Below are 121,896 nucleotides of genomic sequence, written 5' to 3' on the forward strand. Positions count from 1 at the left end.
TCAAGATGGCGATAGAAAAGGTAGCCTCATATTGGCGACTGAGCCAAGCAAGATAAGTTTGCTCGTTGATTATTTGTGCCATGGGACCTTACCTACAAATCATAATGCAACACAGAGGGTAGAGAAGCAATCCGTTCGCTATGTCATCTTTGGCAAGCTACTGTATTGCAGGTCATTCACGCTTCCCTACCTGTGTTTCTTGTGTCCGACCAAAGCAAACCAAGTGCTACAAGAGATCCATGAAGGTATCTACGGTGGACACTTGGGTTGTAGGGCGCTAGCCCAAAAAGCATTGTGACAAGGATATGACTGGCTAACGATGAAGGTGGACACCATCCAGTTCATACAGATGGTGTCGATTGATGGTGGGGGATCAACATACTCGGCCCCCAGCAACCCGCCGCCAACCTGAGATACCTAACTAGCCTGTGGCCATTTGCGTAGTGGGGGATCAACATACTCAGTCCCTTTTCACCATTAACTAAGCAGAGAAGGTTCTTGGTCATTATGGTGGATTATTTCACTAAGTGGACAGAGGTCGAGCCTTTGGTCTCTATTATAGCTCAGAATGTGCAAAATTTCTTTTGGATGATCATCTACCACTTTGGACTACCACACGTGTTGATCTCAGATAATTGAAAGTAGTTTGAAGACATTAAATTCCATATTGGTGCATCAGGATGGGGATCTAGCAAAATTTCACCTCAGTAGCTCATCCTCAAAAAAACGGGTAGGTCGAATTGACCAATAGAACCATCTTATGAGGCCTTAAAGCTTTACTCTCTCAAGCTAAGGGTCTATAGGTGACCCAGTGTCTTGTGGGCATATCGCATGACTATGAAGATGGCGACTGTGAAACACCATTCATCCTAACATACGATATAGACATCGTCATCTCGACTGAGATCAAAGTTTTGACCTTACGGTCTGAGGCATAGGACAAAGAGGCTAATGATGATGGGTCGTGGACTAACCTTGACCTAGTGGAGGAAGTTTGTGACTTGGCTTACATCTAGACCATGGTGTAATAGCAGTGAGTAACTCGATACTATAACGCTCGAGTTAGGAGATGCCAATTTTGACTTGGTGATGTAGTACTCAAGAAAGTTATGGTGCCTAAGCTCAGCTCGGGAAGTTGAATCTAAACTAGGAAGACCCCTACCGAGTCTTAAGGCTGATTGATGAAGGCACGTACGAGCTCAAAACCTTGGAGAGTAGGTAGGTACCCTGTGTGTGGAATGTCGATAACCTAAGGAGATATATTATCTATGAAGACTTCGGAATTCCAAGCTCTATCCGCAAAAGCTTTAAGTTACACTCAGTATTAAAAAATAGAATGCCTGCTAGGACGACCTGGTCAAGCCAGCCTATGTAGTAAGCACTTCAGCAAAATGAATAAGGGAAGCTGAATTGCTTTTAGCTATAAGGGCCCCTAGGCCGACCTCGGAAGACGTTGGTAGCTAGACAACATTTCGACTTAGCCAAGGAGATATACAGCTCGACAATGTTTTGACTTAGTTGAAATCACAAGTCTAGTTGCTTTAGCACGTAAGTAGTGGTGCACTTCATCACCTTGGCTAAAGAATAAAGGAAAAGCCAAACCACTTTTAGCTCTAAGGCACCCCTAAGCCAGCCTCGAAACATGTTTACAATAGGTGGCCAATCTAGGCAGGTTAGTCCCCACCTAAGCAACTCGACAACGTTACACTTCACCATTGTCCTCGTTAGCACCCATGTCAACATCATTCTTGTTGCCCTCTCCACTATCCTCCACCTCATTTTTAGGCTTTGCATCAACCTCGTTGGCTACCCTTTCGAGGACCGGCTTAAGGGATGATCGCGTTTAAATTTGTGTAAGCGAAGCAACTTGAGGAAGCGGTGACACATTTTGAAGCATTTCCTGAGAGTGAGCACAACGAACTCTATTCTTGAGGTGTTTGGGCAAGTGAAGGAACTCCTTGATGGCTACATCCCTGGTACGGTGGATGTCCTTGAAGTGTTTGCTCCACCTCTCCTCGAGCTGACAAGTTCACTCTTGCGCCCCTATTGTCAAGACGACGAAGTCTTGCATAGTGTTGTACTTAGCCCATAGACTCTTCCAACTTAGGGGACTAGACCGGGCTGATGCCTACAAACTAATTGAAAATCATTTCTAAGCCAAGGAACCACAACGAGATACTCCATTCGCCAAGCAAATCTCGAGTCTTAACTCAGGAGTGGGGGAAATTGATGAGTGGTGATTTGGCCCTCTAGTGACCCGGAAACATGTGGCATTTGTCCTCAACCGCATGACACCTCAGTGCCACGCGGACAGTCATGAATCCTGCTAAGTCAAGGAGGCACACCTTAGAACCAGTCTGAGCACCTCGCATACAACTCATCCACCTTGGAAGAGCGACTAGCAGCACCTCGTCCAGGGCCGACTTGTTGTACCTCGTCAGTACCAGTCCAAAGGACCTTGACATGAGAAACGACCTCCCTCGAGGACTTGCCGACCTAATTGAAGTCTAGGTGGCAACATGGGTGACATGTTCGCTGACCTCCTTTGCTTGCACCTGAGTCCTTCGGAAGTCAGCTCCCTCACTGTCCACTCCAGAGGCGACCGGTTAAGGCCTTATCACTTCACATGGAAGCCTAGTCCATGTATGAAACTACCTCTAAGGACATCGAACCGGTGAGCCATGTTCTCCTGGAGATCTCAAACGTGATGTGTGAAACCCATGGCAACCTACGCCTATACTAGTTCGCTAACTTAAGCATCAAAGTATCCACCCCAAGTAAAGCAATCCGAACACATCTGACCAGGTGACCTACTCAGTTTGACGTTCAAACTATCCACTAGCAAAAATCACCAAATCGCACACCATCAACTACCAAATGCATAAACAATTATAATGCAGTATTTGAATATCCATGAACCAATGTTGACAAGAAAAGGGCCCCAACATCACTAAAGTCTAAAGAAAAGGTCAAGTGGAACTTTTATATTGAGTATTGCTAGAAAAAAAAGGTTACTTATGAGATATCCAAGTCGGAATGAATGACAAAACATCATTTTTTGGATAAAAAAAGGAGGATTGTTGGAATTGATAACATATCGAACAAATTGAGGAGATAGATGACCTAGCCTTTTGTGTCACTTGTGAGTAGATGTATAGATTCCATGTAATGCTACAAAGAGATTTTTTCATAACTCCACTCGTAAACTCATAGACCATTCTTATTACAATGACCTTGAAATAGTACTTTGCATGTCAGTTGTGCCTTTGCAAAGAATTCATCAAATAAAACTTGGGTTGTGTTTGGTTGCAGTAAAATTTTATTTGCACTGGTACTAATGTATGGGAGTGTAAATGAAAAAAAAAATCTCTTTTAGTTTTGTTTTGGGTTTTATTTTATTATATGTCTTAATTTACTTCATTTGTATTGTAATCAAACAAAATACACTAAAATTTAAAATCAAAATAGGTCAGAATTTACACTGCCATAGTTTTGCATCAGTGCATATTTATTTGCATTGCAACCAAACGCAGCCTTAGATTGAGGAGGAGCAATTTAGAAGTATCAATGCGTTATATAAACTACAAACAAAACTTCTCCATTCCCAATAAATATTTTCTATGGCTCAGAATATTCTGAATGTAAATGTAGATTGGCAAGGTTCAGTATCCTATGATGACTAGTGTCCAAGTCAGAGTACCAACTGTCGTCAATAGTTGGATTAGTGCTTGTAGTGTAAGTTGTAACCTTGTAATTTATATATTATTTTGTATATATTTGTACTTAGATATATTTATATTTGTATTCTTTTCAAATCGAGCTTCGAGAAGAAAATTCTTGTGAAAGCATGTTTGACATTTATAAGCAGCATGATTCATCTTCTAATAGATCTATCATAGAACCCTCTTGATAGGGATTTGATTTCTTTCCCTTTTGAGTTATTGGGCTTAGGTTTGAGTTTATAATTGTCGTTCTTGGGGCCCACCCTAAGACTATTTTGGATTAGCAAGATTGGCTTGGGGATGGAATGACTCAAAAGAATGAATGTTCTTTCTTCTCTTAAGGCCCACTTTGAAAGGAATAGAATGTAAAACCTTATATTTTGTATGTACTTATACTGTACATATTTGTATTTGTTCAAATCGGAGCTACACGCCTACACAACAGGTGCTCTCAGTTTGAAAGCAAAAATTTTGGATAAAGCATTTCATACTCCCTTCGGTGTGGTATACCCATTAACCTGGGCTGACACTTCCTCAGTGAGCTAGGGATGACGGAATCCAAGTGAGAAGCAATTGATCCTGTTGCTTTTAGGGGTGTCATTGGATCGGTTTTGGGTTGGATCCGTCCAAATCAAAATCAATTTGAATGGATTAATTGAGCAGACCAATGAGACTTACTGAATTGGACCAATCTAGACTTAATGGTCCAAAGTATTTGATGGATTGGATTGGATTTGCTCCATTGGTAATGTATTTATATAGGATTTGGTCAGATTGAACAAATATCCGGTCCACTGATACAAGATATAAATACAGGTGTCAAGAACCATGTTTGGGTTGAAACCAATCTAAATTAAAACTTAGTTGAACAGATTGAACGATCCAAACATTGATTAGACTGGTAAAAAATGGTTCAAAGTATTCATCGGATTGGATTGGACCTGATCCATTTGTAATGGACTCATATTGGAGTGGATCGGATTGGACCAAGTTGGTCCAATTGACACCCCTAGTTGCTTCCAAAGAACAAAGTTAGGATTCAAAACAGCAATTCCATCTCTACGTTCATGTTATTATCCACATATCCCTAGAATAAACTTGGATCATTGTCAGCACCCGATTTTCGCTTGGTCCGCTGCCTGAACCTCCAATTCACCTCAAACACTTTTGATCTCACCGAAACACCAAAAAATCCCGAATTTCACCCAAGAGTCCTCAGATCCACCGTTAAACATGCTTGATACCTATCTGATGGCCCCGATCAACCTCCACTTACAGTTCAACCATTAGATCAGACACAACCACTAGAACATAGAAACTCCAAAATACCTACCCATTAAGTTTTAGCTTAAAATTCCTTCATTCACCCTTTCATCAAATAAAGATTTCATTTCAACATCTCTTGTTAGCCTAAACACTCAAACCCAGATTCCCTTGATCTTGACACATCAGAACTGTTCAAACCACACCATTAAACCCCATACACATGGAAGCACCTGCCCATAAAGTTCCAGCCCTAGATTCCCCCATTTTCTGGTCCATCAAACAAAGTTTCTATTCCAGGATATCGTTGACCCAAATTCCTATGACCTTGACCCTCCGAAGATAGATCAAACCATGTCATCAAATCCTAGACACTCCCAAATACCTACCTGTGAAATTTCAGCCCAAAATACCTTAGTTTATTCTTCAATCACACCAAGATTCCATTTCAATGTCCCACATTGACTAGATTCCAAGTCCTTTCGATCCAGGCCCATTTGACTCAATTTAACCCTACCAATCACCTCATAATGTCCAAAAATCTTGCCCTATGAAATTTGACCCAAAACTTCCTTTATTTGGCCCTTTATCACATTAAGATTATGTTTTGAGACTCTAATTCACTGAATTGAATCCTTTCCAAATCTGCCCAAGGCCCAATTGGGCCAAGATGACCCCACCGTTCACCTCATATTACCAAAAAACCTATCCTATGAAATTTTAGCCAAAATTACCATCATTTACCCTTCCATCTAAAAATATCCATTTTGGCTCATCTCCTAGCCACTCACACAAAACCCTTCTCGGCGGTTAGATCCATCTCAACCTTCTTTTTTTTGATCCAAAACCACCAACCATCGGACCAGAACCCCGATTTAACCCATTGGACCCGGTTTGACCCAGTTTGTCAAAAGTACCAAAATGCCTCCATCCCCGAATTACCCAAAATTGCGAAAATGCCCCTGGTGCTTATTATAAATTCAACCTAAACTCTTATTCACCCGAATCTGAGAATTTCGAAAGACTCACTGTTCATCGTCGATCCCCTTCGAACGACAGCCAGCGGCGGCACCCCCTCTCAGTTACTCTCTCTCTCTCTCTCTTCTCTTCTTCCTCTCCTTATTTCTTTCTTTCTTCTTCTTCTTCTTCTCTGTTTCATCAGTCACCGTCGCTGCAACTTCAGGCAGCGGCGGTTTCTTCTCCCGCCTGCTTCCCCTCTCTCTCCGGCCTCCCTCTCCATCTCATTCTTCTTCTTCCTCTTCTTCTTCAGAACCCCTGAAATCGTTTGTTCCCCTTCTTCCCCGTTCGAAAAGAACAGAAGCGGCGGCAATTCTCAGCTCGCTGCGGCATCTCTTCTCCTTTGCAGCCACAACTGAGAAAATCTCCTCTTCCTAGTTCTCTCATCTCTCTCTTTGTTTTTTCTCCCACACTTTCTATCATTCTTCTTCTTCTTTCCCTTCCAACTCTGCCACTGTTCATCATCTTCTCACGAGAACAGAGAATTAGTATCGGCAGTCCTCCCGTTTTCCGTTTACCGTCGCCGGAACTATTACATTATCCTTAGTTTCTCATCACCATTCTCCTATCCATTATCATCTTCAAACTCGCCAATCATTCGACGCACCCCTGCCCTCATTTTCCTTTCGATCGGATCGGATCAACAATAGCCTCATCGGATTCCTCTCCTCATCTCAGGCGAAACATCATTAACGGTTATCATACGGAAATCGTCCTCTTCTATTTTTTTTCAGCGAAATCAGCAACCTAGACGCACACTCCTAGTTGTGGCGTTAGATTTCAGACCGGAATCCCAATCAAAGTCCTTCTGTTTTGCCGACTGTGTCCAGGCCGAAATCCCAAATCCCAGTCAGGTACTCTGTTATCGTTTCTCCTCTTTTTTATCTTTCTTTTTCTTTTTCTTTCTATTATTTTTCCGTTTTGCCTCTCCTGTGTTTTGTCGCGGAATAGCGGGATGAACCAGTTCTGGCTAAACCATTGTCGCCAATCCAATGCAATAATATTATTATTCCCTAAAGTTTTAATTAATATGTGAATCTAGATGGCAAACATCATTTTGTCATTTTGTCTGCTTTGTTAACTGTTGTTTAGCCTATATTACACTGTCGTCGTTTTTTAAGTTATTGAGAACAAATTAGGTAATTGCCTTTCGTTTCTTTCTTTTACTTTTTCATTTTACTTGGATTTTAGTAAGGGAGTCATGGCTGAATCGGCTTTCGTGAGATCCAACAGTTTGAGGGATTTGAACTTCCTCTCCCATCAAATCATTTCACCGACTCAGAAGGTTAGACTGAAATCTTTCACCCATTTGCTCGGGCCCCTGCATAAAAAAAGGGGTGAGGGTTGTTCAGGCCTCAGGCCGAGATTGATCTGTGAGCATGGAAGGGAATATCCTTACGGGTTGATGGGAGTTTGTTATTTTTTTTATTAATCATGTATATGTGTTTATACTCTCTTAAGTCATCATATAGGCCTCACCTATTAGACTGAGGAGAGGGTTCCCTCTTCTCTCTCATTTTAGTCTTACCTAGACTGATTAGTCGGTGCCTTAGGTTTTAGAGTTATTAATAAATTACAAATGTTTTTCCATGCAAATCCTGGAGGTCCTATCACTTTATTTTCATTTACTCGATGAGTAGCAACTCTATTTTCAGACCAAGTGGCAAAATGAACTGATTTTTCTCATGCTCACAATCATCAAGAAGAAGAAGTTCATATGATTCAGTTTAATTAAAATGAGATGGATCACCAGAAGAGGATGGTTTAGATTCACCCTCATGGTCATGGTTGTTGCAATAGGGTGTGGAGTCACAGATTGGGTTGACATTGTGGAGGCCTATTCAAAACAACCTTAGTTCCTATAACAATGGACAATGGAATAACATGAGTTATGGAAAAATAAAGACAACCATCAACATGGCGTAGCTAGGAAACTTTTTAGTGGGGTCATTCAAAAAATTAAAAAAGTGCAAGAGCTGAAAGTACAGCGTAAAATCATCAACCATTGAAGAAATATAATGTAGAATAAAACCCTATGACCCCCAAAGTTTTGGGGATCTCAGTTGGGGAAATAGTTCAAACCAATATTATAAGGGTTTAGTTTTTGGATCGAATGGTCTGATTTTAAAACCGAATAAATAGCTCATTCTGACAAAAAAATAAATAAATAATGACTAAAACCGTTGGATGATTTGACCATCTAGCTCAATGATTTGTTGACCAAAAAACAGTTTTTGGCAAAATAATGATTCTGGGGTAAAATAGATCTGGTCACCTATTTGGTTCTCTAGTTTTTCAGTCCGACTGTCTGGTCCGGTCTGATTTTGAAAATCATGCTCTAAACTACAATCTTGCTGAGAATGGTTGGTGGGTGCAGTGAACAAAGAGAATGGCGAATTCAAGAGGTTTTTTTGGGGGTTATTCTAATTTCAGGAGGAAAAGACTGTTCTACTCTACCCTCTTTATATTTTCATTAGTGCTGAACATAGTTCGGTTGAGACCAAATAACAAAACCAAAATTTTGGTTTCATTGTTTTCGGTTCGGTTATTTTGAGAAATCGGTTCGGTTTCAGTTTTAAAAATCGGTTAGTTAAACTTCGGCTTTTGGTTCCGGTTGTGACATCTACGGTTCAGTTAACTGAAAAAAATCCAACTTTCAGGGGCAAATTGATAAATATGTGGATATATAATGAAAAGCCCAAACCCAAAGGCTATTAGCCTTGGGCAAAAACCCAAAACGGCCAAACCCCATTAGGCATATAAGTCTTCGACCATCTACATTCTTCCTCTAAACTCTATAAAACTCCAAATCCCTAACTATCCAGAGATTCCATTGCACTCAGACCTCCAGTCTAGTATATATCGTGCCGTCGGCCACCTCAAATCTCAGTTGCATGCTTGCAGCAGTGAGCGAGCAACGTAGCAGGGAATTGGGAGTTCCACTTTCACTGCTCCAGCCTCCAGTAAATTAACTTCTCCGACACCGCCAAGTGATAAAGTCCGGCCACTCTTCTTCGACCTTCAGTTCTTTGGTCCTTCTCAGTTCCCTCCCTTTCCCTGTGTTTTCTTCTTAGCCACCGGAATCTTTGAATACAACTATACAAGTATTTTTTTTTTCTTTTTCTCCCCTTTAATTCTTCTTTTCTTCGTTGTATTTTTGTTGGCCATCGAAAGATTTGGACTGTAGAAATTTTCAGCCACCAGATTCTTCAGATTTTTAGTGCATTTTTGTTAGTCACTGAATTTGGAGCTTGCCAGTTGCCACATCATCTTGTATAAACTCTCTGTAGCAAGTAAATTCGGTTTTAACCGAATCAACCAAAATAACCGAAAAAAATTTCGCTTCGGTTTGTTTGGTTTTGGCAAAATTCGGTTTAACCGAACAAACCGGATGATAATCTGTAATTGACCTAAAATATTCCAGTGGAGAGATTCTCTCAACATTGGCCGTGGTTGGTGCCTGGCGGCTGTACACCCCTGTCAGTACGCTGTGGAAAAGTAACAAAATGAGATCGACTTGGGAGGTTATTCTCCTTGCCTCAAACCCCTTCGATTGGAATCTTTTATTGGAAGGCTGGAAGACTGATACCATACATAGACATTTTCGTTGGGGGCTACATCTTGTCCATAGAACATTCGACCTTCAAGGGTTCTGATTTGTGGAGGACAGCAAAGTTGTCCATCTCAGGCTGACTCGTTCACGAACCTAAAGCCTACTATTGAAGTACAACGGGAATCTGAATCTAATTTAAACCAGGAATATAAAAACAGAAATAGAAAAGGAAAGGCTATAAATTCGAGGACGTATAAATCCAAACCCTCTTCGGCTCTTCCATTGCTCTCAAAACCAAGCAAGCTCGGGAAAACCAGGCCCAGCACCCCTTCCTAGATCTAACTGTTTAAATACAAAGGTGGGGTTTTGCGTTTTATTGCTTCTTCCAGGCATGAATTAATCTGAACTGTTAGTTTTCTCATCTGGGTATCTTTTAAGATTACTATTTTTTTTTTTCAGAAAATCATAATCTGTTCTCGATTTTAAGTACCCAATGAAGAAAATGGAATGGTTCGCTAGAAAATATTTCATCTTGTTTGTTAATGTAGTCTTTTGCAATCATGGTCGTTTAGTTAGAGGTTTAAGGTTGTGCTTCCCTTTGTGGAAGGAAGGTAGTTGTAGTGGTAATTGGGACTCTTTTTGTTCTCCATTTTTGCCTGTTGATTAGTAAAAATTATGTCTTTCTGATTTTTTACTGTCTATTTGATAGAATGCTTATGAGAAAATTCACCACCAGATATGAAAAACCAATTGTTCTGTGTACCAAGTTGGAGATTTGGTTACACTGGATTCATCCATGTTGAGTTACATATATAGTTTTGATTGCTTGAAAATTGTTTGGTTGCTTTATAAGTTTGTTTGTCTTTTCTTTTGTCTTACGTTAATAGATAACCATGCTTAATATTAATTAGTCAAGTGTATCTGAAGATATTTATCGTCATTTGATAAGTTCATCGGGAAAAGATTTCATACCCACAAAACAGTAACTGTAATTCATTCATGAAGTCCATGCAACTGTCCCGGTTCAAGTTCTTTGTCATGTCTCACTGGTTTATGGTGTTGTTTGCAGAAAACAGAGAGGCAGTTCAGCAAGAGGGACTGATCATTGATTTTCTTGTCTAGAAAAAATGAATTTCAGCCTGGGATCATCATCATCTGAGATCTTTTGTTTCAAAGGTTTACATAATATGAATGAGAAATTTTCAGTATCCAGGTCATCCTTTCGGCTTGGATTTGTGAATAGGAAAGACTCTCTTCAAGAATTCAATTGTGATACTGTGAAGGTGGGGATTTCTCGGGCTTTAGTGCCAGGACACTTACAAGAATCGTACGCGAAGGAGAAGCATCTTGACAAAGAAAATCTGAAATTTAAATATGTGAGGACATTGCTAATTGACAACTACGATAGTTACACATATAATATTTACCAGGAGCTGTCTGTCATAAATGGGGGTAATCTCTCTCTCTCTCTCTCTTTCTCTCTCTCCCCTCCCTCTCTCACTCACACACACACATTCAGAAACAAATATGCATACATGGACACAAAAACATCTTTATATAGTTTTAGTGCCTTTATTATTTTAAATTTTGTTTACTTTCTTCATAAATGCGGAAATATATTTCTGTTGCATGAACTAGGTCGGAGTCTTGTAACATAGATCATAAATCCCACAAGGTTGAAATCCTGCTTTGTTATGTTGCAAATATTTCACTTCTCTAAAAAAGAACTAGAACTTATTCTATTGTTGTGATTGGCAAACTTGTCCTGCAGCCATGAACCATTTTTGGAAAGGAATGAAACTGTTATCATCTGTTAAAGTGTCTTCTTTTTTTTTTTTTGTCTAACTTTGAATTTTCATTTATTTGACAATGCTTTGCATTGATTCCTGTGTTTTTGTGGCTTCATGCATGCATCTATGGGAAAATCACTATATTCAAAAGTTCCTTTTTGTGGGTTAAAGCCAGAGGCACATTAGTTCAGTCATGTGGTTCTATGTTGAGCTCTAACAATCATGATGTCCCATGGTGAATTTGCCTATTGGTCTATGAGGTTGCCAACTATACTGAAATTGCTACTCTTTTTGTTTTATTATTGTTTCAGTGCCTCCAGTTGTGGTGCATAATGATGAGTGGACATGGGAGTATATTTTCCAAAAGCTATATGAAGAAAGGGCTTTCGATAATATTGTCATATCTCCAGGGCCTGGATCTCCAACATGTCCAGCAGATATAGGTTACTTAAATAAGCTTTACTATGCATTTTTAGTTATATTTCCATGGTGATCTATGGTTTGGTAGCCATTTGTTGTAAGCATGATTTATGTTTAATCCAAAATTTGAGTTGCACATAAAGGGGTATGGGCCACAACCCAATGGATGGTGGAGGTTTTATAATTGATGTGTATTAGCAATTACAAATAGCAAAATAAGTAAAAAAATAACCTACAAGATATAAGCAAATAATGTTCCAACTGACGGTTTTGTGTTTCATTATACTTGAGGTCTACAATATTTAACTTATTACATGGCTGTGCAATAGAAAGTACAGGGCTTTGTGACATAAAAGGCAAAGTGCTGACTCCATCCTATGGTTTAAGCAAAATAAGTCAGGGTAGGGGTATGAAAGTGGAAGGGATTAGGCACCCACCTTTGCTTGGGGAAACTCCCAATCATGGGTTATGCTTGATTAAATGGGAAAAGCCATTATCTAAGAGGGGAGTGGGTGTCATCTTGGAGATTCCCAAAACAATTTACCTATGCTAGCCTAGATCTACATGGCTACATGCATCCTACATGAAAAACACGATTTTCAAAATTATGCAATTTTTGAGAAAATAAAAAATTGTAGGATCTAAGCCATGAAATCATCGATGAAAGGAGCACAAGAATATTCATATAAAGCCAATCAACCACAAATAAAGCAATAGGCATGCATACTAAGACTTAACAAAAGCATCCCGCCATAGCTTTCATGGTGCGTAGGCGAGGCTAGGTGACAGGGGGGAACCTTGTCGCCTAGCCGCCTAAGTGATGGATTTTTTTATGTATAAAACATAGATCCTAGGGTAATTCCCTAGGTACCATAACCATATTTGCTTAATAATTATTCATAAGTTTCATCAGAAAAGTATAGAGTTCATTTGAAGTATAGAAAAGCAACATATTTATGAGAAGAAAAAGAAGGAAAAGAAAACTAAAAAAATATAGGGGCTGAACCCTTATTTTTTGTATAGGAAAAGAAGAAATGAAAAAAAGTATTAGTAGTAGTAGTAGTAATGGTAGAAGAAGTCTTTAAGGGTTCAATACAGCATTTAGCAATGTTTGTGTTGATTAAACCCTAGCAAATAAGAAAATAATAAAAAGAAATTAGTATCTAAACACACAAAAACGAGTATTTTAGTTTAATAATGTCTATTTTACAATTATAATGTCAAAAAATAAAGAAAGAAAAAGTATTTTATAATAGAAAGTACAAAACTGCTTGGCAATTAGGCAAGGCGAGCCTCGAAGGGCGCCTTGTCGCCTAGGCGTCGCCTTGACAACTATGCATCCCGCTCACCATTGAACTTCATCTTTAATCCAATCAAATATTCAACATAATTCACCATGCATAGAATCTAAGCCTATCGATTTAATCAAAAAACACCCTAAAAATAACCAGCATTACCTTTAAACCATCATAATGTGTATGCTATTAATCATAAAAAGATTCTAGCATGATCGGGCATTGATTCAGCTACTGAATTCCAGTATGCAAATATGTAATGCATCACCCTATTCTGTTCTTGTGATATATATCAAATCACTTAGATGTCTAGAATGTTTTCCTCAATGTGGATTTGCAGGAAGAAGTGTACATGTTGCCACCTCTGTTTTATTGCATAGGGAAAGCTGAAAAAGTGTGTTTTCTCAAGAAGGTAATATGTGGGTTGAAACAATCTCCAAGGACAGGATTTGCTAGATTTAGTAAGGTTGTAAAGAAGTTTGGCTATAAGTAGTTCAGTAGGCAGGTCACACCTCATTTGTAAAGTACGAAGGTGATTTGATTACTGCATACATTATGTTGATGATATTTTGGTAACTGGCAATAGTCCCTTTGATATTAAGAGTTGGGGGGATATTCTAGTACGTTTACCAGAGCAAGTATTTCCCATGTAAAACTTACCCAGGTAAGCAAAGTTTTTAATGTTCTTGTACGGTATCAGTTGCTCGGGTAAAGATATCGGTGAGAGGGAGAAAGCGTTTATTGGCTTCAACAAGCGGGTTGGTAAGTTGTTACACACCTCGCAAGAGAGTATCAATTACTTTGGTAACTGATACTATTAGGTATCTTGAATTACCATGGGGCCTAATATAGCGGAAAATGAATGCGGGTATTGTGGTCAACTTACTAGTTGACCAACTTACCCCCCACTAAATACAGGCAAATGAATGGGGCCTAAATACTTTCCTAGTATAGAAGGCAAGATTTGAGAGGTATCTTTGTAACTCAACATAAGTCTACATTAGATGTGTTGAAGGAAATTGGTAAGCTTGGGGTATAAGTCTACTGATGGAGAAGTTTAGAAGAAAAGGGGAAGCTCCAAAAACTAGTAAGGTACTCTTGTATCTATCATCAACTACACCCAACATTGCTTATGCTACTAGAGGTATTAATTGATACATGCATGCTCTAAGAATAAAATTAGGAAAGTCATATCCTAGGATTAAGGGAAAGATTTAATCAATCCCTAATTGAGAGAGATTCTAGGAGTAATTGAAAGAGATCTTAGGAGTTTGTCTCTCCTATCTTTTCTTATTTAAGTTGTATTCTCAACATGTTTTATCAACACATTATCAATACAGAAGTATTTCTTCTTCTCTCCCTCTTCATTTCTTCTTCTCTTCCTCTTTATTTTTCCGCAATTGGTTAGTGGGAATCTAGTGACTTGGAGGAGTAAGAAATAAAATGTTGTAGCTTGGTTGAGTGTTGAAGCTGAATTTAGAGTTATGACCCATGGTACTACAGAATTATCATGTTTGAAACTGTTGTTAGAGCTTGGAATGACAAGCAATGGTCCTATGAGGGTCTCTTGTGGCAACAAAGCAGTTATTAACATTGTTTATAACCTTGTTCAAGATGAATGAACCAAACATATTGAGGTTGATATAAACTTCCTTATACTAAATGTAACCTTAAACTTTAGTCCTCTTTCTTCTAGACAACATTTTTTGAGAAAAGTTAATCGGGATTCACTGATAAAAAACGAGATACATGAGGAGGTGTACGAAGCAAGGGGGAGAACCCCTACAAACTACAATTTACAAAGGGGGAAGTTTGTCACTATATAGATGCTCTAAGAACACACCACATTTAGATAAGCCATCTGTTGTATGATTGTATTCCCTAGGAATCCAAACAAACTTTACATTTAGGCATTCCAAAGAGTCCCTGGTCTCTTCTAAATAGTGACTTAATCTCCATGGTCCCCCCTCTTTGTCTCTTAACCATTTTATGGTATTTGCTGAATCACCTGCAATGATTATATTTTGAATTCCCAAACTTTTAATTATTCTGATTCCTGTGAGGGCAGCCCTTACTTCAGCCTTTGTGGAATCTGCCACGCCAATAGGACCACTGAAGGTCCAAACGATGTTGCCCCTTTCATCCCTTAATGTTTCTCCAATACCAGCTAATCCAGGATTACCTAAGGCACTTCCATCAAAGTTTAAGATCATCACACCTTCACTGGTGGGTTCAGGAATTCTCAAGGGTGGTTGATGGAGTTGAGGGAGAAATAAGAAAAGGTGAGCATCTCTATTTAGGTCATTGACTGAGACTCCTCTGAAGAGATCAGAATTCACTGTCTAGAGGTTGCACAGATAAGAGATGTCTGAAATTAACTCCTCCAGGGGCCTTGATTTGCTCCCCACAGCACCGTGTGTAACACTGATTGCCAGTAATATTTAGCCCTCTTACTTAAACCTGTTTCTTGCCACTGATGTAGAAAGTCTTTGACATGCTTTGGTATAACCCAACTGTAACCAGCCATTTTCAAAAAATGGAACCAAATCTTTTGGGTGTATTTGTAGTGAAGGAAAATGTAATCTGCTGATTCTCCTACACTGAGGCATAAAGAACAAACATGAGGGGAGATAGGCCAAATATAACATAGAGGAGTAGGGGTGGAACCCACACTATAGGTAGGAAAAGAAGAAAGAGAGGAGGAAGTGGGGAATAGCCCCTGTTTCAGTGGACCCCTGTTTCAGTGGACCCCTCTTTTAGTTGTTAGAATGCTCGAGTCAGGGGTATTTTGGTTATTCTGGTGTATCTTATTGAAAGTGAAATGTCTATTGTATCTGAGTTTAAGTTATGTGTCCCATCTTCTATGAGGGACAAAATTGTCTTTCTTGTAACTCAAGTTTTTCATGAATCAAAGTTAAGTGGGTCGGCTAGGAGATGTACTTCAGTACATCCTCTCTTCTAGTTTGGCCGAAGACTCTTCTCCTCTCCTTCTTCTTCTTTTTTTCTCTTTTCTTTCTTCTTTCTTCTTCTCTACTTTGACTTAGAAACAACTAGGGTTTATTCACATGGTATCAGTGCCAGGTTTGGTGTTCGTTTTCTTGCTGCTATCTTCTTTCTGGGTTTGCCGCCAGCTTCACAGTAGGTTTCATCATCCTACAACTGATCTGATTGAAGACTCGATAAAGGGCTGAAAAGGAGTTGTCGTTTTGAGGGCCTGGAGGTGAGAATGCCTCTGGTCGGTGCTGTGGTGGTTGTTGAAGTGGTATACTAGACCCTCTATTCAGTGTACGAAGAAGGCTGGTCGTATACAGGTATGAACACTGCTGTCGTGTGTTCAGAAATGGACTATGAATGCTGATTTTTTTTTGTGCTTCGAAAGTTAGTTGTTGTGGTGCTGGGTGAAACTGATACACATATCAGCCATGTTTTTTTGTGTGTTTTCTTGCTCACATGTGTGCTGAAAGAAGAGTGGTAGATTGCTGATGCTCACGACAGCAGTGGTGTGGTGTTGATTGTGTTGTGGTGGCTGACATATCTATGTTTTTAAATGCTTAAAAGTGAACTCCTAGACCTTGTGTGTAATCAGTTCTGCAGTTTGCAGAACAAGTGTTCGATGAAATGACTGAGTAATTTCAGTAGTGGTGTGTTGGTGGTAAATGGTCCTGTAGTGTGCAGTCCAAGTTTTTGATGTGTTGATTGAATGATTTCAGCTTCAGAGTGTAGTGTGTAATGTGCAGTTGAAGAAAGTGGGTTGGTGGTATTGTAAGTGAGATAAGTCTTGTGACAAGTGTGAGATTGTGGTGTATATTCAGAGGAGACATAATTGAGATGGCTTCAACTGTAGTTGGGAATGACAACAAAACAGGCATCATGCTCTCCTCAGATTATCTAAGTGTTCAAATGACATCCATCAAGTTGAATGGTGAAAACTATGTACCATGGGCAAAATTTGTGGAGGTGTTCTTGAAGGCCAAGAGGAAAGTAAAACATGTGAGGGAGGAGAAACCTTCCTCTGATTCTCCTGAGTTCAGTGATTGGGAACAAGATGATGCACAGATAATGACATGGCTTTGGAACAACATGGAACCAAAGATTAGTGTGAACTTCATGTTCCTAGATACAACCAAAGAGATCTGGGATCATGCTAAAAAGTTGTACTCTGGACAAGACAATACAACTAGGGTATATCAGTTATACCAAGAGTACTTCAATTTGAAGCAAGGAAGTCAAAGCTTAGAAGAGTACAATGCAAGTTTGAGAAACATCCGCAACGAGCTAAATGTATATCACCCTCTCACATCAGATGTCCAGATCCAACAACAACAACGTGAACAACTTGATGCGACTAGGTTTCTTGTGGGCTTGAAGGTTGAGTATGAGCCTGTCAGAGCACAGATATTGGGGGGATTAGCTCTCCCCTCACTTGAAGAAGTTTTGCCCATCTTAAGAGGACATCCATTGAGCCAGTGGAACATTCTTCCTTCTCTGATAGATGTAGTGACTAAAGGGAGTAGTTGTGGAAGTAGAAGTGGTGGTGGCAGAAGTGGCCCTCCAAGAAACTGTGGTGGGCACATGTTTAATCGGGCCAGTGGCTGGACTGGAGGCCGTGGAAAAGGAAGGGGTAATGCTCAGAGAAAATGTACACATTGTGGCTTAGAGGGGCACACAGTTAATTTATGCTATGATTTGCGTGGTCCACCCAACACTTGGGCTAACCATGTTACGTCTAAGAGTAGTAACACAATTACTGAAAGCCAGCAACCCCCTCAACACCCACTTGTGCTTTCGGGCAAGAAATGGTGAGTGTACCATAAGCAGTATATGAGCAGTTCCTTCAAACAACTCAGCAGAACACAATTACACTTACCCATTCAGGTATGACTTGTTTATCTTCCAAAACTTCACCCTGGATCATTGATTCTGGCGCCTCGGACCATATGTCTTGGACTCCTGATGTATTTTCTTCCCTTTCTCGCACCTCCACATCTCAGACAGTTACACTTGCTAATGGTTCTACATCTCCTATTTGTGGTGTTGGTGATGTTGATCTCTCCTCATTGTCTTTAGCATCTGTTTTATATGTTCCTAAGTTCCTTTTTAACCTTATGTCTGTTAGTAGATTAACCAAGTCCCTTAATTGTTCTGTAACCTTCTATCCTTCTTCTTGTTTGTTTCAGGATCTCAAGACGGGGACGAAGATTGGTGGAGGGCATGAAGCAGGTGGTTTGTATTACCTTGATGGTGGTGGCCCCCCCAGTGGCTTTTTAGTCGTCTCTTACTCCTCTCTAATGGCACTGCAAACTTTGTCATCCCTCTCTCAAGGCTTTGAGGCTACTAGTTCCTTCATTGAGTCATCTTTCATTATTAGATTGTGAGTCATGTCAGTTGGGAAAACATCATCGAGTCTCATTTAGTCCAAGAACTGATAGTCGTGTCTCAAGTCCTTTTGTTTTAGTTCATTTTGATGTATGGGGTCCAGTTAAAGTGGTGTCATACAATGGATTTAAGTATTTTGTAATCTTTGTTGATGACTTTTCAAGGATGACATGGATCTATCTTATGAAAGATCGTAGTGAATTGTTCTTTAATTTTCAGAAATTTCATGCTGAAATACACACTCAGTTTGGTGTTATATGAAAATACTTCGCTCTGATAATGCCAAAGAGTACATCTCCTCATCATTTCAGCAATACCTAAAACATCATGGAATAATTCATCAAACTTCTTGTGCCTACATCCCACAACAAAACGGTGTAGTTGAACGGAAAAATAGACATCTTGAAGCTGCTCGGTTCTTGATGATCAATATGCATGTCCCAAAGCATTTTTGGAGTGATGTTCTTACATCCTGTTTTTTGATAAATCGGATGCCCATGTCAATCCTTGGAAGTCAATCCCCTTTCTCTGTGTTGTTCCCCACTTTGTCTCCCTTTCCTCTCACCCCAAGAGTCTTTGGCTGTGTTTGTTTTGTTCAGCACTTGGGGCCTGGAGTAGACAAGCTAGATGCTCGGGCTACAAAGTGTATTTTTCTTGGCTACTCAAGGACTCAGAAAGGGTACAAGTGTTATAACCCTAAGTTTCATAAATCGTTTGTGTGCCCTGATGTCACCTTCTTTGAATCAGTTCCCTTTTTCTCCAATGCCGGGGTCTCTTCTTCTCCCTTTGTGGTTCCTCTTCCTGTTCCAGTTGTGGAACCCCTTCCCATAGTTCCCACTCCTACTACAGATGCACATCATATGCCGGTTACTATAGAGAGGCCGCCAATTACTCAAGTGTATACTCGCAGAAGCGCTTCGGCTCCTCCTCCACTTCAGCGTCCTTCAACAGATCTTGCTACTGCCCCTTCTCCCTCAGATCTTCATCTCCCTATTGCTTTGCGGAAAGGTAAACGTACTTGTACTTCTCATCCCATTTCAGACTATGTTTCCACTGCTCACTTTTCTGCTTCCCATTGCAAGTTTTTATCATTACTCTCATCGGTTCCCATTCCCAAGACTGTACAGAAGCCCTTGTCTCTCCAGGGTGGCGACAAGCCATGGAAGAAGAACTCTTTGCTCTACAACATAATCATACGTGGGAACTCACCACCCTTCCTCCTGGTAAGCACACTGTTGGGTGTAAATGGGTCTATACAGTGAAGCATCTTCCTGATGGCAGTGTGGAACGATTGAAGGCACGATTAGTGGCCAAGGGCTATTCTCAGTTATATGGTGTGGACTATATGGAGACATTCTCTCGTGTGGCTAAAATTGGTTCAGTTCGGGTGTTGATCTCATTGGCTACTATGTATGATTGGCCTCTCCTACAACTTGACATCAAAAATGCCTTCCTACATGGTGATCTTGTTGAGGAGGTGTATATGGAGCAACCACCAGGGTTTGTTGCTCAGGGGGAGACTGGTAAGGTGTGCAGGCTCAAAAAGGCAGTCTATGGACTGAAACAATCTTCTCATGCATGGTTCGGCAGGTTCAGTGAAGTGGTGAAGGCCTTTGGGATGAAACAGTGTCAGGTTGATCATTCCGTGTTTAGCTATAACTCGAAAGATGGAAACATCTTGCTAGTCGTGTATGTGGATGATATTGTCATAATTGGAAGTGACAACAATGGAATTGACAGGCTGAAAAAAATTCTTACAAGACCACTTCAATACGAAAGATCTGGGGAAGCTAAAGTATTTCTTAGGAATAGAAGTTGCGAGGTCAAAACAGGGGATCAACCAATGTCAAAGGAAATATGTTCTTGATCTACTTGAAGAAACAGGGTTGTTAGGTGCTAAACCAACAGAGACTCCTATGGAACTCAATGCCAAGTTAAGTGTGGATGCAGGTGAAGAGTTTGATGATCCTGGAAGATACAAAAGGTTGGTGGGAATGTTGAACTACCTGACCATTACCCGACCAGATATATCATTTGTTGTGAGTGTGGCGAGTCAGTTTATGCAACATTCCCGGGTTTCTCACTGGGAAGCTGTTCTGAGAATTGTTAGGTACCTAAAGGGTGCTCTAGGTCGTGGTTTGTTATACCAAAAAGGAGGACCTCTTGAGATAGTAGGGTACACAGATACTGATTGGGCTGGCTCTATATCAGACAGGAGGTCAACCACAGGGTATTGTACCTTCTTGGGTGGCAATCTTGCAACTTGGAAGAGCAAGAAGCAAACGGTGGTGGCAAGAAGTAGTGCGGAATCAGAGTACAGGGCTATGGCCCATACCACATGTGAACTAGTATGGCTGAAGAACCTATTACAGGAGATGGGTTTCTCAATTGACAAACCCATGAAACTATACTGTGATAATCAAGCTGCTGTTCACATCTCATCCAATCCTGTCTTCCATCAAAGAACTAAACATATTGAGGTGGATTGTCACTTTTTGAGAGAGAAAGTGATAAGTGGGGTAATAACTACATCTCATGTGAGCTCAGGAAATCCGTGGGCAGATATCTTCACCAAAGGATTGCCTCGGGGAAGAATAGATTACATTTGTAACAAGCTGGGACTATATGATATATACTCTCCAGCTTGAGGGGGAGTGTTAGAATGCTTGGTTCAGGGGTATTTTGGTCATTCTGGTGTATCTTATTGAAAGTGAAATGTCTATTGTATCTGAGTTTAAATTATGTGTCCCATCTTCTATGAGGGACAAAATTGTCTTTCTTGTAACTCAAGTTTTTCATGAATAAAAGTTAAGTGGGTCGGCTAGGAGATGTACTTCAGTACATCCTCTCTTCTAGTCTGGCTGGAGACTCTTCTCCTCTCCTTCTTCTTCTTTCTCTTTTCTTTCTTCTTTCTTCTTCTCTACTTTGACCTAGAAACAACTAGGGTTTATTCACATTAGTGAAAAGAGAAAGACTGAAAAAATTATATATACCTATTACAGATGCAGATCATACAAAAGTGCTTGAAGATTAATCACTTCAAGCCTATGAAACTTTCCATGTATTTTCTCCTAGTTGCATCACTTTAGGTAACTAGTATGATATTGGACATTTTGCAGTCCTAATTCTGTTAGGTTGGGGACTTTATAGAGGTAGAAGGCCAATAGTGGGTCAGTATGTGTTTTTAATAATAGTGTGTTACATTTTACAGTTAGGGATCAAATATTGTTTTTTCTTTAGAGGAACTTTTGTTATTTGGGATTCTATCCTCAGTAGCATGGACTTGAAAGAATGCAAAATGTCTTTGCTTTTGTTTCTTTTAAAAGTAGACCATTATTAGGGCACAAAGAACAATAAAAGGTTTTTTAGAATGTAATAATAGACCATTGCAAAAGTGTAAAACATATAAGAAAATATATAAAAAGTAACTAAGAAAAGCAAACTTATAAAAGATGCTCACAGTTGCATTGTGCCACAGCATAGGTGCATGCCTTTTGAAAGTGGTTTCACCTAGGCTCAAGTTTGGTAAATGCATTAAAATATGCCTCACCAGAACCTAGGCATTCCTTTTGAAACACTATACCAAACAATATTGTTAACCCTTGATATGATAAATACACACATTAGTAAAAAATGCAGTATGTTACAGTTTATGTTGATATTGTTCACAAAATATGTTTATACACCTGAAGTTGAAAAATTATTCTTCAATTGTCAACTGAAAGGAATTATTTGGACCTCTCTACTCAAATTGTTCAAATTCCAATCATTTTCAATCTTTTGATTTGATTTGTTAAAGTTTGCCATGATAACTTGGCATGTCCATTTGATTTTATAGGAATTTGTTTAAAGCTACTGCTTGAATGCAAGGATATTCCGATTTTGGGTGTCTGCCTCGGCCACCAGGTATTCTTGTTTCATGCTTTTCAATGTGCTTTTTCTTTCTCTAGTTTGGTTAATCAGTCTTACGGCTATTGAATAACTAATTCTTTTCTTTTTCAATGGTCAAATGTGGTAGATTAGTTATCTGCCTTTGTCACAAAAATTCTTGTCTTTGTTGGAGATTATTACTACAAAAATTATGAAATGAAAAATTCTGGTCTGTACTATGACAAAAAATTCATCAAACGTTTTACTGTATGTGTAAATTGTAGGGAATAGTAGGGCTAACTTTATATTTTTAATGTTTACATAATGGGGGTATTCTGGTCTTTTTATTTATTTGTAACTTATATAAGCTAATAGAAGTGGGTACATGTTCAACAATTCTTTTCTCCCCAATCTTGTCCCCATGATCTCTCTCTCTCTCCATCTTCTCTTCTCATGGTTGCTATTTTCTGATTTCTTTTGATTAGAAGAGCAACTTGAATACTCTGATTACTCAACTTGGTAACAAAGCGGGGATGTAAAAAATTGAAATAGATGATGCTTGGTGTATTTCTGGAATGATCAAAAGTGGTTTGATATTTTTCTCAGTTATAGTGAATTTTTCAGTATAATTTTTATACCTGATATTTAGCACCATGGTTGATCAGTGGCCTACACCTTGGCTGCTTTGTTAGCTTTTGTATGCATATCACACGCATACAGACACACACACACTCACTTCTTTATTGATTATTAGTAAAATTTAATTTTATGTGTCAAAAATTGGTGAACCTGAATAGAACATGGGCTATTGCTGCTAAAAAGTGTGGGAGAGAGAAGGTTAATTGCATTCAAAAAGGGATCAATTGTCTAAAGAAAAGCCCCAAAGGAGGGAGCCATACAAAATATACTTTTGCTCTTTGCACAGAAGAAGTCTCCTACAGAAGCTAGGTGTGCTTTAAATTTGACAAATGACTCAAGCAGGTTAATTGCAGCTTTAGGAGTCGTTATTGGGGAATGGAGATATCTAAGCTGTACAATTTGACCTATAAGAAAGACCAGTAATGGTTCTTTGGCCAGATTTAATAATTCATCCTTGTCTCCTTGGATTGGTGGCATTTGTAAGAAGTAAGAAGTAAGAAAGTAGGTGTTGGAATGGACTTTTTTTGGTGTGCAAACTTAGAATATTGAGATGTATAGGGCAATTTGATTTGAAGAGGTTTATATTAGCATTATTCTCTGGACCTAATGACCTATTGGCATGGGCAACTCTCTAAAAGCTGAGTTAATGGCAATGCTACAAGGATTGAAGATAGCTAAGCAATTGGGAATGAGGCATATTGAGGTTGAAGGGGACTCCAAGGTGATCATCTCTTGGGATAAAAACAATAGAACAACTCCGTGGACTTTCAAACAAGTGATAAGGGAAGTGGAAAAGGTCGCAAGGGAGGTAGAGGCTGAATTTAAATGGGTTAGAAGGAGTGCAAATGGGCTAGCTGATTATCTTGCTAAACAAGGGGCTTTGAGGCAACACTTGTTTTGGGCTGCAATGTAAAGAGGGATAGAAATATGTACTAGTGTGGGAGTTCGAATCCCATACACAAAGTTGTAAAATTTTAAATCTAATATCAAATAAAATTCTTCTTTGCTGATAAAAAATGTATTGATTTGAATAGATTCTAGGGAAATGAGGAATAAAAGGAAAGAAATCCTCCTTCATGAGATTAGAGAAAACCTAAAGATTGTGAAAATTAAGGTTTTAGTTGAAATTTTGGATTGAAACTTGGTATGGTGAATAATAATGAAGAATGATGAGAGGATTAAATTTAACAGTTCTGAAAGTTATTTTTCCCAAAGCACTATGACAGGAATTGGTGAAGATAGAAATGAGCTGCTATTGGAGTGTGTGGCAGCTTTTGATTGTAGAGTTGGGGAGCTTTCATTTACTCATTTGTATTTCCCCATTGGTTCCAAGTCAAATCCAGCATCCATATGGTGCCCTGTTATTGATATGGTGGAGCAGGGCAGAGATTAGATGAGTGGAAAGCTAAATATTTATCACTGGGGGGTGGGGGGTGGGCAGGATTACACTTATAAAAAGTGCACTGTCAAGCCTTCCTACTTATTACCTATTATCACTCATAAGAGTTCCAGCAGAAGTGGCAAGAAGAATGGAGAAGATTCAAAGATGTTTCAGTTGAAAACAGCCCTCTTGAAGTATAGAACTGCTTGAGATTAGATGCAAAACCAGAAAACAAACAAGAGAAGATTAAGAAGATGAGAGAGAGAGAGAGAGCTGGCGGCAATGAGAGTTAGAGAGTGAGAGGTTCGAACTAAACCTCCCTCTAACAGTCTAAAACATTTTATTAAGTTAATCTTTGAATTATTACAGAGAGGCCCTTGGGTGGGCAAGAAATTACAAAAAAACAGAGTACATAAGAGTATGGGCCCAGAATAAGGCCCATTACAGAGGAAAACATAAACATAACATAGAATGACAGCCTATGGGCCATTCGGCCCATCTCCTCTACAGTTTCCTACGGGAAGGTTTGGGTGGTTCCAAGAAATTCCACCTTGTCAAAGGAAAAAATGTTCGTAGGCTGAAGTGTGGAGGTGGGCTGGGAATGAGAAGGGTATGAATTTTCAAGAAGGCATTGTTAGGAAAATTGATGTGGAGGTTTGGTCTAGAGAGGGAGAGGGAATCACTTTGGAGAAGGGTTATTGTGGCCTTGTGGGGAAATATGGAGTAGTGAGGTTTGGGTGGGAGTCGAAGGAGGTTTCTGCTTCATGCGGGGTGAGTATTTGGAAGGAATAATGTCTTTTTGACCAAGAGTTGATAAATTTGATAATATTTGTAGTGGGGGATGGAGCTAAGGTTAGATTTTGGGAGGATGAATGGTGGGAAGTGGGAAAGCTTTATGATCTGTGTCTGCAGTTGTACAGGATCACTGATCATGATGTTAGTTAGTATTAATCAATGTTATGAAATGAGGGGTGATCAACTCGTATGTATATTGCATTGCTGGACAGAGTAGAAAAAAACAAAAGTTTTGAGCTCTTCAAGGGATGAGTTGTGGTGGAAGGAGTGCAGGAATGGAATATTCTCTGTGAATCCCTACTATGCAGATTTAATTTGAAATCAACAAGAATCCACACAAAATGTAGGCATATGGGGCAATCCCATTTCACTAAGGGTAGGGGCTTTTGCATGGCTGGTTGCTATAGACAGCATTTTAATGGTAGAGCACCTGAAGAGCAGAGGGTTCAGCATGTTTTGTGTGTGATATATGTGTCTTGAGCAAGAGGAGACTGAGGCCATTTATTTGTATGCTGCAAAGCTGCTGATTTTATTTGACGGTTCTTCTCTTCCCTTTTTGGTGTGAGAGGCTTTAAGCCAAGGTATCCTGCTGAAATATTTTCTTCTTGACCGAAGATTAGAGGGAGCAAAAGGGGCAGACTGGTTTAGTGCTGCATTCTGTTTGCAGTCTTCTGGGGCATTTGGAAGGAGAGGGACAAAAGACTGCTTGAGGATAAGGTTCAGAGCTTGGGGAAAGTGGTGGTGGATTTTGGAAAGCTAATAGTTGACTGTTTGTTGGTCTTACCAGATTTCACTCAAGTAGACAGATCAGAATTTGGGGAGAAATTTTGGGAAAACCTTGAGTTGCAAATTAGCAATTCTGGTTGTACTTATGAGTAATTCTGGTTTTGTTTGAAGGTGTTTCCTTAACACCTTGTTTTTTGGATGCAGTCAGACTTCTTTGTTAACTTTAATGAAATTTATTTTCCTTTACTATCAAAAAAAGAGTGAAAATACAATGTTGCACCACTTTAAAATACTCTTTCAATTCATTCTCTTCCAAAACATGACTTGTAAAGATATATTTGTAAAGAGGTAATAGGGCTCGGGTTACTGTTCACCAGAATTACAAAATCGCCACTGAAAAGCTTCATCTCAATGAACACATCATAATTCCTATTCTATTTATAATATGATTGCGAACCTTTAACCGTATATAGGGTTCAATAACATAGCATAACTATCTGATCAACAAAAAAAAAATCAGATAGACCTAATTGAAATGAAGTAAGTTTACCAAAAATGCTCATAGAACAGAAGATTACTAAAAAATTTCAGAATACTTCTTGGTTCACTCTAGGACCACCTTGATGCTCACGTTGGGGCCTTTCCTTTCTTAATTTTGTACTAGAACAACCTTATATTTAGTTATTTATGAATATGCCCTTAACACAAAATCTCTAGTTTTTAAATCACACACATTCATGTATGCATTCATGCATACATACATATATACATACATGTATGCATGCATGCATATGCATGTGATGCCTTCTTATGTTTGGGTCCCTGTTTTGAATTAGTGTTTACATTTTACACACCCTCTATCACAACTATCGCAACTTATTTACATCGATGCCGTTCATATCAAAGTCCTGTTTGTTGTTTTCCGATGTGAGTTGAGAATTGAGCAAACAGATGCTGAAATATGGTCATATTTGGGTGTCAAAACAAAACACAAATTTCCATGTATACAAATCATAGATCTTAAATAACTCAAGTGAAATTTGAATGGTCTGTAAAATACCCATATGACAGATAATCATGTCACAGGCCTCTACCCTGTCTGTAAATTGGTCATAGCTTGCTTAAATCATGTTTAAATTGAATGATACTGGTATTTGTTATTAATTGATTGATTCTATATTGTTGGATAGAAAACTTGGTAAGCTTTCTAGTGATACCAAAATTAAGAAATTAGGCATGCTTTTACATAGAAAATGAACAGTGTATGGCAATGGGGTTGTGGGTCTTAGAATATGGGTCTTGATTTCCCACTCTGCAGCCCATCATACAACATTTGTTCACTTCTTAATTTATTCTGCATGTTGATGCTTCTCATTTCCATCTGCTGCTTGTCAAATGAAAGTATCTAGAGGAAAGGAAACATCTAGAATATTGATTGATGATGGAAAAGGGTTTAATTATTGTATTATCACTGTTTTCTGTTTTTATTTCTTTATGATTGATTGTTACAACTAACATATTTTTTATAGGCGTTGGGATATGTACATGGTGCTAGAGTTATCCACGCACCCGAACCAGTCCATGGACGTTTGAGGTATCTTAAACTCTCACCCTAAGATTTATCAAATCTTAGTCTTTCATATGCTTAAATAGTCTATTCTCATAAGAATTTGTCTTTTATTACATGAAAACAAATAATTAGCATGTTGATGCTTTGGTGAAGGTTATTCTTCTTTTTGATGCTATCTTGTTTTACTTCCATCTTTTTACATGTTAGCCTTAGAGCTTATCTATTAATGAGGTTTATCTTCCCTAAAAAAGTTTAAATAAATACTTTGTCGACATTAGGTGATATTAACCTATTTCTTATCCTTTCAGTGAAATTGAACACACTGGATGCAATCTATTCCATGGGATCCCTTCTGGAAGAAATTCAGGGTTCAAGGTAGTCAATCTTCTTATGTGAAACATTTTGAATTTATTGTTAGCTTTTAATGTGACAAATTTTTAGTTTATGCCATGCTCTACATGTGGTAGAAATTATTTTAAGTTCTTTTGTGTGCTTGTATTTAGTTATCTGCATTCATTACCTTTTATGGATTTGCTTCCATACTTTTCATACTCTTCTAAGAATTGCATTTACTATATTTTGGTCAACAATGTTGATTTCAGGAACTTTACACTTTATGAAGAAGGAACTTTTGTAGGTTTTATGGGAATACATTCTAGGATTTTTAAAAGACCAGCTTAGCAAAATTGTGTACTTTTTAGAATTGGAGTATAAGTGATCTTATTAATACCTTTTTTGGTAATATTAATAAACGGGATTTAGATTGCTAAACATCAAATTTCATGATATTAGAGAAAAGGGATTTAGATTGCTTTTCTGGAGGTCAAATAGGACTTGCCCAAATTTTGAAAATAAAAAATAAAACTGAGGATATGCTGCCTTTTTTTTTTTATCAGCAAGATATTTCAGCCTGTTAAGAAGTGTGTTGACAGGGGTGCAACTTGGGCAGGATCAAGTTGGTCTTTTGTCAAAATTTGAATGGGTGTAAAATTCTAAGGCCAACCCAAGTTGCACCTACTCTTAATCTATAAATAAATCTGGCACCAGAGGGCGAGATAGATTTCTTTCCTCTCATCCTCTCTATCTTTGTCTTTCTTTCTTCCTTACATATTGGATACCATTTACATGTAGCAAAACAGGTTACAGACTGAATACCATTTACATGTTAGAAGGGTTTCTCATCTCTCTTGAAGCTTTCCAATCTGTTTTATATGTTTGCTGTGGCCTGCAATCACACATATATGAGGATACAAAGCTGTGATATCTTCTAGGAGCATCCCCAAAAGTCAAGAATTCTTTTTTTTTCTTGAAGTATCTCTCTTAAATGCTTATTCTTCTGCATCTACAGGTTAGGAAGAAGCTTTTCGATTCTTTCTTCTTCAGTTACAGTCACCATGTGTGACTGTAGAATGATGTATGTGGTGGTTTAATCTCTCTGTTTAATGTTACGAAGGAGGGAAGTGGTTCTGCGCTGGTGGATGTAGTGATCATGTTTTGTGGTGTGTTAGTAGTGACCAGCGTGAGATATTGAGCAGTAGTTTCTTGAAATAGGTTTGTTAGTGGTGTGGAGTCAGTATTGTTTTCACTCTTGTTTCTGGAATTGTGTGTAGCAGTTTGGAGACATCATGACAGCATTTGGAAGTGGTAAAAAGATTACACTAAGTGGTTTGGTTCCATCTGAATTCTTTAGAGTGCAGATGGCTTCTATTAAACTAAATGAGGAGAATTATATACCTTGGTCCAAACCAGTAGAAGTCTTTCTTATAGATAAAGGGAAAGTAAAGTACTTGAAAGATGGGAAACCAGTAGCTATATGACGAGTGGGTGCAAGAAAATGCTCTATTTATGACTTGGATATGGAATATAGCATGGAGCCTGAAGAAAACTGAAGAGAGGAGAGCTTGAGAGTTTGGCAATGAGGGTCTGAGAATGAGAGTTTTGAACCTTCTCTCTCTCAGCACCCTAACACTATTTTATTAAGATATGTTTGAATAATTACAAGGAGGCCCTTAGTTGGGCAAGAATTTACAAAGAACTTAATATAGACAGGATGGGCCCAGAATAAGGCCCATTACAAAAAAACATAAATAACAAGAAAGAATACACAACCTATGGGCCATTCGGCCCATCTTCTCTACATTCCCTCTCAAGTTGAGCATAGATGTCAATTATGCCAAGCTTGCTGGTATCATGCTGAAGTTTTGCCTTGGGAATGCCTTTAGTGAGAAAATCTGCCAACTGTCCTTCAGATGTGATGAAAGGAAGACACACTTCACCCGAAGAGACCCATTCCCTAATGAAGTATCGATCAACTTCAATATGCTTGGTTTTATCATGTTGCACCAGGTTGTGAGCAATGTTGATGGCAGCCTGATTATCACAGTACAACATCATTGGCTTGTCATATTCAACTCCAAGTTCTTCCATCAATGATTTTAGCCATAATAATTTAGAAACTTCATGTGCCATGGCCTGTATTCTGCTTCAGCAAAAGACCGAGCAACAACCGATTGTTTCTTGCTTCTCCAAGAAACAACAATACCAGCCACCAAGCTGCAATATCCAGAAGTAGATCGTCTGTCATCAATGTTTCTGGCCCAGTCAGCATCGGTGTAGGCTTCAAGTTTCATATGACCATGCTTAGCAAACAGAATACCCTTTCCTGGGGAGCCCTTCAAATAACATAGGATTCTCCCTGTTGCTGCCATATGAGTGTCTCGGGGAGCATGCATGAATTGGCTGATGCAACTGACTGCATATGCAACATTTGGCCGAGTTATGCATAGGTACAAAAGTTTCCCAAGAAGTCTCTGAAAAATTCCTTTGTCTTCTAACAATGTCCCTTCTGAGGCTGAGAGTTTATGACTCATATCAATAGGAGTAGCAACTGGTCTAGCACCCGTCTTTCCAGTTTCAGAGAGCAAGTCAAGAACATACTTCCTTTGGGAGATAAAAATCCCATCCTTGGATCAAACCACTTCTATGCCAAGAAAGTATCTCAATTCCCCCAAATCTTTAATCTCAAACTCTATATGGAGAAAAGATTTTAGATCATGAATTCCTTAAACATCATTACCATTCACTACAATATCATCTACATACACAATGAGGTATACCGCCAGAGGTCCACTCCTCTTCACAAAAAGAGTATGATCGGACTGTGTCTGCACATAACCAAAGTTAACAAGTGCTGTTCTAAATCTCTCAAACCATGCTCTAGGGGACTGTTTTAGTCCATAAAGAGATTTCTTCAGCCTGCATACCTTCCCTTTCATATCAGTTCCATACATTCCTGGAGGAAGAGACATATAAACCTCCTCATGTAAATCATCATTGAGAAATGCATTCTTCACATCCAATTGATAAAGGGGCCAGTCAAAGTGAGCAACTAAAGATAGAAGAACCCTCACAGATGTCATCTTGGCAACAGGTACAAAGGTCTCTAAATAATCAATCCCATATGTCTATGTATAGCCTTTTGCAACCAGCCTGGCCTTGTACCTTTCAATAGTGCCATTAGCTTGGTATTTGATAGTAAAGACCCACTTGCAACCGACTGGATCCTTCCCTTAAGGCAAATCCACCACTTCCCATGTGTCATTCTTGTATAGGGCATCGATTTCAGATCTCATAGCATCCCTCCACTCTGGAATCTTAAAAGCTTCTGACACAGACCTGGGAATAGGATGAGAAGCAACAGAAGAGAGATAGGCAAAGTATGAAGGTGCAAGCAAACTGTAAGAAAGGTGCTTGGAAATGCAGTGTGCAGTGCACTTTTGTTTTCCTTTCCTAGCAGCAATGGGAATATCAAGGTCAGGGAAGGATGACTCCAAAGGTGCTGAAACGATACCTGTTGTCTCTTCTGTGACTGAAAGTGTATGAGGCTCATGTGTTGTAGGAGAAGCAACCTGCACATTTCTGGATCTTTTCCTTTGATACACCTTGGGGTTGAGGATAGGACGAGGAGGTAGAGTACTGGGACAAGGAGAATGGAACGACTGATCACCCTTGATACATTTGAAGGATAAGCAGACACTTCAAGAGACTCAACAGGGACAAGAAGAGGAAGAGCAAACACCTGTGACAAATCCTCCCCCTGTGGACAATGTCCTTCTGGAGAGGAACCATAAAAGGGGGAAAGCTCATCAAAGGTGACATCCATTGAGACATACCGATTTTCAGACTTTGGATCAAAACAACAATAACCCTTCTGTGTGGGGGAATAACCAAAGAAGATACACTTTTGAGCTTTGGGTTCAAATTTATGCCTTTGGACACTTGGAACATGTACATAACAGGTGCAACCAAAGACACGAATAGGAACAGGAAAAGGTCATTGTCCGGATGAAGAAGATTGAAGGGAGACTTAAACCCCAAAACCCTAGATGGCATACGATTTATAAGGTAGGTAGTAGTAAGAACAACATCACCTCAAAAATTGGTAGGAACATGTGAAGCAAATAAGATACTTCTTGCAACTTCAACAATATGCCTATTTTTCCTCTCAGCAACTCCATTATGTTCTGGGGTCGTATCACATGAGCTTTGATGAATAACCCCCATGTTAGAGAGATAGCAGGATAGGTTTTTCTCAAAGTATTCTTTTGCATTGTCAGATCTGAAGATTTTAATCTTGGTATCAAACTGGGTTAGAACAAATTCATGGAATTGCCTTACAAGTCTTGGAACTTCATCACGGGATTTCATCAGGAATATCCAAGTGTACCGAGAAAAGTCATTAATAAATAGGATAAAATATTTGTAGCCACCCATGGAGGGTAAGCGGTAAGGCCCCCACACATCAGAATGCACAATATTAAAAAGAAAAGAAGATCTTTTATTGCTCAAAGGATAATTGTTTCTACAATGCTTTGACAATTCACGAGACTCACAATGAAGATTGGACAAATTAATTCCCTTAAACAGTTCAGGGAATAGATGACTCAAGGTAGAAAAAGACAGATGACCAAAACGATGATGACACAACATAATCCGACTAACAGACTCTGAAGAGACAGATCCGAGAGCAACATTCCCAAGATGATCAGTGCATTGTCCCAGAGTATCAAGCAGGTATATTCCATTTGCCTCATGGCCACTCCCAATCACCTTCTGAGACTCCAGATTCTGAAAAACATAGTAGGAAGGAAAAAATGTTACACAACAGTTTAGTGACTTAGTTAAAGTACTCACAGACAATAGATTTGTATTTAGTTTAGGTACATTGAGGGTAGAAGGTAGGAACAAGGAATCCGTAGCCTTGATGGTTCCCTTACCAGAGATGGGGGAAAGTGAACCATCAGCTAAAGTGATTTTATCACGTTCAGGATGCAAGTCATATGAAACAAACACGGTAGACATATTGGTCATATGGTCAGAAGCTCCTGAGTCAATAATCCAAGGGATCTTGAGATTACCTGAAGTGGTAGCATGATTGGCAGAAGCCCTTATACCTGAATGAGCTAAAGTGATTTTATCACGTCCAGGAAGCAAGTCATATGAAACAAACAAGGTAGACAAATTGGTCATATGGTCAGGAGTCAATAATCCAAGGGATCTTGAGATTACCTGAAGTGGTAGCCTGATTGGCAGAAGCCCTTATACCTGAATGAGCAAATGCTGAAGCAGCAGAATTTCCTGAAGGGTTGGAAGGAGAGGTCACATCACTCAGCTGACTGATCATCTTCCCAAACTTTTCATATTCTGCTCTCATGGCTGCCAACTGTGCAGAAGCAGACATCTCTTCACTATCTAGCCCGGCAGCTACATTTGCACTTTTTGATCTTTTACTATCATGTTTTTTCTGAAACCGAATGGGAACAAGATTAGGATGTAATTTCCAGTATTTGTCTTTGGTGTGCTACGGCTTCTTGCAGTACTCTCATATAACTTCTTTCATTCCTGTGCCACTAGAAGTTCCAGCATTCCCTTTAGGTTTAATCCCCATATTGGCAAAGTGATCATTAATATCAGCCCCTTGAACCTGGACAACCCTTCTGCTCTCTTCACTACTCACCAATGCATAAGCTTGTGACAAAGAGACACACTCCTTGGAAAGAATATTTTGTTTTGTGATATCATATTCTGGGTTTAGTCTAGTTAAGAACTCAAATACCCTGTTCCTTTCAACCAATTTTCTATATGTCTCTACATCATTGGTGGTGTCCCAAGTTACTGCTTCTATTAGGTCAATCTCTTGCCATAGGGACTTCAGGGTTGAGAAATATACAGCAAGAGGTTTCTCCCCTTGCCTTAAATTCTTTACATCACTTCTCAATTTATATGCCCGGGCCACATTGAGTTTTTGGGAATAGGTTTCTACAACATTGTCCCAAATTTCTTTTGCCGAATTCATCCATAGGTAGTGTTGGCTGATTTGTGGCTGCATTGAGTTCACAAGCCACCCAATGACAGTGTAATTTTCTTGCATCCACTTCTCGTAGGATGGATCATCTTCTGGGGGAGCCTTCTTACTCCCGGAAATGAACCCCCACTTTCCTCTACTACATACATGAATTTTTACTAATTGTGACCATGCCAGATAATTAGTTCCATCTTGTTTAACTGTGGTCACAGTCAATAAGGAATCACTTGGAGTCCCCTGAACCAGTCCATATTCAGCACCACTTTTGTTTTCAAACTCTGAGGAATGCATCATGTAAACACTCCAAATATGATTTCAGATGACTTCCACAAGTATACTGAATGAGGACAAGCAAGAACAGAGTTCAGCCGACCACAAGAAGGCAATACACTGAATTCAGCCTTCAAGAAGTAAACAGAAACTTCTAGGCACTCAGCCGAAGTACCTTTTCAAATCAGGACTTCAAGGTAAATACCACTTGTTATTGCTGAAATAGCCCTTTTTACAAACGCAGTGTGGGCAATAGAGACAACCCCACTGTCAAAAAGAAAAAAAAAACGCCTCAATAACAGTTCGTACAACCCCCAAAAAGCAGCCAAATATAAGTAACAATCCACAACCTTGTTACAAGGATGTTTCGGCAGTTTTGACAGTCCAAGAAGGAGTGAAAAACAACCTAGAAATTTCTGGGTTAAACCAGATTCAATGGCAGCCGAAGGTAATACAGAACGACCAGAGTTTTCGGACACTTCAACAGTCCAAACACAGTCGAGGGTAATACAGAACAACCAGAGATTTTCGGACACTTAAACAGTCCAAACACAGTCGAAAGTAATACAGAACAACCAGAAAACTGAGCACAACTTATAGTTCGAGCTTCAAAACAGAACCGAGCTGTTCCCCTTCCCTTTCTTTTTCTCTGATTCTTCCTGGCCACCGAACTACTTCTCCAAGAGATTCTAGTCTTGGGCACTTCCAATGACCTCCAAGAATCAGGCAATACGAGCCTAAGCTTCCAGCCCTAGAATATTGAAGTTCGGGTATGCTCTGATACCATGAAGAAAACTGAAGAGAAGAGAGCTTGAGAGTTCAGCAATGAGGGTCTGAGAATGAGAGTTTCGAACCTTCTCTCTCTCAGCACCCTAACACTTTTTTATTAAGATATATTTGAATAATTACAAGGAGGCCCTTAGTTGGGCAAGAATTTACAAAGAACTTAATATAGATAGGATGGGCCCAGAATAAGGCCCATTACAGAAAAACATAAATAACAAGAAAGAATAAACAACCTATGGGCCATTCGGCCCATCTTCTCTACAGAGCCTAAGGCGAGTGTTAAGTTTGTGTCCTAGAAGAAATTTGGGAATATTCACAAATACTTTACTTGGGTAAAGATAACATCACTAGTATGTGTCAGTTGTTTCAGGAGTACTTTCAGCTACAGTTGTTTGTATTTAGTGATTCAGTCATGAAGAAAGAAGAGAAGCAGAAGAGAATAAGAGTTTGAAAGAAATGGGTGTCAGCCTCTACAAAATCCCCCAACAATCTTTTTTATTAGGGCAATAAGAAAGAGATACAATGACCAATATGTCCCCGATTAGTTGGATGGAAGAAACATAAGAAAAACAGAATAAACCCAGGCCCATTAAATCCAGTAAGGGACCACAAATGGGGCCAAGTTCACAATGCTAGGCTACACAACAATAGAAAGGTGATAAAGGCATCATAGTTGTCAAGGCGACGCCTAGGTGATGCCTAGGCGACAAGGTGCCCTTGGGGGCCTGCCTCGCCTAATTGCCATGCAGTTTTGTACAGTGTGTTATAAAAAACTTTTATATTCTTAATTTTTTGAGGTTATAATTATTAAATAGACATTATTAAACTAGAATATTCATTTTGTGTGTTTATATACTAATTTCTTTTTATTATTTTCTTACTTTTTAGGGTTTAATCAACACAAGCATTGCTATGCTGTATTGAACCATCAAAGACTCCAAAACCTTAACCTTCATTCTCCTCATCAACTACTCTTCCCTGATGAACCTCCTTTTAATCTACCCCTTAAGTTCTTTGATTGTGTTTGTTTTGTTCATGATATGAGTCATTCCCAACGCAAGTTTGATCTTAAATCCGTTAAGTGTGTATTCCTTGGTTACTCTCCAATCCAAAAAGGCTATAGATGCTTTGATGCTCTTTTTGGAAAGAGATATATCTCTAAGGATGTTACCTTTTTGGAATCCTTTTCCTTTTTCTAGTCATCCTGTCCTTCTCTTCAGGGGGAGAATTCAAGTGATGATCAGACTCCGTTCTGCCTTCCTGTTCCTACCTTTATTCCTCCCTCTCTTCCTACCTCTATTCCTTCTCCTCCTCTTCCTCTTGTGTATCGACCTCGGTCCTAGCAGCAGTTTTTATCAGGCGAAGTAAGAGGGTGGCTCCTGAAGCAGAATGCCCATCACAATTTGATTCCCCAGACTCAGTTTATCTTGGACCTCCTTATTATTGATTTTGACCTTGATCTTCCTATTGCCATTCGAAAAGGGAAGAGGACATGTAGCAAGTATCCTATCACTAACTATGTGTCTTATGATGCTCTCTCCTCTTCCTATTGTGCCTATATTTCTACTATCTCTTTTGTTTCCATCCCTTGTAGTGTTATACAGGCAACATATTGCCCTAATTGTAAGGAAGCTATGAACCAAGAAATGGAGGCTCTAAGAAAGAACCAGACTTGGGAGGTTGTTCCTTTCCCTAAAGATCAGATTTCTGTTGGGTGTAATTGGGTTTATACTGTTAAGCACAAGGCAGATGGCTCAGTTAAAAGATACAAAGCTTGGCTTGTAGCCAAAGGATACACTCAGACTTATGGCATTGGTTATCTGGAAACCTTTGCTCCAGTTGCTAAAATGAACTCTATTCGTGTGATCATGTCTCTTGCTACCCATTACTCGTGGCTTTTATATCAAATGGATGTAAAGAACGCCTTCCTTAATGGGGACATACAAGAGGAAGTGTATATGGGCTTACCACCTGGGGTAGGTTTCCCTAATAGTGATAGAAAAGTGCGCCGCTTGAAGAAGTCTTTGTATGGTCTAAAACAGTCTCCAAGAGCATGTTTTGATAGGTTTAGGAATGCCAACTTAAAGATTGGTTTTTCTCAATCTCAAGCTGACCACACCTCATTTATTAGAAGAGTTGATGGTAGAATAACAATGTTGATAGTATATGTTGATGACATTGTTGTGACAGGTGATGATATCATAGGTATCTCTCAATTAAAATCATTCCTTGCTTCTGAATTTTAGATTAAGGACCTCGCAAGATCCAAGAAGGGGATTGTTCTATCACAAAGGAAATATGTACTTATTTGCTTCATGAGGTTGGGAAATTATGGTGTAAGCCCGTAGAAACTCCAATTGATCCCAACCACAAGTTGAACTTTACTGAAGGAGAAGTTCTTCCAGATAGGGGGGGGTATATTAGAGATTGGTGGGACGCCTTCCGTATCTTTGTTTGACTAGACCTGACATTTCCCATACTGTTGGAGTGGTTAGCCAATATATGCATGAACCCAGGACATCTCATATGCAGGTAGTTAACAGAATTTTAGCCTACCTATAAGGATGTCCTAGCAAAGGGATGTTGTATTCCAATCATGGCTATCTAAAGATTGAGACTTACATAGATGCTGATTGGGCAGGGTCCATCGATGGTAGGAGATCTACATCTGGTTATTGTCCCTTTGTTGGAGGCAATGTGGTTTGCTAGAGAAGTAAGAAACAATATGTGGTTGCTCGTTCTAGTGCTGAGGCAGAGTACAGGGCAATGGCTCATAGAGTGTCTGAACTACTCTGGTTGAAGACCTTATTGACTGAGATGGGCATCCAAGCAGATGTTCCAATGAGACTATATTGTGACAACCAAGCAGCCATAAATATTGCTCACAATCCTATCCAAGATGATTGTACAAAGCATATTGAGGTGGATAGACACTTTATTAGAGAAAGACTTGCTAGCAGAGAGATTTTCTTCCTTTTGTAAAGTCAAAAGACCAACTAGTTGATTGCCTCACTAAAGGTGTTCACCATCCAAAGTTTGCTAAGAACCTTACCAAGTTGGGCGTGATTGACATATATGCTCAGCTTGAGGGGGAGTGTTGAGAATAGTTAGACAGGGGTGTTTTTGGTCATTTTCTTCTTTTTTATGCTCTGTATTTGATCACCCAGATAGGGGCCTTCTTATAATTATCAATTTTCAATTATAAAGTGAACTTTTGAGGGTGTGTATAGTGAACTTCACACACCTCTCGACACTTCCCTTTCTTCTTCCTCTTCTTCTTTGCTTCTCTTCATTCTTTCACTCTCTTGAAACCCTAATTTCTGCAACTGGTACTTAAAACGATACTCCCCCTATTTTTTTCATTTCTTTGGTTTTCAATTTCATTTTTAAATATATATTATTTAAAAAAGTGGGTCTCCGCAAACACCTGTAAATAGGTGCCTCAGGATCCCAAAGATACACTGCAATACACCCGATATGGGGCGTATCGTATCAAAATTTTGATCCTTGATTGGACCCTCAAAATTTTCAAAACCTAAACCATTAACAAGGGAAGAACCTAAAATTAAGGTTTAAAATTTCAATACGATACGCCCAATACGGGGCGTATCATATCGTATCTTTTAAAAACTGATACAAGATACACATGGAAATCGGACATTTTGTCTTTTTTCATGCGTATCGGACCCGTATCGAGGGTGTATTGGGGGTGTATCGGGGCATATCGGGGGTGTATCGGTAGCGTATAGATGAAAAAGATACAGCCAAAAACCAAAAAAAATTAAAGGGGGAAACCAAGCTTCTTTTCCCCGAAATAAGCCTTTCACCCCCAAATGACTCTAAAACTCCAAACTTCATTCCTAGAGTGCTAGATTTGCAAAATTTTGCAAGAAACAAGTGTGAATCGTTAATTTTTTTTTAAAGATTTTGCAGATTTTGAAAATATATGGCAAAAATAGGTAAACTATTTCAATCTTTTATGATATCTTGTGATTTCTTTTTTTTTTCTTGAATGTTTAAATTTATGTTGATCTACATTTCTTACATTCAAAATCACAATTTTTTTTTACTATCAATAGATTTATGGAAATTTCATGAAAATATTTGGGGAAAATATAAATTAACAAAAAATTTGAAAACATAAGCTTTTTTTCTGCCTATAAAGACCATGGTTTTTAAAACCGGACTGGACTGGATGATCGGACTAGGAAGTGTTTTTTGGGAAAATCTATACTTTAGACTGCTTACAGAAGAAGAAGCCTTTTATGTGCTTGTCCCCTAACTGGTGTATTCTTTGCAAAGTTAATGGTGAGGACTGCTTCCACTTACTAATCTCCTGCTCTTTTGTTGTTGCTAATTGTGCTTGGATTTTTTCCTTATTTGGTTGCAGGTGGTATCTACCCACTAATGTAAGTTTGCTTTTTGACCCGTTGGTCTTTGTATGGCCCACAAAAAGAGGGAGGATCATGTGGCAATGTATCAGAGCAACTACACTTTGGACAATTTAGGAGGAAAGAAATGCAAGAATATTCCAAGAAAAGGAACAAAGTCTCCCTGATATTGAAGAGTGCATCTTAACAAGGGCAATTCATTGGTTGAGAACTTTAAACTCTTTCCATTTGTTCTCCTTTAATGACTTTAGAAGGAATTGGCTAGAGGTGGCAAATAGCTCCTTCAAGAAGGAAAGGACTTCTATAATTTGGACTCTATTGCCAGAAGGTTGTGTAAAGCTGAATTTTGATTGAAGTAGTCAAGGCAATCCTTGCCCCTTAGGCATAGGAGGGGTTTTGAGAGATAAGGATTGTAATATCTTAGCCTTGTACTCAGGCCCAGTGGGAATAGGAGGCTCAAATAAGGCTGAGTTGTTGGCAGCTTTACAAGGTATTCAGATTGCTAATCAACTTGGCGTTGAGAATCTACAAATGGAAGGAGACTCTAAGATTGTTGTGGGTTGGTTAACAGATCCAAACTCAATCATTTGGTGCTACAAGAACCTTTCAAAGAAGGCTAGCTAGTTATTAAGAAATATGAATGTTAGCATACTTTGGGTTGGCAGGTCTGCAAATGCTATGGCATATTATCTTGCTAAACAAGGGGTTTTGAGGGAACATTTGTACTAGGCTACCTTGTAATCTTTATCTATAGTGCTATGTGGTTTTCACACTTTTATGGGAGGTTGCACCTTGCACGTTGCTCCTCTCAGTGGGATGCCTGTAACAGTTATCATATTTTCTTAATATAACTTTTGGTCTTTTCTATAGCTTTTTTTTTCTTCACTTGAAATTAGTAGTGAAAAAATGTGTTATTTCCTCTTTTCTCTTTTTTATTTTCTAGTAATTCTCTTATTCTAGAAGAAAACCAATAGCCATTCTTTGGGTTTTCCCCTAGATTCAGAGCATATTTTGCCTGATTTTAAAGAAAGGTTGGCCATCAACCTTGTCTTCTATCAATCTACATTCTACGACATATAATGTTCTGATACCATTGTTCTATCATAGATTGGAAGAAGAAAGGATGAGAGAAAACGTGATTGAGAGAGAATTTTGTTTCTGGTGATGCACCTCAAAATGACTTTTACAGTGTTTTAAAAGGCAATTACAATGACCAGATTGCTTCTGCATCCTAGCACCTAAAATTTACAATACTACATATGCAGAAAACATTTTGAGATTTCAGAAGGGCCATAATTTTCAAGACTGGATTTTTTTTTTTTTTTGTCTTGTTCCATAACTACTAAAATATGCAGTCACTATGGAAGCATACATTGAATATGAACATCTCTTCTAAGCTCCAGTTGATCATTCTTTATTGCAGGTTGTGCGGTATCATTCCCTTGTGTTAGATGCAGATTCACTTCCAGAAGAACTAATTCCAATAGCTTGGACTTCTTCTGGGGAGACACTTCCTTTTATTGAGACCAAGAGGCCTGATGTTATACCTGATGCTTGTAAAAGTCAGGATGGTTGGCATATTTCTGTTGATTATTGTAACAAAAGTAAGAATAAAAGTTTTTGGTCTTCCAACAACTCTGGAAGAAATCAAGGTATGGAAAGAGAAAAAATTATTATGGGCATTATGCATTCTACACTGCCTCATTATGGTGTGCAGGTATGTGGCAGTCATTGTATTAATACTCCTTTTGATCAGTAATTTATAGAGTTTTATTATAACTGTATTTGTTAATTATATGAGGGTGTAAACCTTGAAAAACCAAAAGATAAAATGGGTTTAAATTGTAAATTTCTATTTTCACCAGCTCTATTTTTTTTGGTGACATTACACTCTTTGCTTTTGTCTTGATCTTCAGTTTCATCCAGAGAGTGTTGCTACATGTCAAGGAAGGCAAATATTTGAGAACTTCAGAAAGATAACAGAGGATTATTGGTTGAGATCATCCCAAGTCCATGAAAGAAAGGTTTATAGTAGTGGTAAACTAGAGCGTGCCTAGAGAACATTTCTAGTTGGATAATACATCTTGATTTTGACCTTGTTCGTTTATACTTATTCTTTTCCTTTTAATTTTTCCTTAGCTAGTTTGTCTTTTCTAACTGAGAATCAACCCATACAAGTTGCGATTAATGCCAACAAGGAAATATCCACATTTTCATTTGTTTAATTATTTCAGGATGCTTATGGCATGCCCAAGGTAGACCGTTATAAATATTTACCACTGTCTATGTGAAACATTGTACATGCTGTGATATTCTCCCTCCAATCTCCCTTTTGATGGATTGAGCCAAACGGTTGCACAGTATAGATTGTACTGAATGTCTTTCAAGTGGTTTATTGAAGCAAAGTCAAATAGGGTCTCCTGAATGTATCTACCTTGTGTCTAGGACATGCTGAAATTTTATGGGGAGTTGTGTCACCACATAAAATCTAGGACTATGTTAGACACAGTTGTCAGTTACCATGAAGGGGTCTTATTTTGTCTTGATAACTGTGCTATAACCTCAAAGCGTCAAGTCCAGTTTCTTATCTAAATGAGCATGAGCCAGGGTAGGATGGGCTAAACTTGGATATTATACTATGTTCTGTTCTATTACACATTTGTTGGGTATAGATCAATATCTTTGTTTTACAGTATTTGCCACTTTACTTTTGTTTCAATGATTTTGGCTTGTTACCTTGGCTCCTGGTTTTTGTGGGCTTTCTAACTTGACTCTGAATAAGGTCTGATGCCGCAACTATTCTATGTAAGCTGAGACTGTAGTGGAAAACGTTGACTAGCACAACGTTACAGGTTTTCCAGAAGTTGAACCAAGACTTGTGTCATGGAATGACATTACCTTAGGCATGTGACATGGACCCTGACAGAAGAGAGCAGATGGAAGAGGTTTAATGGAAGATTCTAAAAGTTTTCCAGAAGACCCAAGAGATTAAAGAGATTCCTAGAGTGTTCCAGAAGATTCATGAGCCTCGAAGATACTTGTACACTATTCTAGAGTTGTTCTAGAGCATTCATGTAGAGTATTCTACAAAAGAGCGGGGGGGGGTTGAAAATGAAGATGAGGAAGAAATGGACAGGCGACAAAATTATGATGGATGATCATTCATCAAAAAAAATTATGATGGATGAAACTCATGAAGTTGGAAGGGTAATCGACTTGGAAACAGTGGCTAACACAAAGGGAAATGAGTAAAACTCTTGGTTTGTTATTCATTGGGGGAAAGGAATTTGCAAGGGAAGCTTATAAGAAGTTGAAAGAAAAGCCTGGTGGTCCTTCTAAGGGTAGAGGGGACACATTGACTTTTGTTTAAGATTCTAAAATTGTAAATGCAATTGAGGAAGAAGGGTGATGGAGTGGTAGCAGAGCAAGTGTTTGAGAAGAATCATGTGATTCTTCCTAATGCAGTAAGAAGATTCAAACACCAAAAAATAATTGGACTGTCCTGGCATCAAAAGTATTTGCTAGAATGAAAGGTATGGGGTTTGACTCAATATGAGGGCAAAGAAAACAAAAACTTTTTGAAGAAAAATAAAGAGTTTCCTGATTCAACCGTCAGCAATATGGAGTGATTGGGCAAAGCTTTCTTGCAACTGTTAAGTGGGATTTGGTTCTTTGGGTGGAATTGGGTAAAGCTCTCTTGCAACTATGCAGTGTGGTGTTTAGTTCATTGGGTGAATTTATAGGCTTGGTTTTTGGGATGGAGAGTTGGTTGTTTAATTAGCAGCAGTGTAGGATTAGCAAGTTAGGGGGTTAAGTACAAACTCTGGGTTGTGACCTTATGGGCTTTGTTGTGGGCAGTTTCAAGGTTTTTCCGGACAGGATTTGGAAATGTAATCTATGGGAATTGGTGGGAGAAAATTTGTGTTTGTTTTTGTTTTTGTTTTTCTTGGCAGGTATTACCTAATTGTAATCTTCTCTCGTCTTCTTTCTTAATAAACTTTCTTTTTTATCTCATTTCAAGAAGAATTCTTGTATAGTATTCTAGAAGATGTCTAGAAGGATCCTAGCTGTTAGATGTATGACACTTGTAATGATCTTAGCCATTCATTCTAAGGGGAGGCCTCTCATTTGGAGAAATGACCAAGGGTCATATCCCTTACTTTCTTTTAGATCATCTAAAAGAATTTAAGGAAATTTTGAAGTTACACCAAGGTGATAATTTTCTTCACCCCAAGACATCCCCAATAGAGCTTTGAAATAGAACAACCAAAGTGTAGATGAAGCACAATCTCCTGCACAGTTACACACCAGAAATGCCTTACTGACAGATGGCTATCACTTGAGAACGTCAAAAAAACTCCTGATTGACATACTCTTCCTTTTATCTATACATTTTCTTTTTTATTTATAACCAAAAGGATATATAAATAATATTCTCCACCCTAAACAAACAAAAGATCACAATTTTTCCCAAAACATTTGATGCCTCAAAGCCCCTTGTTTAGCTAGAACATCCGATATCCCATCAGCAATTCTCCTCACCCATTTAAAAGTTACAGTTAGCTCCCTTGTTATACTTTCAATCTCCCAAAAGGTGTGTCTATAGATCCAAGGGATTTGGGTATTACATCTTGTCCAGGAAATGACCACCTGAGAGTTCCCTTCTACTTCCAATTGATGGAACCCAAATTTCTTTGCGAACTTTACACCATGAAGTAAGGCCATTGATTCTTCTTTCAATGAATCACCACACTCAAGAGGTCCTGAAGCTAGTACCTTGCCCTCTGAGTCACAAAAGATCCCTCTTAACGTAGACCACCTGAGAGTCCCCTTTCCATCAAAGTTAAGTTTTATCAAGTTGGATTCTGGAGGTCTCCATTCCATGATTATTCTTTCCTTTTCTTGAGCCGGAAGTGCCACTTCCTTCCATGTTCTCAAAATGTCATTCAGTGGGAATACTTGAAAGGCTTCCAAGTCTTTACCCAATACATAACTTTTATTTTTATTGTGTCCAAGACTTCCAATTGAGATCTGCTCTTCTCATTGAATATCCTTCCATTCCTTCTTTCCCAGATGGTCCTGAAGGCCACTTCTGAACCCAAAATCCCAATTTAACCCCAAGGAGGAGAAAACCACAAACTTAGCAATTGGTTCAGCCTTGTAGTTGGAGAGTGCGTAGAGCACAGGAAAATAGACCTTAAGTGGGCTTTTACCTACCGAAAGGTCCTCCCAGAATAATACTCATAGCCCCTTCCCAACACCAAACCAAATATGGTTAAGAAAGAAAGGATATGCCTCATGTATTACCTTCCAAGAAGAGGTTGAATTTGCATTAGAGACTACCTTTGCATCCCATTTGTTCTCCGGTCGCCCATGATTACTTGTAACTACCTTGTGCTAAAGTCTTTCTCTTTCTAAAGGATATCTCTATAGCCTTTTTTTTTATCAATAACAGATTTTCATTAAAAAGAGGAAAAATATACAACAAAGGAGAGGTAAACTTTCTTATCTCTCCTCACCAGAATTATAAGCATAGTACATATTACAATTGTGCCCAAAACATTTGATTTTTTCCCAACCCTTATTTTGCTAGTGCATCAGCAAAAGCATTAGCAGTCCTTTTAACTCAACTTAATTCCACTTCCATGTTTTGTGTCAGCCACTTGAATTTCTTCCTCTCACTATTGAACATCTAAAAGCCATTTCCACCCTTTTTCAACCAATCCATCAGACCATGCTACATCAGCGATATGTAAATTCATACATATAGATGTATATATATGCATGCATATACATACATACACACACATGTGTGTGTATAGTTATGTATAAACCATAGTTTTCAAGGCGCCAAGGTGAGGCTAGGCGATAGGGGGGCGCCTAGTCACCTAGGCAATGGATTTTTTGAAGTAAAACCATATATCTTAGGGTAGTTCCCTAGGTTCCATAACCATCTTTCCTTTATAATTATTCATAATTTTCATAAGAGAAGTATAAATTTCATGTTTATGTCTAGAAAATCAACATTTTATGAGAAGAAAAAGAACAAAGGAAAGAAAATTCAAAAAATATAGGGGTTGAACCCCTACTTTTGTTATAGGAGAGAAGAAAAAGAAAAGGTGGAAGAAGAAAATGTGTTGATTAGACAAAATTTTAAGTTCTTCCCTTGCTTTTTGGTTCAGGTTTTGAAAATTTTGAGGCTTCGATCAAGGATGATACAATATGCCCTGTATCAGGTGTATTGTATTGTATCTTTGGGGTCCCGATACTTTTTTACAAGTGTTCCCATATTAACTCTTAATTTTGAAATGTTCTAAAAAGAGCTGGTAAATTCCTTTAGGTTTCTGAGGGAAAAAAACATTGTCATCATCACAGAAAAAGTTATCTGCAAACGACAAGTGGGTTACCCACAACCTCAGCCCTCCCTATCCTCCAACCTTTGATTAAATTGTCCAAATTAGCCTTGATAATCAATCTGCATGGGAGTTCAACGATCATGGTGAAAAGGAATGGGATAAAGGGTCCCATAGTCTCAAACCTCTCTTAGCTAGGAAATAGTCTCTAACAGTCTCATTAATCAGAGTTGAGTATTGCGTCGAACTCTGGCATCCCTTAATCCACATTTTCCACCTTTCCCCCAACCTAAACCTTTCCATGACCTCAAGAAGGAAATCCCAATCCACAAAATCGTAAGCCTTCTCTAGGCCCAATTTGCAAATGAAACCCTTCCCTCCACTTTTCCTCTTCTCAACTACACACTCATTTGACACTAAAATCTGATAAAATCTTTGTCTACCCTCAGCAAAGGCACCTTGAAATTGTGAGGCCACTGTGTGTAAAATATTTTTAGTCTTCCGAATAGGATCTTTGCTATTATTTTGTGGAGGCTTCCCACCAAACTTATAGGCCTAATAGGGTTTTAACTTCCTTCTTTTTGGGCATTAAAACAATAAATGTGGCATTTGTTCCTGGAGAACCCCCACCCCTTCTGATGAAAGGGTAGAGGGGACATTTATACTTTAACTTCTCTAAAAAAATCAATTATCAAAGTCTCCAAACAATCTTGAAAAAATGCTATAGTAAATCCATCCGGTCTAGGGGCTTTTGATCTCTCCATGGAAAAGGCAACCTCTCTAATCTCTTCAATGCTAAAATTATTCTCCAAGGCTCTAGATTGGATGTTCGTCGCCCTTTCCCAATCAAAATCAGGGAGAAGATACCCTTTAAGTGATCCACAAAGACCTTAACAATCTCCTCTTCCCTTCTAAATTCATGTCCATCCAACTCTACACTCATTATGAGTTTTTCCTCCATCTATTTGCTAGAAAGTGGAAGAATCTTGTGTTTCTATTGGGGGGGAACAAGAGGAGATATACAAAACAGGGGGGGAACCCCTTCAAGTTACAAAGGAGGAAGCTTGTCACTATACAGATGTTTCTATCCCCTTCTTGAAGTGATCTACATCTAGATTTTTGCCTCAAAAAAATTTCTTTCCTTCTTAGGATCTCCTCCAATTCTTTCATCAATCTGCACCACTCTTCTCTTTCCTCCTCACTAACCCCTCTTAGAGTTTGTTTTTATCCAATTTCTCAATCTTAGAAGAAATTCTTTATAGGGATTATTCTAGTCTTCCAAAGTGGTCCTTATTCTACTACTTGATCTTCCTTTGCCCCACAAGGAATTTATTCTTTCTTCAAAGGAAGGATCCTCAAGCTACATATTCTCAAAATGGAAGGGTAAGGGACTGTGGCGAAATATAGAGGGAGAAAAGAGGAAAAATTTCTTTATTGATAATTAAAACATATTGAGCATACAACTTAAATAAGAAAAGATGGGAAAGGCAAACCCCTAGAATCTCTCACAATCAGGGATAGACTAAATCTTTCCCTTAATCCTAGGATATGACTTTCCTAAATTTATTCAAATCTAATCCTTCCTAAATTTATTCAAATCTCTTAATCAATCAAATCATATCTTTTTTAATTTGCCGCAAATCCTATCTTTCTTAATTTGCCGACACTCCCCCTCAAGTTGGTGCAAAGATATCTATCATGCCCAACTTGCTAACTTGAAGCTCAAATGGCTGTCTCAACAAGCCCTTAGTCAGAACATCTGCAACTTGTTGCGTGGTTGGTACAAACGGAGTGCAAATTATTCCTTCTTCAAGCTTCTCCTTTATAAAGTGTTTGTCAATCTCAACATGTATTGCCCTATCTTGTAGAGTTGGATTATGAGCAATGATGATAGCTGCCTTGTTATCACAGTACAGTTTCATAGGGAAACTCAGTGGTCTCTTAAGATCTGCTAGCACCCTCTTTAGCCAAAGAACCTCACACACTCCTTGAGCCATTGATCTGAGTTCAGCCTCAACACTACTTCTAGTCTAGCAACTACACTTTGCTTCTTGCTTCTCCACGTAACTAAATTGCCCCAAAGAAATGTGCAGTACCCCGAAGTTGGCCTTTTATCAGTGATCGAGCCTGCCCAATACGCATCTGTATACACCTCAACCCCTCTCTTCTCATTTTTCTTGAAGAAGAGTCCTCTTCCTGGTCTGCCTTTTAGATACTTAAGAATTCGATACACAGCTTCAAGATGTTCTTCGTACGGGGAGTGCATAAATTGACTCACCATGCAATATCAGGACGTGTATGTGACAAGTAAATCAATCTTCCTACCAGCCTTTGGTATCTACCCATATCTACTGGAACCCCATCTTTAGCTTCTCCAAGCTTAGCATTAACTTCTATCGGAGTGTCTGAAGGTTTGCATCCACTCATTTCAGTTTCTTTCAAGAGATCTAGAATATATTTTCGTTGCGAAACCACAATGCCCTTCTTTGATCTTGCCACTTCCGTTCCAAGAAAGTACCTTAGCTGGCCTAAGTCTTTAATATCGAATTCCTTGGCTAAGCTCTGCTTTAGTCTGCTCATCTCTTCAATATCATCTCCAGTCAAGATTATGTCATCAACATAGACAATCAGAACCGAAACCTTGTCATTGGTGGATCTCTTTGTGAAAAGAGTATGATCAGATTGTCCTTGACTATATCCTTGACTTTTAACGAACCTTGTGAATCTTTCAAACCGGGCTCTAGGGGACCGTTTAAGTCCATATAGAGACTTTTTTAGCTTGCATACCTTAGTTTCAAACTTCTCAGTAAAACCAGGTGGAGGCTCCATATATACTTCTTCTTCCAAGTCTCCATTCAAAAAGGCATTCTTCACATCCAGTTGATTCAGTGGTCAGTCAAGATTAGCTGCAACAGATAAGAGTATTTGAACTGTATTTATCTTCGCCACTGGAGAAAAAGTCTCAAAGTAGTCCACTCCATATGTCTGAGTAAAGCCTTTAGCTACTAGGCGAGCCTTGTATCTCTCAAAGGATCCATCTGAGTTGTACTTTAGAGTAAACACCCATTTACAACCAACAACTGTCTTTCCATCCGGCAGATCCACTTTCTCCCAAGTAGCATTCTTTTCCAAAGCTCTCATCTCCTCAAAAACAACTTCTTTCCACTCAGGAACATTTAAAGCCTCGTGGATACTGTTTGGAATGGATACACTAGACACTTGTGAAATAAAGGCAGAATATGAAGGTGAAATATTTTTGTAAGATATAAAATTTGACAGAGGATGTTTTGTACAAGACCTAACACCTTTCCTAGGAGCAATGGGTAGATCAAGTTGACTAGAAGAATCATAATTACTTGGAGGAATGTTTTCAGGAATTTTTGGAGAATTATCATGAATTTCATGATCCAACCTCAAATCAGATTCCTATTGATGCTACGGAGTAGTGCCTCTCCTTTTCTGTGCTAGATATTCCCTTGAATATACAAGGCCTTTATACTGTTTCGCACGTATCTCTGTTGTTTTAGCTTTTTCATTTTGAGATGGCATCACCAAAGGTTGTTCATTGGTAGACTCAACATTTTCAATATTTAATTCATTTGTTTCCACTAATTTTGTATTTTATGCCTCACTTTCTTTCGGTGTCCAGTTGTGAGGAACATCATTATGGACAAATTCAAACATTAAATCAGAACCATCTAAAAAACCATCTTTACTAGTGTTGCTCTCCCCCTGAAGATGGGAGTTGCTGTAGTACGAGGTTCCTTCAAAGAATGTGACATCCATAGACACAAACATCATTTTCAAAACTGGATCAAAGCATTTGTAACCTCTCTGATTAGTGGGATAGCCTACAAAAATACATTTATGTGCTTTTGGATCAAGTTTTGAACGTTTAGGATCATGGTTATGAACGAAGGCCACATTTCCAAAAATTTTTAAGGGAATGTTTGTCACTAGCTGAGAGTTTAGAAAACAGTTAGTGAAAACCTGTATGGGTGTTTTAAAATCCAAAGTTCGTGTAGGCAGTCTGTTAATCAAATAAGTGGCTATTAAAATGGCTTCTCCCCCAAGATACTTAGGAACCTTAGTTTTAAAACTTAGAGCTCTAACAACTTCAAGGAGATGTTTGTTTTTCCTTTCAGCCACCCCATTTTGTTGAGGTGTATTATTACACGAACTTTGGTGTACAATTCCTTTCTCGGCAAAAAAATTCCCTAACACATTGTTAAAAAATTCCTTTCCATTATCACTTCGAAAAATTTTAATCTGAGTCTGAAATTGTGTTTGAACCATGTTGTGGAAATTTTTGAACATAGTTTCAACATCAGATTTCTCTTTTAAAAGGAAAACCCAAGTGACCCTAGTATGATCATCAATAAAAGTAATGAACCAACGTTTTCCAGAAAGATTTGTTACTCTAGAAGGACGCCAAACATCACTGTGAATCATGGTAAATGGTTTTGATTTTTTATATGGTTGAGATTGAAAAACAACATGATGATGTTTTGCTAATTCACAAGATTCACACTGGAAAACTGAATGATTTTTATTCATGAATAACTTGGGAAATAGATGCTTTAAATATTGAAAGCTAGGATGTCCTGATCGATAATGCCATAAAAAAACTTCACTGTCACTAGAAACAGAGATAGAACTGAAACAAGTCTGTCGATCTTGCCTTCCAAAGGTTGATCCTTTATTAAAGAGGTAGAGGCCACCATCTTGTTTAGCACCCCCAATCATCTTCCCCGAGTTTAAATCTTGAAATTCACAACGAGAAGACCAAAAATTAACTCGACAATTATGATCAAGGATTAGTTTACTGACAGACAAGAGATTGTATGATAGGTTAGGAACATGTTGAACATCTTTAAGGTTTAGAGAAGGAGAAATAGACACAGTTCCTTTCCCAACAACAGTAGCAAAGGAACCATCTGCAATTTTAACCTTTTGATTCCTTGCACAGGGTGTATATGAAGAAAAGAAATGCGAAGTTCCAGTCATATGATCAGTGGCACCTGAATCTAATATCTAGGAGCCATTAGATTTGGTACAAGCAATGGCTGCAGTGAAAAAATTACCTGACTGGGCTAGAGAACAAGATGGGTTAGAGTTTCCTAACGGTTGAGATTGAAACATTTTATATAAGTGCTCTATTTGTTCCTTTGTGAAAGGAAGAGACTCTGAGGATGATTGCTTCCCTGGATCCAAATTGCTTACTTGAAGCGTGCGGACATCTCCCCCTAACTCGTTATCACTGCCTGATTTTTTCTTCCAACCCGCCGGTTTCCCGTGCAGCTTCCAACAAGTTTCCCGAGTATGCCATGGCTTTCTACAATGATCACACCAAGGCCTCTGCTTTCCTCCTCGTCTATCTCCGTCTAAGTCTGCACCTCAGGCCACAAGAGTGGATTTTTCATTCTCTGTTTTTGTTTCACTAACATTCTTCAACATCACTTGCCACCATGCTTCTTCTCTATGCACTTCTGAAAAAACTTCTCTTATAGTAGGCAAGGGCTTTCGCCCTAAGATACGTCCCCGAACCTCATCTAGTTCTTTATTCAAACCAGCCAAGAAGACAAAAACTCGACCTCTCTCTATCTTCTTTTTGTACTGAGCACTGTCATTCGGACTTTCCCATTCTTCTTCTTCAAATAAATCCAACTCCTGCCAAGCAGCCATCATCTCATTATAGTAATCTGCTACTTCACGTTCACCTTGCTGCATCTTCCACATTCGGGTATTCAGTTCGAACAATTGTGAATGATTGTCCAAATCTGAATAGGTTTCCCTAACAGCTTCCCACACATCACGAGCCGTCGGCAGGAACATGAATGGTTTTCCAACCACTGGATCCATAGAGTTGATCAACCAGGCGATAACCATCGAATTTTCAAAACGCCACTGCCTGTACTTTGGATCATCAGTGGCTGGTGGTTTCACTTTGCCGTTCAATTAGCCGAGTTTCCCTTTGCCGTCGATCACCAACCGCACGGACTGAGACCATTCAAGATAATTTTTTTCCATTCAATTTGTGAATGGTAATTTGAAGAGAATTCTCAGAAAGAGAAATGGCCGCTGACTGAATACCTCCCTCCGAAGACGTCACACCGCTGGTAGCATCCGAAGAGGCTGAAGCAGAGCCAACCATGGCGGACTTAAAATTCATGATCTAATCCTAAAGCTTTGATACCATGTGGCGAAATATAGAGGGAGAAAAGAAGAAAATTTTCTTTATTGATAATTAAAACATATTGAGCATACAACTTAAATAAGAAAAGATGGGAAAGGCAAACCCCTAGAATCTCTCACAATCAGGGATAGACTAAATCTTTTTCCTTAATCCTAGGATATGACTTTCCTAAATTTATTCAAATCTAATCCTTCCTAAATTTATTCAAATCTCTTAATCAATCAAATCGGATCTTTCTAAATTTGCCGCAAATCCTATCTTTCTTAATTTTCCGATAGGGACCACCAAAAAAAAAGCTCCTATTCCTAAACAAATAGGGCAATGGTATGAAGTTATCCTAGGTAGGACCTTTGCTTTTTAGTTTGCCCATAAGTCTTCCTAGTCTACCAAAAAGAAAAACCTATCAAGTTTTGAGCAAAATCGGTTGGCTTGGAAGTTTGACCAAGTAAATTCATCTTGAAGCAAGGGTGGTTCCTTCAGATCAAAGGACTCAATCAGGTTGTTAAATTTTTTCTCATGCTTAAGGTGTAGCCTTACTTGGATTATTAGTTTCTCATCCTTCAGACATTCCATTTCTTCCTCTTTCCATATAGTGAGTAAATTCCTTGCTCTCTAATGCCCCCCAAGATGGTATAAATGCTGAACTTAGACCTCTAGCTCCCTAAATACTTCTAATTCACCTTCTATTTATTTTTGATAATTTGATCTCTTGAATCAACAATACATCTGGCTTATCATTCCACAGTAATAGAAGAGTATCTCTTTTTTGAGTAATACAAGAGTTCTTTCCTAATTTCCTTTTGTGTGTTATTGTCTCTAACTTGACTAAGGACTAAGAAGTTCCTAAGTGTGTGGGTTGAGTAAGGTGCATACTTGTTCCTAGAGCTGGAGGGTGCTAGTGGGAAGGCTGACTTGTGCGCAAAGAAGTGCTACTTCATGTGCTGCATGACACTAGTGAAAGTCTAGGTCTGTAACACTTAGCTCCATGTGTGCAAACTGAACCGGTACCACCGGTCTGCCGGTTTCGGTTTTTGATCGGTTTGGTTCTTCGGTTTTTCGGTTATTTATATTTATAATATATATTTATATAAATATGTGTATAATATTATATTATAAATAATAAATGATATATAATATATTATAAATATTATGCATTATATACATATATTTATAAATAGATTATTATAAATATTATATATGTATATAATGAATAATATTTATATATAATATAGAAAATAGGTGACATATATTAAACATATATATAAAATATACATACAAATATATAAACTGGTTGGTTCGGATAACCGCCGATTGTTTCATAGGGTTTTGTAGGTTAACCAAAAACCAAACCACTCCTTCGGTTTTTCAAAAATACCAAACCCATCGGTTCGGTTAACCAGATTTTGCGGCTTGGTTTTCTCAGTTCGGTTCGGTTTTTCATGGACACCCCTACTAGCGTCACAATCCTGAGCTGATCTGGCAAAGTTCCGCACATTTGCAGTTAATTGAAGAGTTGAATAATAAAATAAGAAAAAATGATGCTGCATTCAATCAGGAAAGTAAACTAGAAGGAATAGAAAAGAGAAGAAAAGAGAAGAATGAGAAGAATAGGAGAAGCAAAAAAATTATCTGCCACCCATCCCTTATTTAATTATAATAAAAGAGAAACATGTACAATGCCAAAAATACCCATGGCCGCCCACAGCAATATAAAAGAAATAAAAGAACAGCACTAAAAGAAAATAAAAAACAGCAACTATAAATAAACTACAAAAAACAAAAAAAAAAGTCTGCTGCAAACATCTCAACATAGTTCTAACTAGGAGATCAATTGGTGAATAACTTCTGTATCCTTATTTTGTGCCATATATATATATATATATGTATATATATATATTATTTCTTCAGTTTTCTTGTGAAGTAAAGTCTGTTTATCATGGATGCAGGTACCTTTCACAAATCGTGTATTCAATGAACAGTATAAAAGCAACCTTTTTGTAAATAATGCAGATTATAGTTGCCATTTTAGTATGTGCAATTCGAGAACGTTTGGGATTGAAAGCTCCAGAACTAGATTTCTGAAGTTGAAGTGGAAAAAATTTGACCACTTGGCTAGTCAAATTGGAGGGGCAAAAAATATTTTCTGTAAATTGTTTGGGGATCAGAAAGCAAGTGATACATTTTGGCTGGACAGTTCCTCAATAGAACAGGTTTGTATTAGCTCTCATTACTTATTGTTTTTTCTTTTAAATACTCTTTACATTTTTATTTTTGTGCCAAATTTCATTTTTCATTTATTTATTCCACTTGATAACAAATGGAAATTTTATGAGAGAGAGAAAGTGACAGAGTACTCTACATATAGAAAGGGGAACCCAATGGCATTCAAATAAAAAGATAACCAACTATGAGGAATCAAAGAACAACCCTTTCTAAACCTGCCATTCACCCCTAAAAAAAAGAAATAAATAAAACGAGCACGAAAATAGAAAAGGTGAAACCTCTATATAGCCCACCTAATGAAAAAAGGTTTCACTGGGGAACAAGATAACACCAGAAGTGCATAAAACATTGATAAAAGGAGAAAGCATTTGACAGGAGAAATAACCAACCCACACACCTTTGCATCTAGAAGCACCTCAATCTATGACTACACATTCCTCCAGTCACTGTGGACTCAACCTTAACAAAATAGGCGGATGCTTCCTCAGGCATCCACACTCCCCTTTGACCTTTTGGATCCAATCGACAACAGAATCCACCATCCAAGTTCACCTTTTGGTCCAAAGCATTCACAACACTATGATAGCTAATACTTGACCTCTTGTCCCTCTCTCCACCCCAAACTTTTCAGGTTTACTGATTTGACAAGCCTTCCAACATCCAAGTTCACCTTCCTTACCTTGTCAATGATTGGATGATCAACTGATTCTGAAACATGGGTTTAGATTGCAGAATGCATCTGTCAAAGTTTATGCAGGGAAGGACAAATATGGTAGTATTAGGAGTTTGATGTGTCAGAAGGACCCAAGTCTGGTTCATATCACAAAGGTATTCTCGAGTTTAAAAGAAGGCCTTTACGCAACTGGACATTCCAAGAATTTTAACAGGGTCTACAGAGGAGGACCTTAATGGATAAAAGGAAATCAGTTATTGAAGCATAAGTAAATTGAACAATGGAGAAAGAGACATAACGAATGAGGTTATCTGTAGTCTCATACAAGACATGGTTGTCTGGTAAGTCTATCATAGGAGGTGTATGTTGATGAAGTGAGGAAAGTAAGCAAAAATGAACTTGAGTGAAGTTATTGACAGAGAAATCAAGATTGGAAAAGTAATGGACATCATTTATATAGGGTGAAAATAGGTGGCAAGAAGATTTGTTTATAGTTGGGAGAAAAGAAAAACCAAGTTAATAGAAGTGGAAGATCAGAAAGTAAGTGTAGGCTATTGAGTGCAGAATGGGAGGCTTAAATCAGAGGGTAAGGGTTGGTGTTGGAAGAGAAAGGAGTATATTGTATGTAGGGGGATGAGATTAGGAGTCCACGGTATGGGGCAGGGGGTGTTTGTTGTGAAGTAGAAAGTGGAAGGGGAGAATGGAAAATGTGGATGAAAATTTGTTCAGGTGTAGAAGCATTGTTTTAGCTGTAGTAGCCTTACGGGCTGAGTTGATATGTTTTTGGCTCTGCATAACAGGAAATAGTTGGCATGATGCTAGGAGGTTGGTTGATTATTCTGAGTTGGCAGAGCTTGTTAGTTTTTTCTTTCCTTCTTTTGGTGATATAATGATATATTATCACCAATTCTTATACTCCCTATTGTCTTTTATTGAAATTTTCTTCTTTTCTATCAAAGAAAATGTCCTACAGTATCTAAGAACTTGGATGTTCAGGTGGTGGTGAAGGAAATTCAAAGTTAAAAAAAGGTTCTGTTTTTTTCCTTAGGCAGCAAAGAATTTGCTAGAGAAGTCTTTATGGAGCTGGTAAGGTGTTATTACAATTTGGCTGTATGAAAGTGTTATTACACTTTTGTATGAAAGTGTGATTTTTGTTTTACTTAGATGGGGAGATGTTTGGAGTTTGAGCTGCTGCATCAATCTTTCTCAAAGTCCTATATGAGTTTTGGGTCGAAGAGTAGGAGTTTGGTTTTGTTGGTTTGTTGTAAGATGAGTGATTTTGTTGGGGTGGTCTATGTATGTTTTCTAGGGTGGTTGTGGAGTGACTTGTCCTTGTGTGGGAGGATTTTTATTATGGTCCGATTTCTGTTTCTTTGGTGACAGCTTATCACCTGACCTTGTACTTTCGCTCTTCATTTTTTAATGATTTTCTTCTTTACTATAAAGAAAATGAATTTGAAGCATTATTGATTGTCATCATCCTCCACCCTGTTGGGTGAATTTGACTGATTGGCCTTTGGAAAGGGATAAATTGTGGCACGATGTGATAGCTAGCATTCATGGCAGGGCGAACTGTGGATGGGATGCAGGAGTGTCTCAACGGGCTACCCTTTCCTCACCGTGGAAAGCTATCCATGGTGTTCTTCACCAATTTCTCAGCTTCATTAGGTATTGTTACGAAATTATAGGCTGTAAATATGTAGTATTAGTCCAATTAGGAATAGCTTGATTATAGGAATTATTCTTTCTTTGATTTTCTTCCTTTTTTGTATCTGCAATGCTGTATGATTTTCTTCCTTCTTTGTATCTACAAGGCTATATGATTTTCTTCCTTTTTAGTATCTAGAAGGCTGTATATATATGTACTATTTTCTCAATTGAAAGATATCAATTTCTTTCAATTCTTGTTCTATCACATGGTATCAGAGCTGGAGACACCAATTCCAGTCTGAAACTAATTTCTGGTTTTCTTCCCTTTGCTGCCCAAGTGAGCAGCTTTGAATTCTTTACGTTGCCCAAGTGAGCAGCAACTGCAATCTCTAGGTCACCCATTCCGAGTGACATCTGCATCTCACCGCCCTACCAGTGGAAGTGGAATCCCATATCGGCCTACCCACCTTCACCAGTCTCTTTTCCGACGATCGCCTCAGCCTCGGTGTTACTCCTGTGGTGTTTGTTTGCCCATCAGGAAAATCTTTCCTCTCTGTTCTTTTTTTTATATAGTTGATATTTCGGTGCTGCCAGTTGTGGTTTCTTGCTGTTTGGGTGTTGCATCAGTTGCCGATTCTGTTTAAGTGTGTTTTATTGGCTTTGCTGGTTGTTAAAAGTTTATTTTCCTGTGTTTATAATGGTGGTTGAACAAATGAACTTGGCTATGCCTAGTTTTATCCCCATTTTGTCTAAAATCACTGAACAAAAACTAAATGGAACTAATAATTTAGACTGGAGTAAGATTGTTCGTTTGTATTTACGGAGTATCTCTAAGGACAACTATCTGACTAAGGACCCTCCTACTGATGAGACCCGCACTGAATGGCTAAGGATTGACATTGTTTTTGCAAATCCGCAATACTATTGAGAATGAGTACGTCGGTCATGTCTCTCACTGTGAGTTGGTAAAAGAACTAATGGAATATTTGGCTTTTCTGTTCTCTGGTAAAGAAAATATTTCCCGCATTTTTTATGTTTGCAAGACATTTTATCGGGCTAAACAACAGGATCAGTCTCTTCAGACCTATTCCATGAATTTCAAACGCACTTATGAGGAATAGAACGCCTTGTTACCTTTTAGTACTGATATCAGAGTTCAACAGACTCAACGTGAACAATATTATGAGTTTTCTGGCTGGCCTTAATCCTCAATTTGATGGTGCTATGTCACAGATTCTGTCTAATCCTGAGATTACCTCTTTAAAAGAGGTCTTTACTAGGGTCCTTCGTACAGATACTAGTTCCCATACTGTTGAGTGGGCCGACTTGTGTTTAGTTTATTTTCTTTTAAATTAAGATGTTGTTGGGCCTTGGGCCCATTAGTTTTTATTTTTTAAAGAGTTGTAATTACTTAGTTTGAGTTGCCGCCCTACTAAGGGCATCCTTGTAATATCTCATACTTAAGTTAATTATAAATAGAATGAGGGGTTGGCGGCTAGGGTTATGTTAATCTATCATAGTCGACCTTCTTCTCTTTTCTCCCCTTTCCTCTCTTGCTGAAATCCCCAACTTTCTACTCTTCCTTTCACAAGAAGCTTGGCTGAAATAAGCACATAAGGTTTTCTACTTGGTATCAGAACAGGTTGAAGGTTCTTGAAGAGATTCATTTTTGCAGCCCTAGATCGGCCGACTGCATGGAGTTTTAAGAGGCTGATCGAAGCTTTCAGGTAAGCTTAGTTTTTGGATTTTCTTGATGGATCTGTATGCCATGTAGCTGGTCTAGGGTTTCTCATCAGAATCAGGAAAAACTGGAGAAAGGGAAAGAGTCCTGATTTTGTTGGACTCTTCAATTTTGACCTAGGTAGTGGCGCCCTATTTTTTTTTAGGGTTCCTCTGGGTTTTTTGTAAGGGCGATTCAAGTTCCATGTGGTTTGGAGGCCTCTAGAGAGGGCGGTTGTTTCTTCTTTCTTCTCCCCATCCCACTGAAAAGGAATCTTTCGTGGGAAGAAAGTCCAGGACACCAAAGGAGTGTTGTTGGTTCCAGAAGGTATTATGTTTATTCTTGTTGCATTTTTTAGTTGTTTTCTGTACCTCTTTGAGACACATGGAGGGACACAGAGTTGAATATAAGCCCGAGAGGAGGTGCTGGAGACCCCTTCGGAGCCGGAACCATTACTACAGTTAGGTTGGATGGTACAAATTACTTAGAATGGTCCCAATCTGCAAAGATGGCCATTGGGGCTCGTGGAAAATTGGGGTATATTACTGGTGAAGAGGTAAAACCCGAAACTGGCAACTCTCGGTGGGTGCAAGAAAATTATATGGTAATGACATGGTTGTGTAATTCTTTGTTGCCACATATAAGTAAAAACTTTTTATGGGCAAACATTGCTAAGGAGATATGAGATGGGGTTGCAGAGACCTATTCACAGAAGGAGAACGTTGCTAGGGCTTATCAACTGAGAAATCAGATTATTGCTACTAGGCAGGGAGATAGATCTGTTGCAGCTTATTTTTCAGTCCTTAAGACCCTGTGGCAGGAGATTGACCATCTAGAGACCTTTGCTTGGGAAACCACCAAGGATGCAACTACCTATCAAAAACACTTAGAGAAGTATAGGGTGTTCGAATTCCTTGCTGGCCATAACCCTGAGTATGACATTGCACGACAACATCTTCTTTCCAGGGACAGTGTCACTGTCTCCCAAGCATATGCATTTGTGTCAGGAGAGGAGTGTAGGAGGAATGTAATGATGAAGAATCTCATGTCTGATCAGTCTGCTATGGTAAGTGTTGTGAAACCTAAACAGAATGGCAATGAGAATAAGAAGGAAGACAAAAGGGACTTAGTCTGTGACTACTGTAAGAAACCAAAGCATACAAGAGATACTTGCTGGAAGCTTCACCCACATCTTGTGCCGACCAGATTGAAGAATAAGAAAGGAAATGCACATATGGCAGTTACTGGTGACACTCAACACATACCTCACCTATACAACAACCTAATGCACTTGTCAGTCAGAATAGTGGATCAACTGGTCGGTCTCGTTCTCAGAATAGTAGTAGGGGTGGCAGTACTAGTGGTCGGAATGTTGGAACTCAGGCCATAGGGGGAGTAATTTGCTACTATTGTCATGAACCGGGACACACTAAAAGGACTTGCCAGAAATTGCTAAAGAAAAACCAGAAGTCTTTTGGGTCTCAGTCAGCTCATGTTGTAACTACGAGTGATGCTCCTCATCCATCGTCAGATTAGACCACTACAATTTCTGCAGATGAGTTTGCGAAATTTACCAGTATCAAGAGGCATTAAAGAACTCCTCTCAGTCCATCACTGCCCTTGTTGAGTCAGGTAAAACCAATACATGTCTTCTTTCTTCTTCCTCTCAGTGGGTCATTGATTCTGGTGCAACAGATCATATGACAGGTAATCATAGTCTCTTTTCCACTTTCCAATCACACACTTTTCCTTCTTCAGTCACCTTAGCAGATGGTTCTATTTCTTTTGTCCTTGGTTCTGGCACTATCAATCCCACACCAACACTTTCTTTGTCATCCGTATTGAGTTTACCAAAATTTTCTTTTAATTTGGTATCTGTTAGCAAACTCACTCGTACTCTTAACTGTTGTATCTCATTCTTTCCTGATCATTGTCTGTTTCAGGATCTTATGACGAAGAGGATTATTGGTAAAGGATGAGAATCTGGAGGTCTGTACATTTTGGATACCCAGGAACCTCAGACCATTACTTGCTTCAGTACTTTATCTCCTTTTGAAGCTCATTGTCGGTTGGGGCATCCATCTTTACCTTTGTTAAGGAAGTTATCTCCTCAGTTTCATGATGTATCTTCTTTAGATTGTGAGTCTTGTCAGTTTGCAAAACATCATCATCTATCGTCTGTTTCTCGAGTTAATAAAAGAGCTAGTCATGCTTTTGAGTAAGTACATTCAGATGTTTGGGGACCTTGTCCTATTATGTCTAAAACTGGATTTCGATATTTTGTTACCTTTGTGGATGATTTTTCTCGTATAACTTGGCTTTATTTAATGAAATCTCGTTCTGAGTTGCTTTCACATTTTAAAACCTTTTGTGCTGAAATAAAAACCCAGTTTGATGTGTCTATACAAACATTGCGAAGTGATAATGCCAAAGAATATTTTTCTTATTCCTTCCAGACTTACATGGCTCAGAATGGAATTCTCCATCAATCATCTTGTGGTTATACTCCATCTCAAAATGGAGTGGTTAAGAGAAAAAATAGACATCTTCTTGAAACTGCCAGGGCTCTTTTATTTCAAACACATGTTCCTAAACAGTTTTGGGCTGATGCTGTTTCTACAGCGTGCTTTTTGATTAATCGCATGTCTTCCACTGTTCTAAATGATCAGATCCCTTATAAGATTCTGTTTCCTAATAAATTTGTGTTTCCTATTGAACCTCGTATCTTTGGATGTTCTTGTTTTGTTCGTGATGTTCGTCCGCAGGTTTCCAAATTGGACCCCAAGTCATTAAAATGTGTCTTCTTGGGATACTCTCGTCTCCAAAAATGGTACAAGTGTTTTTCTCCTCTCTTGAACAGGTATCTTGTGTCAGCTGATGTTACATTCCATGAACATCTTCCTTTCTTTACTGCTCCATCTACACCTATGTGTCCACAAGAGGATGATGATCTACTAGTGTATCGTATCACCGGTCCAGACACTAGTGTTGTTCCAATACCCCCACCACCACCTTCTCAACCAAAACTACCTATTACTCAAGTTTATTCTCGACGACCTAATCCTCTTGTGACAAGTCCGGCACCGGTCTCTTCTTCGTCATCGGATCCAATGCCTAGTGATATTGATTTACCTATTGCTCTTCGGAAAGGTAAACGTCAGTGTACTTATCCAATTTCCTCTTATGTTACCTATGATCGTTTGTCCTCTACTTCTTGTTCGTTTGTTGCTTCTCTTGATTCTGTAGAGATTCCCAAAACTGTTCACCAGGCTTTATCCCATCCTGAGTGGCATGATGCCATGCTTGAGGAAATGAATGCCTTGACTGAGAATGGTACTTGGGATTTGGTCGATTTACCTGCTGATAAGAAAGCGGTTGGATGCAAGTGGGTATTTGCAGTCAAATTTAATTATGATGGATCAGTGGCTCGCCTAAAGGCTCGCCTGGTGGCCAAAGGCTATGCACAGACATATGAAGTGGACTATTCTGCTACTTTCTCCCTTGTGGCAAAATTGACTTCAGTTCGATTATTTATTTCTCTGGCAGCTGCATATGATTGGCCACTTTACTAGCTTGATATTAAAAATGCTTTCCTGTATAGAGTTCTTCAAGAGGAGGTTTTTATGGAGCAACCACCTGGGTTTGTTGCTCAGGGGGAGTCTAGGAAAGTTTGTCGTCTTCGAAAATCGCTGTATGGACTAAAACAAAGTCCTCGAGATTGGTTTGGAAAATTCAATCAGGTAGTAGAGAGGTTTGGGATGAGGAAGTGCAAATCTGACCATACTGCTTTCTATAAGCAGTCCACATTTGGCATCATTCTACTTGTTGTATATGTAGACGATATTGTTATCACTGGGAATGACATGAAGGGAATCTCATCCTTGAAATCCTTCTTGCAGAGCCAGTTCAATACTAAAGATTTGGGGCACCTAAAATACTTCTTGGGGATTGAGGTGGCAAGGAGTAAAAGAGGCATTTTCCTGTCTCAGAGGAAGTATGTTTTGGACCTGTTAACAGAAACTGGGAAACAGGGAGTCAAACCATGCAGTACTCCAATGCTTCCTAACCAGCAATTCACAAAGGATGGAGATGCTTTTGATGATCCTGAACGATATAGAAGATTAGTTGGAAAGTTGAACTATCTAACAGTGACTCGTCCTGACATTGCTTACTCAGTTAGTTTTGTAAGTCAATTTATGTCCTCTCCTACAGTGCATCATTGGGCAGCCTTAGAACAAATCTTGTGTTACTTGAAAGGAGCTCTTGGACGGGGGGATTCTGTATCGGAATCATGGTCACAATAATGTTGTGTTTTTCTGATGCAGACTGGGCAAGTTCCAAGATTGATCGAAGGTCCACTACTGGCTATTGTGTTTTTGCTGGTGGTAATCTGGTTTCGTGGAAGAGTAAGAAGCAAAATGTGGTGTCGCGATCTAGTGCAGAATTTGAGTATAGAGTAATGGCACAAGCTTCGTGTGAGGCTATGTGGATTTCTCAACTCTTAACTGAGGTCGGTCTTAAAGTCTCAGTTCCAGTGAAGCTATGGTGCGATAATCAAGCTGCGATTCATATTGCTTTGAATCCAGTTTTTCATGAACGAACTAAACATATTGAGATAGACTGTCATTTTGTTCGTGAGAAAATTCAACAAAACTTTATCTCTACAACATATGTGAAGACTGGAGAGCAGTTAGGAGATATCTTTACAAAAGCTCTTAATGGAGCTCAGATTTCTTATATTTGTAACAAGCTAGGCATGATTGACATCTATGCTCCATCTTGAGGGGGAGTGTTTCGAAATTATAGGCTGTAAATATGTAGTATTAGCCCAATTAGGATAGCTTGATTATAGGAATTATTCTTTCTTTGATTTTCTTCCTATTTTAGTATCTACAAGGCTGTATGATTTTCTTCCTTTTTTGTATCTGCAAGGCTGTATGATTTTCTTCCTTTTTAGTATCTACAAGGCTGTATATATATGTACTATTTTCTCAATTGAAAGATATCAATTTCTTCAAATTCTTGTTCTATCACAGGTATGATGTATGTTCTGGGGAGGGTGTAAAATTTTGGGAAGATGTTTGGATTGGATGTTCAGCTCTCAAGAATTTGTTTCCTTCTCTTTATTTTGTCTCTTAGTATAGAAATAAGGGTGTGTTGGACTTTCTTACTCCTATTCTTCCTTTGAGTCACAATTGGAATTTTGGGTTCCGAAGAGGGTTGAGAGATGCTGAAATTGCAGAGCTGAATGGGTTGTTGCTACTTCTTGAATCCATTTGTTTAGCTCCTACTAAACCGGACAAGCGTATCAGGGTTCCTCATCCTAAAGGAAGTGTCGTGTCAGCCTTTAGAATCCACAATTGGAATTTGAAATCTCTTTGCTTGTCCTCTCCTTCTTAGCCTTTCCCTTGTGAATCTAGTGTGGTGTCAGCCTATTCCTCTTAAAGTTGGAGCTTTTTGTTGGGAAGTGTATCATGGGAAGATTAACACTCTGGATATGCTACAAAAAAAAAAAAAAAGACCTTTAATGTGCTTATTCCCAAACTGGTGCACTATGTAAATCAAATGAAGAGAATTGTTTCCACATGCTAATTTCTTGTCCTTTTGCTGCAGATATTTAGTGTCAAGTACCATAAAATAGAATAGAAAATCAAGGAGAAAATAAGAAAAAATATAGAGAACACCAAGATTTAACGTGGTTCAACTTGGTAGCCTACATCCACGGGAGGATAGGAAAAATATCCACTATGAGAACAAGAGATACAACTCTCTCTCTCTCTCTCTCTCTCTCTCTCTCTCACACACACACACACACACTCACTCAACCCTAATCCCACACAACCATTAGCTTAAATAAGCAAAAGACTGAATTATATCAGAATTACACAAGCTCCTTTTTCTCCCATAAATACATACAAGTCCCATAATTTATCAATATTACAGATATACCCTATAACCTCCAATAACCCAAATACAATATCTCTCTCAACACGCCCTCTCAAACTCAAGGTGGGAAAACCAGCTTGAGTTTGCAAGGAAGGATGTTGAAGCAACCTCCATGGAAATAAGTTTACTATTGAAGCAGCAGCCATGAACCTTGAGATGCTGAAGGGATCTCTGAAGCAACAATTCACCAATACACCACAAATTATCACATCACTATACTTTTCTCAAACACTAAGGGAGCTTCACATGTTAACCAACAATCCACTATTACACCATAAACTACCACATCACTACATTGTTTTCGAATACCACGGGAGCTTCACACACTCACCAACAAAGTTATCACCACACCACAAACCATCACCAACTCACAAACATCCACAGCTTGAGGTATCAAAGCCTGTTTTCCAACTCACAGACAGCCACAAATTGACGCATCAAAAGCCTGTTTTCCAACTCACAAATTACTGCAACCTAAGGCTAGTAGTCGACTACTACACAAAGAGATTTCATTGTAGTCGACTACTATCAGTATCCTATTCCTAGAAGTCGACTACTACACGAAGAAATTTCCTAGTAGTTGATTAATACCTCAACTGAACACGAAATAGCAGCAACCAGAACACCTTCACAGCTCAAAAATCACTTATCATACCTAGGGATGCAAACGGATCGGATCAGATTTGAATCAGGGTATATTCGAATCCGGTCCGACACTGTTCATGTTGGATCTGATCAGAACTAATAGGACTCAATTTGAATTCAAATCCTATCGGTACGTCAGATTTTTGGATCTGATCTGATCCAACTTGTTTTCTTTAAAAATCAATAAATTATTAAAAGAAAAATAAATATAGTAATTTAGATAAAGTAAATACAAAAAATGTAAGTATTTTTTAATTATTTTCATCATATATATACATGTTTTATTAAAAAACGATAGATAATATAACAAATTTATACAAATATGATATAAAAAATATATTTATAAATAAATAAATATCATAGGCATGCATTATATATATATTTATTTATTTATAAATATAAAATATATATTGGATCGGATAAGGGTGTGATCCGAATCTGATCCAAACAAGGGTTATCCGAATTTGACCAAATAGGATTGGACCGGATCACAATCCGATCCATTTGCACCCCTAATCATACAACTATTAAACCCTTCACAACATCGATCACTAACCTAGAAATATTTCTGTCACAACATTCCCTCATGGATTTGATTCACCTAACATAGCAGTTGTGATGGTCAAAAACCATCACTAATCACCAAGAAAGTGGACTAAAACTGGTCTGATCCCCTGTAGCAGTGAGTATCAACCTTCCAAAAAGAAACCCTAGATAGATTGTTTGTGAAAGGAAACCCTACTAGACCTTCACATCTCCTGCTTTATCTTCAGTCAATGCACCAAAAACTCAAAAGCCCTTCAGAGGTTCATGAGTGAGCATGGAGTAAACACAAATTATAGAGCAGCCTTCTCTGATACCATGTAAAGTAACTCTTGGCAATAAAACCGATTGAAATATGAGGAAGTAGAGAAGAGAAGGGAAGAAGAGGGAAAGAAGAAGAAAGAAAGGAAGAAACAAAGGTTTGGAGCAATGGAACAATACTTGCAGCACCAGCTTCTATTATATTATATAGGGCGACAGAAATAAGAAGGAAAAAGACTCTTGTGCCCCTGCTGTAAGTGAGTACAATAACAGAAATAACAGAAAATAAAAAACGCTTTAACTAGCCAAACAGACCCTAACACAAATAACTAAATTATTTCAACACTCCCCCTCAAGTTGGAGCATAGATGTCAATCATGCCCAACTTGTCACACAAATCGTTGTGTCACACATGATGAAGACCTTTGGTGAAGATATCTGCAAGTTGTTCTTCTGAGTTGACATATGGAGTACACACTTCTCCATTTACAAGTTTCTCTCTAATAAAATGCTTGTCCACTTCAATGTGTTTCGTCCTATCATGCAGGACTGGATTAGCAGCAATATTGATGGCAACTTGATTGTCACAGTAGAGTGACATACGATTGCTCACTACAAAACCCAGTTCACCTAACAAATTTCTTATCCACATGATTTCAACAACCCCATGAGTCATCGCTTCGCTCTATATTCTACTTCAGCACTAGATCTAGCCAGCACACTTTGTTTTTTACTTCTCCTTGTGACCAGGTTTCCTCCTACAAAGGCACATTGCCCACTGGTAGACTTTCGGTCATCAACTGCTCCTGCCCAATCAGCATCAGTATATACTTCCACCTTTAAGTGTCCATGTTTCTGGAACAACAAAACAGCTCCGGTAAACATCTTGAGGTATCTAAGGATCCTCTTTGTAGCTTCAAAGTGAGTTGTCCTAGGATTGTGCATGAATTGACTATGGGCACCCACTGCATAAGCAATATCAGGCCTGGTCATAGATAAATACAAGAGTCTCCTTACGGGTCTCTAGAACTTCTTCACATCTTTCAAAAACTCTCCCTGATCGTCTCCCAGCTGATGATTAGATTCAATTGGTCAGTCAATTGGTTCTACACCCAACTTGCATGTATCTTCTAGTAGATGTAGTACATATTTCCGTTGGGAAATAAAGATGCCCTTGTGAGAGAGGGCAACTTCAATTCCAAGGAAATAACGCAAGGAGCCTAGATCTTTCACCTGAAATTGAGTGGCTAAGAATTTTTTTACCTCCGTATTTCAGCCTCCCAATCTCCTGTGATCACTATGTCATCCACATACACAATTAGAGCTGCAATTTTCCCTTCACCTTTTTTCACAAATAGAGTGTGATCTGACTGGCATTGTTTGAACCCCATCTGTTGAACTGCTAAGTGGAACTTACTAAACCAAGCCCGAGGTGATTGTTTCAACCCATATAAAGATTATTTTTACTTGCACACCTTTTGTTCACTGCCTTTGGCACAAAAACCTGGAGGTTGGGTCATGTACACTTCCTCTTCCAAGTCACCATTCAAGAAAGCATTTTTAATGTCTAATTGGTGAAGTTCCCAGTGAAGATTTGCTGCCAATGAAAGAAGAATCTTGATAGAGTTCATCTTGGCTACTGGAGCAAAAGTCTCTGCATAGTCCACTCTATATACCTGTGTAAAACCTCTTGCTACCAGTCTAGCCTTGTACCTTTCAACAGTTCCATCAGCCTTGTGTTTCACTGTGAACACCCACTTGCAACCCATTGGTTCTTTCCCTTCAGGAAGATCCACCAACTTCCAAATGCCATTTTTGTGTAATGCATCAATTTCTTCCTACATTGCATCTGTCCATTCAGGTTTAGATAAAGCTTCTGCCACATTCTTAGGAACGGGGACACTGTCCACAGAAGAGAGGAATGCACAGAATGAAGGCGAAATGTGATCATAGGACACAAAATTAGAGATAGGATGATTAGTGGTACAAGATCTAACACCCTTTCTCTTAGCAATAGGAACATCAAGATCATTGATGACAAGGGAATCAACATTGAGAGGAACAAGCAAATCAATAGGAGCAAATGTACCTGGCTGATGAGACGGAATGGAGGAGGATTGGGTAAAGGAGGTAGTTGGGTTTGAGCCACCTGTTTCTCCTCAGCCCTACTCTCCTCCTGAGGAGAAACCGAGAAGAAGGGTTGATTCTCAAAGAAGGATACACCAATGGAGACATAGTACTTGCGAGAGGTAGGATCATAGCAACGATACCCCTTTTGAGATAAAGGGTAACCAAGGAAAACACAAGAAATAGCCCGAGGATCAAGCTTACCTCGAGTAGGGAACAAGTTATGGACAAAGCAACGACACCCAAAAACACGCATGGGAATGGTGGACAACGGAGCTGTAGGAAACAGAAGTTGATATGGGGCCTTATACTCTAGTAACCAAGATGGCATACAGTTGATGATGTATGTAGCACACAAAATTGCATCCATCCAAAAACGTTTTGGCACATTCATATGAATTAATAAGCCACAAGCTACTTCGAGAAGGTGGCGGTTCTTTCGTTCAACAACACCGTTTTGTTGGGGTGTCCTGGCACACGAGCTTCGTTGAAGTGACCCACTCGAAGCAAAAAACTCTGTGAGATCACTATGGAAGTATTCCTTCGTATTGTCCGACTAGAAGATATGGATTTCAGTTTGGAACTGAGTGAACACCATGCGTTGAAAGTCTTTCACAATTTTTGGCACTTCATCTCTAGATCGCATAGGGTAAACCCAAGTGTATCTAGAGTAATCATCAATCAGCGTAATGAAGTACTTATATCCAGCCTCAGTGGGTAGAGTAATAGGGCCCCAAACATCAGAATAAACAATATGAAATAGAAATTTAGATCTTTTATTTCTCAAAGGTAAAGAACTTCTACAATGTTTACTCAATTGACACGTCTGACAGTGTAACTGACTCACTGACAAGGACTCAAACAACTTTGGGACAATGGGCTTTGTAGCTACAAAACCAGGTTTATTCTCCAACACGTAGAGACCATCCACCATGCATCCTCTACCAATCGTCTTCCCCGAGGCCAAATCCTGAAACACACATGAAGACGGACAAAAAAAGTGACTGAACCGTTCAAGGAGTGAGTTATACTACTAATGGACAACAAATTTATAGGTAAGGAACATGCAATACATTAGAAAGGGTAAGGCCGAGTGGGAGAGGTATGGTACCTTGGCCAGTTATGGTAGAGAAAGAACCATTAGCTAGTCTCACCTTATCTCTCCCAGAGAGAAGGTTATATGTCTGAAATAAATTTGACTTACCGGTCATGTGGTTTGAAGCTTTGGAGTCAATAACCCAAGGAGAATCAGTGGTATGAGATGACACATGGAAGGCAGTGGTAGCGTTACCTGATGTAGACGCGAAAGAGGTAAAGGGAGTAGGACCAAAATCCATCTAGCGGAGAGTCCTACCATACAATTTCAAATGGTCACGAAAGGAGTTGATAATTTCTTCCTTAGGGTCAGAACTGGGATGCCTCTCTTAAGTTACCAATGGACTAGTCTCTGGAGACGCCATATTAGCAGAGTTATACTTTTTCTGATTCTGTTGACTTGGTTTGTTGCCTTGATCAGGTGTTGACTTCTTACCCAAATCCTGTGCCCATTTAGGTTTTCCATGGAGATCCCAACATCTATCTCTAGTGTGTCTTGTTTTTTGGAAGTGAGTGCACCAAAGTTTACTCTTATCATTTGTTCCCTTCTGAGAGTCACCTTTCTTAAAAGCACCTCCGACATTTGTATCTGAATTTCCCCGGACAGCTAGGGCAACTGGCTCCCCCTCTACACAATTCATCACACTTCTTCTAATCTCTTCTAACTGCACTAAGGCATACACATCTTGTACTGATGGTAAGTCTTTACTACCCAAGATCTACACCCTAATGGACTCATATGAAGGATTCATCCCTAAGAGGAAGGCAAAGACCCGTTGCTGAGATACAAGTGACTTATACGCCTTTGCATCTTCATCACACTTTCAATTCACATTCTGGTAGTGATCAAGTTTTTTCCATATCGATGTCAAATCAGAATAGTACATCAAGAGACTCCTCTCCCCCTGCTTGCAAGTAGAGGATTCAGCTTGCAGTTGGTATATCTTGGCATAGTGTCTCTGCTTTAAATAGGTGGACTTTGCTTGTTCCCATATCTCACAAGCAATCTCCATCCACATAAAAGTCTTCCTTACCTACGGCATGATGGAAACCAAGAGCCATGGCATCACCATACTATTCTCTTGGTTCCACCTATCATATTCAGCACTTCCGTTCTTCGGTTCCTTCACTCTCCCATTGATGTATCCTATTTTCCCCCTAGCAGTGATGTAGAGTTTTATTCCCCTAGACCACTCAAGGTAGTTCAGACCATCAAAGGGAATAACAGTTATGGGGAAATTCATATCCATTCCCCCACTCACTCCATTGTGGCTCCCTGAAATCTCTGAAGTAGCAGAATTCTCAGGCGACATGTCAAAAACAAAGTTTTTTTATCTAAACTCTCAACTTAGAATCCCTCCTTATATCGACAAAAGCTTCACACGCAACAGTTCAGTTCTGGACTTAATCTGAGCACAAAAAACCGCACCAATTTCCAAAGAAGAACTATGACGAGACTGATTTCAGATCTGCATGAAGAATAGTCCCAGCCTACTAGTTTTCCAGTAAGTTCCATCACAGCATTAATCAATAAGAGAGATCCTAACACACATGAAATCAGACTAACGAACAGAGAAAACAGGTCATCTATGACCTATAGTCACCTTTTCACAGGTACAGGGCCACACTATCCAACAAATAAAAAAAGGTATAACCCTCACAAAAGTTTGTCGACATTCAGTGGTTTGGATTCATTCGCTCTCCACTTGGTACACGACCAAGGAAATAAATAAAGGAAGAAATAAAACTTTAGGGTTGTACCAGTTGCAGATCTGATTTGATCAGCCCAGATTCAGTCCTCTGTTCCGCCCAGATTCTGCAACTTGAAGAGAGAAAGGAAGAAGAAAAGGTTTGGAGCAATAGAACAGTATTAGTGGCACCAGCTTCTATTATATTATATAGGGCAGCAGAAATAAGAAGGAAAAAAACTCTTGTGCCCCTTTTTTAAGTGAGTACAATAACAGAAATAACAGAAAATAAAAAACGCTTTAACTAGCCAAACAAACCCTAACATAAATAACTAAATTATTTCAAAAGTGACATAAAGTAGAATAGCAATTAGCAAATCAAGGAGAAAATAGGAAGAAATAGAGAAAACACCAAGATTTAATGTGGTTCGACTTGGTAGCCTACATCCACGGGAGAAGAGGAAAAATATCCACTATGAGAACAAGAGATACAACTCTTCTCTCTCTCTCTCTCCTCCACACACACACACACACATACACACTCACTCAACCCTAATCCCACACAACCACTAGCTTAAATAAGAAAAAGACCAAATTATATCAGAATGGCACATAAGCCCCCTTTTCTCCCATAAATACATACAGGTCCCCAGAATTTATCAATATTACAAATATGTTCTGTAACCTCCAACAACCCAAATACAACTAAATACAATATATCTCTCAATATTTGGGGATGGCTTTTCTCTTTGTATGATTGCAGGTGGTCCTTGCCAACGGAGGAAGATAAACTTTTTGACCCTTCTACCTTCATTTGGCCTAAAAAGAGGGGAAGGGTCATGTGGAGAAGTGCTAGAGCAGCAATAATTTGGACTTTGTTGGAAGAAAGAAACAATAGAATCTTCTCAGGAAGGGAGAGAAGTAAAGAAGAGGTAAGAGATTGTATATTGGTGAGGGTGATACATTGACTTAGGACCCTGAATTCTTCCTCTTATTGGTCCTTGATGTTTTATGGAGAAATTGGAAGGCAGTGGCAAAAAGCTCCTTTTCAATAGTAAAAGAGTAGGTTCTGTGGGACACCTCCAGCCAAAGACTTCGTGAAATTAAACTTTGATGGGAGTAGCCAAGGTAATCCAAAGCAAAAAGCTCCCTTCACCATTGAAGAAGGCATCATCCCTAGACCCTTCTACGTTAGCCACAACAGTTTTTTTTTTTTTTTTGAGTAATCTCCCCTAATGATTTCCTGAAAACTCCTCGACAGCTTTTTTTTATAAGTGATATCTTTTCGTCCATGGATATTCATATATAAAAGATAATGGAAGCTACCTAGTAAGATATAGAAAACCTGGAAAGGGGTAGTTCCTATAACCTGAAATTGTACATCTTTTTAAAGAAATGCAGCATACAGACTTTATTTCATTTTCAAGCCAGCCATCTATAACCTGTGTTACAACCTGAGAATAAAGGGGAAAAGGGGAGAAATGAAGGGAAAATGGTAGGGGAATCTGTTTTACACAGTAGGGAACAAGAAGAAAGTGAAAAGAGAGATAAATGGTCTAAAGGAAGTGGATATGAATGGGTTTCTTCTCCTTGTCAACCTGCACTGTTATTCACTTCTTTAGAATATGTGAAAGTGCAAAAATCCCCCGGTTAAGTGATTCTTAACAGGGGAAATACAATGATATAACAAGTGACTAAAATGCCCCGTATACATTTCAACAACCTGGACTCATTCAATAATTAGTAATTTGATGAAACTTGTTATTTTGTTTTCTCACCTCGTAATGTTGAAAACCTCTGTTTTCTTACATCATTTGTGTTTGTTTCTAGAGTAGGGCACGTTTTTCATTTATGGGTGGCAAAGGTGGACCTCTGTGGAAGCAAGTCACTTTTAAGCTGTCAAATCAAAGGTTGGTATGAATGTTGATCTTTTAATATTATAATAATTTCAATTTTGTTATATGGATAAATAACTTCATTTTATTTTATCATGTTCAATTTTGAGGGTAGGATTACTGTCTTTGTGATAAAAACACTTGTTCCTTTTGTGAGCCAATCTTATTCTAAGGGAAATACTGCTGCCTCCTTAGTATTAAACTATGTTATTTAAAGTTGGCCACACAGGCAAAAAGTTTGCCTATTTGACAAGGGTTTTAAAAGAATTAACACCAATGGATCACAAAAGGTGGAACAAATATGAATCATTGGATAATAGAAATTTAAGAATCTAAAACATAGCCAAAGAAACTTAAATTGGTGGAGGGAGACTTTAAACATTTCTTCTAGGCAATGCTTGTAAGGATAATAACCAAGTGGAGATATGGGAATGAAAGCTCTGGTTGGAGTTGTATTATGTGGGATCTAAGTCCCATGGGAGAGATACAAGAATTTGTATTGGCTGGAGAGTCCACCATTTTGAATTCAATACCTATCTTATAAATAAAATGGTGCTTTTTATGCGTGGTTGGGGGGATTTGTAAATAATGAAGATAGGGAGAGGCAATGGTCAAGTGGTGATGAAGGTTTCTTTTATAGTAAAAAGAAAATTTTCATTAAAATAAAAAAAGGATGATTACAGGCACTCGGTGTTGAGGAGACACCAAAGCGGAAAGTCAAAGAAAGCTTTCAGAATTACAATTTTGCGATTCATGTACATCCCAAAAACGGGTGATGAAGGTTTCTTACAACTTCATGTTTGACAAGGAGCAATAGGTTTAGGAGCTGATTTGTTTTTCACCCTTGTTTGGCTTTCCTAGAATGCTAGGATGTTGTTTAGGTCTTGGGTTCATTTGATTTCTTTATTTGATTTGGCTTGTGATGTTTCTCTTTGTCAATGCAGTTCGAACAAGAGGAAGGTGAACAAATTTGTGGTGTGTCCAGTAGTTCGACCACACAAACAAAGAGTATTTATATTAATAAAATAGAGGACACTTCTACCCTTAAGATACAAAGAGTGAAATACCAAAGAATGAAGAATAAAAGGAATAAAGAATATGTACAAGATACAAATAAAATACAACTTTAACCTTCACTCTTTAGCATTGATTTGTCCATAAGAAAGGTTTGTCTGGCTCGTCATAGCCTTTGTAAAATTATCTGCCAGTTGAAGATTAGAAGAAACATGAGGAAGTGAGATGAAGGAGATCCCTATTAAAGTGACAATCCAGTTCAATATGCTTAGTCTGCTCATGGAAAATTGGATTAGAAAGATATTGATAGCACTGAGATTGTCAGCTAATAAAGGAACAAGAGATGTTTGATCAAGGCAAAAGCCATGCATAGGAGACTTGAGCAAAATGATTTCACTACAAGTTGATGGCATGGCTTGGTATTCCACTTCAATGGAAGACTAGAGACTGTCTGTTATTTTTTACACTTTCATGAAATAAGTCACCTAGAAAAATACACCATCCGGTAGTAGACTTGTGAGTATCTAGACAACCAGCTCAGTCAGCATCATCATATGCTGACAACTGAAGCGATGATGTAGAGGCAAAAGAGCGGCTGTACAAATTGGCTGACAGTCTGAACTGTAAAAGATATATTTGTACGCATCATAGTGAGGTAAATAATACTCTTCACAACATGACAATAAAGGGTGGCATCTTTATGGAGTGGACCATCATCTTTACTAAGCTTAAAATTTATCTCTAGAGTAGTATCAACCAGTCTGGAGTCTGTGAGGTGAGCAAGCTTCACCAAATCAATAGCATACCTTTACTGGTTGACAAAGTCACCACAAGAGTTATGATGAACTTCTATGCTGAAAAAGAGAGAAATCCCTTGAGGAGTTGTTGCAGATGATGAAATCATCTCCAATTATAAGAAAATCATCAACATATAGGAGAAGAGAGTAATCCCCAAGGGACAATGAGAAGTGAAAAGAGAGTAGTTTGAGGAACTTTAGGTGAAAATAGTATCAGTAGTGGTGGATCAAAATCTCTCAAACCAAGCTCAAGGTTCTTGTTTTAAACCATAGAGGTACTTCTTAAGGAAGCATACAAGATGAGGGTCATCAAAATAACCGGGAGGCTTCATATACACCGCTTTTTTAGATCTCCATGTAAGAAGACATTTTTTACATCCATCTGATGAATCACCCAATTTTTATCCGTCAAGGTGGCAATGAGAAGACAGACTGTGGTCATCTTAGCTACAAGAGAAAATGTCTCCTCATAGTCAATCCCATACTCTTGCTTGTAACCTTGAGCAACCAATCTAGCCTTATATTTCTCAAGGCACCCATCAAACTTCTATTAATGTACCCTATTATAATAGTTCCTATTTGTGTTGTATCCTCCTATTATAATAATCAGGTCTAATATCTTGAGCAGAGGGACCCATCCATACTTGGACTCAATGATGGGAGAACTCCTTAGGGAGGACACTAGACTTTTGACTGTTGTGGGAGTTGATGGAAAGCTAGTTGATGCTGGGGATAACACTGCTTTCATTGCACATGGAAGTAAGAAACCAGCCACTAAGGATGTTTCAATGGTTCAATGCTATGAGTGTAAAGGGTTCAATCGTATTGTTTCTCATTGTTAGAAGAAAAATGTGTGTACTTACTGTAAGAAACATGTTTACATTATTCCAAATTGCCCTACTCAACCAGATAAGAGTGTTCAAAAGAAGAATCATATCATGCATATTAGGTGACTAAGGGCGATAGTTTTGACATCACTTCTACCAAGTCTGATTCTTCTATTAAAAGTGAATCATCTAAACCTTTGGGTGAAGAGAAAATTCTGCAACTGATATCCTCTGCTAGGGGTGAGCATTCGGTTATTCAGTTAAAAGCCAAACCGAATAAACCAAAATTTTAAACACTAAATTAGAAAAATGAAAACTGAACCAAAACCAAATTAGAGGAAAACCAAAATAACTGAAACCAAAATTTTCGGTTAGGTCTTCGGTTAAAACCGAATTTCAAAAATATATACTATATTATATTATATTATATATATATATATCATAACATTTATATATATAAATATATTATAATATATATTATGAAATCTAATTTTATTATATTATATATTATATATTACATGTTTTATTGAAAAGTTTGGTTAATTCGGTTAACTGAATTTCTAATTCCAAAAACCGAAACCGAAACTGAAATTTTCGGTTTTAACCAAATAATGCTCATCCCTATCCTCTGCTATCTCTTTTGCTTTCTTTGCTATTGGCTTATCCAGTGAGCTTTCTGGTTGTTCCTCTTTTGCTATTTGAATTATTGATTATGGAGTTACTAATCATATGATCGGAGCCTACCCTGAACCCTCAAGTAATTATACTAAAACCCATCATTAAAATTGTTACTGCCAATGGTGAAAAAACTTAGCATCATTGGTAGTAATGATTTGTCCCTTAAGATTTCACTCTCCACTTGCTTTTCCCTTACCAAGACTTTTTTGTTCCCAATCTCACTACAAACCTTATTTCAGTAGGTCATCTTGTTGATGAAGGTCATTTCCTTACTTTTTCTTTTGATGGTTTCTTGATTCAGGACCAATGCACTGGGAAGGTGAAAGGGAAGGGGCGTAGGCTGGGTCACTTGCTTATATTGGAGTTTAAGATATCTCTCATAGTCAAGTCATCATCTTCAGTTCTTCCTCATCTAGTTCTTTTTGGGTCAAAGAAACAATGTTTGGGACTTGTAGCATAAACTTTTGGGTCACCCTCATTCTGAAAAATTAGAGCTTTTGTTTGACTTTGGTTTTATAAGAAAAAAAATTCGTCTTTGCAAACTTTTCATACTTCATGTATTTCTTGTTGTTTGAGTTAGAGCCGTACTTTGTCATTTTATCACAAGTTTGAGCATGCTACTTCTTCATTAGGAATTATACATACCGATGTTTGGATACGTATCTATTATTTCTTATTTAGGATAAGTATTTTGAATTATTCATTGATGAGTGCACTATTTCATACATGGATTCCCAACATTTCAGCTATTTCATGCCATGGTGCAAGTCTGGTTTTAGTCTTGTATACGTATCCTTCGCTTAGATTCAGGGAGAGAAAACATCAATGGAGACTTTCTTACTTGAAGACTAATGGGATACAAGTTCAGTGAAGCTATCTAGATGCTCCTTAGCAGAATAGTGTGGTCAAGCACAAGAATGGACATGTTCTTGGTGTTGTAAGGACCTTGTTTTAGGAGTCAATTGCACCTTCTTCCTTTTGGGTTGAGGTAGCTAGTAGCCTAGTATGACTATGTTCTTGATCAACTACATTCCTTCTCTCGCAAGTGGTTGTGTGCTCCCGTCCCTACACCTGCGACCCCCCTTCCTACTAATTCAAGATCATTCCACAACTGTGCCTGTAAGTGATACCCCTCTTGGTTTTGTTCATCTCCGTTGTTCACTCACATTTCTAGAATCCCTGACCACTATGGTTTCCCTTTAAACTATAACTCCTTGTTTGTTGCCTTATCCTCTATAGATATTTATTGTACCTACTAGCAAGCCAATAGTAGCTCTCATTGGAAAGAAGCTACGGGTGCAGAGATTCATGCTTTACATGAGGATGACACTTGTGCCTGCACCCTCATATGCCTCTATCATTGGGAGTAGATAGGTCTACACCATAAAATTGAAATTTGATGGCTCCCTATGCTGATATAAATCTTGTCTTGTTAGCCAGGGGTATAATCAAGAATATGGTATTGATTATGAAAAGATGTTTGCCCCAGCTGCCAAGATTACTACAGTGTGTTCTTTTGGCTCTATCAGTTGTACAATCTTGTTCCATTTATCAACTGGATGTGAAGAATGCTTTCCTTCATGGCCAACTATAGAAGTCAGTGTATATGAAAACTCCTCTTGGGTATTGTAGTGATCCCTCTCTTGTCTACAAACTAATGAAGTTTCTATATTGGTCTGGAACAAGACCCTTGAGCCTGGTTTTAGAATTTCATGATGTTGTTGTTGTTGTTGTTGTTGGTTATGGCTCGAATTCTTCTAATCTTATCATCAACCTACAGTTGTTGATTGGGGATGAGGAAGAGGGAATTAAAGAACTTGAATCCCTTCTTCATAGTTCATTTTATATGTCTGGTGCTGCTTCTAATCTTATTTAGTTGGTCTTATTGATGACAAACAGGTTGATACTCCTTTAGAGTTGAATGTCAAGTTATCAAAGACAGAAGATTCACTACTTCCTGGTGCACACTCTATTGACAACTTTTGGTCTCCCTCATTTATCTTTCTATGACTCATCTTAACATCTCCCATGCATTTCAAGTTCTTAGTCAGTTTGTTTCTATCCCACGTCAACCTCATTTGATTGTTGTTCATTAGATTATTTTGCATGTTCGTGGAACATTATCCTAGGGACTGTTGTATTCCTCCCCTCCTATTCTTTTGAGGGCATATGTTGATGCTAATTATGCAGGTTGCTTAGACACCAGACGTTCTACTACTAGGTGGTGTGTCTTCATAAGTGATTCTCTCATTTCCTAGAAATGCAAGAAACAACAGTCTCCAAGTCATCTCTCTTTGATGGTCTTGGTGTTCACCTTCCTATCCTTTTCCTTTTCTTGTTGACAATACCAGTGCTATCAATATTGCCTCGAATTTGGTCTTTCACGAGAGGACTAAACATATTGAAGCGGATTGTCACTTTATTATAGACCTTTTTTTGTTTGTTCTATTTCACTTGCTTTTGTGACCTTAGATATGTTGATTGTTGCACTTTTACAAATGCTATGGCAAGAGCAAAACATCTCTTTCTTCCTAGCAAACTATGATGTCGCACCAGTTTGAAGGAGAGTGTGGAGCGTATTGATGTATCCTATTATAATAGCTCCCATTGTATTTTATCTTATTCTGTTTTTTCTCTCTTTCAGCCCTATACGGGCTTTCTTGTAATCTTTCAACCCTATAAGGACCTTCTTGTAATTGTACATATTATAATATATAAAGGCTGGTGGGGGTGGGGGTTGATTCATTCTTCGACATCCCTGAAACATGGTGATGGACTCTCTTCGGTTCAGCTTGTTGTCAACTTCAACTTTACTGAATAAACCCACCAACTTCCAATGACAGAAGCATCATGAGGAGGATCTGGCTTCCATTTGTCAAGGAGAGTAGAGATCTCAGTGTCCAGGACCCCTTGCCAATGAGGATGAGAAAAAACCTACTGATATGACAGTTTATTTATAGACGATAGCATAGCAAAAAAGGAGCTACAGTTGGAAGGAAAAGCATAGCAGTCAAGTGGTCTAGAAATTCTAGAAGTGTGCAAGGGAGGAATATCTGTAGAGGGGGATTCAGATTTCTAGAAATGTTGTCTTTCTTGAGAATATTTTCTTCTTTGCTCAAATTGTTAAACTCCCTAATCCTGTGTTTGTTTTGCATTCTTTTGATTCTACAGGTACTATGAAGGCCACCTCTACCTTCTTGGAGTCTCTTCCCCAGTATGTAAGGAAGCGATTGGCCGCCCACACCTCTACTCTCTTCTCAACTGGTTTATATAGTTCCACTCCTCTTGACACTATAAGTACTAATCCAAAGCCTTCTTCCTCAACTCCTGTTTCATCCTCTCCTTCTCTTCTATTCTGTTCCTTTTATATCTCTAGATCCCCCGCTATGGTTCTCCCACCAACCATAGCTCCTTCTCTGCTATCCTGTCATCTATAGATATTCCAAAGATTCATTAGTAGGCTATGGCAGTTTTGTACTAGCAAGAAGCTATGGATGTATAAATTTAGGCCCTTATAAAGAATGATACTTGGGACCTCATCCCTATGCCCCCAGATGTCTCAATCATTTATAGTAGATGGGTTCACTCTATCAAGTTGAAGTTTATGGTAACCTTGACAGATACATGATTCATCTGGTTGCACAAGGATACAAGCAAGATTATGGGATTGACTATGAGTGGACCTTTGCACCAGTTGCAAGGATGACTACAGTACACTTGGTATTAGCTATCTGAGCAGTAAAGCAGTGCAATATTCATCAAATGGATGTCAAGAATGCCTTCCTTCATGGTCATTGAAGGAAAACAATGTTATGAAGCCTCTTCCTAGATACTGTGAGGATCCGACTATGGTTTGTCGCCTCAAGAGATCTCTTTATAATCTCAAATAGGCACCTTGAGCTTTTTTTTTTTATTAGCAAAGAAAAATTAATTTTAATAATGAGTGAGAAACAGGTCTGGAATTACAATACAACTAATATGTCAACAAAGCCATAAAAATTACAATTGTGCCCAAAACAATTGTTGCCTATGGACCCCCTTCTTGGCTAATGAGTTGGCCATTCCATTTGCAGTCCTTCTGATCCAAATGAAAGAATCATTGAGTTCCCTTGCCAGGCTTTCTATCTCTCTCAGGGTGTGTCTATAAATCTAGGGAACATTACACGTTATATGGTAGTCCAAGAGATAACCAGTTTTGAATCCCCTTCAACCTTCAAATTTGGAAGGTTTTCTTGTTTGGTGAGTTTTAGACCTTGTAACAGTGCTAGCAGCTCAGCCTTTATTGAGTTCCTTTGCCAGGCTTTCTATCTATCTCAGGGTGTGTCTATAAATCTAGGGGACATTACACCTTGTGGTAGTCCAAGAGATAACCAGTTTTGAATCCCCTTCAACCTTCAAATTTTGAAGGTTTTCTTGTTTGGCAAGTTTTAGACCTTGTAACAGAGCTAGCAGCTCAGCCTTTCTTGAGTCTCCTACCCCTAAAGGACCTGAGTACATTACCAATACTTCCCCTGAAGAATCTCTAAATACACTACCATTTCCTGCTAGTCCCAGGTTCACTAAAGAGCTCCCACTGAAGTTCATCTTGACTTTGTTGCTAGCTGTGGGCTTCCAATCCATCACATTTTTTATCTTTCTCTTTAGAAGAGTGTACCACTTCATTCCATGCTATTATTATGTCAACCACTGAAAAACTTTGGAAGAGCTCTAGTGTTTTTAGCCAGTGTGCAACTTTTATCTTTATAGAATCCACAATTTCTTCTTTTGACTTGTGCTTTTCATTAAAGATCCTTGCATTTCTTTGCTCCCAAAAAGTCCACACCACTGTTGCCCTAACTGTTTTCCATGTAACTCTTCCTCTTTTCATCTGCTGCCTTAGGAAGTCCACACCACTGCTACCCTAATTGTTTTCCACATAACTCTTTCTTCTTTTCACCGTCTGCCTTATGAAATTTGGGTTGAAGAGACTCACTACATCCTGAGGAGTAATCCACTTGCAACCAAAGAAAGGAAAAAAAAAAGAATCCCAGACAAAACCTTGAGCTTGGTTTGAGAGGTTTCATTCTATCATGCAAAGCCCTTTTGATTATTCTCTCTGTCTTAAGGCAGGCACTATGAAGGTATTTCCCAACTCAAGAATCTCTTGAGCCAAGCATTGAAGATGAAGGATCTTGGCTCCCTGACTTGTATCCTAGGAATGGAAGTAAGTCATTCCCCTTAACGATACTTTGTAAATCAGCAAAAGTATGTTATGGATTTGTTTCGAATAGCTTGCCTCATTGATGAGAAATAGGTGGATACTCCTCTTGAGGTGAACCTCAAATCATCCAAGGATTGTGGTGAACTCCTTCCTGATGCTACATTGTATAGGAAACTTGTTGGGAGCCTCTTTTATCTCACCATGACAAGACCTGATATCTCCTATTCAGTTCAAGTTGTCAGCCACTTTGTTACTTCTCCTAGACAGCCCCATAAGACAGCAATTCTTAGGATCATAAGGTACATCAGGGGTACTGTCTCGTATGGACTATTTTTTCTCTTCATCATCATCATCTCTAAATCTGCTAGACTATGCATATGCTTATTAGGTTGGCTGCCCTTACACTAGAAGATCTACCATAGGCCAGTGTGTTTTCGTTGGTGATTCCCTTATGTCCTAAAAGTGTAAGAAACAACAAACTATCTCCAAGTCCTCCATTAAGGCAAGATATTGAGCTGTCCTCTGTCTGTAATGAAATTCTGTGGCTTCGAGTTCTTCTCAATGATCTTCACCTCCAGATTCCTACTCCTATTCCCATCCATGCAGATAATATCAGTGTTATCAAGATTGCCTTTAATCCTACTTTTCACGAGCGTACCAAACATATAGAGGATGATTTCCATTTCATCAAAGATCAGTTCTTTACCAGTCTCATTACTCTTCCCCATGTTTCGTCTAGCCTTCAACTAGCTGAAGTCTTCACTAAGGCTATGATGCATCCTCACCACGAGTTCTTGGCTGACAAATTGATGCTTCTACCTCAATATCAGTTTGAAGGGGGTGTAGAGATACTATGGGCTGATCAATTGGGAGTACCACTTTATCTTGTACCTTATTGTATAGTATCTTTTATTATTTTTTGTAAACTTATCTTATTTCTTATTTGTTTAAGTGAAGGGCACAATGTTTCTTTCACTTTTATGTAAACTTGTGATATATAATTCAAATCCTTTGGGTGTGTAGACAAATTGACACAGCCATTCAACTTTTACTATCTCTTTTGAACTATCTCTGTCATGATATGGCAACCAAAAAAAACGAAGTGCTTTAGAAGGACCTGTAGGTTCAAAGTGTTGCAAGATTGATACTAAAGGAGTAGGAATTTTGGTAACATGTTCAAAGAAAAAAAAAAGATTTTCAAGAAAAATCACATTTCGATAAATTCAAGACTACAAGATTTTTTATCATAATAAACAAATCCTTTATGGTTAGGATTGTAGCCCAGGAAAGCACACAAAGAAAATTGAGCCGTCAACTTAGTATGCTCATGAGGAAGATGCCCAAAACAGATGCACCCAATGACATGAAGTATTGAGAAGTTAGGAGGGGAGTTGGAGAAAGACTTTCAAGAACAAACGATGAAAGAATATTAATGAGATGCACAACAATGTAGACAGCTTCCAACTAGAAGGTTGTTGGAAGATGAGAATCTAGTAGCAGGGTTATTACAACACTCAAGATGTGGCCATTCTTGCATTCAACCACTTCATTTTGTTGAGGAGTGTCTGGACAAGATCTTTGGGATTGTATACCATGTTGCTGCAAAGAAAATATATCCATGTGTAATGGGTATGATCATCAATAAAGGCAGTAAAATATTTAAGTCTCATTCTAGAAATCATAGGAGACAACCAAACATTACTATGCAATAACTGAAAAGCAGCAATAGCATGTGTAGTTGAAACTGGAAATCACAAAAGTGATAGATGAAGGTAAACATCCAAAAGTAAAAAAGTGGCTCAAGTTTCTTTGCAAAAGGATTGTCCAAACGACGATGCCAAAGGTTCCAATCATTATTACAAGACATCATAAAAGACAAGAACTAGTAGTAGTAGAAGTTGGCTTCCTCTCAAATTCCAGTGCGAAGAGTTGCCCCACTCTACAACAACTCTCTAGTGTGTTGCTCCTGTATCAAACAACCATCATGTAAGAACATGACAGTATTACCATGTTCAACAAGTTGACTAACAGATATTAGATAAGTGGTAAGTTTAGGAGCAAACAGGGTTTAAGGCAATAAGAAAGGAAAGGAGTGAGGTAGCCAAGGCTAAGTCCTTACAACCAACAATGTTAAACTTCTCACCATTGGCTGCAACAATATGTTTTAGAGGGGATAGGATAGGAAGATTGACCACAAGTTGCCCCCATCATATAATTAGAGATGCCAAAACCAATGATCTAGAGATGATTAGGTGAAGAACAGTAATAGGTAAACTCACCAGACAAGCCAGAAGCAAAAAAGGCAGACGTAATTACCGAGGACATGAGCTTCTTAATCTTCTCTTCTGTCATAACATTAGGAGCATCTCCCTTTGTCGATGCAATAGAGAATGGTATGTCATTTTATCCTTCAACCGAGGTCTGATGTGCCATGTGTTGACTTTTCATGGTTCCCATTCGGTGGTCGAGTGGGACATTCAGGTATAATATGTCCATGCTTCTTACAGTAGGTACACATGTTCTTAGTTCTTCCTACAATGAGACACCACACTCCAAATTCCTTACATTCATAACATTGTACTTCAGATAAATCTTTCTTTGATTTGGACTTATCTGCAGCTAGAAACATAGTCTCCACCCCTTCATTCTTTGCATTGACAGAAGACTGAGTAACCATTCTAGTTTCTTCACGTTGAAGCTCACCAAGAATAGTGTCTAGGGATGGCACAATATCTTTATGCAGAATATTCGACCTTGTTACTTTATATTCAGCCCAAAGATGCATTAGGAAATGCATCACTTTTCTCCTATCAAAATGTTCCTTCAGGGCCTTAATGCAACAGGTTGATGATACCTCCCCAGTGTGAACCAGTTCATATTCCGCCCAAAGGTTAATGAAACCAGCATAAAACCCTCGAATTTTTCTCACCCTGGAAATATGAAAAAAAAATATATATCTCAATCTGATACCATCAAGAATAGCCACATCAGTATCCACTGAACCAAGAATCCTGGAAGCAATCTGAGCATTATTATTCTTCCAAGTTTGCAGTCCCTTTGCATCGGTTTCATCAAGCTTGACAGTGGTCCCATCAATATGCCCCCACAGACCCTTTCCTTCAACATAAAACTGAAAATGGAATTGCCATAGGGCATAGTTGGGCCCATCGAACTTAATGGAAGCACATCAGTTCTTTCGGAAGCTATCAGAAACAACAAAGTAAAGAAATCAACCAATGGAAGTGCAAGATAATGCTGAAAATTTCTCAACACTCAAGAGAAGGAAGGAACACAGGTTGGCCGAATAGGTTGGATCAAAACCCTAGTAAATCCAATCCAAAATTCATCAAAAAATATAGGCTGAAGGAACAGCCTAGGGAGACACTAGAACTAGATTTCAACCCAAATGGAGCAATCACTTGAGAGAAACAGGATAAATAGCAAGATGAATGGTATATTTTCCCAGAAAATATGATCTTCTTGTCCTGATTGAAAAGGCCCCCAAGTAGATAACAGATACCAGTGCAAAAAGGTGATATGAATCCTTATTTGATTATCTATTAGTGAGGAATGATAGCAGAAAGGCCCCAAGTAGATAACAGATACCAGTGCAAAAAGGTGATATGAATCCTTATTTGATTATCTATTAGTGAGGAATGATAGCAGAAATCAATGAATGATTGAAGCTGCTCCATACCATGTTAGTGTAGTTCAAACAAGAGGAAGGTAAACAGATTTGTGGTGTGTCCAGTAGTTTGACCAACCAAAAAAAGAATACTTATATTAATAAAACAAAAGGACACTTCTGTCCTGAAGATACAAAAGAACAAAGGGAATAAAGAATATGTACAAGATACGAATAAAATTACAACTTTAATCTTCACTATCTCTACACTATTCTATAGGATTTAGGGTTAAGTTTGTTCAGTCTCTGGAGTGTAGAGATTCATTGTATAAGCTGCTGATTGTTGTATACCTTGTTTTTATATTAATACATTTTTCGTTATCAATAAGAAAATATGAGTAGAAATAGAAAGCAATTACTCCCAATATAATTTAAGCCATTACAACTCTAGTAAAGATCTGAAACTTTGATGCCTGAGTGCATGCAACATTATATAAGATTGAGTGAGCATGTTTTAAGCTCATGGCTAGTGGCCCATTTAAGAGGTGGATCAAATGGAAATGAAGGCATACATACAATAAAGAATATGGAGCTATATATTCACATTTTGTATATTTGGTGTTTTGACTTTGTATTTTCATTTACATGGGTCTTTGAATTGTATATGTATTCAAGAAAATGATTTCTGACATCATTTCTCAGTGATACTACTTCTAGTCGTGGAGGTTATTTATCAATTGAAGATGCCCAGGGTTTTGTGAGAAGTACATATACAGAGGATGGTTTCCTTAGTTTTCTAAATAAGGTATATAATTATTCAAAAGTTCTTAATAATTGTTTAATTGTTCCACCCTTGAATTAGTGTATTTCTTGTTGCCACATTGCTTCTAATCAGAAATTTATGTTGATGTCTTCAGTTGAAAAAAAAAAAAAGGTCACGACACATCCAAGTAGCAATTACCAGTTTAATGCATCTCATTATAGCAATTTACATTTATGAATATTTTAACACTAATTAGTTGTTGCATACCCTTAAGAAAAACATCCTATAATTCACATGTATGTGATATTTCTATGCAAACACATGCATGTACGAATCCTCATGTATTGATATAGGCAGTGAGAAAATTTCTTCTGTGAATAGTTTAATGTCACACAATTCAGATATGATTAAGTTCCTTGACAACACCAAGACAGCATTGGGAGATCTTATTATGGATCCCCCTCAAAATCTAAAAGAATCTCTAAAAAGGCCCTCTTCCTTCTTAAATTAGGGAAACCTACAAAGTTTAAGCATCTTATTGTGCTCCCATGATAGTTGTTCACTTTGATCCTTATTCTCTATACAACTATAATTACTAAAAAGTTACCATTGTCTATTGCAGAGCATATCTCAAACTGCTTTATATTAGTACCCAATAGTAAAATAACTCTAATATATAGTTTCAGCATTAACAAAGAAGAGAAATCAAAGATGCAAATCCTATCTTTTGTATTACCAAAATCAGTAGACAAGTTGCTATTTATAAATAGCAGTGTAGTGAAAAGAACTTAGCATTTATAAATACCTATTCTTTTCTTTCTAAATATGTCCTTGGCTATATTTTTTAGAGGTAAAAAACTCATTAAAATATCTTGTTCCTGTCTCTCTATCTCTGAGAAGAAACAAGAAATTGAGGTGATGAGAGTCAATGGTTTCAAGTCATCTCTCTTTCTATCTTTGCCAAAGTGCAATGCTTGGAACTATCTCAAAGTCTGCCCGTAGAGGGTGGGCCTTGGCACAATGGTTGGGTTGCTCCATTGCAACCTAGGTGACCAGGGTTCAAATCTTGGTAACAGCCTCTTTGTATGTCCCTCCCAAGACCCCACATTGGCAGGAGCCTTGTGCAACCTAGGCTGCCTTTTTACAGAATATTGCCTAACATTATTTATGAGGTGGCTTTGTTTAACTGGTATGTTTCTTTTAATAAAAAGGGCAGCCCAGTTCACGAGGCTTCCGCCAATGCAGGGTCTGGGGAGGGACAGATGTCCACAACCTTACCCCTGCACATATAGTGAGTTTGTTTCCAACTGGTATATTTCGTTTAATACAAAGGGAAGCACAACTGGTATATTTGTTTTAATATGTTTATTTATATCAGGTTTTATTCCATATGGATAATCTATACTTATAAATTTATTTGTTGTTATATTGATAACAATATTGTCTAATTATTTTGTTTTGCAAATTCTTTGTTGTGTGCTATGATTTTTCATTTTTGTTCACTTTTTCATTTACAATAATTTCTAGTAGAATTTTTTACAATTTTAAATGGTTGGCAGAGCAATTCTTAAACTAATAAACATCTAGTTTATGCAACTCTTTCACAAGTTAAATTCTGATCCACTTGAATGTGTTTGCCCCAATCGTATTCTGGATCTCTGGTAACAATATGTGCCATGAATATGGTCAGGACTTCTTTATTCACAATATCTGGACTTTGCATGGTATTGTAAGTTTTTTTCAGTAATAAAGTCTTCAACCACAAGATCTCTGCTACTTCAGAACTGTTAGAATGTTGAATGATGTCTCTTTGTATGAGTGTTCGGCTGATAAGAGTTCTTATTAGCCCATACTTAGGTTGTAACTGGGCCTGTGTTAATGGGCCTAAGCCTGTGTAATGTTTTAAGTTACTGGGTGTCCCATCACTAATCAGGGGCATTCCAGTAATTTCTTGTATCTTGTACTACATTCAAATATAAATAATAACATGGTCAACTGGCTAGTACAGTTCGACATTCCTGCATCTCTTCTTCTTCTTCTTCTCCTTTCTGTTACTTCGGCTACAGTAGTTTAGCTTTCATGGTATCAGAGCATTAGCTTCTTCCTGGTTTCAGCCGGCACACACTCTCTTCTCTTGCTGTCTTTTCATCTTCTCTCTTCCTTTTCTGGGTTGCTGCAGTGAAGACCTAGGGGTGTAAGAGAGTAAAGCAAGTTCGAACCTAGGGTTTCTCTTGGTTATAGGACTCAAGGAAAGTAAGACCCAGAAGTAGATGTCCTACTAGGTTATTTCCAGCAAATAGTAGCTATTTGGCTACTAAGAGAGGTCTGTATAGGAAAGACCTAGTTGAGGACTGATTTCAGCAGTCCTAGCACTAGCAAAAAGGGGCTTATCTTCTTCTACAGTTGCAGCTTCGTACTCCAGCAAGACTCGCACAGACTTAGCTTCTTCTACAGAACACTGTTCACTTGCTACAGTTGCAGCCTCGAACTGCTCACTTGCTACTGTACCCGAACTGTTGCAGTTTTGGTTCAGCCCAAGTGAAGTCTATCTAGTGTTCTACCAGCACTTTGAACACTTCTACCAGCATAGCAAAGTGGTAAACAGCTCCAAGTTCAGGTTGGTTATCAGTCCGAAACCCCTCACCACTGCTGTGAGATTACCTAGGGAGCTGCCAGCTCCAGATTGTTCAGCACTGTGAACCCTAGTTGAGGACTGATGTCAGCAATCCTAGTATTGGCTGCAAGGAGGGGCACTCTCTTTACAGTTGCAGTACTCGAAGTTCAAGTGGAGATGCATAGCACAATAGTTGAGAATCCTTAGCTTCAGGTCGGTTACCAGCCCAGAACTCCTTGCTTGCTGTTGTAACTAAACTGTTTCAGAACTGTGACAGTCTCGGCAAGTCTGAAACTGTATCGAGTGCTGTCAGAACCTGCTGTGATCATTTCGGCTAATTAGAATCTGCTCCAGAACTGGTTCAGAACCTTCAGAACTGCTTCGGCTAGTCTTAATCGGTGTCACCTGCATAGTGGCTGCAGTCAAGATATCTTCAACACACAGAGATGTATCTTCTAGAGATAATAGGCCTGCGGCAAGTGGGAATTTTGTCACCAGCAACAATGATGACAACTCACAAAATACACCAACAATGTCTTCTTCTCCTATGGGACAGGTTTGTTGATTCCTCTGGAACTAGTACTTTGGGCTTCACTGCTAGTGAGGTAGAGGTCCTTAGCAGGGCATTAGCCCGTCTAAGAAATATTTCTTTTGCTTCTACATCTCTTGCCAGATCAGGTACAGCCTCTGCCTTCAGTGCCACTGGCTCTATTGACTCTACTTCTTGGGTTATTGATTCCGGTGCTACTAACCACATGATACATATGTCTTCCCTATTCTCTTCATATCATTTGTTGTTTGGTCAGGATAAGATGAGAGTGCTGACGGGTCTTTCTCCACTATCTCTGGAAAGGGAATGGTTGACCTAAGCAATGACCTCTCTCTTAAATCAGTTTTACATGTTCCCAGTCTTACCTCAAATCTTTTGTCTGTTTCAAAACTTACCAAAAATTTGAATTGTAGTATAACCTTTTTTCCTACTCATTGTGTCTTCCAGGACAGATTGACAAGGAGAACGATTGGGTGCAGTCTTGAGTATGGAGGCCTCTACTACCTTGATGTAGACATCGGTTCAGCCTTACAAGCATCTACTGCTAGTAGTCCGGAGAGTGTGGAGTCAATAGCTAAGCTGTATCTTTGACATGCTAGGCTAGGTCATGTGTCTTTCTCTTCATTAGAAATATTGTTTCCGATTGTTTAAGGGCATTCCAAGTCAGAGTCTAACCTGTGAAGTATGTCAAATGTCAAAACAATGTAAAACTGTGTATCCAATTTCCAGTAATGAAATTTGTGCTCCTTTTGATTTGGTTCATTCTGATGTCTGGGGCCCTTCACCCATTGTTACCTTTGATGGCTTCCGGTACTTTATCAGTTTTATTGACCACTACTCTCGTTGCACATGGATCTACCTGTTAAAAGGACCGGATGAAGTACCACGGATAACCATGGCATTTTGCAAGATGATTGAAGCACAATTTAATAAGAAGATTAAGCAACTCAGGTCAGACAATGCTGCCGAATACTTTGAAAAATCCTTGAACTTATTCATGGAAATGCTGGCATACTACATCAGTCATCCTGTGCTTATACTCCTCAGCAGAATGGGGTTGCTGAGCACAAGAATAGACATCTATTGGAGACAGCTCGAGCCTTACTATTCCAGCACAAAGTCCCCAAGCAATACTGGTCTCAAGCTGTACTTTCTTCATCATATCTGATAAACCGGATGCCATCTAAGGTGTTGGTATGAAAACCCCTTTCTCTGTTTTGTGCCCCACTCTTCCAGACTATCCCCTTCCTCCTCGGGTCTTTGGCTGTATATGTTTCATACATGTGAAGGATCCAAAGAAGACCGAGCTGGATCTTAAGGCTACAAAGGGAATATTCTTGGGGTACTCTCCTACACAAAAGGGTTACAAGTGTTATGACCCTGTCTCCAAGAGAAAGTATGTCACCAGAGATGTGGTCTTCTTTGAGTCTCAACCCTATTTTCAGTCTTCTCAGAATCCTCTTCAGGGGTAGACTAGTGGGATGGAAGAGGATTCTCATTCTCCCTTCTTTTTTGTTCCCCTATCTACCTCGGGTCTTCCATCCTCTCCTCCTACTCCTTGTTGTGACATTCCGGGTCAACCCAGTGAGGCTCCCACTGTGCCGGTTACCTCTCCTGATGTTGCAGATGTTTCTGAAGACTCCAGTAGGCAACAAAAAGAGATACTTACATGCAACAGAAGAAAAAGGGGCCTTCAACCTCATGACAGCAACCAGTTGGACTCGGATCAATCTGTCTCTACAATCCAAGGTAATTCCAACTCTCATACTTCTGATTTGGATCTTCCTATTGCTCTTCGTAAGCCTATCCGCTCTTGCACCACCTGACACCCCATTGCTGATTTTGTTTCTTACTCACATTTATCTCCTGCCTATCACTCCTTTGTGTCTGCTCTTTCCTCTGTGCGTGTTCCTTCTAGGTACTCAGAGGCTGTGTCTGATTCAAAGTGGAAAGAAGCTATGAATGAAGAGATGAAAGCCCTAATGAAAGCAAGAACTTGGGAATTAGTGGATCTGCTAGAGGGGAAGACCACTATTGGGTGCAAGTGGGTGTTTACTGTAAAGCACAGGGAGGACGGGTCCATTGAAAGGTACAAGGCCAGACTTGTGGCAAAGGGGTTTACTCAGAAAGAAGGGATTGACTACAAAGAAACCTTTGCCCCAGTAGCAAAGCTCAACATAATTCGGGTTCTATTGTCACTAGCATCAAATTTTTCATGGGAACTTCATCAGCTGGATGTGAAGAATGCCTTATTAAATGGTGACCTTCATGAAGATGTATTTATGGAACCTCCACCAGGCTATGACTTTGGTAAAAATGTGTGCAAACTGAGGAAAGCATTATATGGGTTGAAGCAATCTCCTCGTGCATGGTTTGAGAGGCTCTGTGGGGCCATGAAGAAAGTGGGGTACACTCAGAGTGGTGCAGACCATACCTTGTTCATAAGGAGATAGGATAGCAAACTTACTGCACTCATTGTTTATGTGGATGATATGGCAATTATCGGGAATGACTTGGAAGAGATAAAAAGACTGAAGGAGTTTCTAGCTTCTGAATTTGAGATCAAAGACTTGGGTCATTTGAGATATTTTCTTGGGATTGAAGTGTCAAGAGAGGGAATCTACATATGTCAGCGAAAGTATGTTCTTAACCTCTTAGAGGAAATAGGCATGATGGGGTGCAGGCCAGCAAATACTCCAATAGAACAGAATCATGGCCTGCAGGAATCAGTAGGGGAGGACTAATGTGATAGAGAGAGATACCAAAAATTGGTAGGGAAGCTGATATACTTATCCCTCACTCGGCCAGATATTGCTTATGTTGTGCATGTTGTCAGTCAATTTATGCACTCTCCAAAGATCCCTCGTATGAAAGCAGTTGAAAAGATTCTCAGGTACTTGAAGACTTGCCCAGGAAAGGGAGTACTCTTCAGGAAAAACAATAGAATTGAAATTGAAGCTTATACTGATGCAAATTGGGTTGGTTCTGTGGGAGACAGAAAATCAACTTCAGGATATTGTACATTTGTGGGAGGGAACCTGGTTACATGGCGCAATAAGAAGCAGAATGTTGTGGCTAGATCAAGTGCAGAAGCAGAATACCGAGCTATGGCACACGGGGTAGCTGAACTCTTATGGCTCAGAACTCTTCTTAATGAGCTTGGTATTAAGGCTGAGGGTCCTCTCAGGTTGTATTGTGATAATAAAGCTGCTATCAACATTGCCAACAATCCCGTGCAGCATGACAGGACAAAACATATTGAAATTGATCGACACTTTGTCAGAGAAAGAATTGTTTCAAGAGAACTCTGTGTGCCTTATACTCCATCAGAGATGCAAATTGCAGATGTATTGACTAAAGGGCTGGTAACAACAAAGTTCAGGGATATACTTGGCAAGCTAAACATGATTGATATCCATGCTTAGCTTGAGGGGGAGTGTTAGAATGTTGAACGATGTCTCTTTGTATGAGTGTTCGGCTGATAAGAGTTCTTATTAGCCCATACTTAAGTTCAAGTTATCCTGTAACTGAGCTTGTGTTAATGGGCCTAAGCTTGTTTAATGTGTTAAGTTACTAGGTGTCCCATCACTAATCAGGGGCATTCCAGTAATTTCTTGTATCTTGTACTACATTCAAATATAAATAATAACATGGTCGACTGGCTAGTACAGTTCGACATTCCTGCATCTCTTCTTCTTCTTCTCCTTTCTACTACTTCAGCTATAGTAGTTTAGCTTTCAAGAACTATACACTTGAACAAAACAGATAGAATACTGCTGATGTAATTTAAGAAAAGAAACACAGGTTCGAAGAGAAGAAGAGAGAGAGAGAGAGAGGATAAGAGAGAAAGAAAGAAGGGGTTTGGTTGTATATTACTGACGCCCCATTAGTTGTTATTTATAAATGTTAATCTCGTTACAGGAGTTACTCTAATACCCCTACTTAAACTCCAACACAAATTAAAAAAAGATAAACAAGGAAATAAAAGCAAATAAAAACATAATAAATAAGTGTGGGGTTGGGACCACACACACTATTAACTATCTCTACACTCCCCCTCAAGTTGGGAGTAGATGTTTGTCATTCCCAACTTGCGTAAATTTGTCTCCAGCTTGCTCTTTGTGATTGCTTTAGTAAGGAGATCAGCTAACTGCATGTCTGAGGCAATGTAAGGAAGACATACTTCTTGAGATGCAACTCACTCTCAGATAAAATGTCTATCCACTTCGATATGCTTTGTCCTGTCATGCTGTATTGGGTTGTGGGCAATATTAATTGCTGCTTGATTATCGCAATACAACATCAGTAGCTTCTCATAATCAATTTCCAGCTCATTAAGCAAGGATTCCAACCATAACACTTCTGCAACACCATTGGCCATGGATCTGTATTAGCTTCTACACTAGAGTGAGCAACAACATTTTGTTTCTTGCTTCTCCAGGAAACAAGATTTCCCCTCACAAATGCACAATACGTAGAGGTAGACCTCCCGTCATCAACACGTCCAGCTCAATCCGCATTTGTGTACACTACTATTTCCATGTGACCACTATTCTTGAAGAGTATACCTCTCCCTGGGCATCTCTTCAAGTAGGCAAGAATCCTTTCCACTGCAAGGAGGTGAGTGGTCCTAGGAGAATGCATGTATTGGCTAACAACACTAACAGCATATGAAATATCTGGCCGAGTTAGGCAGAGATAAAGAAGTTTCCCAACCAGCCTTTGGTACATAGCCCTGTCCTCAAGAAGTTCTCCACTTTCTGCACTTATTTTATGGTTAAGCTCAATAGATGTGTCAGTTTGTTTCACTCCTAACTTTCCAATTTCCTCCAATAAGTCGAGAACATATTTCCTCTGAGAGATAAAAATGCCATGCTTAGGTCGAGCTACCTCAATTCCCATGAAATAGTGCAATTCCCTTAAGTCCTTCACTTCAAATTCCTTGTGAAGATGTTGTTTAAGAGATTCAATCTCACTAATATCACTCCCTATTATCACAATTCATCTACATAGACTGCAAGTAGGGTCAGGGAAAGACCTATCTTCTTAAAGAATAGAGTGTGATCTGACTGAGCCTGTATGTAGCTGAATTTGTCTAAAGCCAGTTTAACACATCAAACCAAGTTCTCGGAGATTGTTTCAGCCCATATAAAGCCTTCTTCAGTAGGCAAACTTTCTTTCCTGCTTCTGTACTATAAAAATCAGGGGGTAACTCCATGTATGCCTCTTCTTGCAAGTCTCCGTTGAGGAAAGCATTCTTAACATCCAGTTGAAATAGTGGCCATGAGAAGTTCGCAGCAATGGATAGTAGGACTTTGATAGTGTTCATCTTTGCAACAGGTGCAAAGGTTTCCATATAGTCTATTCCATAAGTTTGTGTGAATCCCTTTGCAACTAATCTGGCCTTATACCTCTCTATAGTACCATCAGCATTATATTTTACAGTAAACGCTCATCTGTATCCAACAGGTTTCTTCCCTTCAGGATGGTTAACTAGTTACCATGTGTTGTTCTTAACAAGAGCATCCATCTCTGCTTTCATTGCCTCCTTCTACCCAGATATCAAAAGGGCTTTTTGCACTATTCTAGGTATAGGAATAGTAGCAATAGATGCCAAGTAAGATCTATAGGATTTTGAGAGGCAATCATAGAAAAGGAACTTGGAGATACAATGAGCAGTGGGTAAGGTGCAACGGTGCTTCCCTTTACGAATTGCAATTGGAAGATCAAGGTCATTTGACGGTGGAGGCTAAGCATATTAATAGCGGGCTCAAGTGTGGGAGCAATGGTAGTGTCTGGATCTGGGGCTGTAGAAGATGTTAGGATTGACTCGAATTGCTATTGTGAATAGGAATCAACCTACCTCCACCACTTTCTGTGGTACACTGTCAACTCCCTACACTTTTGACAACCCTCTTCACAACACTCCCCCTCAATAACTTGGACAAGTAAAGGAACTTTTGGGGATGAAATTGAAACCCCTTCCTCACTATTCTCCCCCTGAGGAGAAGCCTTGTAATAGTAGGGCATATCCTCAAAAAAAAGTGACATACATGGACACAAAATGTTTCCCTAAAACAGGCTCATAACAACAATATCCTTTTTGATTTTGTGCATACCCAAGGAAAATACATTTAGTAGCTTTGGGATCAAACTTGGAGCGATGAGGTCCAAGGATTTGAAGTATTCCCAAAAGTTTTGAGGGGAACAGTGAATAGGTTCTTATCTAGATACAAAAGGTTGAATGTTGTTTGCATGTTTAGAGCACGTGAAGGAACCCTGTTAATAAGGTAAATGGCTATACGGATTGCATCCCCCCATAAGCGTATGGGAACATTAGAGTTGAGCATGATGCTTCTAGCTACCTCTAAGATATGTCTATTCTTTCTCTCAGCAACCCCATTTTGTTGAGGTATACGAGGACAGGTGCTCTGATGAATGACCCCATGATCAAGGAGATAGGATGCCAAGGGTTTTGCAAAGTATTCCTTGGCATTATCAGATCTAAGAATTTTGATCTTGATCTCAAACTAGGTTAGAACCATCTGATGGAAAGCCTGGGTCAGAGAAGCCTCATCTCGAGAGTGCATAAGGTTTCCCCATGAGAAGTGGGTATAATCATCAACAAATAACAAGAAATATCTGAACCCCGCCCCCCACCCCCACCATGGTGGGAGTATGATATGGCCCCCAAACATCGGTATGCACAATTTCAAAAGGAAGGTTGCTTCTTTTATTACTCAAAGGATAAGATGATCTACTGTGCTTTCCAATTTCACAACTTTCACATTTAAAACTAGACACTTTGACTAACTCAAATAAATTTTGAAAAAGACTCTTCAAAGACCCAGAAGACAAATGACCTAACCGGTTATGCCAAAGCATAATCTTACTCCAAGACTGAGAGAAACAATTTCCCCACTTCACTTCGCTTCCCCTGTGGATGTGCAAACAGGTAAACTCCATTCATCTCACGAACAATCCCAATCACCTTCTTCGTTTCCAGATCCTGAAAAACACACTGATCAGGAAAAAATGTTACTAAACAGTTTTGATTTTTAGTAATACTACTAACTAAAAGCAAGTTAGCACTAAGCTTTGGAACATGCAAAAGTGAGGATAGGGAGATGGCATCAGAAAATCTGATGTCTCCCTTGCCAGAAATTGGCACAAGGGAGCCATCATCAATAGAAACTTTGTCTCTCCCAGAGGATAAACAATAGGTGGTAAACAAAGTAGATAAGCTGGTCATATGGTCTGAAGCACCTGAATCTATTACCCAGAAAGGCCTAGTGTTACCTGGGACAGAAGCATGACATGCGGTAGCTCTTGTACCTATATGAGCAAGGGCTGAAATAGGATGAGCAGGTGTGGTAACTGAAGACTGAGATGTAGATCCAGAAATACCAGCTTCATTCTCTAGCTGTGTCAGTGCAGCCCGGACAGCTGCTAAAGCACCCAAGGATGTGGTCCTTGTGCTCGAAGAAGATGCACTATCAGTAGTAGTTGCTATATTAGCACTCCCCTTCTTGTTTCTAAGTCTAGCTGGCATTAGGTGAGGATGAAACTTCCAACAGGTATCCCTAGTGTGTTTGGGCTTCTTGCAATGATCACAAAAAATATCTCTTTTGCCTTCCTTCTTAATTTCCCCCCTCCAACCTTAGATTTTATTGCTGCCAAGGCTACTTCTGTGAGCTGAAAAGATAGCATAACCTTCCTCCTACTCTCTTCACTGTGGACTAATGAGTAGGCCTGAGATAAGGTCACACTCTCCCTAGTGAGAAGTTGTTGTCTTATAATGTCAAACTCTGAGTTTAGACCGGCTAAGAACTCAAAAACTCTATTTGTTTCAATCAGTTTTCTATATGTTGCTGCATCCCTTTGGCTTTCCCATTCAATAGTTTCCAAGTGATCAATTTCATGTCAAAGAGATTTCAGAGTAGCAAAATACACTGAGACTGGCTTCTCCCCTTGCTTGAGGTTATTCACTTCACACTAAAGCTCATAAGCCCTGGCAACATTGAGTGGTTGGAAATAAGTCTCCTTCATGATGTCCCAAATCTCCTTGGTTGATTTTTCCCAAAGATAGTTTTGGCTGATATGGGGCTGCATGGAATTACATAGCCAAGTCATTACTAAGTAATTCTCTTGAACCCATTTCGGATATAATGTATCTTCCTCTGCTGGCTTCTTTGTATCCCCAGTCACATAGCCTAATTTACCTCTACCTCCAATAGCCAGCATTGCTGATTGGGCACACTCCAAGTAATTGGTTCCATCAAATCTAACAGTGGTAATTTGAAAGAGTTTTCAGTCATGTTACCAGTCCCAAAAAATCCTTCCCCTTGTGTTTTTAACTCACTTCCAAACTTCTCCATTCTAAGAGAGCACTAATAAGCTAAAAAATTCCAAGAAGAAGACCTAAAAGGATATAGTTTTTTCTGCAACACTAAAAAATAGAGAAGACAACCCAGAATTTTAATCTCAGCAAGAAAAAACTCGAACTTAAACTCAGCCAATAGATCCTTTCCAAGAGTGCAAACACAATCAAAATGGTCAACTCCCTGGTAGACAAACCAGGACTATAATCAGCCGATAGATCCTTTCCAAGAGTGCAAACACAGTCAAAAGGCCAACTCCTTGGTAGACAAGCCTGGACTGTAATCAGTTCACTAGAAGTTCAGGACTGTTATCAGTCTTGAACCCTAATGAATCTCAGGATCAAAGATAAGCAGAAAGAAAGAGGAGAGAAGAGAAAGAGGGAGGAGAAGCAGTAGAACACAAGGGTTGAAAGGAGGAGCAGATGCTTAATGTTCTGCCGCCGCCACTTTAATTAATATTTATAGGTTATGCTCATTACATGGAAAGGATAGATCTGCCCTTAGCCTTTACATAACAAATAGAGTAAAACAAAGACTGAAATAAATAACAACTGAAACAACTAAATGACCAATAGCTAACCCTAGGCAGACTAGAACATCTTCTACCCTACGAACACAGTGGAACCGTAGCTGTGGGGCCCACATCAGTGTTCTCTACACTCCCCCTCAAGTTGGGAATAAATCTTTATCATTCCCAACTTGGATAGATCTGCCTCTAGCTTCTTCCGTGATACAGCTTTAGTGAGGATATCTGCCAGTTGCATATTGGAGGTGATGTATGGGAGACATACTTCTTGTGATGAGACCCTCTCTCATACAAAGTGTCGATCAACTTCAATATGTTTAGTCCTGTCATGCTGCACTGGGTTGTGTGCTATATTAATAGCCGTTTGATTATCACAATACAGCATCAGGGGCTTCTCATACTCAACACCCAACTCCTCAAGTAGTGATCTCAGCCAAAGAATTTCAGCCACTCCATTAGCCATTGACCTATACTCAGCTTCAGCACTGGATCGAGAGACAACACCTTGTTTCTTACTCCGCCAAGAAACCAGGTTACCTCCCACAAGAGCACAATATCCAGAGGTAGACCTTCTGTCATCAACACTCCCAGCCCAATCGGCATCCGTATAGACTTCCACCTTCATGTGGTCATTGTTCATGAACAGTATACCTCTACCCGGGCATCTCTTCAAGTATGCTAGTATTCTTTCTGATGCTAGAAGGTGCATGGTTCTAGGAGAATGCATGTACTGACTGATAACACTAACGGCATAACTGATGTCTGGTTGGGAAAGGCATAGATATAGGAGCTTTCCCACTAACCGCTGGAGCATAACTTTGTCTTCAAGCAGCTCCCCACTCTCTGCATTAATCCTGTGGTTCTGTTCAATGGGTGTATCTGCAGGTTTGACACCTAGCTTTCCAGTTTCAGCCAAGAGATCTAACACATATTTCCTCTGAGAGACAAAGATCCCCTGCTTAGATCTAGCAACCTCAATACCCAAAAAATACTGTAGTGTACCCAGATCTTTCACCTCAAACTCTTGATGAAGGAGCTGTTTGAGGGACTCAATCTCATGGTTGTCGTTTCCTGTGACCACAATATCATCAACATAAACTGCAAGTAGTGTCAGTGACGACTCCACCCTCTTGATGAGTAGTCTATGATCTGACTGGGCCTGTACATAACCGAACTTCCCAAGGTCTAGTCTGAATCTGTCGAACCAAGCTCTAGGTGACTGCTTCAAACCATACAATGCCTTATTGAGCCGACAAACTTTCTTACCTGCCTCTGTATCATAGAATCCAGGAGGCAACTACATGTAGACCTCTTCCTGCAAGTCCCCATTCAGGAAAGCATTCTTAACATCCATTTGGTACAAAGGCCAAGTGTAGCTTGCTGCAAGAGATAACAGAACCCGAATGGTGGTCATCTTGGCTACCAGGGCAAATGTCTCCAAGTAATCTATACCATAAGTTTGAGTGAATCCCTTTGCAACCAGCCGAGCTTTGTACCTCTCAATGGAACCATCCGCATTATGCTTCACAGTAAATACCCACTTGCATCCAACTGGTTTCTTTCCTTTGGGCAAGTCAACTAGCTCCCAGGTATTATTTTTCAACAGGGCATCCATTTCAACTTGCATTGCACCTCTCCACTCCGGGACTGATAGGGTTTCTTGCACTGTTCTCGGAATAGGGACATCAGCAACAGAGGTGAGATAGGACCTATAGGAGGGAGATAGGCGATCATAGGACAAAAACTGGGAGATGCAGTGGGCTGTAGATGTGGTGCGATGCCGTTTTCCTTTACGGAGGGCAATGGGAAGGTCAAGGTCATCTGCAGAGGGTGAGGTAGCAACAATGGAAGGAGTCTCTGTGGGCCCTGGGACTGTAATATCTGGACTTGGAGCCGCAGAAGAGATTGCAGCTGGCTGGGACTGCTGATGACCAGGATCAATCTGCCTGCATCGCCTGTGATAGACTCTCAACTCCCTTTGACCACCATCGCTACTACAGCCCTCATCATCAACTGGAATAGGTAAGGGAACAGCCCCAAAGGTATTAACCCTATCCTCACTGCACTCCTCCTCCCCCTGAAGAAAAAGACCCAAATCTCCATGCTCACTACTCTCCCCCTGAGGAGAGACCCGAGAATAGTAGGGTGTCTCCTCAAAGAAAGTGACATCCATGGATACAAACTTCTTCCCAGAGACAGGATCATAACAACAATAACCCTTTTGAGTATGTGCATAACCAAGAAAGATGCATTTGGAAGCCTTGGGTTGAAACTTGAAGTGATTGGGACCAAGAAGCTGAACAAAACAGGTACAACCAAATGTCTTGAGGGGAATAGTGAACAACTCCTCATTGGGGTATAGAAGGGAAAAAGGAGGTTTCATAACAAGAACCCGAGAAGGAATCCAATTAATAAGATATACCGCCGTGAGGATAGCATCACCCCAGAAGCAAAAAGGGACGTTGGAGGTAAACATAATACTTCTAGCCACCTCCAAGATGTGCCTATTCTTCCTCTCTACAATCCCATTTTGCTGAGGTGTATGAGGACACGTGCTCTGGTGGATAACCCCATGATTAAGGAGGTACGATGCCAATGGCTTAGCAAAGTATTCCTTTGCATTATCAGATCTAAGCACTCTTATCCTGGCATCAATTTGTGTTAGGATCATTTGGTGGAAGTTTTGGGTCAGGACAAGCACCTCATCTCGTGATCACATAAGATAAACCCATGAAAAACGGGTGTGGTCATCAACAAATAGCAAAAAATACCTGTACCCCCCCCCCCATAGAAGGAATGTGATATGGCCCCCAAACATCAGTATGCACAATATCAAAAGAACTATTACTCCTTTTATTACTCAATGAATAAGAGTTTCTACAATGTTTAGCCAACTCACAACTTTCACACTTCAACTGAGATGACTCAACAGACTCAAACAAAGTAGGAAACAGACTCTTCAAGGACCGAAAAGATAAATGACCCAATCGGTTATGCCACAACATAACCGGACTCACAACTTGAGAAACAAGTAACTTCTTATCCATTGACTCTTCCCGACGAGAACTCTCCCCGAGCAGATAGATCCCATTTGTCTCACAGCCAGTCCCAATCACCTTCTTCGTCTCCATGTCCTGAAAAACACATCGGTCAGGAAAGAAAGTTACTGAGCAGATCAAATGTTTGGTAATGCTACTGATGGAAAGGAGGTTAGTATCCAGTTTAGGAACATGCAAGACAGAGGACAAGGATATAGTATCTGACAGTTTGATGTCACCCTTGCCAGAAATAGGGACAAGAGAGCCATCAGCTATAGATACCTTATCCCTACCAGAAGATAAGTGATAAGTAGTAAACAGAGAGGGCAAGCTGGTCATATGGTCAGATGCACCTGAATCTATTACCCAACACGGTTCAGTAGTACCTGGAGTGGAGGCATGGTAGGCTGAGGCTCGAGTACCCGAGTGTGCAAAGGCCGATGTAGCCGGAGCTGATGATGACTGCGGTAACTGAGCTGAACTGCCAACTTCCTTCTCCAATTGTATTAGAGCTGCCCGAACAACAGCTAAGGTCTCTAATGGTGTGCCTCTCGTGCCAGATGAGGATGCTGAATCAGTAGTCGTAGCCACATGAGCATTACTCCTTTTATTTCTCAACTTTGCCGGGACCAAATGCGGATGCAGCTTCCAACATGTTTCTTTTGTGTGTTTAGGTTTCTTGCAATGCTCACACACCACATCCCTTTTATCTTCCTTCTTTCTGTCCCTCTCTGAATCACCCTCTGTTTTGGGTTTGACAGCTACCAAGGCAGGTTTTAGCGGCTGAGGTTGCATCATGACTTTCCTCCCAGTCTCTTCACTGTGCACTAAGGAGTATGCCTGAGAGAGGGTCACACTATCTCTGGTCAAGATCTGCTACCTCACAATATCATATTCTGAATTCAGTCCTGCCAGAAACTCAAACACTCTGTTTGTCTCAATGTGCTTTCTATGTATCTGAGCATCTTTGGGACTCTCCTACTCAAGAGTCTCTAAGTGATCAATCTCATGCCACAGGGACTGCAAGTTAGAGAAATAGACCGACACCGGTTTCTCTCCTTGTTTAAGGGCATTCACCTCACATTTCAACTCATATGCTCTGGCAACATTAAGGGGTTGGGAGTAAGTCTCTTTCATCACATTCCATATCTCCTTGGCTGTCTTTGCCCATAAGTAATTTCGGCTGATATGGGGCTGCATTGAATTACAGAGCCATGTCATAACCAAGTAGTTTTCTTGGACCCACTTGGTATACATAGGGTCTCCCTTGGAAGGTTCTGCTACATCTCCCAAGAGATACCCTACTTTGCCCCTTCCCCCAATAGCCATCATGGCTGATTGGGCCCATTCCAAGTAGTTTGATCCATCAAACTTTACGGTTGTAATCTGAAAACCTGTCTCAGAACCACCACCATAACTGCTGTTCCCAAAACTGCCTTCTACCTGATTCTTAAACTCCATTTCAGTCAAGAACCAGAAGTATCAAAGATTATGGTTACTACAGTCAAAACCAGCACTAGATGTGCATGAAATATATATAAGACTGATCTGAAATCAATAACCACACACAACAGCAACAGTCCGAACTGTTTTCACCCCTTCAAAAGTGTTCGAAACCCCAAAAGAAGACTGAAACACAGTTTGAAGAGTAATATGATACGCTGAAGCCAATTCGAGGTTTTAATCAGTCCTAAGAGCCTTACAGATAAGGTTTGTATTAGGGTTAATATGAAACCCTAAAACTGATCAATGTTGAGGAGAATTCTAGGGTTTGCCGCAGGAATAAGATCACAAGTTTCGGCCTAATACTAGAGTTTGCCGTAGGGATAAGACAAAACCCTAGAGAAACCCTAGAGAATAGAGAGATAAAACCCTAGAGTAGTTCGGCCACCCTTACTGGATAGGTCCAACCTATCTTTTCTGATGTTACTTCTCTCAGAAAGTAAAAAACTTACAGTAGAATGCAGTTTGCTGCCTACCAAGGTTACCCGAACCCTAGCCTTCTCTGATTCTTCCTGATCACCAACTTGCTACAACTGTGACACTTCTTCAAACAGCTGCTAATCCTCTGGAGATCTCCAAGAACCAGTCAACGAACTCTGCTTTCTCAGTCTTCCAGCCTTAGATGGTTCTCATGTGGTCGGCTGGACTAGACTCACATGAGAGAACTTGGCTCTGATACCAACTAGAAGTTCAGGACTGTTATCAATCTTGAACCCTAATGAATCTCAGGATCGAAGATAAGCAGAAAGAAAGAGGAGAGAAGAGAAAGAGGGAGGAGAAGCAGTAGAACACAAGGGTTGAAAGGAGGAGCAGAAGCTTAATGTTCTGCCACCGCCACTTTAATTAATATTTATAGGTTATGCTCATTACATGGAAAGGACAGATCTGCCCTTAGTCTTTACATAACAAATAGAGTAAAACAAAGACTGAAATAAATAACAACTGAAACAACTAAATGACCAATAGCTAACCCTAGGCAGACTAGAACATCTCCTACCCTACGAACACAGTGGGACCGTAGCTGTGGGGCCCACACCACACCAGTGTTCTCTACAAGTCCAATATTCACAATCAGTTTTTTTTCTTTTTTTTTTTTATAGCCGCACCCTCCAAAAAAAGTTCCAAGGTCAGATCTTTTCCAGCCACACCCTCCAAGAGAGGCTCACAGTCAAAAAACAGTTCGTGGGGTTAAGAGTAAACCCTAGAAAACTCAGATTTTCTCAGCTGCACCTTCTAGATAAATCTAACTTTCTTACTACTGCTGGCCTCAAGAAGAGATGAAAACTTACCCAGAAAACTTTGATCACCACCTTCAATCCTGATAAAAAACCAATCTTGATTCCTCTAATGTTCTCTGGTTCTTCCTGATTTCCAAAAAACACTCTCCAATCTTCGTACAGCTGCGAAAGATTTCTGGTAATCTCCAAGAATCAGGCAAAGAAAGTTCCTTTCTAATCTTCCAGCCCTAGGTAATTCTCATGTGGTCGGCTGGGTTAGGCTCACATGAGAAGCCCTAGATCTTGCTCTGATACCAACTTGAACAAAACAGATAGAATACTGCAATGGTCTGATGTAATTTAAGAAAAGAAACACAGGTTCGAAGAGAAGAAGAGAGAGAGAGAGAGAGAGAGAGAGAGAGAGAGAGAGGGAGAGAGAAAGAAAGAAAGAAAAGATAGAAAGAGAGGAGAAGAGAGAAAGAAAGAAGGGGTTCGGTTATATGTTACTGCCGCCCCATTAGTTGTTATTTATAAATGCTAATCTCCTTACAAGAGTAGGAGTTACTCTAATACCCCTACTTAAACTCCAACACAAATTAAAAAAAGATAAACAAGGTCCAGCCGGCCCAACTATAAAAGGAAATAAAAACATAATAAATAAGTGTGGGGTTGGGACCACACACACTATTAACTATCTCTACATATACCTCTAACGAAAACAGCAGAATTATTAAGAATAATATCGGAAGAAGAGAGAAGAGAGAAGAGAGAAGAGAGTAGAGGTAAATCATGGAAGAGAACACTAAAATCGTGAGGATTGTTATTTTTATGCCTTGCATTTCTATTTACATCAGTTGCTAGGAACAAGAAAAGAAATAAAATAAAGGTCCATAATGGCTAATCAAAGGCCCAAACACATAACAATGAATAATACCATTGACAAATAAGAAAGAACAGAAAGCAATTATAGCCTATTTTGCAATACTTATCCTGAAAAGATGAACTTGTGTGTATGTGTTTTTTTCTTTTAAATACTTATGAATGTTAGTAGGTTATGCCAAATGAGTACAATATGCAGTATTTGATTGAAAATTTGTGATCAATCCAGTTTAACTTTCATCAATGAAATATATGCTTCTTGAAGCTAAGTACTCCTTGGAGTATAAAGAGCAATTAACGGCACCAATAGCATAAGCAGTGTTGGTCAGAGAAAAGACAAGTAACGAGAAGCCTTTCTAGTCACAATTGTATATACATCCAAGCAAAATTTATGGTAGATGAACTGCACCGTAAAGAAAAAAAATGAACTAGTGATACAATAACACATACAGCTGACACCTTTAACATTGTTAAAGTTTTGATGATAAGTACCCTTGTGAAATGTGAACTAATAGAAAGTAAGTAGACCATGTGTTGGCTTTAACCTGATTGGTTGAATCTTGATTTAACATGCAACAAATATTCATAAATGCATCGTTTTTGGACTCATACATCCATTGTGGTTCCCTCTAACACTTAAGAGTGTTTCTCCTTTTGATATCAACATGCATGTGCTACACAGAGTTTTATATATATGTATTTTAATGTACATATGTATCAAGATCTGTCCTATGGTTTCGTGGCCATTGTTGATTCCAATTTTTAATTCTTTTACATGTGAAGGAACTACAATCATTTTGTTATAATAAGGAAGATTACAAAGGATTACCATTTGATTTTTGCGGGGGATACATTGGATTCATTGGGTAAGAAGTTAAAATTTTCAAGATCTAATTATATATTTTATATCTATATCTCAAAATTTCACTACTATTTTGTAATTTTCTCTTAGGGTCTGTTTGGTTCATGGAAATAGGGGTCCAGAATCAGAATCAGAATGCCCTATTCCGATTCCAACCATCTGGTTGGGTGAAATCAGAATCTGATTCCCATTCCTGGTGGAACTGGTGGAATGGCATTCCTCCATTTGAGGGAATGGCCACCCCCCCCCCTGGAAATGAGAATCTTATTCCAGCTGATTCCAATTTCTGAACTAAACAGGTGGGGGGGATAGACCATTTCAATTCCGGTTACAAGGGATTTCAATTTTGATTTCGATTCTGACTATGAACTGAACTGGCCCTTACATTTTATAATTTATTCCTTACATTTTCTCTTCATTTCATATTGTAAAGTACATTGATTTGCCTTTAAATATTATAGTATGTTCAAAGAGCATAAGATGATGCAGCACCCTCTATTAGTTGATTGCTAACACTCCCCCTCAAGCTGGAGGGTATATATATCATACAGTCCCAGCTTGCTACATATGAATTCAACCCTTTTCTAGCTCAAGCTCTTTGTAAACAAACCTGCCCATTGCTTCTCTGAACTCGCATGATATGTGTTGATCTCTCCACCAAGTACCTTCTCTCTCACAAAGTGACAATCAACCTCTATGTGTTTGGTCCTCTCATGGAATACTAGATTAGAAGAGATATACACTACAGCTTGGTTGTCACAATGCAACTTCATAGGACTTTCCATGGTGAATCGAGCTTCTTAAAGTAGGTATTTTAACCATGTAAGCTCACACATGGTGTGGGCCATGGATCTATACCCTGCTTCAGCACTAATCCTTGCAACCATAGTTTGCTTTTTAGTCTTCTAAGTGACTAAATTGCCTTCAAGATATGTACAGTATCTTGTTGAGGTCCTTCTGTCAAAGATTGATCCAGCCCAATCAACAATAGTATACCCTTCATTTTCAAGTTTTCCACCTAATTTATACAATAATCTACATCCTAGAGCTCCTTTCAAATATCATACAATTCTAATGACTGTAGACTAGTGAGGAATATGAGGATTCTATGCAAACCGACTGACTACACTTATTGTGAAATAATGTCTGGCTGTGTGATAGTCAAATAATTCAATTTGCTAACGAACCTTCTATGTAACTGGATTATCAAATAACTTCTCTGTATCTTGAGTTCTGCATTTAGTTCCATGGAGATTTAGTTGGTTTTGCACCTAATAATACTGTCTCTTCAAGTAAATCAAGGACATGCTTTCTCTAGCATTAGTTAATACCATGTCTTGACCTTGCAACTTCTATACCCAAAAAGTACTTCAACTTACCAAGATCTTTGGTCTCCAAATGCTCTTGTAAGAATAGTTTAACCTTTCAATACCTTAAACATCACTGCCATTAATAACTATATCATCAATGTATACTACCAAAAGGATCTTCCCTAGTGTAGAATCATAATTAAAATAGGATGATCAACATTGCATTGTTTCATCCCAAAATTTTTTACCACCTTACTAAATCTGCAAAACCACACATGTGGGGTTGTTTCTGCCCATAAATTGCCTTTTTCAACCTACATGGTCTACCATACTCCCCTTGAGCAATAAACCCTAGTGGTTTCTCTCTCTCTCTCTCTCTCTCTCTCTCTCTCTCTCTCTCTCTCTATCTATCTATCTATCTATCTATCTATCTATCTATCTATCTATCTATCTATCTATCTATCTATCTATCTATCTATATATATATATATATATATTTCCTTAAGTAGGCCACCATGGAGAAAAGTGTTCTTAATATCAAGCTAAAATAATGTCCAAATCGTACATAGCAACAAGAGAAATCAGCACATTCAATAAACCAATCTCAGTAACATGAGAGAAAGTCTCCGATGGGAGATCAAGACCTTAACACCAATTGGTACAGTGCAAGTAAGAAAAACAAAGCTAGGAAATCTGGCAGAGGAAAGACCAAGTTTCAAAAGAAGCAGAACGGTAGGAAGAGCGCCTTGACGAAGTGTAGGGCTAGAAAGGGAGAAAGTTGGATATGGGTGATCACAAAGTTTGATAAAAGTGGTAAGAAAATGTTTGTGGTTGGCTCAGTAGTGAGCATTGACAACTGTATGCCTTCTTTGGCAATTGAGGGCACACGAGATGAAATGCAAGAAAGAAGTGTCTCGGATGGGACTTTCATCCCCTCCGATCCCAGTGCTTTAATTGTAGCCGGCTGTGGGAGTGAAAAATCAGGGTTTGTGGCTTCGAATGAGGATGCTTTTGTTGGTCCAGAGAGGATGGAAGGGGTGGGGAGGAGGAAAATGGAAAAAGGAGTGATAGTGGTGATGCTAAGGTTGTGAGTACAGATGAGGTGTTTAGACAAGGAAGCTTCAGGTGCCAAACAATACATAGATGAACATGTTGATCATGGTGGGAATGCTCCGCATTTTGAAAAGGTGAGGATTGGAAGGTTGGGTATAGACTTGGGCAGGAAAAACATTCTTGAAGAGAAAGAAGGGGGCCAAACTGCTGGGACAGCAAGCAACAAACCGCGTAGTTCTAGAAATCAAAATATTGTGCATGTCAAAGATATTCTCTAGGCTTAAACTCAGCTTGGCAGGAGTAGGACCGACAAAAAATTACAAATGGGTCTACAGGAGGAAAAGATTGAGTGGAAAAGGGACATCCGTCTCTAATCGTAAGGGGACATTGGTGCAAATTCAGCCTTCGGTTCCCCTTCTAGACGAGGAACAACAGGAAAACAATTTCAGTGTTATAGCAAAATAATGATGAAAAGAATGGGGACTTAGGTGAAGTGAATATCCAAAAAGTAGTGGAAATAGAGGTCAGTATTGGTAAGAGCTTGGGTTTGTTCTTTTGGGGAGGTAAGGAGTTTGCCAAAAGGGCTTTGAGGAATTCGAAAGAAAAACAAAAAGGGAAGAGAGGTTGAAGAGAGACTATTGGAAAGGAGCTAAGTCATGGGATGAGGAACTTTCAGACCAGGAAGTTTCGTCCACAGATGAAGATTGAAGTCTTGGTTGGGCGGCGAGGAGGGGTTTTGATTCAGGTTTGTTTGTTGGGTCAAGGGCTTGCGTATTTTAGGGTGCCTTTCTTTGGGTGGTTTTGATTTGATCTTCAATTGGATTGGGTGGGGTAACCTCATGTTTGTAAAGTGTGAGGTTAATGGATCTGTTTAGGGGTCCTGAGGCTGTAATGTGTGAGGTTTGAGGATCTGTTTGGGGTTCTTGAGACCGTTCTTCTCCTGGTGATGACTTATCACCTCTCTGATGTAATTTCTCTTTTTTCTTGATTCTTTAGAAAAAAAAAAAAGTCTCCATGTAGTCCACCCCATACAACTTTATATACCCCTTTGCAACCAACCATGCTTTAAGTTGTTCTACACTACCAATTGATAGAAACTTCATAGTATAAACCTACCAACAACCCACAGCATGCTTCCAGGTGAAAAAGCGGTAAGTTTCCATGTATCATATTCAAGATCAGAAAGTTGCTTCTTCATTGCTTTCTACCAACCTGGAGAGGCAAGGGCTTCCTGGACATTCTTAGGGACATGAATAAAAGATAGTAAAGAAGCAAAGTGTTGATGTAAGGGAGATAGCATGAGAAACTAAGACAAAATTGGAATGAGGATGAATAGTACAATGATGTTCACCTTTCTAAAGTGCTATTTGGAAGAACAAGGTTTGAAGGTTGAGAGGTGTAAGATGTAGGTGGTGTACGTGCTATGGGTTGAATGTGATTAATGACTGGATTCTCTAGCGATGGAGAAGATTGTGGGGGAGCTGGTACATATCTTTGCATATACACTCACTTGATTAGTGGTCTACCAGTAACAACTCAATCTCAATAGGTACTGCTAGAGGGAATAAAGGAGATGAAGGAGTGGAAGTGTTTGTGCTACAAAAGAATGCAAAAGTCTTAAAAAAGTGACATCAAGACAAAGAAACGAATAGTTGAGAGTAGGATTGTAACATTTATACCCTTTATGAGTCCTAAAGTAACCAAGAAAGATACTCTTAGTGGCTCGCACATCCAACTTGTCTAGTCCAAGAGCAAATTGAGAATAGACATGGGTGTCCTATTAATGAAAAACATGCTATTAGCCTGTATCACTCCAAAACTTTTTCAATACATTCATGTGGATAAGGAGATAATAAGCAATATCAAGTAAATGACGGTTTTTCCGTTCAACTACCCCATTTTGTTGAAGGGTGTAAGTATAGGAAAACTGATGAATTATGTTGTTTTGTTTTGGTATAAAAATTGCTGAAAGAATGTTAGGAAACATTCTCTGTCATTCTTAGAACAAAGAATTTTAATTGGAATTCCAAAGTGAGTGCAAATTTCAGAATAAAAAATTTGGAAAATGGAGAACAATTTTGGTCTTTCTTTCATAAGATGAAGCCATGATTCAAGAATAGTCATCAATGAAAATTACAAAGTAGTTGAAACCATTGTAAGTAAGGGTGAGCAAGAAAAACCAAACCGAACAAGAAAATCGACTGAAGCCAAACCGAAAATCCGGTTAACTGAATCAATCGATTCAGTTTCGGTTCGGTATTTTTATAAACCAAAGGCATCGGTTCGGTTTCAGTTAACCAATATAGAAAATTGGCAGTTAACCAACTGACCGGTATACATATAATTTTATATTTTTTAGGTATATTTATGTATATTATATATTTTTTATATTTTCTATATATTATAAATTAATAAATATGCATTATATATATAAACATATATATAATATTATATATTTCTGAATTTTTATTATATTTTTATATATTCTTATAATATATTGTAAATATAAAAAACCCGACAAACTGTGCTGATGGTTAACTGAACCAATCAACCGGTTAACCAATCGGCTTTGATCCGGTTTTGATTACTGGTTTTCCATAAAACGGTGATACCGGTTCGATTCTAAAAATAAGCCCACAGTTCAGTTAACCAAACCGTGATAACCCCTAATTGTAAGATTCAACAATGATGTTTAGCATTAAAATGCAGGGTGTCCAAGCCAACAATGAATAGTCACCAATGAAAATTATGAAGTAGTTGAAACCAAAGAAAAAGGACTCAATACCCGACAAACAGTTCTAGGACTAAAAGACACAATGATGTTTAGAAAATTAATACAACTCACAATCCAACAAAGAGACATGTTGTATTAACAGAGCAAGCAACTTAAACATCTAAATTGAAGGGTGACCAAACCGGCAATGCCACTATTGGTGGGGTAAGAGAGGAATGAAGCGCTACTTTTGATCCACCACCATTGAGATGCCTCAAAACATGTCCTTGAAAGGGGTTATTGTTTAAAAAACATGATAAAATTGATGTGAAGGCTTACACTGATGCTAACTAGTCTGATTCTCCTAGAGATGGGAGATCAACATGAGGATACTGCACCTTTGTTGATGAGACTCTAGTCACTTGGAGGAGCAAGAAACAAACTGTAGTGGCTAGATCAAGTGTTGAAGCCAAGTATAGGGCCATGGCTCACAGAATGCTGAACTACTTTGGCTAAAATTCTCTTAGGTGAATTGAGGATATGTATGCCCCGAAGAGTTCCCACTGGAAGCTAAGGAGGGGGTTCGCAAATATCTGAAGAAGTACCTGGGGATTGGTATATTGTTCAAGGAACATGGTTACGCATGTTTCCAAGAATTCCCACCTGGAAGTTGTCTCAGATATCTGAAGAAGTACCCAGAGATTGGTATATTGTTTAAGAAACATAATCATATGAGAGTTGAAGTCTACACTGATGCCGATTGGGCAGGGCAGGTTCAATTGATGACAGGAAGTCTACTAGGGGGTACTGCATGTTTGTCAGTGGAAACTTAGTCACTTGGAGGAGCAAAAACCAAAGTGTAGTGGCTAGATCTAGTGCTGTAGCAAAGTATAAGGCCATGGGACATGGAGTGGCTAAAGTACTTTGGGTGAAAAATCTAATTGCTGAATTGGGTTTTTGAGTTGACAGCTCGATGTCCCTTTACTGTGACAACAAAGCAGCCATTAATTGTGCTGCCAGCTCAGTTCTTCATGACAGAACCAAGAACATTGAAGTTGATAAGCACTTCATAAGAGAAAATTTGAAAAGGGTGAAGTTTGTACTCCTTATATCAGTTCTAAGGAACAACTTGCAGAGGTTCTTACAAAAGGTCTTCACTACTTGCAGCACAATGAGTTTTGTCACATTTTAGGGGAATGTTGTAATTCTATTAGTATGTAGCTGTAGGGGCTTTTTTTGTCAGAATTCAGAATTCATATTTTATTGTATAGTTGTCACCCTAAGTATATATTAAAATTGAGGCTCCGCCAGTTTAGCTAAACAAGGGACCCGGCGGGTGGGGGGTGCTGCTTTGTAATCATTTTCAGCACTCTGTATTCTGACTGTTGCAACATTTTTAAATTTGAATTATTAATTGAAAGTTGCTGATCAAAGAAAATGAGGCTCCACCAGCTCAATTTTTTGGTGGCTTCTTCAATTCTCTTCTCTTGTCTCTTCTCCCTCTCTTCTTTCTTCTTCTTCTTCTCCTTTCTTTTCTCATCTTCTTATTTAATTACATATATTAATGGTTGCTCTACATTATTCTGTTTCAGGAGACTATTATTTTGTTTTTTAAAAAATATGCCCACTAATGCCATTCTTAAACTTCTCTTTGAGGTATATAAAAATTGTGAAACACATTCAAATAAGAGCAATCTAGGTGTTGAAGTTTGACCTGCCCTAGAATTCTGTCTTGTTCGTTGACTGTAAAGTAAAGTAAACAGCAAGAAGTAGGAGAGGAAAGAAGAAGAGAGAAAAGAGAGGAAAGAGAGAAAGGCTGGTTCGAATTAGAGAAAAGTTCTCCCTAGATTTGGCTAGACATGTTATTATATTATTAACTTATTGGAAAAAACTTGAGTGCCCTTCTTTAAGTAAGAAGCACTCGAACTAACATAACCGTACACATCAACATTCTCAACATGTACAAAGACTGAAATACCCCTTCACTAACACCACTAACACTCCCCCTCAAGCTGGTGAGTATATATCATATAATCCCAGCTTGTTACATATGTAGTCCACTCTCTCCCGACTTAAACCTTTTGTAAACAAGTTTGCCCACTGGTTTCCCGTACTAACATATGTACTTTCTATCACCCCATTCAGCACCTTCTCTCTCACAAAATGACAGTCAACTTCGATGTGCTTGGTTCTTTCATGAAACACTGGATTGGAAGAGATATGAACCGCTGTCTGATTGTCACAATAGAGCTTCATTGGAGTACTGATGTCATATCCTATCTCCTGTAGAAGGTTCCTCAACCACACTAATTCACAAGCAGTATGTGCCATGGCCATATATTTTGCTTCTGCACTGCTTCTTGCCACAACTATTTGCTTCTTACTTTTCCACGTTACCAAGTTACCCCCCAGAAAGGTGCAATAGCCTGTGGTAGATCGTCTATCAGAATATAGAACCTGCCCAATCAGCATCGGTGTATCCTTCTACTACCAGTTTTCCACCACTCATGTACAGCAAACCACGACCAGGAGCTCCTTTCAGATACCTTACAATCCTTAGCACTGCATTCCAATGTGGGACCAAAGGTTTCTGCATGAACTGTCTCACCACACTAATCGCAAATGAAATATCTGGCCGAGTAATGGTTAGATAGTTTAGTTTGCCTACAAGTTGTCGGTATCTGTCAGGGTCTTCAAATACTTCACCTATATCACTGCTCAGCCTTGTATTTGTTTCCATAGGTGTCTCAGCCGGTTTAGTACCCAACAACCCTGTTTCTTCCAATAAATCAAGCACATATTTCCTCTAACACAAATTAATGCCATGCTTAGATCTTGCTACCTCTATGCCCAAAAAGTATTTCAACTTGCCAAGGTCCTTTGTCTGAAAGTGTTCCTGTAGGAATGCCTTCAATCTGTCAATGCCCATTTTATCATTCCCAGTCACAACGATATCATCCACATACACCACCAATATTATTTTGCCTGCCGAAGAGTCAAAACTAAAGACAGAGTGATCAACTTGGCACTGTTTCATACCAAACTTCTTGACCACCTCACTAAACCTACCAAACCATGCTCGAGGGGACTGTTTAAGTCCATAAATAGCCTTCTTAAGTCTGCATACCTTACCATCCTCTCCCTGAACAACAAACCCGGGTGGTTGCTCCATGTAGACCTCCTCGAGCAAATCACCATGCAAAAAGGCATTTTTGATATCTAGCTAATGGAGAGGCCAATCATACATAGCTGCAAGGGAGATGACGACATGAACTGACCCTATCTTAGCAACCGGGGAGAATGTCTCTGTGTAGTCAATGCCATAGGTTTGGGAGTACCCTTTGGCAACCAACCGCGCCTTCAGGCGCTCAACACAACCATCTGGCAAGTACTTAACACTATACACCCACTTACAACCGACAGCCTGCTTCCCAGGAGGAAGAGCGGTGAGATCCTAAGTGTGATTATGATGCAGAGCAGAGAGCTCTTCTTCCATAGCACAACACCACTCTGGAGAGGTAAGGGCTTCCTGGACATCCTTAGGAACAACCACGGAGGATAACAAAGATATGAACTGGCGATGGGAGGCGGAGAGGTGGGTAAGTGAAACAAAATTGGAAATAGGGTGAAGGGTGCAAGTAAGTTTACCTTTCCGGAAGGCAATAGGAAGATCTAGGTCGGAGACTGGTGTCGGAGCTGGAGCTGGATCTGTCGACGGTGATGAAGCTGGAGGAGCTGCAGCCGGTACACGCGGGCGATGTGTATACACGTGACGGATGGGTGGACGGTCAACCGACGGTGGCACCGGAGGCAAGGACATAGGCATGACTGGAACCAGAGGAGGTGGATCAGCCACAGGAAGAGGAAGAGGAGGTGATGATGTGGAGGAAACAGCAGCACCGAACCCCACGAAGAACGAAGTAGACTCGAAGAATGTAACATCAGCACACTTGTACCCTTTTTGAGTTCGGGAATAGCCAAGGAAGATACACTTCAGGGAATGTGCATCTAACTTGTCAGTCCCGGGACCCAGATTATGAACGAAGCAGACACACCCAAATACCTGGGGAGAAAGCGGAAACGGAGACATGTTGGGGAATAAGACACTAAAAGGAGAACGACCATCAAGGATAGACGTGGGCATCCGATTAATTAAGAAACAAGAGGTGAGCATTGCATCACTCCAAAAGGTTTTGGAAACATTCATGTGGCGCATGAGGGAGCGTGTCGTTTCTACAAGATGGCGGTTCTTTCTCTCAGCAACCCCATTTTGTTGCGGAGTGTAGGTACATAAAGTTTGGTGTATAATGCCATGTTGGTCCAAGTATTCTTGAAAAGATGAAGACAAGTATTCACAACCATTATCAGAACAGAAAATTTTGATGTGAACGCCAAATTGATTGCGGATCTCAGCATAAAATTTCTGGAAGATGGCAAATAATTCACTTCTTTCTTTCATTAAATAGAGTCGCGTCATTCTTGAACAGACATCAACAAAAATAACAAAATATCGATATCCATTATATGACATCACTTTATAAGGACCCCAAACATCTAAATGAATTAAAGAAAAAAGACTTGACACAAGGTTATCGACCCTAGAACGAAAGGGAACACGATGGTGTTTCCCAAATTGACATGACTCACAATCTAAAACAGAAAGTTGACTCAATGAAGGGACTAAGGACTGCAACACTTTCAACGAAGGATGACCAAATCTACAATGCCACTAGAGAGGAGAAATGGATGACTGAAGGGCCGTTGACGTTCGTCCACCACCATCAAGATAATACAGTCCATCGGCTTCATGCCCTCCACCAATCTCCATCCCCGTCTTGAGATCCTGAAAAACACACATAGAAGGGTAAAATGTGATGGACCACTTAAGGGACTTGGCCAGCTTACTAACAGACATAAGATTAAATGGAAGCTTAGGTACATATAAAACAGAGGATAGGGATACAGGGTCTAGGTCAACATTACCAACACCACAGATAGATGATGTGGAGCCATTAGCAAGGGTAACAGATTGCGATGTTGAGCAATGAGCGAGAGATGAAAACACACTTGGAGTTCCCGTCATGTGGTCGGAGGCTCCAGAGTCAATAATCCAGGGGTTGGGTGTGGATGCCAAATAAGCCATACCTGAGTGTGCAAAGGAAGTTGTGTTTTGCTGCGATTTGGATTGAACAAACCTCTCATACTCATCCCGAGGAACACTCACCATCTCCTTGCCTGGACCATCTGAGGGAATAGAAGGCATCGGGTCAGCTGACCGGTTCTCCTGTCTAGAGCTGAAACTGGTGTCACTAGTCATGGCATGGTTGGCCCACATCGAGGGAGGACCATGTAAGTCATAGCAGTAGTTAATGGTATGTCCATCCAAACCACAATGAGTACACTTCCGTGGACCCGAGCCACGTCCTCTACCACGAGCTCCCCCTGAATCTCTGCCTCCAGTACGACCACCACCACGGATATGTGTAGATCCACCACTACCACTCCTACCAGGCTGGGCTCCTCGAGCCCCACTTCTGCCACCTCGACCTCTCGACACTGCAAATGCTGATTTATCGGAGACATTAGAGTCCATAGATCCAATGGAAGCCCTCCGAAGATGAGCAAACACCTTCTCTAAAGATGGAAGAGCAGATCCCCCTAGTATCTGGGCTCGTACTGGTTCATACTCAGACTTCAGCCCCACCAGAAACCGTGTCACATCAAGCTGCTCTCGCTGTTGCTGTTGAACTTTGACATCTGAAGTGAGAGGATGATAGACATTTAACTCATTAAGGATATTCCTCACACTGGCATAGTACTCCTCAAGGCTCTGATTTCCCTATTGCAGATTGAAGTATTCCTGATACAGTTGATATACCCTAGTGGTATTATCCCAACCTGAATACAGTTTCTTAGTGTGATCCCACACCTCTTTGGCTGTGTCAAGAAACATGAAGTTCACACTGATTTTGGGTTCCATACTGTTCCACAACCATGTAATGATCTGTGCATCTTCCTGTTCCTAGTCTTCATACTCCTGAGAATTAGCAAGGGGTTTCTCCTCTCTTATATGCTTCACTTTCTTCTTCGCCTTCAGAAAAACCTTTACAGACTTGGCCCAAGGGACATAATTCTCTCCATTCAGTTTAATGGAGGTCATTTGGACATTCAGGTAGTCAGTAGATATCATGACACTAGGTTTACTATCACTGTTATCTGCCATTGCCGAACTCCCTTAACACTGAATTCACACTACACACAGACACTTCACCAAAATCTGCACACTAATTTCAACAGTAATAAATGCTGAGAACTACAACACCACAAACCCTACTCACCGAAATCTGCACACTGATTTCAGCAGTATTAAATGCTGAAAACTGCAACACCACAACCCCTACTCACCGAAGTCTACACACTGATTTCAGCGATATCAAATGCTGAAAACCACACTTGTAACACCACCAACCCTAATCCACAACTACAGGAAGTTTCACCATTAAGTAGACACTATTGCCCTTCGAATCACACACAAACCAGAATAAACCCTAGCATAAACCCTAGCATACTGCAATCTGAAAACCCATCATGCGAACTGTACTACACCTCTCATGTATTCCATAACAGAAAAATATGCATAAAAAAAAACTTTACCTCATCGCCTGAAGGTCAACCACACGAAGGGCTGAGACACCACTGCACCACACGTACCAGCCCAACTAGGGCTTAGAAGCCACAGCAACCAATCACCAACGACACAATCGGAAGCATAGGAACCTCCTAAGGAAGAGGGCAATCACTCCTTTTCAGCCCTTTTCCCAGTCTCCAACTCACATCTGAGAAACCCAAGAGAAACCCTAATTCGAATGCGCATAAGACAGAATTCTAGCAAGTCTGATTTGGTGAACCTGGCTCTGATATCATGTTGAAGTTTGACCTGCCCTAGAATTCTGTCTTGTTCGTTGACTGTAAAGTAAAGTAAACAGCAAGAAGTAGGAGAGGAAAGAAGAAGAGAGAAAAGAGAGGAAAGAGAGAAAGGCTGGTTCGAATTAGGAAAAGTTCTCCCTAGATTCGGCCAGACCTGTTATTATATTATTAACTTATTGGAAAAGACTTGAGTGCCCCTCTTTAAGTAAGAGGCACTCGAACTAACATAACTGTACACATCAACATTCTCAACAAGTACAAAGACTGAAATACCCCTTCACTAACACCACTAACACTAGGAAATAATTTTAAGTTTGAATTTATTCACACATTATCCATTATCTCCCATAACTCCTATTTGCAGATGCATGAACACCTTATATCATTGGATACACGAGTATCTCTTTGAGGTATATAAAAATTGTGAAACATATTCAAATAAGAGCAATCTAGGAAACAACTTTAAGTTTGAATTTATTCACACATTATCCATTATCTCCCATAACTCCTATTTGCAGATGCATGAACACCTTATAGCATTGGATACACGAGTACTAATATTGATATGTCCTGCCATGCAGATATGACCTAAAAGTCGAATGTGGTTCCACATATAATCATCACAAGTCAAGGACACCTGATGCTTGTTTTTTCTTTGCTGATAATCTTATAGTAATTGATCATGATAATGATGATGTGTACATTCTATCCATACACCACCACTCTGGTAATGGTTCAGTACCACATAAAGGGTCAACTGCAAAATCATGGTTGGATGATACTGAGCAGAAGCTTCTACAGTTAAAAACATCTACTACTTTCAAGGAGAAGAAGTCACGAGCAACAAAATTGACCCCATGTCATGTGGGTTTTCTTGCTGAGAAATCAAAGGACCAATACATGAAAGATGTCAAAAAGTGTCTGAATTTTATCAAAGATGGAGAAAGCTATGAATTGTGTCTTACAACTCAGATAAAGAAGAAAATTGGAGACATAGATTATCTAGGACTCTACCTTAGCCTAAGGGAAAAAAATCCAGCCCCATATGCAGCCTGGCTTAATTTTTCCAAGGAAAATCTATGTATCTGCTGTTCTTCCCCTGAGAGGTTCCTAAGATTGGACAGAAATGGTACATTAGAAGCAAAACCCATTAAGGGCACCATTCGACGTGGTTCAACAACAGAAGAAGATTCACAGCTTAAATTGCAACTTAAGCATAGGTAAAAATTAATGTTTTGCATTGTTATATCATCATTTCCTCCATTTCTAGAGCTTTTTTCAATTCTATTTGATATGGAAATTGGCATTTTTCTCCTGACAGAAAAAGGTTAATCTCTGGAGTTAATGTGATACCCATTTACTTCCTAACCCTCAATGGCAGTGGAATGGTCACTTTGGGACCAAAATCCTTTGTCATAGCAGTGTTGTTAATGTGGTGAGGTAATGACCAGTTTTTTTCACCACCCTGAGCAATGTGGTAACTAGTCAATGCCTAGGCCTGACTAGCCAATTACAAAAAAGATTTATTCTAAGTTTAAGATGTGGATGAAATTTCATGTATAAGCTAACAGAGACTACAAATATGCAGTAAAAGATATGATATAAAGCATTTAGTATACATTCTAAGTTTACATAGAAAGCCAGGACAAATAGGCTGAGATATGGAGTTGAAATCTTAGTTTTTTGAAGATAGTGCAGCATTGCCTTTCTGACTTTGCTTCTTTGGCAACTTCCAACTCATTACCAGCAAACCACTAATTGGAGGATGACCTAAAGGAAACTTCTCCAACTGTTCCCTCTTTATGTTGTGCCTTTTATATTCTATATATCATCACTTAACCAGTATAAGTTCATAAGTTTATATTAATTGTTTGAAGATTTATACATTAAATCATAGTTATTCACTACAGAAATGGGCTGAAAACTAAAGACCATTACCTAATGTCAGTCCTAGCTATCTGGTCTCTTGGAAGAGTGCAGTGGATGGGGACCTATCCTTTGGCACTTCTTTTGGACAAAGTGGCCACTCTCAGACTCAAACCCACATTCTCATAATCATCAGCCCAAGATTTTACCATTACACCAAGCAATGGCCCCAGGAATGGACTGAAAACTGTTAACAAGGAATCATCATTATGCCAATTTTGGGCCTTTACTGCTTTGGGCTTGTTCTGATGATGGTGTTAGTTGGATGGCAATCAAAGCATGGGACCTTAAAATGCATTTGGTAAAATATGAAAAAATGTTGGCAACTACATTCTATCTCAATAACCCCAAAAACATACAGAATATTTGGACTTTGGTTAAATTTGTTATTTTGTTATTGAAGAAAACTAGCTTACCATGTCAGTACACTAGAATTATTGAACCAGAAAAATCAGTATGTGTAATAGTAATTTCATTTCCTTTGGTTGTCAGTCTTTTTTTTTATTACTATTTTTGGGTTTGTAAATAATATTGAAAACCTTATTGATCTTTTCTTTCCTGGAGGTGTGGACTCAGTATAGTAGTCTGCCAATGACATAAAAATTACATCTAGGATGCAACCTGTGCCAGATTAAATCCAAATGCAATAACTGAACAGTCAATTTATAACCTGACCTGACTGAACCTTAATCATCATCATCTAATCTCTTCCCTAACTATATAGGGTTGGCCACATAAATCTTGTTTCATCATCCCATTATGTTCAGTGACATATCCATTGTCAAATTATAACAACTTAAATCCTTTCTTACTACTACAACTTATGCCCTTTTTTGTCTGCCCCTAGCTCTTCTAGCCCTTTGTAACATATCACTTCTTATGGGTTCTATAGATGGTTTTCTCTGCACATGACCAAAACCACCTTAGTCTACTTTCCCTCATTATATCACCTATGGGAGATTCTCTTTGGTTCCTTCAAATAAGTCCATTTGTAGTCTTTTACTTTTATCTTTTCCACCCATTCGCATTTCTGCAACTGCAACATTCATTTTCTGGACATGCTGTTTCTTACTGCCTAATAAATCACTCCATACAATATTGCTGACCATACGACTTTTTTATAAAACTCTACTTTTAACCTAAGTGGCATTTGCCTTTCGCGTAAGACTCTAAATGCACCCCTCTGTTTTGCCCATCTTTCTCTAATTCCATGAGCATCGTCCTTCTCAATCTCTTCATTATTATGGATTATTGAACCAAGGTAACAGAAGAGATTATATTTAGTTATATCTTGGTCTCCAATCCTAGCCCTGATTTTCTCTCACATTATTATTAAACTTACATTGCATATATTTTGTTTTAGTCCTACTTATTTTAAAACCTCTTGTTTCCAAGGCATTTTCCCATGAACCTAATTTTGTATTTAACCCTTCATTAGTTTCATCTATTAATACTATGTTATCAGAAAATAACCCGCATTATGAGACCTCCTCCTGAATATGTTCGATGAAAAGACAATTCGGGATCCATGTTCATAAGAGTATGGAAAAAGTTTCTATGCTGGCTGCCAACCAGACACAACCCTCCAATTTCTGGGCTTGAGACCAGCAGTGTAAGACACTAGCAGAGTTTGGTTGGGGACTCGGGTTTGGGTTACTTTATCATGTAGGCTAAAAGCAAATTATAATGAATTTAAATAAAAAAAAAAAAAAACTTGGGTTACACCCTCCTGGACATTAACCAATCGCTAATTATATACCGTTTGGCTGCTTGTGCTTTGGTAGACATGTATATGTAAATGTTGTACACTATTGGGCTCAGATTCCAGAAATCTGAAACAGAGCAGAAGCAAATTATAAAATTTAATGCCGGCCACCCTTCCACCAGGAATACTTGGGGTTAAAAAAAGAGAGAAACAGAATACAAGCCATTCATATTATCTCGTTTGATGAGTTTGGTTTGGCACTTTCAAGTTGAACCCCATCCCGAGTTGCATTTGTAGGTATATGTTGTTCATGGATGACTATAACCACTATCTCATGGATTTCAACTGTCATCTCAATATAAGATTTGATTTCTCATCCTCATTTCCCATGCCAGGAAATTATATGGTAGGGTTCAATAGAAACTTGTAATGATATGTTGTTCCATCCATATGAACTTAAATAGTTCTTTTTCTGGTCTTTTTTTTTTTATTTTACTGTTTGAACAGTGAAAAGGATCAAGCAGAAAATTTAATGATTGTTGATCTTCTGAGGAATGACCTTGGCCGTGTCTGTGAACCTGGGACAGTGCACGTGCCCCATCTGATGGAGGTGGAATCATATGCAACTGTCCATACATTGGTTAGTACAATCCGAGGAAAAAAGCAATCAAACTTGAGCCCAGTCGATTGTGTCAGAGCAGCATTCCCTGGAGGTTCAATGACTGGTGCACCCAAGTTGAGATCAATGGAACTTCTCGATTCTCTTGAAAGCTGTTCTCGAGGCATCTACTCTGGATCTATTGGATTCTTCTCTTACAACCAAACATTTGATCTGAATATAGTGATTAGAACAGTTGTCATGCATGAAGGTGAAGCTTCGATAGGAGCTGGTGGGGCTATCGTTGCTTTGTCAAACCCTGAAAATGAATATGAAGAAATGGTTTTAAAAACACGGGCACCAGTAAATACTGTTTTAGAATATCAAAGCAAATCAGGTTGAAAGTAGTCTAGTATCCTCTGTTTTTATACCATTTCACATTGTATTATTATCATTCCCTTGGTGGGGTTGTGTAATCATCATAGAATTAGACAACTTGTCCAAGTTCTTATTTAAATTGGCAATCTTGTAAAACAGTTCAATTTGTTGTTTAATTCATGTCCTGTGGTCATGATTGCCAGGATATGTTTACCACATGAAAGATGCATCTGATTTATGTTTCAATTTGCTTTACATTTTGTTCTTGCACGGTTTGCACTCACTTCCCTTCATGACAACTATAATCATTAGTGATACATAAATTGTTTTTATAAATTACTGTTTCACTTTTAATAGATGGCACTATTCAATAATTTTTCTTTTTATTGATTTTTTTTTCTTTTTTGATAAGTAAGAAACGAAATTTTCATTAAAATAAAAGAAAAATAGAAGATGAGGTAATGAGCCATCACCCAATTATAACCATGAAAGTAGGTATCCGAACTCAGTGCACCTTTTACAATTACATATCTGAATTTCCAGCACTTCCCTCAAATTTTCCCCCAGAT

The 121,896-nt window shown here is 39.1% G+C and overlaps 1 protein-coding gene across 4 annotated transcripts; it reads left to right on the forward strand.

The window, feature by feature from the left end:
* The first annotated feature begins 5,985 nt into the window (after positions 1-5,985).
* On the forward strand, positions 5,986-121,573 carry EMB1997 (para-aminobenzoate (PABA) synthase family protein). Of its 4 annotated transcripts, none has more exons than XM_088958575.1 (14): positions 5,986-6,856; positions 10,625-11,007; positions 11,657-11,788; positions 22,275-22,342; positions 27,377-27,441; positions 27,726-27,792; positions 40,652-40,945; positions 41,145-41,252; positions 53,724-53,987; positions 72,179-72,258; positions 85,087-85,189; positions 104,639-104,721; positions 117,302-117,940; positions 120,859-121,573. In XM_088958575.1, exons 2-14 carry the CDS (start codon positions 10,683-10,685, stop codon positions 121,349-121,351), a joined length of 2,721 nt encoding a protein of 906 aa, XP_088814701.1. In that variant the 5' UTR covers positions 5,986-6,856; positions 10,625-10,682; the 3' UTR covers positions 121,352-121,573. The 4 variants fall into 4 exon arrangements, with proteins under 4 accessions (XP_088814701.1, XP_088814702.1, XP_088814703.1 ...); XM_088958576.1 differs by lacking the exon at positions 5,986-6,856 and adding an exon at positions 8,730-9,106; XM_088958577.1 differs by lacking the exon at positions 5,986-6,856 and adding an exon at positions 8,730-9,034.
* Positions 121,574-121,896: the final 323 nt, after the last annotated feature.

The sequence above is a fragment of the Nelumbo lutea genome, chromosome 8, assembly GCF_056320005.1.
Source record: "Nelumbo lutea isolate HS-2025 chromosome 8, American lotus-T2T, whole genome shotgun sequence".
Lineage (NCBI taxonomy): Eukaryota > Viridiplantae > Streptophyta > Magnoliopsida > Proteales > Nelumbonaceae > Nelumbo > Nelumbo lutea.

Bases quoted from the DNA above. Each gene is read 5' to 3' on its own strand.
- EMB1997 (XM_088958575.1), top strand. From the start codon at position 10,683: ATGAATTTCAGCCTGGGATCATCATCATCTGAGATCTTTTGTTTCAAA. The intron at 11,789-22,274 runs GTTACTTAAATA...TTGATTTTATAG, and splicing joins AACATGTCCAGCAGATATAG to GAATTTGTTTAAAGCTACTG. The intron at 27,793-40,651 runs GTAGTCAATCTT...TCTTTATTGCAG, and splicing joins GAAGAAATTCAGGGTTCAAG to GTTGTGCGGTATCATTCCCT.